Source organism: Dromiciops gliroides, chromosome 2 (assembly GCF_019393635.1).
Source record: "Dromiciops gliroides isolate mDroGli1 chromosome 2, mDroGli1.pri, whole genome shotgun sequence".
Taxonomy (NCBI): Eukaryota; Metazoa; Chordata; class Mammalia; order Microbiotheria; family Microbiotheriidae; genus Dromiciops; species Dromiciops gliroides.
In genome coordinates, this window is record NC_057862.1 from 663,428,679 (window position 1) to 663,572,857 (window position 144,179).

The 144,179-nt window shown below is 39.6% G+C and overlaps 3 protein-coding genes and 1 gene segment (V, D, J or C); 3 read left to right on the forward strand and 1 right to left on the reverse strand.

The window, feature by feature from the left end:
* The first annotated feature begins 10,200 nt into the window (after positions 1-10,200).
* Positions 10,201-70,325, forward strand: LOC122741054 (zinc finger protein 420-like). Its single transcript, XM_043984105.1, has 5 exons — positions 10,201-10,314; positions 11,044-11,138; positions 62,942-63,068; positions 64,409-64,504; positions 67,333-70,325. The coding sequence occupies exons 2-5, from the start codon at positions 11,103-11,105 to the stop codon at positions 69,900-69,902; spliced, it is 2,829 nt and encodes a 942-aa protein (XP_043840040.1). The 5' UTR covers positions 10,201-10,314; positions 11,044-11,102; the 3' UTR covers positions 69,903-70,325.
* LOC122741053 (zinc finger protein 850-like) lies at positions 15,657-25,448 on the forward strand. The gene is made up of 3 exons (XM_043984104.1): positions 15,657-15,726; positions 17,242-17,337; positions 20,401-25,448. Exons 1-3 carry the CDS (start codon positions 15,693-15,695, stop codon positions 24,042-24,044), a joined length of 3,774 nt encoding a protein of 1,257 aa, XP_043840039.1. The 5' UTR covers positions 15,657-15,692; the 3' UTR covers positions 24,045-25,448.
* A 29,806-nt stretch (positions 70,326-100,131) lies between the features above and the next one.
* On the reverse strand, positions 100,132-112,682 carry LOC122741058 (zinc finger protein 420-like). Its single transcript, XM_043984118.1, is given in 6 exon segments — positions 100,132-101,728; positions 101,731-102,429; positions 104,640-104,735; positions 106,603-106,729; positions 109,680-109,773; positions 111,809-112,682. Coding segments are annotated over 6 exon segments (2,502 nt in total). The 5' UTR covers positions 111,817-112,682; the 3' UTR covers positions 100,132-100,250.
* A 21,349-nt stretch (positions 112,683-134,031) lies between these two features.
* Positions 134,032-139,399, forward strand: LOC122739585. The segment is given in 2 exon segments: positions 134,032-134,083; positions 139,071-139,399. Coding segments are annotated over 2 exon segments (381 nt in total).
* The last annotated feature ends 4,780 nt before the right edge of the window (positions 139,400-144,179 follow it).

Below are 144,179 nucleotides of genomic sequence, written 5' to 3' on the forward strand. Positions count from 1 at the left end.
ACTCATTTGTCATTTTTTAGTTGTGTCTGGGTCTTTCTGACCCATTTGGGTTCCTTTCTTTTTCTTTTTCTTTTCTTTTTCTTTTTGGCAGAGATACTGGGGTAGTTTTCCACTTCCTTCTCCAGCTCATTTTACAAATGAGGAAACTGAAGTAAACAAAGTTAAGTGATTTGCCCAGGTTACCACAGTTAATATCTGAGGCTGGATTTGAACTCAGGTCTTCCTGGCTCTAAGGCAGTGCTCTATCCACTGTACCACCTTGCTGCTCTCCAATCTAATAGAAGACAAAACAAAAAGAAGTTAAAAAGCAGGAGTCCATGGGGAAGGCTACCCTATTCAGGGACATGGTGGAGAACTCAAGTCAGGGAATTCCCAAAGTAGTACCCCCAGCTGAGAAATGAAGCACTGTCTGAGTCAGGCTGTCTTCTTAAATAGAGAATTGGAGTTCAGGGCTCTACCTTCCAATCAGAGAGTTTGGGGTAGTTATTCAGGGGAGTCCTAAAACTGTTGAGATCTTGTAGAATGATGAGATTATCCCAATAAATGAGCTTCCTATGGCATGGTGGGATGAGGGGCTTCTATCAGAGCTCAGGACAGAACTCAGAACAGTGGCTTCTCTTCCCTGGCAGATCCTGGAGGAAGTAGCTGCTGCAAGTATTTTTGCACAAATAGGTCCTTTTCCCTTTTCTTGGATGTCTCTGGGATCAGACCTGGTAGTGGTGTTGCTGAGTCAAAGGGTGTGCACATTTGTGTAGCCCTTTGGACATATTTCCTAATACTTCTCCAGAATGGTTGGACTAGTTCACAACTCCACCAACAATGCATTAGTGGTGTGGAAATTTATTTTGATTTGGGGACCCTACCTTTAGGCTGACATCAGAAAGCCTTAGGCCCTCAGGGTCTCTTCTGTGTAAGAGTCGCTGGTGCCCCTCCCCCTCTGCTTCAGCTGAGCCAAAAAACCCTGTGGGCTATATGAGATGCCAGGTCAGACAGCTGGGAGGAGGGAGTGCTAGCTCCCTCTACCCTGAGTGGAACTATCCAAGAGGTTCTGGGCTCATCCAGGCCGGACTCTGGAGTAGCCTGTGCTGAGGCACGTGAGGCTCGAGCACCCCCTCCCCCCACCAGCCGCAGCCCTGGCTGGTGGATTAGCTTTGTCTGTGGGGGCGCAAAAAGGCCCCGAGAGTGAGACAGCAAGGGGGCTGACAGGAAGACTGGGGGGAGACTGACAAGATTAGGGAATCTGACAAGGAGAAGGGGCAGACGAGAGACAGGGGGCTACAAGGACGCAGGAGAAGGCTAAAGGACTAGGAGCAGAGAAGAGAGGCCAAAGGACAAGACTGATGGAGCAGACTGACAGAACAGGAGGCAGTGGAGAGCATAGAAACGGTCAGCACAGGGTACAGGTTGGAGAAAGTGAAGATTAAGAGGAGTTAGAAAAAAGTAGCTGAGCAGGGAAAGTATAACATACCCTGAGGCAAGAGGAGCTAAGGCCCTTATTGTATTAAAAAAGTTCCAGAGGCAGCAAGTGGAAGCACCAGAACAGTAACACAGTCAGGTTGTACATTTTATTAACTTGTATTCTTAATTTTAAATAGTATCTCATAAATAAACTCTGCTTTGATTATTTAGTTAAGAGGCTTCTTAATATTTTGCTTATCAGTTTGGGAGTGGAGCAGTGTGGTGGAACTTTAAACGGCCCATACTAAATTAATAGCAGTCAGTCAAAAGTCCCCAGATTAGTCCTCCAGTCAGCTTTAGCCCCCAAATTAGGCTAGTCAGTAAAATATTTCCACATTTGAATGGCGACCATGAAGGGACTTATGGCTCACTTATAATTTTCCAAAACTTATAATTTTTAATATAATTTTTCATAAATACAATTATATAAATTCTCCAGACTAGATTAGCTTATTAATAATTAATTTTTTTACAGTGGTATGAAGGGCCGCCGGCTAAGCTCAGTGCAGAACAGGGAGCAGTGACTCCCTTTCTCTGGAGGACCTAAGAGGAAGCAGCTGCTCCCCTGAGCTGAAACTGCCTGGAAGGTTTATATACAATGATGGAGCACTGTGGGAGGATATTTACCCCACTGCTGAGAGTAGTAGCCTGCAACATCTTCAGCGTCCACCCTGCTGATTGAGGGAGAAATCTGTCCCAGACCATGACCACAGAACCTGGCCTGGAAGCCAGAGGTCAGGCTGCTGCTGCCTGGGGGCCCTTCCTGGATTCTGTTGGTACCCTACCCACTTAAGTAGCTAGTTCTTACTCCCTGACTGGCCCTGCAGGACACAGTGATTCTTTCCCTGGAGACAGAGACAAGAAGATGACACTGAGTCACCACAATCTCTCTTCTGGCATCAAAAATGAGAAAGAAAATAAATGTTACCCAAACTCATTGGCTTTCAAGAAAAAACAGTGGCACTGATAATTACTTGGTTCTAAGTATTGTACAGGCAAAGGAGAACACTTAATTTAATAAATTTAACAAATAAATGAGAACAAAGCTCATTTGTGAGCTTGAATGATGTGAATTTGAATGATATAAAAATGAGAATAAAATCATGTTTGTGATCCCATGACCACTGTGTGTTCTCCTTCCTTACTTGGGAGCCATAGTAGAAGGAGGCAGAGGAGCTGAGCTGCTGACTCCCTCTTCATGCTTCCCCAGTACAGATTCTTGGGGTTGGGAGAGACAAGCTGATTAATATGGGCTTTGAGCACCAGAAACAGGACAGAGGTGGGCAAAGGGAGCATGCAAAGCAGGGTGGCCTTTGGAGGAAAAGCTGAACTTCAGCTGCTGAGATTATTTCAATGGCTCATGACATAGGATGTTCCTCTGTCACATCATGGAAGAATATTCAGACTCAGGGGTAGGTGGTGTCCTTAATGGGTGATGGAACAGAATCACTTCACTTTCCAGTCCTTTTATCTCCTCAAGCTCAAAAGATATTGGCTCTCCATGCTTCAGTAGGAGGGGAGGAAGTATGTCCGGGACATTTTGTGTACCCCCTGATTTATCTTGTTCCTTTAGCCAAAAGAGTTCATTGTCTCTTAAATGGGTCACAAGCATTCCCACCACACCTCCTCTGCTCACTCCCACCAACTGAACACTATCTTTCCAACTAAAATATATCTTAAATATAAAGGTCACATTCATGGAACTTGAAACAAGAGGCTATAGGCAAATGCCTTCTTTATTCTGTTAGAGGAAGAAAACTAGACATGTGTGCCAGGGTCTTCTCTAGGCCTGGGACCTAATGCAGAGAGGCTAAGCCTTTTTTTTTTTTTGCATTCAATTCTATTTGTTGTTGTAGTAGTAGTAGTAGTAGTAGTAGTAGTAGTAGTAGTAGTAGTAGTTGTTGTTGTTGTTGTTGTGGCAAGGCAATGAGCGTTAGGTGACTTGCCCAGGGTCACACAGCTAGTAAGTGTCAAATGTCTGAGGCCAGATTTGAACTCAGGCCCTCCTGAATCCAGGGCTGGTGCTCTATCCACTTTATCATCTAGCTGCCCCCTCTATTTGGTTTTTTAAATTTTAAGAACATTTTTATTTAAAGTTTTGAGTTCCAAATTTTCTCTCCTTCCATTCCTTTCCTCCTCCCTGAGACAGTAAGCAATCAAATATAGTTTATGTAAGACATTTGTTAGAATATTTTTAAATCGACTAGCCTAATTTTGGGGGGACTGAAGCTGACTGGAGGACTAATCTGGGACTGTTGACTGACTGGCTATCTGACTTTGTTAATTTAATGTGGGCCGTTTATAAAGTTCCACCACACTGCTCCCAAACTGATAGACTAAAGATTAAGAATCTCTTAACTAAATAATCAAAGCAGAGTTTATTTATGAGATACCATTTAAAATCAAGAATACAGGGAAATAAAATGTACAACCTGACTGCTTTCCTGTGGTCTCTTTCCACTGTGTCTCTTTCCCACCTGCTGTGCTTTGAACTTCTTGAATAAGATAAGGGCCTTAGCTGCCTCCGGCCTCAGGGCACATTACACTTTCCCTGGTTTGTATTAAGGCCTGTAACCTTGTCAGCCCCGTCTCTCCTTTTCCAAACTGAACTCTCCTCCATCCTTGTCCGCGCTCCCCTCTAGTCACACCCTCTTTCTTGTCTATCTTGGCCGTCCTCCTCTAGTCCCTCCTCCCTCTTTTGCTGTCTAACTCCCAGGTCTATATATATATATACCTTTTCTTCTCTCCACTCAAATCTCAGGGCTTCCTTCGCCCCCACAGACCAAGCTAATCTGCCAGCCAGGGCTGCGGCTGGTTGGGGGAGGGGGCGGTGCACTCCCACTTCACGTGCCTCAGCACAGGCTATCTGGGATCTTTCAGATAGCTCCGCTCAGGTTGGAGGGAGCTGGGGGCTTTTTTCCCCCCCAGCTGTCTGACCTGGTGTCTTGTATAGCCCACGGGGCTTTTTCGTTCATCTGAAGCTGAGGAGGAGGGGGAGAGACCCTGAGGGCCTAAGGCTTTCTAATCTCAGCCTAAAGGTAGGGTCCCCAAATCAAAATAAATTTCCACATATTTCAATAGCAGTTATTTTGTATGAGAACACTCAAATAAAAGAAAAAATGAAAGATGGAAAATGAAAAATAGCTTGCTTCTGTCTGTATCAATCAATATCAGTACTTTCTTTGGAGGCACATAGTATGCTTCATCATTAGTCCTTTGGGATTATTGTAGAATATTTTATTTCTGAGAATAACTAAGTCCTCCATAGTTCTTCATCAAACAATATTGTTGTTACTGTGTACAGCATTCTGTGGGCAAAAAATGTTACAGTGTTTACTTCACTATATGCATCAGCTCATATAAATTTTTCCATATTTTTCTGAAATTATTCAGCTTGTCATTTATATTTAAGTACAACCATATACCATAGTTTGTTTAGCCATCCCCCAATTGATGGACATTCCCTTTATTTCCAACTTTTAACCATCAAAAAAGAGCTGCTATAAATATTTTGGTACAAATAAGTCCTTTTCCCTTTTTAAAAAATGTCTTTGGGATATAGACCTAACAGTGGTATTGCTGGATCAAAAGGTATGCATGGTTTTATAGCCCTTTGGGTATAGTTCCAATTTGCTCTCCAGAATGGCTGGATCAGTTCAGAACTCTACCATCAGAGCATTAGTGTCCTAGTTTTCCCACATTCCCTCCAACATCTAACATTTTCCTTTTTTGTTATCTTTGCCACTCTGATAGGTAAGACATGGTACCTCAGAATTGTTTTAATTTGCATTTCTCTAATCTATATTGATTTAGAGAACTTTTTCATATAACTACATATGGCTTTGATTTCTTTGTCTGAAAACTACCTGCTTTGGCCATTTATCAATTGGGGAATGACTTATGTTTTTAGAAATTTGACTCAGTTCTCTATATTGAGAAATGGGACCTTTATCAAAGGTACTTGTTGCAAAAATTCTTTCCCAATTTTCTGATTTCCTTGTAATTTTGGTTGTATTGCTTTTGTTTGTGCAAAAACTTTTCAATCTTATATAAGCCTTGATGCATATAATTGTGGCTCACTAAAGAATGAAGCAGTGAGGTGTAGTAGCAGCAGTACAGTATAAGAACAACAATGTGGCAAGTTTTCCTAGTGACAAGACATGGTACCTGATCTCAGGGACCACCAGTTCTGGAATTTCACTGCAAAAGATTTCATCCAGAGGGTAAGCACAAAGGACTGTTGTTATGCCAAGCTCAGGGCAGAGCTTGCTTACTGAGCCTAAGCCCTGGTTTATCCTAATCATAAAAAGAGAAGAGTGGTCTTGGCACGGTGATGTTGATAGGTGATAGTTTAGTCTCTGCTTGAAGAGCTCCATGGAGAGGAAATCCACTGCCTCTCAAGGCAAATTAATCTAGGTGGATTTTTTTTGTCATTGAGTCATTTCCTATCTGACTCTCTGTGACCCCCTTTGGGGTTTTCTTGGAAAAGATCCTGGAATTGATCATCATTTCCTTCTCTAGCTCATTTTACAGATGAGGGAACTGACCAAACAGGGTGAAGTGACTTGGCCAGGGTCACACAGGGAGTAAGTGCCTGAGGCCAGATTTGAACTTTTCTTCATAACTACAGGCTCAGCACCACAAAGCTGCCCTCTTCTGACTTTTGTATAATTCTAATTTTTTAGAAGATTTCCTGACAATAAGCCTACATTTCCCACTTTGCACCATTTACCCACTGTTCCTGGTCTTGCCCTCTGAGAACAAATAGGAGATGTTTAATCTCTTACACACATGATGCACCTTCATACTCCTCAAGATGGATATCATGTTTCCCCTCAGTCAGTCTTCTCTTTTGGCCAAGTATCCCATTTCTCTCAACTGATCCTCTTACGTCATAGAGTCAAGTCCTTTCACCATCCTAGCTGCCTTCCTTTGGATAATCTGCAGCTCATCAATGTCCTTCTTAGACCATAGCACCCTGAGAGTACTTCAGATGTGCTCTGACTAGGGCACTGGGATTGCCTCCTTATTCTTGGAAGCTATCACCCTCTTAATGCAGATCCATCTTGTATTTGGTTTTTGTGGCTACTACTCCCCACTCCTGACTGATTTTGAGCTTGCAGCCCAGTAAAAACCCCAGGTATTTTTCAGAGCTATGCCTGATCTGTACTTCTCCCATCTTCTATGTGAGAAGCTGACTACTTGGATCTGAGTGCCAGATTTTCCCCTTTTAAATGTAATTTTATTGGATTCAACCCAGTGCTCTAACCTGACAAGAGTTGTGTGGATCCTGACTGTCATCCAGTGTTACCTATTCTCAGACTTGGGTCATCTGCAGAATTGATGAGCATGCTATCTATGTCTTTGTTAAAGTCATTAATTATAATGTGAAACAGCACAGAGCCAAGCACAGGTCCTCAGGTACTGCACTGGGCAATATCCTGGCACACTGACATAAAATCATTAATAATCATTCATCTCTTTGGATTCAGACCATTCAACCAGTTCTTAATTCATTTGATTATGTTATTAATTAATCTATATTTCCCCCTCTTCTCCACAAGAAGAGTATGAAGTGCTTTGACAAAAACTTTGCTGAAAACATAAACTACATCCTTAGTATTCTTCCTGTTTGCTTAGCAATCTTGTTTAAAAAAAAAAAGAAATGACATTAATCCAACATGATCTATTCTTGTTGAAGCCATGCTGCCTCCTTTTGTTGATTCCTTTCCTTTCTGCATGGTTTGTACCCACCTCTTTAATGATGCATTCTAGAATTTTCCCAAGAATCAAAATGAAGTTGCTTGGCAATAAATAAATAAATAAATAGCTTGTAGACTCTGTTCTCTTAGCTTTTAGGAAATGTGGGGAAGTATTTGCCTTTCTTCAGTATTGTGGTACTTCTCTCACTTTCCATGATCTTTTTGAATATCTCTGACAGTAAATACGTAATCACACCTGTAGTTCATCTGCACCAAATCACTTGAATTAATCAAGGGCAGTTGGATGCCCCTTTACTGTCTCCTTACTTTTCTTGGGCATTCACTGTGAATCATTTCTGTTCTGAAGTTTCAAGTACAGATGTCACTCTCCTTTAGAGAGAAAACAAAATAAAATAAAAGTTGAGATCTTCACTGTGTTGTCAGTTAACAACCTTTCTGTTCTTTGATCTTCCTTTTTTCTCCCAACATGACTGAACAAGAACAAAAGCAGTCTATTTTGGTCATCCTCAGTCTTCATTACCAGTCTCAGCTTATTCTGAATTTTAACATCCCTAATAAAATGTTTCTAGGACCATACAAGACTCATATATTGATTCCTTCTTATCTGGTCTTGCTTTTCTTGTCTTTGCCTTCCTTCCTTCTTTTCTACCTTCTTTTCTTCCTTCCTTCCTTTATTTTTTCCTTCCATTCTTTCCTTTTTCCTTCCTGCACTTCTTTCTTTCTTTCTCTTTCCTTCCTTCCTCTCTCTTCCTTCCTTTCTTTTCTTCTTCTTCCTTCTTTTTTCCTTCCCTTTCATTCATCCTTCCTGCCTCTTTGTTTCTTTGTTTCATTCTTTCATTCTTCCTTCCTTCCTTTCTTTCTCTTCCTTCCTTCCTTCCTTCCTTCCTTCCTTCCTTCCTTCCTTCCTTCCTTCCTTTCTTTTTTTTTCTTGTAACTTGTTTGTTGAATTTGCCATGGATACACTTTGGTCTGTCCAGATAAAATTCATTTTTCTTCATGGTTGGAATTTTTTCTTTCTCTCTTTAACATTTCATTGCTGAGCTTCTCTCATTCCTTTTTGGCTGACTTCACCATAAAGCATTTTACTCCATGGGACTACACCTCTAAAACTTTCCTCTGAACCACTTCAAATGTGCTTTCTCAAAATCTAGAGTACAATTAGATTGTTTGTTTTTGCAGTTTGGTTTAAAAGTAAAAAATTCCATAATATACATTCTCCTATCCTTTGCTTTGATATTAAAATATATTTTCAAAGATGAGCAGATTTTGATCAATTTATCATGAATATACATGATAATATCAAAATTATAGCTTAAGCACTTTTCCTTCAGAATACTTAAAATCAGTCTAAGGCCAATGTGCAACTTTACATTCTGATGAGAAAAAAAATTTTAAATATAATTTTTTGCACCTAAATGAAAAATCACATTGCTGATATCTTTACAGTATATAGCCAAACATACCTCTAGCAATGAAACATACCTAAATTATATTGGGAAAAGTTTATAGGGGGGAAAACATGAATCATTCTTTTTTTTTCCCATGGTGATGGGGGTTAAGTGACTTGCCCAGGGTCACACAGCTAGTAAGTGTCAAGTGTCTGAGCACAGATTTGAACTCAAGGTACTCCTGAACCCAGGGCTGGTGCTTTATCCACTGCACCACCTAGTTGCCCCCTTGTGAATCATTCTTTCAGAGAAATGAAGGGGACAAATGATGCAGGTTTACTTAGAAGAATCACTAAATGTAGCAAAGTAATTATAGGTTTTCCCTCTTTTGCAGGCTAAATCTTATAACGGATTAAAAACACCCCACACTTTTTAGAAAAATATTTTCTCTAACCTAGGGAAACAATAAAGCAATACATGTCTGTCATTTAAGAGGGAAGTAAGCTCTTGCATTCTATAATTTCCAGTTGAGTGACAGTCATGCATTAGAAAAGGATGTCAGAAGTGAGAAGACATTTTCAGTAATTCCCCCCTATCATGCTGAAAATAAAAATACATGGTAAAATTATGAGGTTGTGACATGAAACACATTTACCATAATACATATTGTATATCTGACTACCTTTTAATTTTCCTGGGACTATTTTCTCCTCAAGCAATAGGTATCATATGCAATAAATCTTGCCTCTTTGATTTTCAAAATAACAATATCTGAGAAGAACAAGAAAAGATAGATACCCCCTCCCTTCTTTCTGAATTTTTCCTCTTTCCATCTTTGCAGAAGTGGTAGGTTTTTTTTTTTTGTGGAATATGACTTACAGTGTTTGAGTCAATAAATGTGTTTCTTAGATTTGCTGAACTGCTTTTTCTCTCTTTTTATTCCTTGTTAGAAGGGATGATTCTTTGCATAAGAAAGGGGGAAGAGCATGTGTGTGGGGAGAGGCAATGTAAAAACAAACATCTATAACGTTTGAAAATACAAACTAATATGTTGTCAGATTCACTGAGCATTTGAGAACAACTCAGAGCAGCACACATTTGGCCTCCAACACTTACTATCTTTGTGACCCTGAAAACATCATTTAAACTTGTTTAAGGATCAACTTCCTCACCTCTAAAATGAACGAAAGAAGGAAATGAATAACGACTGGAGGATCTTTGCCAAGAAAACCCCAAATGGAGTGAGGAAGAATGGAACAAACCTAAACAACAGGGCACCTACAATTTCTTGATTCTGTTCTCTTCTGTTTTTTGTTTTTGTGGGGCGATGAGGTTTAAGTGACTTGCCCAGGGTCACACAGCTAGTAAGTATCAAGTGTCTGAGCCGGATTTGAATTTAGGTCCTCCAGAATCCAGGGCCAGTGCTCTATCCATTGTGCAATCTAGCAGCCAGGGAGGGGCGGGGCTCCAAACCAAGGAGGGGCGAGGCTCCAAGCCAGACAAGACCAAGAGGGGAGGGGCGGACCTACAATCCAGGAGCCGGAAGGGGCAAGTTCATAGCATGCGCAGCAGTAGCAGAAGCCTCCGGACCACGATTCCCAGAAGGCCTTGTTCACCTGGGGAGCTTTCCCCAAAGAGTATGGCCCGGCCTTTACATCACTTCCGCCTTATCTCTTTCAGTCTCTTCCCTGCTTACCTGTGGTACTTTCATCTACACGTGGGAGCAGAGTCAACTGCATCCAAAGGTGACGCCCCCGCACCTGGAGGCTGGCTGTAGGGGTGCGGCGGGGTCGGAGTATCCGGGTCTCTTTGGGGAGCACGGAAAGAACGGGGGAGCGTCCCACAGAGGAAGAAGGAAGCCCTTGAGGGGCCCCCCATAAGCAGAGGGCGGCCATGGGGTGGGGGCGGGCCGGCGGGCTGTGGAGGCGGAGCCAGATTCCAATCCAGCCTCCCAAGGCCCTGGACTCCAGAGCCCAGTCAGGCCTTAGTCCTTCCATTCCTGCTCCACGTCTGGTCCTGGCCCCGCTTTCACTAGGGCTTCTCCTCCTCCCCGCATCCTCCTGGCTGTCACCTCCTCCGGGAAGCCTCCTCTGATGCTGCTGGTGACCCGGGCGCTCCCTTTCCTGAAAGTGTCACCTCTGTGTCGGTGCCCAGACTTCCCTGTCGCCTTGTCCCTCCCTCGCAGCATCCTCCTCTCGCTGCAGAACGTCTCCTGGGTACCACTTCTTCCAGGAAGCCTCCTCTGCTGGCCGAGCCATCAGGGCCCTCTGACTGTCTGGCCTCCTGGTTTCTCTCTAAGGGGATGGTCTCCCAAAGACCATGTTACCTCTAGCAGAGAAAGGAATGTTTCCTGCTGCTCTTCCCCTCCCCCCAACTACCCCCCTCCCCAGTGGAGAAGCGAGAATTTCTAGCCTCTGAGTAGGGGACCCAGAGAGCTTGAGCTGGGCTTCTCATGATTCTCCTTTCCTCTCCAGAACCTTGGCCTCTTGTGGCCTCTGCTCTTCCCCAGTAGGTGCTTTCACTGCGCAAGGGAATGGCTCCTGTGCTCCTGACAACCATGCCTGGAAAGGTGAGTGGGAACTGCTGCTTTCCTGAGATATCTGTCACTTTAAAGACCATTGGATACATTTCTTTGTGGTAGACGACGCTAGAAACTGTGGGTATCACAGAATCATCTATTTAGAGTTAAAAGATAATACAGAAGTCACCTATTTATCCTCGCTTTACAAAGAAATTACCTTATCTTTACTTTGATTTTTAAGACATTTAACAATTTGGGGGTTCCAAATTTTTTCCTTCCCTCCAGCCCCTCCACCACCCACTGAGAATGCAAGCAATAGGGTCCACATAATGCATGGGAAGTCATGCAAAACATTTCCATATTAGCCATGTTGCAAAGTGAAAAAAAATGCTTTAATCTGCAGGAAGAGTTCCTCAGTTCTCTTCATTTTTCATCATGAATCCTTTGGAGTTTTCATGGATCTTTGTCTGGATCAGAGTGGTTAAGTCTTTCACAGCTGATCACTGTTACAGTATTGTGTTCACTGTACAGAATGTTCTCCTGATTCTGCTCAGTTTTCTTTGCCTCAGTTCATACAAGTTTTTTCAGATGTTTCTGACACCCTCCTTTTAGCTAATCTGAGTATTAAATTGAAGCTATAGTCATGAAAAAATGTTCTAAATGACTATCGATTAGAGAAACGCAAATTAAAACAACTCTGTGTTACCTTTACCACCTATCAGATTGGCTAATATGACAAAAATGGAAAATATAAAAAGTTGGAGAAGATGTGGGAAAATTGGAATATCACTACATCGTTGGTGGAGTTGTGAACTGATTTAGCCATTCTGGAGAACAATTTGGAACTGTGCCCAAAGGGCAGTAAAACTGTACATCCCCTGTGATCCAACAGTACCACTACTAGGTCTGTATCCCAAAGGGATAATAAAAAAGGGGAAAGAACCTACATATACAAAAATATTTATCCCTGCTCCTTTTGTGATGGCAAAGAATTGGAAACTGAGGGAATGCCATCAATTGGGGAATGGCTGAACAAGTTGTGGTATATGAATGTAATGGGATACAATTGTGCTATAAGAAATGATAAGCAAAGTGGATGTCAGAAAAACCTGGAAAGACACAGGAAGTGATGCTGAAAGGAGCAAGCAGAGCCAGGAGAACATTGTACATAGTAACACTAACATTGTGTGATGATCAGCTGTGATAGACTTAGCTCTTCTTAACTGTCAAGATAATGGAATGTGAACTGGGGGAGCAGATTAGGACCCACATTTAGAATTTTAAATTACACATAACAATACAGTGATCCAAGACAGTTCCCAAGGATTCATGATGGAAAATATTATCCACATCTAGAGAAAGAACTGATGGAGTCTGAATGCATATTGAAGCATAGTATTTTCACTTTGTGATTGGTTTTTTTCATGTTTTTTTTTTCTTTTGCTCTTTTTTTTTTTTTTTACAACATGACTAATGTGGAAATATGTTTAAGATGTATCATGTCTTTTAGATTTCTTGCTATCTTGGTGAAGAAAGGGGAGGGAAGGAAGGAGAAACATTTGGAACCCCAAATCTCAGAAAAAATATTTGTTGAAAACCATCTTTTTATGTAACTAGGGATGCGGCAATACTATTTATGTATATATAAAAAAAACCCAACCAAACAGACGTGATTTGGAGGTAAGCAAGTGATGAGGCAAGGAAGAGCTTGGTGATTACTATGAATAAGGGTGGCTGAGAAGGCTAAACAGCTAAAATCTTGCTTGGCTTTAGTTTTCTCAAATGAAGAATGATGATCTTTGAAGTGGGATGGAGAGCCCCAAAATTGTCGATAGCCAAATCATTCACAATTCTTCAGCACACTATATTGCTGTTACTATGTACAGTGTTCTCCTGGTTCTCCTTCTTTTACATTTTATCAGGTAGTGTATGTCTTTCTGTGTTTTTCTGAAATCATACTACTTGTCATTTCTTATAGCACAATAATATTCCTTGACAATCATATGCCATAACTTGTTCATCCATTTCCTTATTGATGTGCATCCCCTTGATTTCCAATTCTTAGGTACCATAAAAAATGCAGCTATAAATGTTTTTATACAGATAGGTCATTTTCCATTTTTGGAATACAGACTTAGCAGTGGTATTGCTGGAGCAGAGGGTAGGAAGAGCTTTATAGCCTTTTGGGCATAGTTCCAAATTGCTCTCCTGAATGGTCAGATCATTCACAACTCCACCAACAATGCATTGGGAAAAGAAATTAGTGTCCCAGTTTTCCTACATCCCCTCCAACATTTATCAGTTTCCTTTTTTGTCATATTAGACAATTTGATAGGTAGGAGTGGTATCTCAGATTTGTTTTAATTTGCATTTCTCTAATCCATAGACATTTAGAGCATTTTTATGTGACTAGAGATGACTTTGTCTGAAAATTGCCTGTTCATATCCTTTGACCATGTATAAATGGGGGAATGATTTATATTTTTACAAATTTGGCTCAATTCTCTATGTATTTGAGAAATCAGACCTTTGTCAGATACCTGCTGTGAAATTTTTCCCCCAGTTTCTACTTTTCTTCTAATTTTTGTTGCATTGGTTTTGTTTGTATAAAAACTTTTTAATACTATGTAATCAAAATTATCTATTTTACATTTCATAATGCTCTATATTTTGTTTCGTCTTAAATTCTTCCCTTCTCCATAGATCTGATAGGTAAACTATTCCCTGATTTCCTAATTTGCTGATGGCATCAACCTTTATATATAAATCATGTACCCATTTTTACCTTTGGTGTATGGTTTTGAAGTGTAACTAGTTTCTTCCATGCTCTTTTCCAGTTTTTCTATCAGCTTTTGTCAAATAGAGAGTTTTTTTCCCAAAAGCTTAGATATTTTGATTGATCAAACACTAGATTACTATGGTCATTTACTTTGATGTCTCATGTATCTAACCTCTTCCATTAATCCAGAACCCTTTTTCTTAGCCAGTACCAAATTGTTTTGATAATTGCTACTTTAACAATATAGTTTGACATCTGTTACAACTTGGCTGCCTTCCTTCACTTATTTCATTGATTCCTGTGATATTCTTGATCTTTTGTTCTTCCAGATGAATTTTATTTTCATTTTTTCTGACTCTGTAGAATATGCAGCAGAACAGTGGCGAAACCCAGTTTTTTTTTTTTTTTAGTGAGGCAATTGGGGTTAAGTGACTTGCCCAGGGTCACACAGCTAGTAAGTGTTAAGTGTCTGAGGCTGGATTTGAACTCAGGTCCTCCTGAATCCAGGGCCGGTGCTCTATCCACTGCGCCACCTAGCTGCCCCCCAGTTCTATTTTTAAAGGAGTTATTTTCTTCTGTGAATTTTTGTTTGTCTTTTTCATTTTTTGTGTTTCTTTTACAAGGCGTTGACTCTTTTTTCATGATTCTCTTGCATCAGGCCAATTTCTTTTCCCAATTTTTCTTCTACATCTCTTACATGTTTTCTAAAACTTTTTAAAAGCTCTTCCAGAAGTAATTTTTGGAACTTAGGCCTATTTATATTTTTCTTTGATGCTTCACAAGTTGCCATTTTGACACTGTTGTCTTCTTCAAAATTTGTGCCCTGATCTTCCCTGTCACCCGAATACGTCTAGAGTCAAGTTCTTTTTGTTGTTGTTGTTGTTGTTTTGTTTTTTGGTCATCTTTCCTATGTATTTTTTGACTTTGTGTTTTTATGTAAGAGCTGGGCTCTGCTCCTGCACTGTTCTAAGGTTCTTGTGCTGGGACTCAGCACCTTGTGTTGCACTTAACTGGGCCTCAGACCTATAATCCCACCATAGTGAGACTGACTTTTCTTGCCTTGCTGGTAAACTGCTTCCCTGGTCCTAATTTGGTTCCTTGGCTTTTTTAAATGTTGTTTTTAGGGAAATTCAGGAGGGCTTTAAGGGAGATTCTTCTTCACTCTGCCATCTTGGCACTGGAATTCCCTTAATAGTTGTTTTTACTTGTAATTGGGAAAAAATAATTTTTTTTCAAAAGAGAGGAGGGCACCTACATCAGTGGTGAAGAGGTCATGCTGATTGGTCAGAGGATCTGAGAACGTTTAGCCTGCAAGAGAAGACTTGGGGCCACATGATAGCGATGTTTCACTGTTTCATTTCAGCACGTAGAAAAAGATTAGGCATACTACTGCCTGAGCTCAGTGCAAAGGTAGGAGCCATAGGTACAGGTTGTAAAACTGGTATCATTTGAACCACTAAAACAACAGGCATTATTTAAGCATCATGCTGTGTGCCAGGCATTGTGTTGAATGCTGAGGGTACAAAGGAAGGCACAGATAGCCCCTGCTCTCAAGGAGCTTACAGTCTAATAGGAAAGTAATTCTTAAATGCCTGCTGTTTGCACAGTACCAGGCACTATACTATGTTTCACATAAATGAATGAAATAATCCATAGAGTCAAGAACTTGACATTCAGACTTGGAACAGTCAGAGCTAACCCTGGGTAACCCAAACATTTTGGTGTTTCAGGAATCAGTAACATTCCAGGATGTGGCTGTGGAATTCACGCAGGAGGAGTGGGCACTTTTGAACCTGTCTCAGAAAAAGTTGTACAGGGATGTGATGATGGAGAACTATAGCAACCTGGTCTCTTTGGGTAAGAACAGCTCTCCCTTTGGAGTCTCGATGTATATTGTGGAGACATTCAAGATTTCAGCTGTCTTTGCTTAGTATGAATGGAAACTGAGTTATTGATTTTTTGTTGTCCTAGACCCTCTCTGTTGTCCTGAAAATTGCTAAGTCCAACAAAATAAAGAAACAGCAAAGTCTCCAAGCCATAGAAAATAGGTTTATTGTGAGAGGGTACCCGGGCAGCTAGGTGGCGCAGTGGATAAAGCACTGGCCCTGGATTCAGAAGGACCTGAGTTCAAATCCGGCCTCAGACACTTGACACTTACTAGCTGTGTGACCCTGGGCAAGTCACTTAACCCTCATTGCCCCGAAAAAACAAAAAACAAGCAAACAAAAATTTTAGAGAGAGTATACCTGTGTCACAATAAGTCTGGTCTTAGGTCTGGGACCCAAAGACCCCAAGCAGTTCCGGGAGATGGTAGTTATACCCTGCTATTAATACTTGAAAGCAATATATCCTGACCCTTTAGGACCAACTCTTTTGGAGGATATTGCTGATGGTACAGAAAAAGAATGCATTTAAACATAAGCATGAGCTTGAGTGGTGCCTCATCTTGGCTGGTGACTTGCCAGCTCTGCACAACTGGGACACAGCCTAACAATTTTACAAACATTATCTTTCTATGGTAACATTGCCATGAGTCTCAATGCTGATTGGTTTCTTCAGCTTATAAGATACTGTGTTTAGCCTTGTGGTTTCCCACAATGGACCAAGGGACATCACTACAAAGCTGTTATATAACCCATGTTGAACAGCTGAAATAGAGTCAAAGAACATTGGATATGGTCCATAGAAGGACAAGATTGAAATATGCACAGAGAGAAACAATGTACGTATCTAGAGAATACTTAAACATATTGAATCACCATTTATCTCATATTATACTGATTATTTTCACAGTTAAATCACATATCTCAGGGGTGGGGAAAATCTTACTCACAGTGTTGCTTCAAATCCAAGATTTTCTGTTTAATCCCAGTGGAGGTATCATCTCATATTCAAAGTGTTCCCATTGTCTAAGCTGGGAGTGTGTACAGTGTTCTCTTTTTCCCAAGGCCTACCCTTAACCCATTCTCACATAATATAGACTATCCTTCAGTGGTTAGTTGTACCATCCTTGAAGTCTTCCAGCATGCCTACTCTTTTGTCCCCAAAAAAGAGCACACATAAGCTAGCTTTGTGTTCTTTTTATTAAATTTCATGGATGTTTGAGTTGATATCAGTTCTCCTTTCCCCCCTTCCACCTAAGAAAAATGCTGCTGCTCTCTCCAACCTGCCTACTGGACACTCCCTGATTAAAAAAGAGAAAAAATTATCAGACAAAATCAACTAATATAGCCAGTGCCACATTTTGATGATAAAAGATACATTCTGCATCCTCATTCCCACACCTCTCTACTGGGGGAGGATGGTGTATTTAAATCATTTATTTTAAGATAGAATTAATAAATTACCATGCTGTTCCTTTTCAATGAACAGGATTTGCAGTTTCTAAACCAGATGTGATCTCCCTAATGGAAAGAAAGGAAGCCTTCTGGATGCCAGAGACAGATATCCCAAGAAGCAGCTTCCCAGGTGACTACATTAAATCCAAGCAGATGAGTCCTAAACTAGAGCTCTATTGGTCATTTTAGATCAAAGTTCTTACAAAATGTTTTTCCAATAAGATATTTAACATTTTCCTGTAATTTCTTATTCTTTTGGGTTTTTTTTAATTGCTTCTTGATGTCTTATGAAGGTATTAGCTTCTACTGGGCCAGTTCTAATTTTGGGGGCGGGGCAGGGCAATGGGGGTTAAGTGACTTGCCCAGGGTCACACAGCTAGTAAGTGTCAAGTGTCTGAGGCCAGATTTGAACTCAGGTACTCCTGAATCCAGGGCTGGTGCTCTATGCACTGCGCCACCATGCTGCCCCCTCACAGTTCTAATTTTTAAGGAATTATTTTCATCAGTGTACTTTTGTACCTTTTTCCATTGGGTCATTTCTACTTTTTAAAGAGTTCTTTTCTTTCAGGATTATTTTTGTTTCTTTTTCCATTTGACCAATTTTACTTTTCAAGACATTCTTCTCATTGGATTATTGTACCTCTATTGCTATTTGGCTTACTTTGTTTTTTAAAGTGTTATTTTCTTCAGGTTTTTTTGTGCCTTCTTTACCAAGCTGTTGATTTTTTTTCATGATTTTCTTGCATCACTTCCCTTTCCCTTCCAATTTTTCTTTTGATTTTTTCTTTCATGGCAAGGCAATGAGGTTTTCAGATTTTTTTTTTTGTTTTTCCTGTCTGTTTCTTGACTTGTAACTCTGCCAAATTGTTTTTCTGCTTCCAGAGGAGAAGGCTCACTTTCCCAAGCTTTAGATTTTTTGTGTAGCTATTTCCAAAGGTAATTCTGGGGACCTGTAAGGTTCTGATTCTTCTAAGGTGGTATTCTCTGGGGAAAGGTGTTTACTGCTCTCCTATACTGTGCAGTGAATGGTCTGTGAGCAACCATAAGTACTCTTTTATGTCCTGGAACTGTGACCAGGTTCCCTGTGGCCAACGGCTCTAGTGTGCTAGTGTTCTTTGGAACTCCCATGCCCTGGTCCAATGCAACAGAGTCCTGCCCCTGGTGCCAGCAAAGAGACCCTTGTGATCTTCTGACCAGTTTTCTGACCCCCTTCTTATCTGTGTGCTGAGAGCTCCAACAGCAGTGGCTGCTGCTACTGATTCATTGCTCCCAGGGCCTACTGCTGGTTTGCTGGGGTTGGTTTGCACTGTGCAACAGACCTTTTTCCTACCAACCTTGGGATGGAATATTGTTTCTCTTCGTCCTTTTATGGGTTCTACTGCTCTAGGATTTTTTTTGAGGCATTATTTAAAGTTGTTCATGGGCGTTTAGAGGAGAGGTCAAGGAAGTCCCTGCTTTTTTTCCCTACCATTTTGGCGCTATACCCTGCTTTTTTTTCTCCACTATCTTGGCTCTGCACCCCTAAGTTCTTACAAAATGTTGAACAAGGTCATGTTGAAAAGAGCTAAGATTTTTTTAAAAAAGAATTTAATATTTTATACGTCTTTCCTCACATATACTTCTACTCTCAAAGAAACATTTTGCCTCAATACAAGGTAGGTTTTCTCTTCTGTTCTTTGAAGATCATCTTATCTTATGCAGGCATTCTTCAGCCTCAGTTCCCTTTTAAAATAAACCCATTACTTAAAATATTAACAATATGGCCTTTTTGCTTCTGAGATTCCTGATATTTTCTTTTGTATGGTTTTTGTGATTATGTTGCTTTGTGCTATTACTTTTTAAAGCATTTAATCATAACATAATTAACATTTCTTCATTCTGTCATGTAAGGCACAGTCATGTTTTCGTATGACAGGATTTGTTTAGCTACAGGCCTATCATTGAACCTATATTTTTTAAGTATTGTGCTGTTCTACACCTAACTGCTATAAACCTTTTTGAGAGAGATCTTTGTTTATTTTCAGTAAAATTTGGAGGATATGAACCTAGTAGTGGGATCATTGGGTCGCTGGATATGAATAGTTCATAGCCCTCGCTTAAATTGCTGTTACTTTTCAGAGGAAATAACTATTTCAGCGTAACTGCAAATTTTGTTATTTTAAAGTATCTTTGCTAATTTCATGAGAATTTGTTGATATATCCAAATTGTTTCATTTTGACTCCTTTGATCACTTGAGTTTGTGTAATTTTTAAAGTAATAACTATTAATAATTTCTCTAATGAAAAATACTTGTATGTCTTGATACTTTTTGAAATTGGGTTTCACCCTTAAAAATTGGAATCAATTCTTTACACAGCAGATATGTTGGATTTTTAGTAGAAATCTGTGACAGCAGTTTTTTCATGACTCCCCTTTTCCTTATAGTTCTTCTTTATTCTCCTTACGTGATGACTCTTCTATTTCTCCTCACTCTATAAATTCATTGACTCTTCTTATTGTTTCTCTTTTGTTTCTTTCTCATTTTCATCTCACAAGGTAAGGATGTATTTGCAAGCTCTTCAAGGTATATAGCTGTTTTATGGATAGTCTTTCATTTCCTTATTCCATTCAAATGTCATTGATTTACAGTAGAATAAGGGCTTATTCATATCTCTAGGAAATTTCATCTTAATTCAGTACCTTTAAATAAGTTAACTATGATAATTATGAGTCATAATATTTGCACATAAGAAAAACTATAATCCATATTAAAAGACTGCTGAGACTAGCCCTACCATGCATCAGAAAATTCATACTGAAGAGAAGCCTTATAAATGTAATGAATGTGGGATGGCCTTCAGATCGAGGAGACAATGTATTCAACACCAGAGAGTACATACTAGAGAGTAGCCTTATGAATCTAATCATTGTGGAAAGACATGCAGACCAAGTGAACAGCTTACTCAGCATCAGAAAATTGATCCTGGAGAAAACCCATTTGTATGTAATGAATATGGGAAGGCGTTAGGGTGGAGAAACAATATGTACAACATTAGGGAATACAACTGGATTGGTTTGCACTTATACATGTAATGAATGTGGAAAGGCCTTCAGTGGGAAGGCTAGAGAGTAGTTCTAAAAACTTTGATCAACTAGGAACCTTGTGAAATGGGAAAAAGAAAGGGTTAACCAGGCTTTTATTCTTCCTTTCAGAGTGCAAAGAATTCAGTGGACAAAAACCTTACAAATATAATGAATGTGGGAAGGCTTTCAGATTGGGCACACAGCTTGCTCAGCATCAAAGAATTTATACTGCACAGATTGCTTATACATGTAAGGAATGTGGGAAAGGCTTTCGCTACATGTCACAGTTTATTGAACATCAAAGAATTCATACTGGAGAAAAGCCTTATGAATGTAGTGAATGTAGAAAGGCCTTCAGACAGAGGATACAACTTACTCAGCATCAGAGAATTCATACTGGAGAGAAACCTTATAAATGTAATGAATGTGGAAAAGCCTTCCGCATTACCACGCAACTTAGTCAACATAAAAGAATTCATACTGGAGAGAAACCTTATGAATGTAATGAATGTGGGAAGGCCTTTAGACAGAGGACAAAACTTACCATGCATCAGAAAATTCATACTGGAGAGAAGCCTTATAAATGTAATGAATGTGGGATGCCCTTCAGGTTGCAGAGACAATGTATTCAACACCAGAGAGTACATACTAGAGAGAAGCCTTATGAATCTAATCATTGTGGAGAGACATTCAGACCAAGTGAACAGCTTACTCAGCATCAGAAATTTCATCATGGAGAAAAACCCTTTGTATGTAATGAATGTGGGAAAGCGTTTAGGCTGGAGAAACAATATATACAACATCAGGGAATACATACTGGGGAGAAGCCTTATGAATGTAATTATTGTGGCAAAGCTTTCAGACTAAGGCATCAACTTACTCAACATCAGAGAATTCATACTGGAGAAAAACCATTTGTTTGTAAGGAATGTGGGAAAATCTTCTTTTGGAATTCACGTTTCCTGCAACATCAGAGAATTCATACTGGAGAAAAACCTTATAAATGTAATGAATGTGGAAAGGCCTTCAAACGGAAGACAGAGCTTTCTCAGCATCAGAGTATTCATACTGGAGAGAAACCTTATGAATGTAACAAATGTGGCAAGGCCTTTAGACTGAAGACACAACTTACTCATCATCAGAGAATTCATACTGGAGAGAAGCCTTATAAATGTGATGAATGTGGAAAGGCCTTCAGAGTGAAGAAAGACTTAAATCAGCATCAGAGAATACACACTGGACAGAAGGCTTATAAATGTAATCATTGTGGTGAGGCCTTCAGATTGTGGGAACTGTTTACTCAGCATCAGCAAACTCATAAAGGAGAAAAACCATTTGTATGTAATGAGTGTGGGAAAGGCTTCTTTTGGAAATCATATTTCATGCAACATCAGAGGATTCATACTGGAGAGAAACCGTATGAATGTAACAAGTGTGGCAAGGCCTTTAGACTGAAGATACAACTTACTCAGCATCAGAGAATTCATACTGGAGAGAAACCTTATGAATGTAATGAATGTGGGAAGGCCTTTAGACAGAGGACAAAACTTACCATGCATCAGAAAATTCATACTGGAGAGAAGCCTTATAAATGTAATGAATGTGGGATGGCCTTCAGATTGTGGAGACAATTTATTGAACACCAGAGAGTACATACTAGAGAGAAACCTTATGAATCTAATCATTGTGGGGAGGCATTCAGACCAAGTGAACAGCTTACTCAGCATCAGAAATTTCATCATGAAGAAAAACCATTTGTATGTAATGAATGTGGGAAGGCCTTTAGGCTGGAGAAACAATATATACAACATCAGGGAATACATACTGGGGAGAAGACTCATAAATGTAATCATTGTGGCAAAGCTTTCAGACTGAGGCATCAGCTTACTTACCATCAGAGAATTCATACTGGAGAAAAACCATTTGTTTGTAAGGAATGTGGGAAAAGCTTCTTTTGGAATTCACGTTTCCTGCAACATCAGAGAATTCATACTGGAGAAAAACCTTATAAATGTAATGAATGTGGAAAGGCCTTCAAACGGAAGACAGAGCTTTCTCAGCATCAGAGTATTCATACTGGAGAGAAGCCTTATGAATGTAACAAATGTGGCAAGGCCTTTAGACTGAAGACACAACTTACTCATCATCAGAGAATTCATACTGGAGAGAAGCCTTATAAATGTGATGAATGTGGAAAGACCTTCAGCGTGAAGAAACACTTAAATCAGCATCAGAGAATACACACTGGACAGAAGGCTTATAAATGTAATCATTGTGGTGAGGCCTTCAGATTGTGGGAACTGCTTACTCAGCATCAGAAAACTCATAAAGGAGAAAAACCATTTGTATGTAATGAGTGTGGGAAAGGCTTCTTTTGGAAATCATATTTCATGCAACATCAGAGGATTCATACTGGAGAAAAACCTTATAAGTGTAATGAATGTGGAAAGGCCTTCAAACGGAAGGCAGAGCTTTCTCAGCATCAGAGTATTCATACTGGAGAGAAACCTTATGAATGTAACAAGTGTGGCAAGGCCTTTAGATTGAAGACACAACTTACTCAGCATCAGAGAATTCATACTGGAGAAAAACCATTTGTTTGTAAGGAATGTGGGAAAGGCTTCTTTTGGAATTCAGATTTTTTACGACATCAGCGTATTCACACTGGAGAAAAACCTTATAAGTGTAATGAATGTGGAAAGGCCTTCAAACGGAAGGCAGAGCTTTCTCAGCATCAGAGAATTCATACTGGAGAGAAACCTTATGAATGTAATGAATGTGGGAAGGCCTTTAGACAGAGGACAAAACTTACCATGCATCAGAAAATTCATAATGGAGAGAAGCCTTATAAATGTAATGAATGTGGAATGGCCTTCAGGTTGTGGAGACAATTTATTGAACACCAGAGAGTACATACTGGAGAGAAGCCTTATGAATCTAATCATTGTGGGGAGGCGTTCAGACCAAGTGAACAGCTTACTCAGCCTCAGAAATTTCATCATGAAGAAAAACCATTTGTATGTAATGAATGTGGGAAGGCCTTTAGGCTGGAAAAACAATATATACAACATCAGGGAATACATACTGGGGAGAAAACTCATAAATGTAATCATTGTGGCAAAGCTTTCAGACTGAGGCATCAACTTACTCAACATCAGAGAATTCATACTGGAGAAAAACCTTATGAATGTAACAAATGTGGCAAGGCCTTTAGACTGAAGACACAACTTACTCAGCATCAGAGAATTCATACTGGAGAGAAGCCTTATAAATGTGATGAATGTGGAAAGGCCTTCAGCGTGAAGAAACGCTTTATTCAGCATCAGAGAATACATACTGGAGAGAAGGCTTATAAATGTAATCATTGTGGTGAGGCCTTCAGATTGTGGGAACTGTTTACTCAGCATCACAAAACTCATAAAGGAGAAAAACCATTTGTATGTAATGAGTGTGGGAAAGGCTTCTTTTGGAATTCATATTTCATGCAACATCAGAGGATTCATACTGGAGAGAAACCTTTTGAATGTAACAAATGTGGGAAGGCCTTTAGACTGAAGATACAACTTACTCAGCATCAGAGAATTCATACTGGAGAAAAACCTTATGAATGTAGTGAATGTGGAAAAGCCTTCCGTCTTTCCATACAACTTATTCAACATAAAAGAATTCATACTGGAGAGAAACCTTATGAATGTAATGAATGTGGGAAAGCCTTTAGAAGGAGTACAAAACTTACCATGCATCAGAAAATTCATACTGGAGAGAAGCCTTAAAAATGTAGTGAATGTGGGATGCCCTTCAGATTGCGGAGACAATGTATTCAACACCAGAGAGTACATACTAGACAGTAGCCTTATGAATCTAATCATTGTGGGGAGGCATTCAGACTAAGTGAACAGCTTACTCAGCATCAGAAAATTCATCATGGAGAAAAACCATTTGTATGTAATGAATGTGGAAAGGCATTTTGGCTGGAGAAACAATATATGCAACATTAGGGAATACAACTGGGGAGAAGTCTTATAAATGTAATGAATGTGGAAAGGCCTTCCACTGGAAGACAGAGTATTCATATTGGAGATAAACCTTTTGAATGTAACAAATGTGGCTAGGCCTTTAGACTGAAGGTACAATTTACTCAGCATCAGAGAATTCATAATGGAGAGAAGCCTTATAAATGTGATGAATCTGCGAAAGCCTTCAGAGTAGGGACACAATTTATTCAGCATCAGTGAATACATACTGGAGAGAAACCTTTTAAATGTAATGGATGTCCAAAAGCCTTCCACCTTGCCATACAACTTACTCGACATAAAATAATTCATACTAGAGAGAAACCTTTTGAATGTAACGAATGTGGGAATGCATTCAGACAGAAAATACAGCTTACTGTGCATCAAAGAATTCATACTGGAGAGAAGCCTTATAAATATGATGAATGTGGGATGGCCTTCAGAATAGGAAAGCAATTTATTCATCAGAGAATACATACTGCAGAAAAATCTTATGAATGTTATCGTTGTGGGGAGGCATTCAGACTGAGGGAGAAGCTTACTGTTCATCTGAAAATTCACTCTGGAGAAAAACCATTTGTATGTAATGAATGTGGGAAAGCCTTCTTTTGGAATTCAGATTTAATGAGACATCAGAGAATCCATACTGGAGAGAAACCTTATTAATGTGATGAATGTGGGAAGACCTTCATTAGCAAACCATCACTTAATAAACACAAGAAATTTCATACCTTAAAGGTGCATTATGAATATAAAGAGTGTGAGAAGACCTTCCACTATAACTCAGAACTTAATCTACATCTGAGAATTCATACTGGAGAGAAACCTTATAAATGTAATGAATGTGGAAAAGGTTTCTGCCTTACCGTACAACTTACTTGTGTGGTAAAAATTATTTGTGGTAAAAATTATGGGAGTTTTAGCTGACTCATTTGGGAAGGGCCACACCTAACCCACCCGTAAGTTACGTATGTTACTGAGGTCAAAAGGAGAACTCTCCATAGGTAGTTTTTGAAGGACCTCCCCTTTTGGGGGAGGAAAGATTGAATGCTCCCTGAATGGAAGTGGAGTCACTTCTGGAAAGCTAGATCTCTCTTTCTCTCTCTGGCTTCTCCCTTTCCAGTGGTGTGAGCAACTGTAGACTTTCCAGGTTTTGGTGAGTGAACACAGTGAACCCTAAATTCCTTTGAATTAGCTTAATTGGAAATGATCTGGGGATTGGATAGTGTTAAGGGCTAAAATTCTAGCTAAACTGTCTAAAATATCTAATGAGTGGTCGCCAATAAATTATAAGCTTTAGCAAGAGTTAGACTTTTAAGCATTTATTAAGGAGAATAAGAATTTGGTAAAGAGAGAGAAAAAGGCCTAGATTTCTATCTATTAAAGGGAGAGCACATTTCTAGCTCCCTTCTCCACCAGAGTCCAGAGGAAAAGAGAGCGAGACTGAGCGCCAGTCTCTTCCTTCCTCCTCCCACTAGCCCGCGTCACTTCCTGACTCCTGGTCTTGCCCTCAAAGACCTTCCCTTCATGGGCAGAACTCCTCTACAGTAAGTATCCAGCAGGTGGCGTTATTCCAATCGTTACAATAGGCTAAGTTTAGAGTTAAGAGTACCACCTGACACCTATCAGATTGGCTAATATGACAACAAAGGAAAATAAATGTTGGAGAAACTGTGGAAAAATTGGAACACTAATGCATTGTAGGTGGAGCTATGAACTGATCCAACCATTCTAGAGAGCAGTTTGGAATTATACCCCAAGGGCTATAAAGCTGTGCATACCCTTTGACCCAGCAATACCACTCTTGGATCTTTTTCCCAAAGAGATCATAAAAAAGGGAAAAAGACCCACATATACAATAATATTTATAGTTTCTCTTTCTGTGGTGGCAAGGAATTAGAAATTGAGTGGCTGCCCATCAATTGGGGAATGGCTGAACAAGTTGTGGTATATGAATGTAATGGAATTCTATTGTGATGTAAGAAACAATGAGCAGGCAGATTTCAGAGACACCTGGAAGGACTTGCATGAACTGATGATGAGTGAGATGAGCAGAACCAGGAGAACACTGTACATTGTATCATCAACATAATGTGTTGATCAACTGTGATAGACTTGATTTGTCTCAGCAATACAGTGGTCTAAGATAGTTCCAAAGGACTCAGGATGGACAATGCTCTCCAAATCCAGAAAAAAAAAACAACAACAAAAACTGGAATATGGGTGCAGATTGAACCATACTATTTCGTTTGGTTTTGGTGCTGTTGTTTTTCTTTTTTGAGGTTTTTCCTTTTTGCTCTGATTTTTCTCTTATAACATGACTAATGCAGAAATTTGTTTAATGTTATTGTACCTATACAACCTATATGAGATTACTTGCTGTCTTAGGGAGGGGGGGAGGGAGGGGAAGGAGGGAGAAAACTTTGAAACTAGAGATCTTATAAAAACAAATGTTGAACACTATCTCTACATGTAACCAGAAATAATAAAATACTTTTATAATTAAAAAAATAAATATAATGTGTGTTGAAAGATCTTCTGCATGAAATCAGAAGTTATTCTGCATCAGAGGATTCATATGAGAGAAAACTTAAGAATGTAATAAATTTGGGAAGTCCTTCAAGAGTAAGACCCAAGGTAAGTTGTGTGGGAATGCCTTCCACTATAACTTAGAACTTATTCAATGTCAAATAATCCTTCCTGGAAAGAAAATTTTTGAATGTAATATATTTGAGAAAGCCTTCTCCCTGAACTCAAAACTTACTTGACATTAGAAAGTTCTTGGGGGCAGCTAGATGGCACAATAGATAAAGCAGTGGACCTAGATTCAGGAGAACCTGAGTTTAAATCCGGCCTCAGGCACTTGACACTTATTAGCTGTGTGACCCTGGCAAGACACTTAACTCTCATTGCCCCACAAAAACAAACAAAAAATAAAATTCTTAGTGAAGGAAAAGCTTATGAAATCAGTTAATGTGAGAACATCTTCAGACTATGGACACTCCTTACTATGCATCAAAGAAATCATACTCAAGTGAAATGTTATGCATTTAGTGAATATGGAAAGGCTTTCACATTGAAACACAGGGCAGAGCTAGAATGGTGGAGTGAAGCCAGCATTTTTTCCTGATTTCTCCCAACACAGTCCCTCTAAACCAACATTTAAAATGCACCAAATTGAATTCTGAGTGAGAAAGTGAAGGAAAAGTCACATTGCCTCATACAGGAAGTCAGAGTATGTAGACAGTGAAGTGAAAACTGGCCAGAAGTGCAGTGCATAGGATTTTAGCTCAGCAGTGCTGAGCAACCTAGTGTGTCCAAGGAAGGTGAGGGCACCGAACATTTGATCAGAAAGCTTTCAGGGGGCTTCTGTGCTAGCAGTAGGTGCTGGATGAGGTGCCATTTGGCAGCTCTAGGACCCATTACTCTTCTGAATTGTAGGTCCTAGTCAGAGAGGAATTGTTATAGTGGCAAGGGAGCATGTGACTGTACCTGGTTAAGGTTAAACCACACCTAGATACTAGACTTTGCCTTTGCCCTTCTGCAAGGGTCTTCCCCTCCCCCACTTATGTCACTGATAAGAGTTCCTTTTCATTTGGACCACATCAATCAATGGAATTGAATGATGCTAACCAATTAGCTTTGATCAATCTGCCTCTATCACAAGAGGATAAAACCCTTGGCCACTCCAGGGTCTGGGGCTCCCTGGTATGTGCTCTTCCTCTTAAGACAGTGTAGGTTTTCCAGGGCTTCTGAATCATACTTGAGACCACCTGCTTTCTCTCTGAGAGATAACATAGCTCTGAGGCTTTTCTCCTGCTTGTGCTAACTGTCACATGGTTAATTCTTTACTGGTATATATGATATTAATTAATAATAAATGCTTACTACCAAAATGGGTGCAAGAGCAATTAATATATAAAGAGCAATCAATTTTTTTCATTTTTTAAATTTATTTTTATTTGTGATATATAATTATATTTTATCAAACATAGATATATATATATATACATGTATGACATATATAATGTAAATTTTCTGAATTATTACATTTAGAAATACCTAGATATATTCTAATACAATTAACTGAGTATTTTAAATCTTTAAATAACTTCTATAAATAGTGTATACATAGCAATTTTTATAAATAGCATATATGACAAATTTGTTTAAATATAATTATTATATAAATAAGCCCTAAATAACTCACATATACACAACATATGTATTTATGTGTGTGTGTATAAATACATATATTCCTCCTGAACCCTTCCCAGAATACCCCTCCCCACCTTTAAAATTTTTTTTCCAGATTAAACATTTTTATTTAGATTTTTCTTTTCCAATCTCTATCCCTCCTTCCCTCCCTTCTCTCCCCCCTCCCCAAGGTGGCAAACAATTTGATATGGGTTATACACATATTATCATATAAAACATCATCATATTTGTCACTTAATGAAAGAATGTGAAAAATAACATGCTTCAATCTTTTCCATAAATATAATTTCTTTCTTTGGAAATGGACAGAATTTTTCATCAATATTCTTTTGGGATTGTCTTGAATTCATGTATTGTTGAAAATAGTCAAGTTATTCACAGTTCTTCATTGAACATCAAACTCTTACATTTTTTTATTTATTGTTTTGTTTTGTTTTGGTGAGGCATTTGGGCTTAAGTGACTTGCCTAGGGTCACACAGCTAGTAAGTGTAAAGTGTCTGAATCCATATTTGAACTCAGGTCCTCCTGAATCCAGGGCCGGTGCTCTATCTACTGCGCCACCAGCTGCCCCGAACTCCTACATTTTTAAAAAAGGTTTTAATAACATAGCAATTTCAAACTGTAGTAGAAAATGTACCTTTCCCTTTTTAAAATGGCACATTAAAAAGCCAGCAAGGAAAAAATAAGAAAGTAGTTGATAGGCAGGTTGAATAAACATGGAGTCAGGGAAAGGCCCTGCTTGAAAGTAGAAGCAATGGGCTCAGATCACAAAGAGAACAAGCACCAGCCCAAAAGCCAGTCAGTCTGAGGTGGTAATGGGAGTCTGTGGCATTCTAAACCCAAACTAAAGTGCTGAGGTAAGCAAAATAATTGGCCACCAAAACAGAAATAGCTTGGGAAGATAGGGAGGCAAAATGAAGATCCACAAAGCAGATTATTTGTATCCTACACCATTCCATCAAAGCCTCATGTTGTTGTTATTAAATGTCAATCATTGACATTCTTCACTCTTATGAATCCTCTTGTGGCAATACACAGGCAGGTTCAGAAGCAGTCTCACATGCCATCTCAGTGGGGTCTTTATCTCTATCTATGTGTATCTCTGTCTCTATCAGTCAATCTGTCTGTCTGCCATTTCCTGTCCATCTTTTTGTCTGTTTCTCTATGGTCTGTCTCTGTCTTTTTATCACTTTTCATCTGTCCTTGTCTGTCTCTGTCCCTGTCTCCCTGTCCATTTCTCTCTTTGTGTCTTCTATGTGTGTATCTCTGTCTCTGTCTTGGTCTCTGTCTGTCTCTCTGTCTCTGTCTGTCTCTGCTCTCTCTTATCATTCACATATTTTTGAAACTGACAAAAATCCCTTGTATTTCTAATAAGTGAAGAAGATATGTCTTTCACTAGCCACCCCCACTCCTCAGCAGCAATGATACCCTATCACAAATCCCACAGAATGGAGTTGGGTCAAAGCTCAAGCTCAGCCCTTTAGAAGGTGCCCTGGTCCAATAGATCAAGAGGGCTTCCCTAACTACTCAATAACATAGGATGAAACTAAGAGGAAAATAAATAGCCAGAAAATAAACAGAAAAGACCTGTCAAGAATACAACCTCCATTTTTCATCTGTGTCATTGGAGACACCACATTTAGACTTAAGAGTTAAACACTATGATGTTAAAACATCAGTTTTTGCTGCTCTGAATAAAGATGATGAAATCACACTAAAGAAAAAAAAAAGAGAAGGGCAGCTGTTGTAGACCAAGTATATAAAGAGGAGCCCTGTGCTTAGAGGTGACAGAATTTCATGGGTTTTGAATTTAGTTTCAAGATATTTGAAAGTGGGAAGAATACCAAATACTTGGGGGGAAATAACAGACATTACTACCTAAAAAAGTGATAAAAATTATGAATATTTATGGGCCTATAGGCCTACTTTCTCGTTTCTAAAAAAAAAATTTATGAGAATAATCTGCAAATATATCAAGAACAGCTTTGAAGAAAATAGGATAAGGAATATGCTGACTTTGATGAATATTATTCCACAGCAGACATCTTTAAACATTTGGCTGAAAGGTGTAGCAAATACAAAATCCCACTGTGTTCTTTATTCATTGACTATGAACCAGCATTTGACATGATTGAGCAAAATGCCTCTTTAGGGACCCTCTTCCCAAAAAGTATTCCCCATATATGTGTTAATCCCATGGAAGAGAAAACCCCAGAGATAACACTGTTAATACAACCTTCAAGAAGTACTAATTAGCCAGGAATAAAGGAGTAAGAGGTACCTGCAAGGGTGTTTGTTATTGTCATGGAGGAGAGCCAATGCAGAATCCAAAGGGAAAGGGAATTCCTTATAAATGGTAAAAATCCTCCAGATTCTCCTACCTGTGGATGATATTATGCTTTTGGCATCAAACCCCAGAACACTGCAGGATCTCTTAAATGAGATTCATAACTATGTTAAAATGTTTGGACTAATTGTCTATGTAGAAAAAAACCTAAATGGATAATGAATACCAATTGTCTATTGGCAATTTTTTTTTTGAATGCCAAACAGGAGTTTGTATTTTATCTTTTTTTCTTTTTTAAGCAACAAACATTTATTTTATTTTTTCCAGTTACATGGAAGTGTAGTTTTCAACATTCATTTTCATAAGATTTAGAGTTCCAAATTTTTCTCTCTTCCTCCCTCCCTTTCCTCCCCCTCCACAAGATTGCAAACATGTTATATATGTACAATCCACAAGTGTTCTTTTTATCAGTTCTTTCTATAGGGGTGCATAGTAAGCTTCCTCATTAATTCCTTGGGATTGTCTTGGATCATTGCATTGCTGAGAGTAGTTAACTCATTCACAATTGCTCATTGAATAATACTGCTGTCACTATACACAATGTCCTCCCTGCTCTGCTCACTTCACTATACATCGATGTTCATTAGTCTTTCCAGGTTTTCTGAGAATCATCCTGTTTGTCATTTCCAATCAATTAATTTATAAAGTACAGTAGTAGCAAATAATTAAAAACACAGACAAGGAAGATCAAAACATAAACTCAGAAGATAATAAAGTCCAAATCCCTACATCCAAAGGCCCTAAGAAAAATATGAATTGGCCCCAGGCCATGGAAGAGCTCAAAAAAGATTTCAAAAATCAAATAAAAGAGAGGGAAAATGGGAAGAGAAATGAGAATGATGCAAGAAAACCATGAGAAAAAAAAAGTCAACAGTTTGGTAAAGGAGGCACAAAAAATACTGAAGAAAATAACACCTTAAAAAAACCAGATTAGGTGAAATGGTAGAAGACTGAGAAAAATCCAGTGAAGAACAAAATGCCATGACAGACAGAATTGGCCAAATGGACAAAAGATATACAAAAATCCAGTGAAGAAAAGGACTCTTTAAAAAGTAGAATTGGCCAAATGGAAAAGGACATTTAAAAGCTCACTGAAGAAAACAAGTTCCTAAAGATTAGAATTGGGCAAGTGGAAGTTAATAACTTTATGAGTCATCAAGAAACAATAAACCAACATTAAAAGAATGAAAAAATAGAAGAAAATGTGAAATATTTCATTGGGAAAACAAGTGACTTGAAAATAGGTCAAGGAGAGAGAATTTAAGAATCATTGGACCACCTGAAAGTCATGATCAAAAAAGAGGCCAGACAACATCTTTCAAGAAATTATCAAGGAAAACTGTCCTGATATTCTAGAACCAGAGGGTAAACTAGAAATGGAAGGAATCCACCAATCTTCTCCTGAAAGGGATCCCAAGGTGAAAACTCCTAGGAATATTATAACCAAATTTCAGAGCTCCCAAGTTAAGGAGAAAATATTGCAAGCAGCCAAAAAGAAACAATTCAAATATGATGGAGCCACAGTCAGGATAACATATGATTTAGCAGTTTCTACATGAAGGAATCAGAGGGCTTAGAATGATATTCCAGAGGGAAAAGGAGCTAGGATTACAACCAAGAATCACCTACCCAGCAAAACTGATTATATTCCTTCAGGATTGAAAAATGAATATTCAGTGAAATAGAGGACTTTTAAGCATTCCTGTTGAAAAGACAATTCCTATTGAATAGAAAATTTGACTTTCAAATAAGTGACCCAAGAGAAACATAAAAAGGTAAACTGGAAAGAGAAATCATAAAGGATTCAGTAAGGTTGTTTACATTCCTAGATGGGAAAATGATACTTGTAACTCCAAAAAACTTTCTCAATAGGGCAGTTAGAAGGAGTATGCATAGACAGAAAGCACAGGGGTGAGTTGAATGTGATTGAATGATTATCTAAAAAATATAATTAAGGGGTGAGAAAGAAGAATGCACTGAGAGAAGGGGAAAGGGAGAGCTAGAATGCAGTAAAAGAGGCACAAATTATTTCAGAATGGAGAGGAATATGAGGGAAGAGGGGGAAGGGAGTGCATGAATCTTACTCATCAGAATAGGCTCATAGAGGGAATAACATACACCTAGAAATTGATTTTTACCATACAGGAAAGTAGCAGGAAGAGAGGATAATAAAAGGGGAGCACTGAAGGAAGGGAGGTGAGATTGGAGGAGGTAAAAGTCAAAAGCAAAAGACTTTTGAGAATGGATAGGGTGAAAGGACACAAAGTAAGATAAATAGGGGAAAGAGAATAGTAGGAAATACATAGTTGGTAATCATTACTGTGAAAAAAATTACAGCAAGTTTCTCTGATACAGACCTCTTTTCTCAAATACATAGAAAACTGAGTCAAATTTATAGAAATAAGAGCCATTCCTTAATTGATAAATGGCCAACAGACAGTTTTCAGGAAAAGTAATCAAAACTATCTATAGTCATATGAAAAAATGTTCTAACCTATTATTGATGAGAGAAATGCAAATTAAATCAACTGAGCTATCACCCCACACCTATCAGATTGGCTGATATGACAGAAAAGTAAAATTGAGACAGTAATGCACCATTATTGAAGTTATATACTGCTTCAGCCATTTGGGAGAGCATTTTAGATCTATGCTCTATAAAGGGCTATAAAACAATGCTTACCCTTTGACCAAGCAATACCACTAGGTCTGTATCCCAAAGAGATTTTTAAGAAAACAAGAAGGAAAAGGACCTATATGTACAAAAATATTTACAGCAATTCTGTTAGTGGTAGCAAAGAATTGGAACCTGAGGGTATGTCCATTCGATTGGGAAATGGCTGAACAAGTTGTTGTATATTATTGTGATGGAATAGTATTGTGGTTTAAGAAAAGAGCAGAATGCTTTCAGAAAAAGCTGGAAAGAATTACATGAACTGATGCAAAGTGAAATGAAGAGAACTAGGAAAACCTTGTACACAGAAACAGCAATACTGTATTTTTTTTTTTGAGGGGCAATTGGGGTTAAGTGACTTGCCCAGGGTCACACAGCTAGTAAGTGTTAAGTGTCTGAGGCCGGATTTGAACTCAGGTACTCCTGAATCCAGGGCCGGTGCTCTATCCACTGCGCCATCTAGCTGCCCCTTTTTTTCTTTCTTTTTTTTTTTTTTTTTCAGTGAGGCAATTGGGGTTAAGTGATTTGCCCAAGGTCACACAGCTAGCAAGTGTTAAGTGTCTGAGGCCGGATTTGAACTCAGGTACTCCTGACTTCAGGGCCGGTGCTTTATCCACTACACCACCTAGCCGCCCCCAATTTTTTTTTTTTTTAGTGAGGCAATTGGGGTTAAGTGACTTGCCCAGGGTCACACAGCTAGTAAGTGTTAAGTGTCTGAGGCCGGATTTGAACTCAGGTCCTCTTCACTGTACCGGCCGTGTGTACTTAGACATGCATTCTGATAAATGCACGCATCCCCGGGGCCCCCACCCGCGGGGGGGAAAAGGGCCCGGGTCAGCGCTCGTCGGCATGTATTAGCTCTAGAATTACCACAGTTATCCAAGTAGGAGAGAGCGAGCGACCAAAGGAACCATAATTGATTTAATGAGCTTCCATCTCTAAGAATAATGGGTGATTCCTGTTCTTTTGCAGGGCAATGAGGGTTAAGTGACTTGCCCAAGGTCACACAACTAGTAAGTGTCAAGTGTCTGAGGTCGGATGTTTTTTGTTTTTTTTCCCCTCCTGAAAACCATTCTCTAAAGAGGTGCTAATTGTGATTGGCCTTCCAGATTCAGAAAGAAATTAGCTGTACTTTTTTTCCCCCCAGGGCAATGGGGGTTAAGTGACTTGCACAGGGTCACACAGCTAGTAAGTGTCTGAGGCTGGGTTTGAACTCAGGTCCTCCTGAATCCAAGGCTGGTACCTTATCCACGGCGCCACCTAGCTGCCCCATTGCTGTACTTTTAACTGAGTTTGGAGGGTTTGTCTTTTCTGATCTATCCCAGTGGTCATCATCATAGGTACGAGAGCAGGAAATTAATGATCTGTACCTTTGCTGTTTCTAGTAGCCAGATTCAGTACCCAGGAGACAGCTAAGGCGGATGATGGGGAGTTTGGTACTTAAAGAGATTATATGGTAGACCCTTAAAATTGGGAGAGAAGTCAGAAAATATCCTCTGAAATAGAAGCTCCCCAGGATCAACTCATGTAAGAGATTAACCATTTGTGGAAAAATCCCCCCCCAAGTGACACACCCTAGACATACTGCTAATCCTCTTGCTGATGAGCCTGGGGCATTTTCTAAGTCACTGGTGCCCATCCTGCCTACAATCTTATCCTACAGACATCACTTTCATGTAGAAGAAGCTACAGTCTCCTGTTCTCTACCAGGCTATGTTGGGGTGGTAGTAGCTTGCAGTGGCTTGTAAGGGGTATTGGAAAAAGAAACTTGGGCACGGCTTGTTGACAGGACAGACTAGAGCCAGGAACCACAGCCATCTGGGGAAATGATGGCCGGCAGCAATATATGAAGTTAGCTGTGCAAAGGATTGCTGCTTCATACCAATAGGTAGCTTTTTGTCTCAATAGAGGAGACTGGGGAAAAATGAGAGCTGCTCCAAACTAGACGAGGCTGTGTCAGGACATAAAGTCCCGATCGGGAACATTTCGAGCAGAATCTGAGGGATCGTTTGTCCAGATAGATTGTAAACAGCGTTTTTCCGACTGGTATGACATGGACTTCTTAGGCCCTTTAATGACTCTGCATACTTTTAAAGTGAGAATTGGTTCATTATCCTGCAGGATCCTGGAGAAGAGAACCACTGTTTCTAGCAGAAATGAATACAGTAATCCAGTGAGCTGAAAGGTATACTTTGTATTAGAGTAGCAATAGGTCATCAGGTCACCTTAGTTTGGGTGAAATATCCCATAGAGCTATTTCTCTCACAGTCATTGCTTACCAAGCAGCCCTCTGATTCACAAGGTGCCTTGATGCTAATGGGAAGGGGGTTCCCTAACTGGTGGATACATGGATGTTAGTCGTTGTAAAGGTACAAATCCTTTTTTGTATTTTGTTGTTGTTTTTGTTGTTGTTGTTGTTGTGGTTTTGGTTTGTTTTTTTGTGGGGTTTTTTGGTGAGGCAATTGGGGTTAAGTGACTTGCCCAAGGCCACACAGCTAGTAAGTAGCAAGTGTCTAAGGTTGGATTTGAACTCAGGTCCTCCTGATTCCAGGGCCGGTGCTCTATTCACTACACCACCTAGCTGCCCCCTTTTTGTATTTTAATAAAGAAGTATTCTGGTTTTACAAAAAAAAAAAAAATCTATGGTGAATGACTTAGCTATTCTCAGCAATATATTGATCCAAGACAATTCTGAACAAGTTATGATGAAAGGTGCCATCTGCAGAGAAACAACTGATGGAGCCTGAATGCAGATCAAAGATACTTTACTTTCATTCTTTTTCTTTTCTTTTTTTTTGTCTGTTTTCTTTTATAGCATGACTTACATGGAAATGTGTTTTGCATGACTACACAGCTATAGCCTATGTCAAATTCCTTGCCTTCTCAATGAGGGGAGAAGGGGAGATAATTTGGAACTCAAAATTTGAAAAAAAAGGTTGTTAAAATTTTACATGTAAGTAAGAAAAATGAAATACTAAATTAAAAAAAAAGAAAGCAGCAGACGGACATAAAAGACAAAAGTTAAGATCAGACATCACCCTTCCCCAGAGGTGAGCAGAGCCCAACACTACCATAACGTCCAAAGTCAAGGAGGAAGGTAGAAAAATGAACAAACAACAAAAGAACTTAAATACAGCTACTATGGAACAAGGAAGCTCAAGAAAAACTCAAAAGGTAATGATATCAAAACATCTACAAGCAATACAGTTTGGACACAAACCCAACAAGATTTCCTATGTGAGCTTAAAAAAATAAATAAAAATGTACAACTTAAAAACACAAATAGTTCTTTATTCAGAGTCCTGGTTTCTGTGTAGAGGCTCTAATTGCTGGTTTAACTTCATATGTGAGGGGCAGCTAGATGGCGCAGTGGATAGAGCACTGGCCCTGGAGTCAGGAGTACCTGACTTCAAATCCAGCCTCAGACATTTAACACTTACTAGCTTTGTGACCCTGGGCAAGTCACTTAATCCCAACTGCCTCACTTAAAAAAAATAACTTCATATGTGTAATTCTAAAAGATAAATTCGATTTTTCTTTATTCATGATTTTATTGGTGGAGGATAGCATGACTTCTGGGGAGTGAAAAATTCTGCCTTTTATTAGGCATTATTGTTTCCCATTCCTCAATTGCTTAATCATGTTTTGTTTTTTTTTTAACTTTGGGGTTTTACCCATTCTTACTTATCTTTTTAGGAGCTCCTTGGGTGATTTATCTGCTTGAGGATTGGTCTTCTGTTGATTCTTTTTCTCTTGATCTTTTTTAGTGCTTGTGCTTTTTCTCCCATTTACCCATTGCTCAGTCTTTGGTTGCTCCTCCTCCAAGTAGTGTCCAGACTCCCGAGGTTTGTCCATAGTACTATCTCAGCCTCCTTGTGTTGGAGGATATGGAGGTGAAAGAACCCTTTACCTACCCTGGGTAACCCCTTTAGTGACTGGATTGGTCCTACTTTTTTTCATTCCTCTCTATGTCAATTCCAATGAGTTTCCTCCAGCATTTAGCTGGCACATGGTAGGTGTTTAATAACAATTTTATAGCATTAATTCATGGGATCTTTACCTCCCATGGAATCCTCTTCAGTCTCCCTGTCATTAGCACATAATTGTTTGCTTTTGAGGCTTGGGATTGAGGACATTTGCTAAAAGTCACTATTATACTTGTCTTTTGGGTCACTTAAAATTCGTCACATGGTGACTAGTAGTGACTATGACTATATGCAGAATTTTGCTTCTAAGGTGCACCATCTTTGGGTGAAAATAAGCTCTGCCTTTGTCAGTTTTAGGCAAAATCAGATAATGCCCCACTTCCCCCAGTGTGAATATGGTGATGCAGTTTAAACCATTTAAAACACAATCTCATTATCAAATTACATATTTCTCTGAGTAACCCACATTACCATTTCAGCTCTCTGCCCTGCCTTACTTGTGAAATGTGGAGTGTGAATACCAAAGTGGGATGGACTGTGATAAGAAGATGGGAACTGGAATCAATCAATAAATATTTATTAAGTACTTATAAAATGGCAGGAATTGTATTAAACTGCAGATATAAATGTGAAAAAAAATGACCTCTCACTTCAACTAGCTTACAGACTAATAGAGGAAGACAAGACAAAAAGGAACTGAACAGCAGTAGTTTATGGGGATTACACTGTTTTTCATGAAAACAGAGTCCAAAATCTGAAATCAAGAAAATTGTTAGAATGTTTGGTAAAGAAGAGCAAGCCAGAAAGGTTTGGCTGTCTCTCCAGTCTCTGGAAGGCTTACAGTGTGTGTATGCACATACATATATACATGCATCCATATAGGTATATGTGTATATATATGTATATATGTGTGTATATATGTATGTATACATATATATGTATACACACACACACACACACAGTTAAGCAATTTTGCCAAGAGGTCAACTTGAAAGCAAGGTAGATTGAGATGGGTATTAGGAAATGTAAACATTCAGTAAAGTTTTGGCACAGTCAAGACACCAACTTGGGTGGACTGAAAACAAGACCTGGGTGTGGAGACTCCAAACAATATTTTAGATGAATCCTAGTCCAGCATTCCTGGAGAGTTACTGGGGTCAGGGCTACATTCTGGGTTCAAACAATCTCTAATCACACAATATTGGATTTACACAGTATAATAACAAGTTTCCCGAATAATATAATAAACAACAATCCAAAAACCCTTCTTTTCATCTTAAGACTAACATTCTCACAGGAGTGAAAACAGAATTCAAAAGCAGAAATATGGATAACGATTTCAAAGGGACTTCATTACAATAAACCAACTCAATGGCATTCTTCTCACCACCTAACTTATCTAGAGCTTTCTAGAATTTTGTTGAGGGATAGTTCCCATAGTGGTGCTAAGTTGTTTCCAATGTCTTGTAGTGAGAGGAATTAATTTGGGTTAGTCTCAGGTGCTCTAAGCTAGGGACCTTAAAGTTACACTAGGAAACAACTGCTGTTGCTGTATATCACAAAGATCATAATTTCAAGCTTCCCTTAATGCCATAGAAGTTAAACAAACTTGGTTAAGCAGAAATATATCATGCATCCCTTAGGGAAGCATCTCATTAAATAGACTCCATAGACAAATGAAGTCAGGTTACATATGAACTATATATAGAGGGTTTGTAAAGGATTGTTTTGGGTAGAGATTTACATGTTACCAGGGTAACCAAGAAAATTAGGGTCAGGCAATCAGCCCTTAAATAGTTGGTTAGATTAATAACTAAATCATTTTGGGAAGCTTCAGACTTCCCTTTGACTTCTGCCTGAGGAATGTCACATTATCCCATAAGTCAAGTTTTGGTAAGGTGAGGTTAATAGACAACATAGGCTTTCAGTTGACCAAAAGTTGCAAGAGAAATGGCCTTGATTCCTAAACCACAAATAAAAAGGCATATCCCTTTTGTAGGCAAACATAAACACAATGAAACAAAAAAGCCAACATAATTTGGTGAGTCAGCTAGGAGAGCTGAACCCCTCAATCTTCTTCAAATTGGTTAAGAAATTTTCTCCTATTTCCATATGTCTGTCCCTTTAAGTTTTCAAGTGGGTTTCTTCAACCTCTTAAGTGCTTTAGTCTGGTTAATCAGACAAGCAGAGATTATGGTTAAGATTATGGTTGGAACCTTGTGAGGTTGGCAGCTGAAGAAGGAGTAAGGTGAAACCCTGAATTCTCCTTGAGGGCAGATTAGGTTTTCCTATTCTTTCAGAGACAGTTTTTCTCTCTTTGTTAACCTCTAATATATTTTTGTTTTGTTTTGTTTTGTTTTAGTGAGGCAATTGGGGTTAAGTGACTTGCCCAGGGTCACACAGCTAGTAAGTGTTAAGTGTCTGAGGCCGGATTTGAACTCAGGTACTCCTGACTCCAGGGCCAGTGCTCTATCCACTGAGCCACATAGCTGCCCACCTCTAATATATTTTAATAAATGTTTAATACCTAAACTGTTAAACTGTTGTCCTAGCTAGTTTTCCCCACACAGGGGACAGGTGATCACACACATTTAGTTTTACTCACCACAGTAATAAAATAATAATCATCAATATTAAATAGCATCAAGCCTCCTTGTTCCTTATAACTGCCTCCCAATATTCATTTAATCAAAATATTTTATTTTGATTCCCAGCTGTTACATTTAGTCATTTGGTCCCTGGCTACATCTTCCCATGGAAATTATAGAATAGGCCTCATTCTCAGGGCAGCTCTGGAGGAGATTCCTAGCAGGTCTGCTTTGGTTCCAAGTCACTTGCAGAGACTACCTATTAAATACAAGTGAGATCTGCTGGTAACAAAATCCAATACAATTTACTACAACTTCCTAATTTTGGTTTTCCCATACCCAGTTCATGTGATTGAAACCTTATGGAAGTAGTCCTATTAAAAACAGAACTAGGGGGCAGCTAGGTGGCACAGGGGATAGAGTACGGGCTCTAGAGTCAGGAGGACCTGAATTCAAATCTGGCCTCAGACACTTAACACTTACTAGCTGTGTGACCCTGGGCAAATCACTTAACCCCAATTGCCTCACAAACAAACAAACAAACAAACAAAAACAGAACTAAAAGATGAACATCAAATTTGGAGCCCATAATTGACCTGAAACTTCTGAGACTTTCAGTTTTTATCACGCTCTATTTTTACTTTGTGTCATTTAAAATATTGAGAACTTGCCTTTTTCTGCTTAAATTATTGGGGAACTTGGCTGGGTTTTTTCTAATTTATCGCTATTTAGAAATTAAAGGCTATTGCAACCCATTTAGGCAGCAAACATTTATTATTAATTAAGATCACATATTACTAAAGTATCAACCACATGTCTTGACTGCCTTCCCCACTAGTAACATACCCAACACATTTTCCCAAGAAAGAGAGGAGAGGGCATGTGGCTTGTTCAAGAGTTGTCTCTGCCACAGGAGAGAGCATTTATTAAATCATATTAAATATTAGGAGAGTATTGACTGCATTTAACACAAGCAAACTCCCCTGGCTGCCCCCCAGCACCATATTATCTCTAAGAGAGAGAGTACATGGCTCCCAGCAGAGTTCAGAAATCCTACATCACCTAGAGAGAGACCTACCAGATAGCCTTCTTCACCAACCGTGTTACTCAGAGTGGCGTTCACCTCTTCTGATAGAGGTGGTTCTTACACACTGATCAAAGCTAATTGGCTAGAATCATTCAATTCCATTGATTGGTGTGACCTGAGGGTGACCCATATTAAAATGAGTTTTACCTATGACCTAATGATGAATGACAATTAGTAAGTGTGCAAAAAGTCCATCTCTGAAGGGCAAAGCAGATGAAGTTGAGGTCTGACTAATCTCATCTAGTCAATCTCCATTTCTATTGATCCACCCATGGTCCTAAAGTAGGGTCCCTGGGTCCCCCCAAAACCCAATTTTTTTTTTTTGCAGGGCAATGAGTGACTTGTCCAGGGTTGCACAGCTAGTGTCAAGTGTCTGAGGCTGGATTTGAACTCAGGTCCTTCTGAATCCAGGGCTTGTGCTTTATCCACTGTGCTACCTAGCTGCCCCCCAAAACCCATTATTTTGTGTTGAGTGAAATTGTATGGGAGTGCCTGTCTCTCTTCTAGGCTTTAGGGAAAATTAGCTGGGGTTTCTAATATATTGCCACTTATAAATTAGAGGCTATAGCACCAGTTTGGGGCATTAAGCATTTATTAAAGCATATTAAATGTTAGTAAAGAGAGAGCACATGGCTCCTAAAGTTCAGACGCCCTACATACCTAGGATAGAGAGTGAGAGCCAGAAGGCTGTGTGGGAGAGAGAAGAGAGTGCCAAAAGAGAGAGATCTCTCTCTCCAAGGGTTTTTATCCTCTCACAAGTGGAGGTGGATCACCGCACATTGATCCAAGCTAATTGGTCAGTAACGTTCAAGTCCATTGATTGCCATGACTTGAGGGTGGTCTAGGTGAGTGAACTTCCTTTAGGTAGTCAGGAAGGTCAATCTACATTTCCTTTGCAGTTTTGCTGACTCTGGGCTGGCCTTAAGAAAGGTCAGGCAAGGCTCCCTGGTTAGGCCTTCAAATGGGGGAGGTCTCTGGGACCCCCAAAACCCATTATTTTCTCACAACTTTAATCCTGTACTTGATAAGGACAATGCCATCTGGGAGTTTTTTAACTTAAAAGTTAAATCTTAAAAGGTTCCATGAAGGCTTGAACTGTTTCTTCACATCTGAGACCTGAAAATAGGAAAATACACATTTATTTATTATTTTACAATTTTACATGTAAAATCTTCAATCTAGTTTTGAGAAATTATACTAAAACTTTCATGGCCTTTGTATCCCATGCAAAATATTTGAAAATTATATCCTTATGTATATATTATTACAATTTTTATATAATATGTGTAGTATATATTATATATTATGTACATTATTATATACACACATATATTCTAATTCTTAGAGAAAACAGTCTAATCTTGTTACTTGCTCAAAGGTTTACTACTCTATAACTTTTTTATTATCCTATCCCCCTTTTTTGAGAATATATATTCTTTTCATATCCTGAAAGACTGAGATACTTTAAGGACCTCATCTTATGTATGAATATATAATTATTAGCAAGGAGATGGTAAACCTAAGAACTCATTTTACCTAGGTGCTTAAGATAAGAAGCTGACCACAAATTCAGATTAAAAATATATATATATATATTTCATGAAAAGAGCAGCTACAAATATTTTTTTTTGGTACAAACAGGTCCTTTTGCCTTTTCTTTTATCTCTTTGGAATACAGACCTAGTCATGGTATTGCTGGGTCAAAGAGTATTTAATGTTGTATAGTTCTTTGTACATAGTTCCTAATTGTTCTCCAGAATGGTTGGACTAGTTCACAACTCCACCAACAGCACATGAGTGGGATATAGGACTCCTAGCTGAGCTCAATACAGAACATGGAGCAGTGACTTCTTTTCCTAGGGGGATCCTAGAAGAAGTAGCTGCTCTCTTGAGCTAAAACTGCTGGGGAAGGTTTGTAAACAATGATGGAACACTGTGGGAGGGTATTGACCCCACTGATGACAGTAGGAGACTGCAACATTTTCAGCAGCCACTCCACTGATTGTGAGAGAGAAATCTCTTCCAGACCTACTGCCACCGAACCAAGCAGGGACCCCAGATCCCAGGCTGGATGTGTTATGCATGAGAGATCTGGGGGCTATTTCTGAATTCTGTTGGTACCAATGTAAGTAGCTAGTGTTTACCCTGTGACTGGTCCTGCAGGACATGGTGATTCTCTCCCCTGGAGACAGACAAGGAGACTTGAGATTGAGTAAGGATAATCTCCCCTTTGTCATCTACAGTGAGAAAGAAAATACAAATGTTACCAAGAGTTAACCAAATTTTACCCCATTAACTTTCCAGGAAAACCAGCATGTAAGTACTGTACACTCAAATAAAGGAGAACTTTTACAAGTCTCACAAAAGAGCTTTGGATGATATAAAAAGAACAAAATCACGATTATGGCTCCATGACTACTCTGTATTTTCCTTTCTTCCCTGTGAGTCAGAGCAATAGAAGGTAGAAGAACTGAACTGGTGACCCCATCTCCATGCTATGCCTTGCCCAGTGCTGATCCCTTTTTGGAAAAGTGCCAAACTCCTTAATAAGTGCTCTGAGAAGCAGGAACAGGACAGAGGTCGGGGAAGAGCCATGCAAGCAGGATGGCCTATGGAAGAAAAGTGGAACTTCTAGCTGTAGAGTTTGCTCACCTCCTTTGCTCATCCCACCAATTCAACCTTCTTTCCATATTAAATACAGTAAATATAAAAGTCAGGGCTTTGTAAAGTTTTTTTTTTTTAAAATCTCTGTAATGCTGATGATTTAGGGGAAAGAAAACATTTTAAAGTACACCAACACTCTAAGAGATACTTTCACTCTATTAACTCTGTGCTCAGCTATAATAGGGTTCCTTCTATCTTTTGACAACTCGACTTGACTTTAATGTCCACACCAACCATGGAACTCAATGCCAGAGCCTGGGGTAGGAGTGGGTGTGGAGCTCTTAATGGTTATAAAATAAATAACTCTCTTCTATTTCTTCTTTTCTTTTCTTTCTTTCTTTCTTTTTCTTTTCTTTTTTTTTTTTTGACAAGGCAATGAGGGTTGTGACTTGCCCAGGGTCACACAGCTAGTGCCAAGTGTCTGAGGTCTGATTTCAACCCGGGACTTCTGAATTCAGGGCCGATGCTTTATCCACTGTACCACTTAGCTGCCCCAAAGAAATAACTATTGATAAAGTTAATATTTGATTATTCTGTTGATTTATTTTCCCTTCTAAAGTCTAATTTAGATAGCCATTAGATTAAGAGATATATGATCAGTATATTAAGTTTCTTATTTTTGCAGAGTCAAGCTCCTGCTGGCATAACTAGTTTCCTATTCTATAGTCGTCTCAGTTTCCTTTTGTGGTAGGGTAAATTAGGTCTCTCAGTCACACTCACTACTAATACCAGACTTCTGCTAACTCAATTCCATATCAGATGAAACCAGTTAATGTTATAGTCAATCAGAAAGAAAGTTTGATGATTGCTGTGCCACTAAAATACCCCAGAATGCCTCTACCATGTCCTCCAGCTTAATATTGCAAATCAGCCAAGTTCCTTATTCCTTCCAACCTATTATAAATAAGTTAAAATTTATTCAAGATTCTGTAACTTTTGATTTCTCTTTATTGACTATAAAAATTCTCCCTGTGAATAAATTAATCATACTCAGAACTTGTGCCTCAGTTTCCCTTATTCATAGATTTTTATTGCAACCATTGCATATAGTGTCTACTCTGGATTAGCATTAGAATCTTGAGGTTCCCTTCTTGTTTTTTGGTGAGGCAATTGGGATTAAGTGACTTGCCCAGGGTCACACAGCTAGTAAGTGTGAAGGGTCTGAGGCCAGATTTGAACTCAGGTCCTACTGAATCCAGGGCCGGTGCTTCATCCACTATGCCACCTAACTGCCCCTGGGGTTCCTTTCAATAAAATCTGCACACAGAGATAATCAAGTATTTCCCTTCCTCAGCATAGGTATTTCTGTCGTCTGTGATGAGTAATTAATGTTGGCTATGAGAGCAGAGATTCCAAGACAGTTAGAAAATGCTGGATTAGATAACTAAAGATAGTCAGATGTTGGTCCTAAAGAGACAAAGCCCCCAAACTGCTACCAGAATGAAACAATGACTAAGAGAGGAGGAAAGCACTTCCCTACTGAGACAATCTGTCAGGTTAGAAGGGGTGCTAGGAACCATAAGCCTTGTCCATCTTTTCTCCCCTGCTCCCTTTCACTTACAGCAATTATTCTCAAGGGCAATTTTGTCTTCTACCTCCAGACACTTGAATCTCAAATTCCAACTAATTCCTTGGCTTTATAGAAGCCCCAAAAGTTGTGAACAAGTCCCTTAGCTAATCCAGAAATACTTTATGTCACACATTGGGAGCTGCCAAGGGCTTTTTCTACCCTAGTGAACAATTCTAGAAGAGACTAACCTGGTCTTTGAAGAGGTGGGAATGATCTACAAATCATCACTTAGAAAGCCATTGTTCTAGCATATATATCCCCATAAGCACAAGTGTCCCATTCGGCTCAGTGTCTGAAGGTGCTGCTCTCTTCCAGCCTCTCTTCATTGATTTTTTTTTCGGTGAGGCAATTGGGGTTAAATGACTTGCCCAGGGTCACACAGCTAGTAAGTGTCAAGTGTCTGAGGCAGGATTTGAACTCAGTTCCCCCTAAATCCAGGGCCGGTGCTTTATCCACTGTGCCGCCAAGCTGCCCCCCTCTTGCTTGACTTTGAGACATCGTCTCACCTTCTGGTGGGCAGTCAAAATGTAATCAGTTTATAAATACAGGCTGTAATTGCACTTTGGTGGGCTTTAACAGCAGAGTTAGTGTTTTATCATAGAGTCAGTCAAAAAACTTCTGAAACCCTAGCGTAAAATGACTTGGTCTGATTTATGATTTAGGAAAATCATCTTGCACATTATATAGAGAATGTGTTGGAAAGGAGAAAGATTGCCTGAATGTCTGCTTTGGTGTGGACCTGTGATTTCATCCTTATGGGGAAATCACAGTATGGAAGTTAGTTGTACTCACAGAGATGAACAACTCCTTTGTAAATTATTGTCTTAGGCAAACCATGATTCCAGAGGATTAAAGGGTTAAAGGGATGCTAACCATCTCATTTTGGAGAGCTAATGGATTAAAATACAGAATGAAAAATTATGTTTTTGGATATAACCAATGTGGAAATTTATTTTGCTGGATTATGTGTATGTATTATGGAGGTTTTACTTTTTTGTTCAGTGAGAGGAGGGAGGAAAAGAAAAAGTAATTGTTCAAAACAGAAATAAAACTTTTATAGCAAAGTTTGAGTATGTCTAGACATCCTGAGAAAGAATATGTGGAGACCACCATTACATAGAGAATAAAGAGAAAGAGAATAAGTACAAATAAATAAGAAGAAAACTTCAGATGAGCGGCAGTGGTAGACTAAATGAAAGAGAAGCTTTGAGCATATATACTTTTTCCATGTCCTCATGCTACCACAGACCATGTTCTCCACCTAAACAAGGAGTTGGGGAGAGGGAACTATAATTGGTGGGAAGGCAGAATAGAGAGACTCAGCTGCAAGAATCCCTGCAGTGGCGAGGGGGAGGGAATGGAAATGATTAAGTTGACTCTCCCAACTGGCTATTACTAAATATGTAACATGTGCAGAATCTGATTCACCACAATTCATGAATCTACCTTAAAGCATTGTCCCCCAACAATGGGGGATGTTTAGTCCCTTATCAGTCAGGAGGTTAATGGGAAGTATAGTTTTCCCATACACAAAGAGAGACCAAAGGATGGTGGTAGTTGGAGGCTGAGATCTGGGACCTTAGCTTAAAAAGGCCAAGGTCGGGGGCAGCTAGGTGGCGCAGTGGATAAAGCACTGGCCCTGGATTCAGGAGGACCTGAGTTCCACTGCATCTAGGGCCATCTCTAGCCATACTGATCTATATCTGGCCACTGGACCCAGATGACTCCAGAGAACAGAGTGTGGCTGGTACCTTTGCACAGCCCTGCCTTACTTAAATCCAGTTCAATGCAAGTCAAGAAATCACCTTCCTGATGTCATGGTCCTCTTCCAGAACAAAGTCAACCAACCAACCAGGGGGCAAAAAGAGTAGGAACTTTGGAGCTGGTTGGAGAGCTGATGGCATATGAAGGTTCCTGCTACCCCAAACTAAACATAATAACATAAAAGCTTCCTCATTATTAGGGCAGTTAGAAGGAGTGTCCTTGGATATAAAGCACAGGTATGAGTTGAGTATGATGGGACAATTATCTAAAAAATGAAGGGGTGAGAAAGAAGAGTGCACTGGGAAAAGGGGAAAGGAAGAGGTAGAAGGGGGTAAATTATCTGACAAACGAGGCATGAAAGGTTTGACAGTGGAGGGAATGTTGGGGGAAGTGAAGAAGAAACATGTGAATCTTACTCTTAGTGCAATTGTCTCAAGGAGGGAAGAACACACACTCAGGTGGGTATAGAAATCTATCTTACCATACAGGAAAGTAGGAGGGAAAGGGGATAAGCAAAGGGGAGATTGCTGATAGGAAGGAGGGCAGGTTTGAGGAAATGTGTCAGAAGCAAAAATCTTGAGAATGGACAGGGTGAAAGAGAGAAAAGGATACACAGAGATATTAGGATGGAGAATTATAGTAGTCTGTGGGCAAAAAATGTTACAGTATGTCTCTGATAAAGACCTCATTTCTCAATATATATAAAATATCAACTTTTTAGAAATGAGAACCACTCCCTAACTGATAAATGGTCAAAGCATATGAAGAAGTTTTCAGACAAAGTAATAAAAGCTATCTATAGTCATGAAAAATGCTCTAAATCATTGATTAGAGAAATGCAAATTAAAACAACTTTCAACTGTTACCCCATTCCTATCAGATTGGGTAATATGACAGAAAAGGAAAATGACAAATGTTGGATGGGGTGAAAAAATAAAGACACTAATGCAGTGTTTGTAAGTTGTATATTGATTCAACCATTCTGGAGAGTCATTTGGAACTATGTTGAAAAGGCTATAAAAGTCTGCATACCCTTTGACCTAGGTCTGTATGCCAAAGAGATAAAAACCAAAAAGAGAAAGGACCTATATGTAAAAAAAAATTATAGCAGCACTTTTAGTGATAGCAAAGAATTGGAAACAAGGGGATGCCCACCATTTGGGGAATGGCTGAACAAATTGTATATGATTGTGATGGAATACTATTGTGGTATAAGAAATGATGAGTAGAATGGTGTCAGAAAAAGATGGAAAGACTTATATGAACTGATGCAAAGTGAAATGAACAGAAGGAGATGCATTGACAAAAACTCAAGGGTTCAGTCCCCTTTAGGTGGTAGATATTACAAATAAAAAAAATAATGGGGGCAGTCCCCATTAGGAGGTGGATATTACAAATAGTGTATGAAATGGGAAAAAGAAAACGGGAAAATGTCCATTTAAGTCTTTGAAAGTCTTATCTCAGATGGTTTTTGAGATATCATCTGTGTATAGCTCTGGATTCTGGCTCTGGGTATGGTCTCAGGTGTGGTTGTAAAGTCTCTCAGCTGTGGATGGAATTTGGAATCAGATATTTGTGGAACACTGGGGATTGCCTGGTTCTCCATGCTGCTGGAAGATTTCCTACGAAGTCAATCTTTTTTAAAAATCATTTATTTATTTAAGTTTTCAACCTTTGTTTAGATAAGATTTCCAATTTCTAACCTCTCTCCCACCCTGCCCTCCCTCCCCTCCTCCCCCAGACAGCAGGCAATCTGAGATAGGTTATATATGTGTATATATATATATATATATATATATATATATATATATATATATGTGTGTGTGTGTGTGTGTATGTATATATACATACATATATATAATAACATTAACCATATTTCTGCATTAGTCATGCTATACAAGAAGAATCAGAGCAAGAAGGGAAAAACCTCAAAAAAAAACCCAGCACCAAACACAAAAGAAATAGTATGGTCCAATCAGCTTCCATATTCCACAGTTCCTTTTTTTTTCTGGATTTGGAGAGTCTTTTCCATCATGAGTACCTTGGAACTTTCTTGTACCGTTGGATTGGTGAGAAGAATATAGTCCATCACAGGTGATCAACACACAATGTTGATGATACTGTGCACAATGTTCTCCTGGTTCTGCTCATCTCACTCATCATCAGCCCATGCAAGACCCTCCAGGTTTCTCTGAACTCCTCCTGCTCATCGTTTCTTACAGCACAATAGTATTCCATTACATTTATATACAACAACTTGTCCAGCCATTCCTCAATTGATGGGCATCCCCTCAACTTCCAATTCCTTGCCACCACATAAAGAGCAACTATAAATATTTTTGTACATGTGGGCCCTTTTCCATAATCTCTTTGGGGAAAAGACCCAAAAGTGGTATTGCTGGGTCAAAGGGTATGTACAGCTTGATTGCCCTTTGGGCATAATTCCAAATTGCAGAGAGGCTTGAAAACCAGAATCCTACAACATGCTCTTTACAAGAAACACATTTGAAGCAGAGAAATACACACAGAGTAAAGGTAAAAGGCTGGAGCAGAATATATTATGTTCAGCTAAAGTAAAAAAGCAGGGGTATCAATCCTTATCTCAGACAAAACACAGGCAAAAATAGATCTCATTAAAAGAGATAAGAAAAGAAACTACATCTTGTTAAAAGGTATTATAGACAATGAAGTAATATCAATATTAAATATCTATGTGCCAAGTGGTATAGTATCCAAATTCTTAGAGGAGAAGTTAAATGAGTTACAAGAGGAACTAGACAGTAATACTATACTAGTGGGGGATCTCAATCTTCCCCTCTCAGAATTAGATAAATCTAGCCAAAAAATTAATAAGAAAGAAGTGAAAGAGGTGAATAGATTGCTAGAAAAGTTAGACATGATAGATGTCTGGAGAAAAATAAATGGGGATAGAAAGGAATATACCTTTTTCTCAGCAGTACATGGCACATTTTCAAAAATTGACCATGTATTAGGGCACAAAAACATCATAGTCAAATGTAGAAAGGCAGAAATAGTAAATACATCCTTCTCAGATCATTATGCAATAAAAATTACATGTAAGAAAGAGCCAGGGAAAAGTAGACTGAAAATCAATTGGAAACTAAATAATGTCATTCTAAAGAATGAATGGGTCAAACAACAAATCATAGAAACAATCAATAACTGTATCCAAGAGAATGACAATAATGAGACAACATACCAAAATCTATGGGATGCAGCCAAAGCAGTGCTTAGGGGAAAATGTATAGCTCTAAATGCTTACGTGAATAAAAAAGAGAAAGAGGAGATTAATGAATTGGGCATGTAACTTAAAAAGCTAGACAAAGTCGATCTTAACACAACTTTAAATAGCTTTGTCAATAACCAAATCAAACCATGAGAGTTCTCAAAAGCATATGTCTAAAGAAATTCAGAATCTTTTATGTATTGTCCAGTTGTTACATATGAAACAGATATAATCAAAACAAAAATGGAAACATTTTCTAAAATTTAATATTACATACCCCCCTCTGTACAATAAATTGAGAAGGTGTAATATAAAAGTTGTCAGATTAATTTCAGTTAACAAAAGTAGATGTCTCCTTAAGTTACTTGCAAAAGACTGCATCAGTTATACTAGTATAACCTTCTTTAATACATGGCCAAGACAATTGTGATATTAATTAAGAAAAGGATTTATATCTTAATTTCATCACTTTTTGCCAGCATGTGCCTAATTAACCTCATGCCATTATCAGAAAGTAAAGAATCTAATATAACTGGTAATAGATGCCAAGGCCAAATTCAACATCATGTTTATCATGACACCTGAGATAATTATGGAGTTACTATAAAAGAACAGAGAAGAGAAATGAGTGGTGCCAAACTTTGTGGTTCTGCAGACAACCAATGCAGTATGTGGAGGGGAAAGTGAGTCAGGCTTAATGAGATGCATGGGATTGAGATGTCCATGGCATCAGGCATATAGGAGGGGGAATAGAAGTCAGGCATGGAATGAGATGGCATAGCCTGGCCATCTGGTGCTATGGGGGGAGGAGGAGGAATTAAACCAAGAGAATCCAACCTCAGCTCTTGCCAGTGGCCATTCTCTTGGCCTCACAATTTCTTCCTGGTTCCCTGCTGGGGTGAGATAGCTGAAATCCTCCTTAGGTCCTGCAGACACCCCTGTATTTTCTACCCCCCTGCCCCTGCCAGGCATTCAGCCCTGTCACCCGACCATAAGCCCAGTGAACTATAATCAGCATTTAGCACAGTGCCTGGCACATAATAGGGGATAAATAAGTTCTCAATGATTGACTCTGGCGTGTGCCCCTGAGTTGCCCTCAGGCACAAAGTTGAGATTTCCTTTGTGCTCTCTATGGTTGGCATGTGCAGTATGTTCATTGAAACTGCCAAGTATTAAAGTTCTCTGGCATTAATTCATAGGATGTACCTCCTCTAACAGTTTTTTCTATTTAGATTTTGTGATCATCTATAATTTCCCTGTCATTAGCACAAATTACCTTGTTTTCCAGTCTTGGGCTTGAGGACACTTGCCAAAAGTGACTATTTTACCATCTTTTGGATTATACTGAATTAGCCAGTGGCTGTTACTGTGATGCTATGTGGACCCTTGCTTGTCTAGGACACCATCTGTGATTCAGCCTTTGTCATTCTTGGGAAAAGCAACTAGTGCTCACCTCCTCCAATGTTAATATGGACATGCAGATTAGCGTAGTTCAAGTAAATTCTCAATATTAGCAAATCCCAAATTTCCCTGAATTCCCCACATTACAATTTTACTTCTCTGCACTACCTTAGTTGTAGAATGTGAAGTATGAATTCCAAGGGAGGATGGTGGACACTGAAATCAATTAAAAAATATGAAAAAGAAGACAGTCCCTGACCTCAAAGAGTTAGCAGTCTATTATTGTTGTTTAGTCATTTGTCATTTTTTAGTTGTGTCTGGGTCTTTCTGACCCATTTGGGTTCCTTTCTTTTTCTTTTTCTTTTTCTTTTTCTTTTTCTTTTTCTTTTTCTTTTTCTTTTTCTTTTTGGCAGAGATACTGGGGTAGTTTTCCACTTCCTTCTCCAGCTCATTTTACAAATGAGGAAACTGAAGTAAACAAGGTTATGTGATTTGCCCAGGGCCCCACAGCGAAAGTCTGAGGCTGGATTTGAACTCAGGTCTTCCTGGATCTAAGGCAGTGCTCTATCCATTGTACCACCTCGCTGCTCTCCAATCTAATAGAAGACAAAATAAAAAGAAGCTAAAAAGCAGGAGTCCATGGGGAAGGCTACCCTATTCAGGGACATGGTGGAGAACTCAAGTCAGGGAATTCCCAAAGTAGTACCCCCAGCTGAGAAATGAAGCACTGTCTGAGTCAGGCTGTCTTCTTAAATAGAGAATTGGAGTTCAGGGCTCTACCTTCCAATCAGAGAGTTTGGGGTAGTTATTCAGGGGAGTCCTAAAACTGTTGAGATCTTGTAGAATGATGAGATTATCCCAATAAATGAGCTTCCTATGGCATGGTGGGATGAGGGGCTTCTATCAGAGCTCAGGACAGAACTCAGAACAGTGGCTTCTCTTCCCTGGCAGATCCTGGAGGAAGTAGCTGCTGCAAGTATTTTTGCACAAATAGGTCCTTTTCCCTTTTCTTGGATGTCTCTGGGATCAGACCTGGTAGTGGTGTTGCTGAGTCAAAGGGTGTGCACATTTGTGTAGCCCTTTGGACATAGTTCCTAATTATTCTCTAGAATGGTTGGACTAGGGGCAGCTAGGTGGCTCAGTGGATAAAGCACCAGCCCTGGATTCAGGAGTACCTGAGTTCAAATCTGGGCTCAGACACTTGACACTTACTAGCTGTGTGACCCTGGGCAAGTCACTTAACCCCCATTGCCCCCCCCCCCCAAAAAAAAAAGAATGGTTGGACTAGTTCACATGTCCACCAACAGTGCATTAGTGGTATGAGGGACTGCCAGCTGAGGTCAGTGCAGAACAGGGAGCAGTGACTCCTTTTCCCTGGGGGACCCAAGAGGAAGCAGCTGCTTCCCTGAGCTGAAACTGGCTGGGAAGGTCTATGTACAACGATGGATCACTGCTGACAGTAGTAGCCTGCAACATCTTCAGCGTCCACCATGCTGATTGAGGGAGAAATCTGTCCCAGACCACGGACACAGAACCTGGCCTATAAGCCAGAGGCCAGGCTGCTGCTGCCTGGGGGCCCTTCCTGGATTCTGTTGGTACCCTACCCACTTAAGTAGCTAGTTCTTACACCCTGACTGGCCCTGCAGGACACAGTGATTCTTTCCCTGGAGACAGAGACAAGAAGATGACACTGAGTCACCACAATCTCTCTTCTGGCATCAAAAATGAGAAAGAAAATAAATGTTACCCAAACTCATTGGCTTTCAAGAAAAACCAGTGGCACTGATAATTACTTGGTTCTAAGTATTGTACAGGCAAAGGAGAACACTTAATTTAATAAATTTAACAAGTAAATGAAAACAAAGCTCATTTGTGAGCTTGAATGATGTGAATTTGAATGATATAAAAATGAGAATAAAATCATGTTTGTGATCCCATGACCACTGTGTGTTCTCCTTCCTTACTTGGGAGCCATAGTAGAAGGAGGCAGAGGAGCTGAGCTGCTGACTCCCTCTTCATGCTTCCCCAGTACAGATTCTTGGGGGCGGGGCAGGCCTACAATCCAGGCTGGGGAGGGGCCAAGTTCATAGCATGCCCAGGAGAAGCAGAGCCTCCGGACCGCGATTCCCAAAAGGCCTTGTTAACCTGGGGAGCTTTTCCCAGAGAGTATGGCCTGACCGTTACATCACTTCCGCCTGTCTTCTTTCAGCCTCTTCCATGGTTACTGGAGGTGTTTTCATCTCCCTGTGGGAGCGGAGTCAGTGAGATCCAACAGCGGCGCCCGCGCACTTGGAGGCCGGCTGCGGGGGTGCGGCAGGGTCGGAGCATCGGGGTCTTATTGCGTCCCCCGAGGAGAAAGGAAGGCCTTGAGCGGCCCCCCATACCCCGAGGGCGGCCCAGGGGTGGGGGCGGGCCGGCGGGCTGTGGAGGCTGAGCTGGATTCCTGTCCGGCCTCAGACAGCCCTGGACTCCAGAGCCCAGTCAGAACTCAGTCCTCGGTTCATTCCTGCTCCATGTCTGTTCCTGGGCCTTGTTTTCACTTGGGTTTCTCCTCCTCCCCGCATCCTCCTGGCTGTCACCTCCTCCGGGAAGCCTCCTCTGATGCAGCTGGTGCCCCGGGCGTTCCCTTTCCTGAAAGTGTCACCTCTGTGTCCGTGCCCAGACTTCACTTCCCTCCCTCGCAGCATCCTCCTCTCGCTGCAGAACGTCTCCTGGGTACCACTTCTTCCAGGAAGCCTCGTCTGCTGGCCGAGCCATCAGGGCCCTCTGTCTGTCTGTCGTGGTTTCTCTCTAAGGGGATGGTCTCCCAAAGACCAGTCACCTCCGGCAGAGAACGGAGTGTTTCCTGCTGCTCTGTTCCCACCCCACCCCCACCGCCCCACCCCCTCCCCCCTCCCCCATCTCTCCCCCAGTGGAGAAGTGAGAATTTCTAGCCTCTGCGTAGGGACACAGAGAGCTTGAGCTGGGCTTCTCACGATTCTACTTTCTTCTCCAGAACCTTGGCCTCTTGTGGCCTCTGCTCTTCTCCAATAGGTGCTTTCACTGCGCAAGGGAATGGCTCCTGTGCTCCTGACAACCAGGAATGGAAGGGTAAGTGGGGACTGCTGCTTTCCTGAGATAGCCTGTCACTTTGAAGACCATTGGATACATTTCTTTTTGGTAGACAACCCTAGAAACTGTGAACAACACAGAATCACCAGTTTAGAGTTAAAAGATAATATAGAGGGGCAGCTAGGTGGCACAGTGGATAGAGCACCGGCCCTGGATTCAGGAGGACCTGAGTTCAAATCCGGCCTCAGACACTTAACACTTACTGGCTGTGTTACCCAAGGCAGGTCACTTAACCCTCATTGACCTGAAAAAAAAAAGATAATATAGAAGTCACCTGTTTATCCACCCTTTACAAAGAAATTACCTTACTTTTATTTTGATTTTTAAGACATTTAACAATTTGGGGGTTCCAAATTCTTTCCCTCCCTCCAGCCCCTCCACCACCCACTGAGAATGCAAGCAATAGGGTCCACATTATGCATGGGAAGTCATGCAAAACATTTCCATATTAGCCATGCTGCAAAGGGGGAAAACATGCTTTAATCTGCAGGAAGAGTTCCTCAGTTCTCTTCATTTTTCATCATGAATCCTTTGGAATTTTCATGGATCTTTGTATGGATCAGAGTGGTTAAGTCTTTCACAGCTGATCACTGTTACAGTATTGCTGTCACTGTGCAGAATGTTCTCCTGATTCTGTTCAGTTTTCTTTGCCTCAGTTCATAGAAGATTTTCCAGATGTTTCCGACACCCTGCTTTTAGCTGATCTGAGTATTATGAAATGTTATGTTTCAATTGTAATTTGCACTTCTCTTAGTGCTTTAGGATATTTTTATTGGACAATTGATATTTTTGATTTTTTCTTTTGAAAAGTTCTTTTTCATATCCTTTGACCTTTTTTTCTTTAAATTGGGGAATGGCTTTTATAAGTTTGGCTGAGTTTCCCATATATTTGAGGAATGAGGCCTTCATTAGAGAATTTTGCTTTAAAACCTTTTTCCATTTTCCTACTTTCCTTTTTATTTTGCTGCATTGGTTTTGTTTTTGCAAAACTTAAACTTCATGTAATCAAAATTATGCATATTATCATGGGATTTTCCGTGTCTTTTGTTTGGTCACAGGGTCTTCCCTTATCCAGAGACATGACAAGTAAATTCTTCCTACTTTGCTCATGATATCATCTTTCATGTTTAAATCGTTGATGTATGCCTAGTTTTTCCAGACTGCTTTGCAGTTTTCCCAGCTGTTTATCAAATAGTGAATTCTTGCCCCTAAAGCTTGGATCTTTGGATTTTTGAACCACTAGATTATTATGGTCATTTATTTCTGGATCTTTTCTACTTAAACTACTCCTCTAATCAACTACTGTATTCCTTTGCCCTCAGCAGATCGTTTTGATGATTATTGCTTTTTAATATAGTTTAAAATCTGCCTGTCTACATTTTTATTTTTATTTTATCTATCTATCTATCTATCTATTTATTTAGGTCTTTTTTGGTGGGGCAGTGAGTGTTAAGTGTCAAGTGTCTGAGGCTGGATTTGAACTCAAGTCCTCCTGAATCCAGGGCCAGTGCCTTATCCACAGGGCCACCTAGCTGCCTCCCCCTTTCTGCATTTTAAAACAAATGATTCCCTTGATATTGTTGGTATAGATTAGTTATATAAGACACAGTAGTAAATGACTATAGTAATCTATTGTTTGATCAACTCAAAGACTCTAGCTTCTCTCTTTGACAAAATCTACTGTTATCTCTGACCATATAGCAAGATAAGGTCAAAGTGGGTTGATGATTTAGACATAAAGGATGATACCATATGCAAATTAGAAGAGCAAGGAATAGTTTGCCTATCAGAGATATGGAGAAGGGAAGGATTAATGCCCAAACAAGATCTAGAGATCAATACAAAATGTAAAATGGATGATTTTGAATACGTTAAATTAAAAAATTTTGCATCAACAAAATCAACACAACCAAGCTTAGAATTAAAGCAGAAAGCTGGGAAATAATTTTTATAGCAAGTGTTCCTGATAAAGGCCTCATTTCCCAAATATATGGAGATCTGAGTCAAATTGATAAGAATGCAAGTCATTCTAAAATTGATAATTGGTCAAAAAATATGAACAGGCAGTTCTCAGATGAAGAAATTAAAGCTATAGTCATGAAAAAATGTTCTAAATGGCTATTGATTAGAGAAACGCAAATTAAAACTACTCTGTGTTACCTTTACCATCTATCAGATTGACAAATATGACAAAAATGGAAAATGATAAAAGTTGGAGATGTGGGAAAATTGGAATATCACTACATCGTTGGTGGAGTTGTGAACTGATTTAGCTATTCTGGAGAACAATTTGGAACTGTGCCCAAAGGGCAGTAAAACTGTACATCCCCTGTGATCCAACAGTACCACTGCTAGGTCTGTATCTCAAAGGGATAATAAAAAAGGGGAGAACCTACATGTACAAAAATATTTATTGCTGCTCTTTTTGTGATATCAATGAATTGGAAACTGGGGGAATGCCATAAATTGGGGAATGGCTGAACAAGTTATGGTATATGGATGTAATTGAATACAATTGTGCTATAAGAAATGATGAGCAAGGTAGATCTCAGAAAAACCTGGAAAGACACATGAAGTGATGCTGAATGAAGTGAGCAGAACGAGGAGAACATTATACATAGTAACACTAACATTGTGTGATGATCTACTATGATAGATTTAGCTCTTCTTAACAACACAGTGTGAGATTTAAAAGCTAATCCCACACTGATTAAAGTTCAGAGGCTTCTTTTTCTTAGTTAACTGTGAGATTTAAAATTGGATATAAGAGCATTAAATTCCCCCTTTAACTTTTCCCTTATATATCTCCCATAATACTAAGAAAAATAAACCTCTGTGCTTTAATCAGTGAGGGATTAGCTTTTCTTGTTTGGGAATTAATTAGACAACAAAAAGGTGATAACGATTAGGGAAATAGGAAAGTAGAAATACAAATGAATAATCTTAGATCTAAGCTTGGTCTATATTCCATTATAAAACTCACTGAAGGGGCAGCTAAGTGGCATAGTGGATAGAGCACTGGCCCTGGAGTCAGGAGTACCTGAGTTCAAATCCAGCCTCAGACACTTAACACTTATTAGCTGTGTGACCTTGGGCAAGTCACTTAACCCCAATTGCCTCACTAAAACAAAAACAAAAACAAAAACAAAAACAAAATAAAACTCACTGAATCCCAAAACTACCTGCCAGGCCAAGAACCAGAGCCGACCACCAAATGCGTGTGCCGCTAAACTGAGAAGCCAGAATGAGAGAGAACTTCCATTCCACTCTCAGTTTTAAGTTGGAGTCCTGGAAGTACAGTGTGCTTGGCTGCGCTCTCCGGACAGCAGCAGGCTCGCGACCATTCATCATGGTCTCCTCCCCAAAAGGGTGGTCCTTCAAAAGCCGCTTCAGTAGCATGCGCTCAACTCTCAAATGATTCAGCTAAAACTTCCGGTTTTTACCACAACAGTGATCCAAGACACTTCCAAAGGATTCATGATAGAAAATGTTATCCACATCCAGAGAAAGAACTGATGGAGTTTGAATGCATATTGAAGCATAGTATTTTCACTTTGTGGTTGTTTTTTTTCATGTTTTTTTTTTCTTTTGCTCTTTTTTTTTTCACAACATGACTAATGTGGAAATATGTTTTAGATGTATCATGTCTTTTAGATTTCTTGCTATCTTGGTGAAGAAAGGGGAGGGAAGGAAGGAGAAACATTTGAAACCCAAAATCTCAGAAAAAAAATTTGTCAAAAACTATCTTTTATGTAATTAGGGGTGCGGCAGTACTATATAAATATGCAACCAAATAGACCTGGTTTGGAGGCAAGCAAGTGATGAGGCAAGGAAGAGCTTGGTGATTACTATGAATTGGGGTGGATGAGAAGGCTAAACAGCTAAAATCTTGCTTGGCTTTAGTTTTTTCAAATGAAGAATGATGATCTTTGAAGTGGTATTGAGAGTCCCAAAATTGTCAATAGCCAAGTCATTCATATTTCTTCAGCATATTATATTACTGTTACTATGTATAGTGTTCTCCTGGTTCTCCTCATTTCACTTTGTATGAGGTAGTGTATGTCTTTGTGTTTTTCTGAAATCATACTACTTGTCATTTCTTATAGCATAATAATATTCTTTGACAATCATATGCGATTTGCCAATTGATGTGCATCCCCTTGATTTCCAATTGTTAGCTACCAGAAAAAATGCTGCTATAAATATTTTTGTAAAAATAGGTCATTTTCCATTTTTGGAATACAGACTTAACAGTGGTATTGCTGGAACAGAGGGTAGGAACAGTTTTATAGCCCTTTGGGCATAGTTCCAAATTGCTCTCCTGAATGGTCAGATCATTCACAACTCCACCAACAATGCATTAGTGTCCCAGTTTTCCTACATCCCCTCCAAAATTTATCAGTTTCCTTTTTTGTCATATTAGCCAATTTGGTAGGTAGGAGGTGGTATCTCAGATTTGTTTTAATTTGCATTTCTCTAATCCATAGACATTTAGAGCATTTTTATGTGACTAGAGATGACTTTGTCTGAAAATTGCCTGTTCATATCCTTTGACCATTTATAAATGGAGAAATGACTTGTATTCTTACAAATTTGGCTTGATTCTCTATGTATTTGAGAAATCAGACCTTTGTTAGATACCTACCGTGAAACTTTCCCCCCAGTTTTCTGTTTTTCTTCTAATTTTTGTTGCATTGGTTTTCTTTGTACAAAAACTTTTTAATGCTATGTAATCAAAATTATCTATTTTACATTTCATAATGCTCTATATCTTGTTTGGTCTTAAATTCTTTCCTTCTCCATAGATCTGAGAGGTAAACTATTCCCTGATTTCCTAACTTGCTGATGGCATCAACCTTTATGTATAAATCATGTACCCATTTCTACCTTTGGTGTATGGTTTTGAGGTGTAACTAGTTTCTTCCATGCCATTTTCTAGTTTTCCTATCAGCTTTTGTCAAATAGAGAGTTTTTGTCCTAAAAGCTTAGATACTTTGGTTGATCAAACACTAGATTACTATGGTCATTTACTATGATGTCTCATGTATCTAACCTATTCCATTGATCCAGAACTCTATTTCTTAGCCAGTACCAAATTATTTTGATAATTGCTGCTTTAACAATATAGTTTGACATCTGTTACAACTTGGCTGCCTTCCTTCACTTATTTCATTGATTCCTGTGATATTCTTGATCTTTTGTTCTTCCAGATGAATTTTTTCATTTTTTCTGACTCTACAGAATACATTTTTTTCTGGTTCGATTATATGGTGATGAATAAATAGATTAATTTTGGTAGAATTGTCTTTTTGTTGTTGTTGTTGGCTTGGCCTACCCAAGTGAAAACTTTTTTTTTTTTTTGGCAGGGCAATGGGGGTTAAGTGACTTGCCCAGGGTCACACAGCTAGTAAGTGTCTGAGGCTGGGTTTGAACTCAGGTCCTCCTGAATCCAAGGCTGGTGCCTTATCCACTGCGCCACCTAGCTGTCCTGAAAACATTTTTCTAATTGTATAGATCTGACTTTATATATATGAAATACGTTTTGTAATTATGTTCATATAGTTTCTGGGTTTGTCTTGGTGGGTAGACTCCCAAGTACTTTATGTTATCTTCAATTATTTTAAATTGAATTTCTCTTTCTATTTCTTTCTCCTGAATGTTGTCAATGTATACCAGTGCTGATGATTTATGTAGGTTTATTTTGTATCCTGCAGGTTTGCTAAAGTTATTCATTATTTCAACTAGTTTTTTGGTTGACTCTCTAGGATTATCTAAGTATATCATCATATCATCTGCAAAGAGTGATACTGTATTTTGTTAAATGTCCATTCTCCCCACCGCCCTCCCCCAAAGGATTATACTCAGTTTTTCAGGGTAGGTGATTCTTGGTTGTATTCCTAACTGTTTTGCCTTCCAGAATGTCATAGTCACAGCCCTTTGGTTCTTTAATGCAGAAGCTGCTAAATCCTGTGTAGTCCTGATTGTGGCTCTATGATATTTGACTATTTCTTTCTGGTGTCTTATATTATTTTCTCCTTGACTTAGGAGTTCTGGAATTTGGTTATGATATTTCTGGGAATTTTCCTTTGAATATTTCTTTCAGGTGGTGGTTGCTAGATTCTTTTAAATTCAGTTTTGCCCTCTGGTTCTGTCAGTGCAGTTTTCCTTGATAATTTCTTGAAAGAGGTTGTCCAAGTTCTTGTGTTGATGATGGCTTTCAGGTAGTCCAATAATTCTTTTTTTTTAGTCCAATTATTCTTAAATTATTTCTCCTGGATCCATTTTCCAGGTCAGTTCTTTTTCCAATGAAAAGTTTCAGAGTTTCTTTGTTTTTTCTTCTTTTCATTTTGTCATATTTTTCTTGAAGTCTCATGGAATCATTAGCTTCCAATTGCCAATTCTAATTTTTAAGAAATTATTATCTTCAGTGAGTTTTCATACCTCCTTATCCATTTGTCCAGTTTTATTTTTCATTTAGAACTTTATTTTTCCCAATTACATGTAAATACAAATTTTGACATCAATTTTTAAAGAAAACTTTGTGTTCCAAATTGTCTTCCTCCCTCCCTTCCTCCCATGAAGAACTCAAGCAATTCTATATAAGCTATACATGAGCAGTCATGAAAACATTTCCATATATGCCAGGTTTTGAAAGAAAACAGACAAAAACAAAACTTCAGAAAAAGGAACTAACAAAAAAAATTATACTTCAATTTGCATTCAGAAACCATCAGTTCTCTCTCTGTAGATGGATTGCATTTTTCATAAGACCTTCAGAGCTGTCTTGCTTCATTGCATTGCTGAAAATAACCAAGTCATTCACAGCAGATCATCTTGCAGTATTGTTGTTATTTTGTATACAGTATATTTCACATTGCATCAGCTGATGCAAGTCTTTCCCAGTTTTTCTGATAGCATCCTGCTCATTTTTTTAAATACTAAAGTACATTTATATAAAGTACATTTATATAGTACTTTAAAAGAGAGATTTTCTTACAATAAACCCATGAAGTTGGTTCTTGCAACAACAGTAATAGATAACATGCATAAAAGTACATTATACCTGACAAAGAATTTTCTTCACAATAGCCCAGCAAAGTAATTACCATGTTTCGTCATCATCAATCTTCATCATCAATCAAACCTAATTTTCATCAGTTCTCATCATCATTCATTTCTCATCATCAATCCTCCTCAATCACTTCTCAACTTCATCCAATCATCATCCACCCATCAATCATAATCATCGTCTTACCTTACTCTTGCCTCTGCTTCAAAAATTTTTTCACAATTACTATTAACTGTTCCCTCCATCCTATTCCCTCCCCTATGATATTTACTCCATTTTCTATCTTCTTCCACCCTTTGCCTCCTCAGAAGTGTTTTGCTTCTGACTGCCCCCTCCCCAGTTCTATTTTTTAAGGAGTTATTTTCTTCTGTGAATTTTTACTTGTCTTTTTCCATCTTTTGTGTTTCTTTTACCAAGTTGTTGACTCTTTTCGTGACTCTCTTGCATTAGGCCAATTTCTTTTCCCAATTTTTCTTCCACATCTCTTACATGTTTTTTAAAGCTCTTCCAGAAGTAATTTTTGAAATTAGGGAATCCACATTAATGGTGAAGAGATCATGCTGATTGGTCAAAGGTTCTGAGAACGTTTAGCATGCAAGAGAAGTCTTAGGGCCACATGATAGCAATGTTTCACTGTTTCATTTCAGCAACTAGAAAAAGATTAGGCATACCACTGACGGAGCTCAGAGTGCAAAGGTAGGAGCCATAGGTGCAGGTTGTAAAACTGATATCATTTGAACCACTAAAAACAATAGGCATTATTTAAGCATCATGCTATGTGTTGAATGCTAAGGGTACAAAGGAAGGCACACATAGCCCCTGCTCTCAAGGAGCTTACAATCTAATAGGAAAGTAATTCTTAAATGCCTGCTGTTTGCACAGTACCAGGCACTGTACTATGTTTCACATAAATGAATGAAATAATCCATAGAGTCAAGAACTTGACATTCAGAGCTAACCCTGGGTAACCCAAACATTTCGGTGTTTCAGGAATCAGTGACATTCCAGGATGTGGCTGTGGAATTCACCCAGGAGGAGTGGGCACATTTGAACCTGTCTCAGAAAAAGTTGTACAGGGATGTGATGATGGAGAACTATAGCAACCTGGTCTCTTTGGGTAAGAACAGCTCTCCCTTTGGAGTCTTGATATATATATTGTGAAGACGTTCAAGATTTCAGCAGTCTTTGCTTAGTATGAATGGAAACTGAGTTATTGATTTTTTTGTTGTCCTAGACCCTCTGTGTTGTGAAAATTTCTAAGTCCAACGAAGTAAAGAAACAGCAAAGTCTCCAAGCCATAGAAAATAGCTTTATTGAGAGAGGGTACCTGTCTCACAATAAAGCTGGTCTTAGGTCTGGGACCCAAAGACCCTGAGCAGTACCAGGAGAATGTAGTTATACTCTGCTATTAATACTTGAAATCAATACACCCTAACCCTTTAGGACCAACTCTTTTAGAGCATATTGCTGGTGGTACAGAAAAAGAATACATTTAACCATAAACATGAGCTTGAGGGGTGCCTCATCTTGGCTGGTGGCTTGCAAGCTCTGCATAAATGGAACACAGTCTAATAATGTTAAAAGCATTATCTTTCTATAGTAATATTGTCATGAGTCTCAATGCTGATTGGTTTCTTCAGATTAAAAGATACTATGTTTAGTCTTGTGGTTTACCACAGTGGACCAAGGGACATCACAACAAAGCTATTACATAACCCACATTAAACAGCTGAAATAGAATCAAAGAACATTGGATATGGTCCATGGAATGACAAGATTGAAATATGCACAGAGAGAAACAATGTACATATCTAGAGAATACTTAGACATATTGAATCAGCATTTATCTCATATTATACTGATTATTATCACAGTTAAATCACTTATATCTAAGGGGTGGGGAAAATCTCACTCACAGTGCTGCTTCAAATCCAAGATTTTCTGTTTAATCCCAGTGGAGGTATCATCTCATATTCAAAGTGTTCCCATTGTCTAAGCTGGGAGTGTGTACAGTGTTCTCTTTTTCCCAAGGCCTACCCTTAACCCATTCTCACATAATATAGACTATCCTTCAGTGGTCAGTTGTACCATCCTTGAAGTCTTCCAGCATGCCTACTATTTTGTCCCCCAAAAAAGAGCATACATAAATTAGCTTTGTGTTCTTTTATTAAATTTCATGGATGTTTGAATAGATATCAGTTCTCCTTCCCTCCCTTCCACCTAAGAAAAGTGCTTGCTGCTCCCTCCAACCTGCCTATTGGACACTCCCTGATTAAAAAAGAGAAAAAAATTTCAGATAAAATCAGCTAACATAGACAGTGCCATATTTTGATGATATAAGATACATTCTGCATTCTCATTCCCACACCTCTCTACTGAGGGTAGGATGGTGTATTTAAATCATTTATTTTAAGATAGAATTCACAAGTTTCCATGCTGTTCCTTTTGAATGAACAGGATTTGCAGTTTCCAAACCAGATGTGATCTCCCTAATGGAAAGAAAGGAAGCCTTCTGGATGCCAGAGACAGATATCCCAAGAAGCAGCTTCCCAGGTGACTACATAAAAACCGAGCAGATGAGTCCTAAACTATAGCTCTGTTGGTCATTTTAAGTCAAAGTTCTTACAAAATTATTTTCAATGAGATATTTAACATTTTCTTCTAATTTCTTATTCTTTTGGTTTTGTTTCATTGCTTCTTGATGTCTTATAAAGTTATTAGCTTCCACTTGCCCAGTTCTAATTTTTAAGGAATTATTCAGTGTACTTTTGTACCTTTTTCCATTAGGTAATTTCTACTTTTTAAAGAGTTCTTTTCTTTCAGGAGTATTTGTGCCTCTTTTTACATTTGACCAATTTTACTTTTCAAGACATTCTTCTCATTGGATTATTGTGCCTCTATTGCTATTTGGCTTATTTTGTTTTTTAAAGTGTTTTCTTCAGTGTTTTTTGTGCCTCTTTTACCAAGCTGTTGACTTTTTTTCCATGGTTTTCTTGCATCACTTCCCTTTTGCTTCCAATTTTTCTTCTTAATTTTTTTTTGGGGGGGGCAGGGCAATGAGATTTTCAGATTTTTTTTTCTGTTTTTCCTGACTATTTCTTGACTTGTAACTCTGTCAAATTGGGGTTCTGCTTCCAGAGGAGAAGAGGCACTTTCCCAAGCTTTAGATTTTTTGTGCAGCTATTTCCAAAGGTAATTCTGGGGTCCTGTAAGGTTTTGATTCTTCTAAGGTGGTATTATCTGGGGAGACGTATTTACTGCTCTCCTATACTATGCAGTGAATGGTCTGTGAGCAACCACAAGTACTCTTTCATGCCCTGGAATTGTGACCAGGTTCCCTGCGGCCAAAAGCGCTAGTGTGCTAGTGTTCTTTGGAACTGCCATACCTTGATTCAATGCAACAGAGTCCTGCCCCCAGTGCCAGCAAAGAGACCCTTGTAATCTTCTGACCAGTTTTCTGACCTGCTTCTTATCTGTGTGCTGAGAGCTCCAACAGCCGTGGCTACTGCTAGTGATTCATTTGCTCCCAAGGCCTACTGCTGGTTTGCTGGGGTTGGTTTGCACTGATGCAGCTTACACTGGACTGTGCTACTTTCTCACTATCATGCAACAGACCTTTCCTATCAACCTTGTAAGTTGTCTTGGGATGGAAAATTGTTTCACCTCGTCCTTTTATGGGTTCTACTGCTCCAGAATTTGTTTTGAGGCATTATTTAGAGTTTTTCAGAGGGGTTTAGAGGAGAGCTCAAGGAAGTCCCTGCTTTTTTTCTCCACCATCTTGGCTCTGCACTCCTATGTTCTTACAAAATGTTGAATAAGGTCATTTTAAAAAGAGCTAAGATTTTTTGAAAAAAAAAATTACTTTTTTATATATCTCTTTACTCACATTTACTTCCACTTTCAAAGAAACTTTTTCCTCAGTACAAGGTAGGTTTTCTCTTCTGTTCTTTGAAGATCATCTTATCTTATGCAGGCATTCTTTAGCCTCAGTTCTCTTTTAAAATAAACACAGTGCTTAAAATATTAACAATTTGGCCTTTTTTTCTTTTGAGTCTCCTGATATTTTCTTTTGTATGGTTTTTATGATTATGTTGCTTTGCTGCTATTACTTTTTAAACATTTAATCATAACATAACTAACATTTCTTAATTCTGTCATGTTATATATCATCCTCTTTTTCTTTATGCTTTGAAATAATGTTTTTAAACATACAATGATGTTTTCATATGACAGGAATTACTTAGCCATAGGCCTATCATTGAACCTATAGGTTTTTAGTATTGTGCTATTCCACACATAACTGCTATAAAAATTTTTGAAAGACATCTTTGTTTAGTTTCAGTAAATTTTTGAGATTATGAACCTAGTAGTGGGATCATTGGGTCACTGGATATGAATAGTTCATAGCCCTAGCTTAGATTGCTGTTACTTTTCAGAGAAATGGTTAACAGCAGCTGAACAAATACCTATTTCAGCATAACTCCTAAATTTGTTATCATTTTAAAGTATCTTTGCTAATCTGTTCAGTATTTGTTGATATATTCAAATTCTTTTATTTTGACTCCTTTGATCACCTGAGTTTGTGTAATGTTTCAGGTAGTAACTATTAATAATTTCTCTAATGAAAAATACTTGTATGTCTTGATAACTTTTTATTGTTTTTTGGGGGGGAGGGCAATGAGGGTTAAGTGACTTGCCCAGGGTCACACAGTTAGTGTCAAGTGTCTGAGGCCGGATTTGAACTCAGATCCTCTTGAATCCAGGGCCGGTGCTTTATCCACTGCACCACCTAGCTACCCCCTCTCTTGATACTTTTTGAAATTGGATTTCTCCCTTACAAATTGGAATCAATTCTTTACACAGCAGATATGTTGGATTTTTAGTATAAATTTAAGACAATTTTTTCATATGACTCCTCTTTTCCTTATAGTTCTTCTTTATTCTCCTTACTTGATGACTCTTCTATTTCTCCTCACTCTATAAATTCATTGATTCATCTTATTCTTTCTGTTCGGTTTCTTTTCTATTGTGACCTCACAAGGTAGGGATGTATTTTCAAGCTCTTAAAGGTATATACTTCTTTTAATGGATAGTCTTTCATTTCCTTATTCCATTCAAATGTCATTGATTTACAGTAGAATAAGGGCTTATTCATACCTCTAGGAAATTTCATCTTAATTCAGTACCTTTAAATAAGTTAACTATGATAACTATGAGTCTTAATGTTTTCATATAAGAAAAACCATAATCCATATTAGAATACTCCTGAGACTAGCCCTCAGGTGGAAGGCTAGAGAATAGTTCCAAAACCTTTGATCAACTAGAAACCTTGGGAAAAGGGAAAAAGACAGGGTTAACCAGCCCTTTATTCTTCCTTTCAGAGAGCAAAGAATTCAGTGGACAAAAACCTTACAAATATGATGAATGTGGGAAGGCTTTCAGACTGGGCACACAACTTGTTCAGCATCAAAGAATTTATACTGCAGAGATTCCTTATAAATGTAAGGAATGTGGGAAGGGCTTCTGTTACATATCACAGTTTATTGAACATCAAAGAATTCATACTGGAGAAAAACCTTATGAATGTAGTGAATGTAGAAAGGCCTTCAGACAGAGGATACAACTTACTCATCATCAGAGAATTCATACTGGAGAGAAGCCTTATAAATGTGATGTATGTGGAAAGGCCTTCAGAGTGAAGAAACAATTTATTCAGCATCAGAGAATACATACTGGAGAAAAGCCTTATAAATGTAATCATTGTGGTGAGGCCTTCAGATTGTGGGAACTGCTTACTCAGCATCAGAAAACTCATAATGGAGAAAAACCATTTGTATGTAATGAGTGTGGGAAAGGCTTCTTTTGGAATTCAGATTTCATGCAACATCAGAGGATTCATACTGGAGAGAAACCTTTTGAATGTAACAAATGTGGGAAGGCCTTTAGACTGAAGACACAACTTACTCAGCATCAGAGAATTCATACTGGAGAGAAGCCTTATAAATGTGATGAATGTGGAAAAGCCTTCAGAGTAGGGACACAATTTATTCAGCATCAACGAATACATACTGGAGAGAAGCCTTATGAATGTAATGAATGTGAAAAAGCTTTCAGACTAAGGGAACAATTAATTCTGCATAAGAAAATTCATCCTGGAGAAAAACCATTTGTATGTAATGAATGTGGGAAGGGCTTCTTTTGGAATTCAGATTTCATGCGACATCAGAGTATTCATACTGGAGAGAAACCTTATGAATGTAATGAATGTGGGAAGACCTTCAGATTGAAGACACACCTTACTCGGCATCAGAGAATTCATACTGGAGAGAAGCCTTATAAATGTGATGAATGTGGGAAGACCTTCAGTAGCAATCCATCACTAAATGCACACAAGAAAATTCATATTGGAAAGATGCCTTATGAATGTAAAGAGTGTGGGAAGGCCTTCCACTACAAGTCAGATCATAATCAACATCAGAAAATTCATACTGGAGAGAAACCTTTTAAATGTAATGAATGTGGAAAAGCCTTCCGCCTTGCCATACAACTTACTCGACATAAAATAATTCATACTGGAGAGAAACCTTATGAATGTAACGAATGCGGGAATGCATTCAGACAGAAAATACAGCTTACTGTGCATCAAAGAATTCATACTGGAGAGAAACCTTATAAATGTAATGAATGTGGGATGGCCTTCAGAATAGGAAAACAATTTATTCAACACCAGAGAATACATACTGGAGAAAAACCCTATGAATGTAATCATTGTGGGGAGACTTTCAGACTGAGGGAGCAGCTTACTCGTCATCAGAAAATTCACCCTGGAGAAAAACCATTTGTATGTAATGAATGTGGGAAAGGCTTTTTTTGGAATTCAGATTTAATGAGACATCAGAGTATCCATACTGGAGAGAAACCTTATGAATGTAATGAATGTGGAAAGGCCTTCAGACTGAAGACAGAGCTTCCTCGGCATCAGAGAATTCATACTGGAGAAAAGCCATATAAATGTGATGAATGTGGGAAGAACTTCAGTAGCAAACCATCACTTAATGCACACAAGAAAATTCATACTGGAAAGATGGCTTATGAATGTAAAGAGTGTGGGAAGACCTTCCACTATAACTCAGAACTTAATCGACATCAAAGAATTCATACTGGAGAGAAACCTTATAAATGTGATGAATGTGGAAAAGCCTTTCGCCTTACTGTACAATTTACTCGACATAAAAGAATTCATACTGGAGAGAAACCTTATGAATGTAATGAATGTGGGAAGGCCTTTCGACAGAGAATAAAACTTACCATACATCAGAAAATTCATACTGGAGAGAAGCCTTATAAATGTAATGAATGTGGGATGGCCTTCAGATTGTGGAGACAATGTATTCAACACCAGAGTGTACATACTAGAGAGAAGCCTTATGAATCTAATCATTGTGGGGAGACATTCAGACCAAGTGAACAGATTACTCAGCATCAGAAAATTCATTATGGAGAAAAACCATTTGTATGTAATGAATGTGGGAAGTCCTTTAGTCTGGAGAAACAATATATGCGACATCAGGGAATACATACTGGGGAGAAGCCTTATGAATGTAATTATTGTGGCAAAGCTTTCAGACTAAGGCATCACCTTACTCAACATCAGAGAATTCATACTAGAGAAAAACCATTTGTTTGTAAGGAATGTGGGAAAGGCTTCTTTTGGAATTCAGATTTCATGCGACATCAGAGAATTCATACTGGAGAAAAACCTTATAAATGTAATGAATGTGGAAAGGCTTTCAAAAGGAAGACAGAGCTTCCTCGCCATCAGAGTATTCATACTGGAGAGAAGCCTTACGAATGTAATGAATGTGGGAAGGCTTTCAGACTGAGGTCACAGCTTACTCAGCACCAGAAAATTCATTCTGGAGAAAAACCTCTTAAATATAATGTATATTGAAAGATCTTCTGCATGAAATCAGAAGTTATTCTGCATCAGAGGATTCATATGAGAGAAAACTTAAGAATGTAATAAATGTGGGAAGGCCTTCAAGAGTAAGACCCAATTTATTGTACATCAGAGAATTCCTACTAGAGGTTTTCCTTATGAATATAAGTTGTGTGGGAATGCCTTCCACTATAACTCAGAACTTATTCAATGTCAAATAATCCTTACCAGAAAGAAAAGTTTTGAATGTAACATATTTGAGAAAGCCTTCTACCTGAACTCAGAACTTACTTGACATCTGGGAGTTCATAATGCTGAGATATATGATGGTGAGAATGTGTGTAGTGAGACACAGAACTTACTTGACATTAGAAAATTCTTAGGGGCAGCTAGGTGGTGCAGTGGATAAAGCATTAGCCCTGGATTCAGGAGGACCTGAGTTCAAATCCAGCCTCAGACACTTGACACTTACTAGCTGTGTGACCCTGGGCAAGTCACTTAACCCTCATTGCCCCACAAAAACAAACAAAAAATAAAATTTTTGGTGAAGAAAAGCCTTATGAAATCTATTAATGTGGGAACATCTTCATACTATGGGCACTCTTTACTATGTATCAGAGAAATCATACTCAAGTGAAATGTTATGCATTTAGTGAATGTGGAAAGGCTTTCACATTGAAACACGTGGCAGAGCTAGAATGATGGAGTGAAGCCAGCATTTTTTCCTGGTTTTTCCCAACACACTCCCTCTAAAACAACATTTAAAATGCACCAAATTGAATTCTGAGTGAGAAAGTGAAGGAAACGTCACATTGACTCATATTTCCAACAGGAACTTAGGAAGTCAGAGGAGTATGTAGACAGTGAAGTGAGAACTGGCCAGAAGTGCAGTGCATAGGATTTTAGTTCAGCAGTGCTGAACAACCTAGTGTGACCAAAGAAGGTAAGGGCACTGAACATTTGATCAGAAAGCTTTCAGGGGACTTCTGTGCTAGCAGTAGGTGCTAGATGAGGTGCTATTTGGCAGCTCTAGGACCCATTACTCTCTTATGAATTATAGGCCCAAGTCAGAGAGGAATTGTTATAGTGGCAAGGGAGCATGTGACTGTACCTGGTTAAGGTAAGGAAGGCAGTGACCTGACTTCTTCCTGGGTCATATTACCCAAAAAAGCAACAAAAAACTTACAGGTTCATAGACAACCTCAGAAAACAGCAGAGAATAAAAATCAGAAGATCAGATCTCATAGGTGTCCCCAGAGGTGATCAGAACCCAACACTAAAAGAAAGTCTAAACTCAAAGAAATAGACTAGAAAAATCAGCAAACTCAGCCTCCCCGCCCCCCTACCCCAAAAGAACCTGAAAATAAAAAGCTTCAATGGCCACAGGGAAGCTTGAGACAAACTCAAAAGCAATAACTTATAAAGCCTTAAAAAAAAAAAAAAAAGAAATTGGACACAAGCCCCAAATTTAAATCAAATAGGTGTGGTAGAGCAAGGTTTGGTAGAAAAAAATAACAGTTGACACAAGAATTAACAGCTTCTTAAAAAATACACGAGGGGGCGGCTAGGTGGCTCAGTGGATAAAGCACCGGCCCTGGAGTCAGCAGTACCTGAGTTCAAATCCGGCCTCAGACACTTGATACTTACTAGCTGTGTGACCCTGGGCAAGTCACTTAACCCCCATTGCCCTGCAAAAAAGAAAAAAAAATACACGAAAAGGTACTGAAGAAAATAAATTCTCACAAATTAAAATTGGCCAATTAAAAATTGGCGAGTTAAAAGAGGTATAAAAAAATCTCACAGAAGAAAATATCTTCCAAAAATTAGAATTGGTCAAGTGGAAGCTAATGATTCCATGAGACATTAAGAAACAGTAAAAAAAAATGTCCAAGGACTGAAAATATAAAAATGTGAAGCATCTCACGAGGAAAACAACTGACCTGGAAAATAGACCAAGGAAAGATAACTTAGTAATTATTGAGCTACCTAAAAACCATGATTTACAAAGACGCTAGACATTTCAACATTATAAAGGAAAACTGTCCAGATATATTAGAAGTTGTGGAGCCAGAGGGCAAAGTGGAAATAGAAAGAATCTACTGCTTCCCTCCTGCATGAGATCCCAAAATGAAAACGCCTAGTAACAATGGCCAAAATCCAGAGCTTCCAGGTCAAAGAGAAAATACTGCAAGCAGCCAGAAAGACACAGTTCAAATACCATGGAACCATAGTTAGAATCACACAAGCTGCAAGAGCAGAGGACTTGGAGTATGATATTGCAGATAGCAAAGGAACTCAGATTAGAACCAAAAATGATTTGCCCAGCAAAACTATGTATGGATATTTAGTGAAATAGAGGATTTCCAAGCATTCCTGATGAAAAAGACCACTACTGAATAGAAAATGTAGCACTTAAACACAAGACTCAGAAATCATAAAATGGTAAGAATGAGTGAGAAATCATCAGGAAATTAATAAGATTAAGTTTTTATTCCTAAATATACTTATTAGAACCCTTAAGAACTTTCTTATCCTTGGGGAAGTTTATACTTACAAAGAGGGAATGGGTATATGTTTGGTATATTGGGATAATCTCCATAAAATGGATGGTTGAGAAAGGGATGCAGTGAGAACAAGGGGAAAGGAGAGGAAGAATAGGGTAAATTATCATAAAAGATGTGCAAGAATGACTTCTTACAATGTTAGGGGGAAAATGGAATGAAGCAGGCAATGCTTGAACCTCATTCTTATCTGAAGTGTTTCAGAAAGGGAAGAAATACATGCAGAATTTGGGTGTAGAAATTTACCTTGCCCAAGAAAGAAGTAGGCTAGGAAGGGGCTCAGAGAATGAGGGAGGGGAAAATATTAGGGAGGGTAGACTAAGAAAGGCATAGCATCAAAACAGACTCTTAAAGAGGGAACAGGGTAAACAAAAGAAGGAGAAATAGAATGTGGTACAGAGTTAGGAATCAAAACTGAATGTGAATGGGATGAACTCAACTAGGAAAACTATATTCAGTAACAGCAACATTGTAAAGATAACTGAAAGACTTGGCCACTGTGATCACTACAATGGTCCACAACTCCAAAAGATTCATGATGAAAAATGATCTCCTGCAGATAGAGAACTGGTTAATTCAGAGTGCAGATTTTGAAACATATTTTTGTCTTTCCTTTTTCTTGGTCACCCCCCACAACCCCACCCCAAAATATGATTAAAGCAGAAATGTGTTTTACATGACCATTTGTATAATAGGTATGGTATTACTTCCCTTTTCTGTGGTCAAGGAAAGGGGTGGAATAAGGGAGAGAATTTGGAACTGAAAATTTAAATAAAAGTTATATGTTGCATCAGTGGATTTTTTGTATTGTCAGGATGAAGAGGCTCAGACCTGTCCATTGTCCACCATGCATGTTTTCTCTCCATTCTTTCCCATATACATTGGCAGAATAATCTTTGTAACTTACAACTAAGATAAATGGAACTTTTCAAAGAGGGATTATGAGATTGCCACTACTATTCCTGGGGTGAGAGGTCTGCTATATGCTCCTTCTCTAGGATCTAACAGAAAAGGGTCACTTTGAACAATGACTCCATGTCCCTTAAACTTTTGATCAGTCTTTCAATGCTTCCCTAAAGTTTATAGTTATATGATCCACAAGATGGTGAAGTGTTTGATTTCCACAGTCAGCTCCCTCATATCAACTTTAAAAGCATGTTTCAGATGTACAGTAATTAGAGTTAAATTTACAATTTAAGGCAGAAAGAACTCCCCAAGATAAAAGCCTCATGAAATGAGGATGCAAAAGTGAAATACTTGGAGCTGCAACTCGATGTTTTACTTCTCATAACATGCAAGACAAAGCATGTGCAAACCATGACAGAATCCCTGTGACTCAGTCTAAATATGCCATAGCTCAGAAGAGAGGAAAGCCTAAATCTGTACAGTTATCAGAAGGAAAGGAAATCCTTTTGGTTTCAAAGATAGAAGATGGCACCAAAGTGGTACTGGGTTATAGAGCCTTTGAGGTTTCCATGCATGCAGGACAGGAGACTAGGAAGCCAGCTATCCTCTAAGAATTGACATGAGACAAGGAACTTGACATCAAGGTGTTGCACAACCCAGTATTTTTCTGATTCAGTACCATTTTTTTTTCTGACATAACTAAGGGAATTTTTTATTACTTGTGGCCCCAAAGGAATAGATGGATCATGGACACATAAGTAGGCCCAACAGCTATAAAACAAAAGAAATGGAGATTGGTCCTTTTGTCTAGCTCAGGGAACTGATGGGATTACACCACACCTATATACTAGACTTTGCCTTTGCCCTTCAGCAAGGGTCTTTTCCCCCCTTATGTCATTGATAAAGTTCTTTTTCATTTGGACCACATCAATCAATGGAATTGAATGATGCTAACCAATTAGCTTTGATCAATGTATAATGACCTGCCTCTATCAAAAGAGGATAAAACATTTGGCCACTCCAGGGTCTGGGGCTCCCTGGTATGTGCTCTTCCTCTTAGGACAGTGTAGGTTTTCTAGGGCTTCTGAACTCTCCTTGAGACCACCTGCTTTCTCTCTGAGAGATAACATAGCTCTGAGGCATTTCTCCTGCTTGTGCTGTCACATGGTTAATTCTTTTTTTTTTTTTTTTGCGGGGCAATGGGGGTTAAGTGACTTGCCCAGGGTCACACAGCTAGTAAGTGTCAAGTGTCTGAGGCCAGATTGGAACTCAGGTACTCCTGAATCCAGGGCCAGTGCTTTATCCACTGCGCCACCTAGCCGCCCCCCACATGGTTAATTCTTTACTGGTATATATGATATTAATAATAAATGCTTACAACCAAAATGGGTGCAATAGCAATTAATATATAAATAGCAATCAGTTAATTTATAAAGTACAGTAGTAGCAAATAATTAAAAGCACAGACAGGGAAGATCAAAACACAAACTCAGGAGATAATAAAGTCAAAATTCCTACATCCAAAGGCCCTAAGAAAAATATGAATTGGCCCCACGCCATGGAAGAGCTCAAAAAGGATTTCAAAAATCAAATAAAAGAGAGGAAAAATGGGAAGAGAAATCAGAATGATGCAAGAAAACCATGGGGGAAAAAGAGTCAACAGTTTGGTAAAGGAGACACAAAAAATACTGAAGAAAATAACACCTTAAAAAAACCAGAACAGGTGAAATGGTAGAAGACTGAGAAAAATCCAGTGAAGAGGAAAATGCCTTGAGAAACAGAATTGACCAAATGGAAAAAAGATATACAAAAATTCAGTGAAGAAAAGGACTCTTTAAAAAGTAGAATTGGCTAAATGGATAAGGAGGTATAAAAGCTCACTGAAGAAAACAAGTTCCTAAAAATTAGAATTGGGCAAGTGGAAGTTAATAACTTTGAGTCATCAAGAAACAATAAACCAAAATGAAAAGAAGAAAAAATAGAAGAAAATGTGAAATATCTCATTGGAAAAACAAGTGACCTGAAAATAAATCAAGGAGAGATAATTTAAGAATCATTGGACCACCTGAAAGCCATGATCAAAAAAGAGCCTAGATATCATCTTTCAAGAAATTATCAAGGAAAACTGTTCTCATATTCTAGAACCAGAGGGTAAACTAGAAATGGAATTAATTCACCAATTTTCTCCTGAAAGGGATCGCAAAGGAATATTATAACCAAATTTCAGAGCTCCCAAGTTAAGGAGAAAATATTGCAAGCAGCCAAAAAGAAATAATTCAAATATCATGGAGCCACAGTCAGGATAACACATGATTTAGCAGTTTCTACATTAAGGAATCAGAGGGCTTAGAATGATATTCCAGAGGGAAAGAGAGCTAGGATTACAACCAAGAATCACCTACCCAGCAAAACTGATTATATAATCCTTCAGGGTTGAAAAATGAATATTCAGTGAAATAGAGGACTTTTAAGCATTCCTGTTGAAAAGACATTTCCTGTTGAATAGAAATTTTGACTTTCAAATAAGTGACCCAAGAGAAACATAAAAAGGTAAACTGGAAAGAGAAATCATAAAGGATTCAGTAAGGTTGTTTACATTCCTAGATGGGAAAATGATACTTGTAACTCCAAAATCTTTCTCAATAGGGCTGTTAGGAGTATACATAGTGTTAAGGGCTAAAATTCTAGCTAAACTGTCTAAAATATCTAATGAGTGGTCGCCAATCAATTACAAGCTTTAGCAAGAGTTAGACTTTTAAGCATTTATTAAGGAGAATAAGAATTTGGTAAAGAGAGAGAGAAAGGCCTAGATTCCTATCTATTAAAGGGAGAGCACATTTCTAGCTCCCTTCTCCGCCAGCGTCCTCAGGAAAGAGCCAGAGTCAGCGCCAGTCTCTTCCTTCCTCCTCCCACTAGTCCGCGTCACTTCCTGACTCCTGAAGAAAAGACTCCTGGTCTTGCCCTCAAAGACCTTCCCTTCATGGGCAGAACTCTTCTACAGTAAGTATCCAGCAGGTGGCGTTATTCCAATCGTTACAGTCCCCCCTGTTGTTCCTCAAGAAACAAAATGTTTCCTTGACGGAACAGTAAAAACAATATGATAACTATTGCTAACTAATAATATGTGAACAACAATATAGAAAAGGAAGAGAGGAAAGTTTTGTCCAGAGGGGCGATTTTTTTTGTCCTCATGAACCGACGCTTTGACATTAGTCTTGCAAAGGGAGGGCCTCTGCAGAGAATACATGTTACAGATGGTGTATATTATAACAGAAAGAGAAAAAAAACCAACAAAAAGAACAAATCAAAACTGTTCATTTAAAGTCTCTGAAAGTCTTTTCTCAGATGTCCTCTAGGTGTAGTCGTGGAATGGAAGTCTTTTCAGGGGTTGATGTGTGGATGCTGGTAATCAGCCAGGAAAATTTCCTACAAAATTGAGCTTAACACAACTTTAAAATAGCTTTGTCAATAATCAAATCAAACAATGAAAGTTCTCAAAAACATGTCTAAGGGAATTCAGAATCTTAGTTGTTACACATGAAACATATAATAAAACAAAAATTGAAACATTCTTTAAAATTATAATATTACTATAGTCCCCCCTCATGGAGGGTAATTGAGAAGACAATTGCTGCGATATTAATTAATAAAAATAATTTTTATCTTTGTTTTATCACTTTTTGCATCATCTGCCTAATTATCCTCATGCCATTATGAGAAATTAAAAAATCTAATATAATTGGTAACAGGTGTCAAGGCCAAATTCAACACTGTTATTTATCATGACACCTGAGATAATTATGGGGGTTACCATAAAAGAACAGAGAAATGATGGGATATGAGCATTCCCACACTTGAGCAATATGTACTGTCCATGCAGTATGCCAGGCTTAAAATAGGTAGATGGAATATATGTCCATGCCACCGAACATATTGGAGGAAACTGAGTCAGACTTAATCAGATGCATGGGATTGAGATGTCCATGGCATCAGGCATATAGGAGGGAGCATAGAAGCCAGGTGTAGGAGTGAGATGGGTGGGATGAATACTTCCAGCCATCTGTACAATATTGTGGGGAAAAATAAAATAAAATATTAAACCAAGAGAATCCAACCTCAACATTAGTCAAAAGCTGTTCCCTCGGCCATACCTTGACTTCATGCATTTCTCCCCTCATGTGACAGTTCAGTGTCTGCTCTTGCATGTATTCCTCTTGTGATTGGATGGCATCTTGGCCAACTGGCATCTGATAACTCAGAATAAAGGCAATTAATGTCTTAAATGATAAGTTCCCATAATCCAAGTCTCATATGGATTTAAAAATTGAGGATAATAAATGATTGCAAAAAATGTGAATACATCTTGACTCAGAACACAATATATAATTATGCAACAATTTCAAATAATACCCCTTTTTTAACTTAGTATACAATTACTTTTTTGAAAAATCTGAACATATTTAAATACAAGTTAAAGCACAACAGAATCTCAAAGAAAACTTTTTTTTTTGAAAAAAGAAAACTTTACACTTGCCATGGCAACCAATTTGCCAAAGAAATGCTTTAAAGAGTTTGATCAAATAATCAGTTGAGAAAAAATAACAAAAACAAACAACTCAGAATATGGGAGCACAATACTCCTAGAATTAACATTGTATTATGAAATCAAAACCATCTTGCAATTTTTCAAAATCAGATAGATAAACGAATAGAAGAAAATACACATGGAACAATAAAAAACAATGAAATTCAAACTAAGGAAATCTAAATGAATATGAACTTAATATTAATGAGTCTTATAAAATATAAACTTGATCACAACTATAAAAAGCTTTTACAAATATTCTCCTTGTTTTAAAAACTAAGTATAAGACACAATCTCAAAAGCATGAAAATCTCTATGAAAATAAAGCCATACCATTAATTTCAAAATGTATATGTAATAGCATAGAAATCCTATGTAACCTCTGAACTGACATTAATAATCTGAGTGAATTCAGAACACTCTTGATTCCGATATCTAAAATCCCCAATACTCATATCAATACCTTGCTGCTTACTTCTACATTTCTGTAAAATATATACGCTTCCATGGCAAAAGAAGCAGAGTCTTGAACTATGTTGATGATTGTCATTCTTATTCAGCTTAAGTTTTTCTTCTTTAACCCCTCTATATTGTCTGTCGGGCTTTTCACCATACAAATGCTTTATAAGATTACTAATTAAAGACAAAAGCAGGTTAGCAAAATTATGAACAAAACGAGCATATCTGGAATTGAAAGGGTTTTCTAAGGTTGTCTCAGAAGCACAGCCAGGCTGGGGAAGGGCTGAGCCTGAAGCTGCAAATGTAGTTAGAGAAAGTTGAGCATGCGCATTAGATCTTTGGACTTCCCGGGCAGGGGAAGCAATGGGCTTGGCCATGGGGGGAGTAGAGGGTGGGGTCTGGAGAGGAGGGGAGGGACCAGCACAATTTGAATCAGACTTGATTTTGAACTCAGGCCTGGATTCCTCTTCCCCCACTTTGCCTCCAGGCGCTAGGGGATTAAAAACTTCTAGAGGGTGGGTCATTGCCTCCAGGCATGCAAAATTAGAGCAACAATTAGTGTTAGAACTGGGAAAAGCTGCGGGAATCTCTTCAGGTTTCTCTGAAAAAGCATGGTTGGGAGAGTGGGAGATATTTCCTTGTGTGAGTAAGTTGCTGGCTCTTTTAACAAAAATAAAAAGAAAAATAGAAAATCCACAAAAACAAAGCATTAACATGATCTTATCTCCCATTTGTCTGGTTAAACAGACTAAAATCAAAAATAGGGTAATTAGGGAGTTTAAAAGGTCCATTCGAAAAAATTTAAAGGGAAAACACAGCCAGTACGCCAGTACTTAGCAGTTAAAGGGAGAGGGAGGGGAAATTTCTTACCCAACCAGAAGATCAGAAGACTGAGGGTTAGCTTTCCTCTTCGTGGTCAGCCATCTGTTAAGGGCTAAAATTCTAGCTAAACTGTCTAAAATATCTAATGAGTGGTCGCCAATCAATTACAAGCTTTAGCAAGAGTTAGACTTTTAAGCATTTATTAAGGAGAATAAGAATTTGGTAAAGAGAGAGAGAAAGGCCTAGATTCCTATCTATTAAAGGGAGAGCACATTTCTAGCTCCCTTCTCCGCCAGCGTCCTCAGGAAAGAGCCAGAGTCAGCGCCAGTCTCTTCCTTCCTCCTCCCACTAGTCCGCGTCACTTCCTGACTCCTGAAGAAAAGACTCCTGGTCTTGCCCTCAAAGACCTTCCCTTCATGGGCAGAACTCTTCTACAGTAAGTATCCAGCAGGTGGCGTTATTCCAATCGTTACAATAGTCAGAAAGCACAAGTGTGAGTTGAATATAATTGAATGATTATCTAAAAAATATAAGGAGTGAGAAAGAAGAATGAACTGGGAGAAGGGGAAAGGGATAGCTAAAATGCAGTAAAAGAGGCACAAATGATTTCAGAATGGAGAGGAATATGAGGGAAGAGGGGGAAGGGAGTACATGAATCTTACTCATCAGAATGGTCTCATAGAGGGAATAACATACACCTAAAAATCTATTTTACCATACAGGAAAGTAGCAGGAGGAGAGGAAAATAGAGGGGGAGCACTGAAAGAAGGGAGGGGGGATTGGAGGAGGTAAAAGTCAGAAGCAAAAGACTTTTGAGAATGGATAGAGTGAAAGACAGAGTAGGATCGATAGGGGAAATAAGATAGAAGGAAATACATAGTTGGTAATCTTTACTGTGAAAAAAAATTACAGCAAGTTTCTCTGATAGAGACCTCTTTTCTCAAATACATAGAAAACTGAGTCAAATTTATAGAAATAAGAGCCATTCCTTAATTGATAAGTGGTCAATAGGCAGTTTTCAGGCAAAGTAAACAAAGCTATGTATAGGCATATGAAAAAATGCTCTAAATCTTTTTTTTTCTTTTTTCTTTTTTTTTTGGTGAGGCAATTGGGGTTAAGTGACTTGCCAAGGGTCACACAGCTAGTAAGTTTTAAGTGTCTGAGGTCAGATTTGAACTCGGGTACTCCTGACTACAGGGCTGGTGCTCTATCCACTATGCCACCTAGCTACCCCTTCATATGGGTAATTTTAAAAGATAAATTCTATTTTTCTTTATCCATGATTTTATTGGTGGAGGACACCATGACTTCTGGGGAGTCAAAAATTCTGCCTTTTATTAGGCATTATTGTTTCCCATTCCTCAATTGCTTAATCATGTTTTGCTGTTGTTGTTGTTGTTGTTTTACTTTGGGGTTTTACCCATTCTTCCTTATCTTTTTAGGAGCTCCTTGGGTGATTTATCTGCTTGAGGATTGGTCTTCTGTTGATTATTTTACTCTTGATCTTTTTTAGTGTTTGTGCTTTTTCTCCCATTTCCCCATTGCTCAGTCTTTGGTTGCTCCTCCTCCAAGTAGTGTTCAGAATCCTGAGGTTTGTCCATAGTATTACCTCAGCCTCCTTGTGTTGGAGGATATGGAGGTGACAGACCCCTTTACCTACCCTGGGTAACCTCTTTAGTGACTGGATTGGTCCTAACTTTTTTCATTCCTCTCTATGTCAATTCCAATGAGTTTCCTCCAGCATTTAGCTGGCACATGGTAGGTGTTTAATAACAATTTTTTTTAAATTATTAAAGTATTTTTTTCCCGTTACATGTAAAGATAGTTCTCAACTTTTGTTTATACAAGCTTTACAATTTCAGATTTTTCTCCCTCCCTCCCCTCCCTCCCCCCTCCCCTAGACAGCAGGTAATCTGATATAGGTTATATATATATATATATATATATATATACACATAATAACATTAAACATATTTTCTGCATTAGTCATATTATAAGAGAAAAAATCAGAGCAATGATGAAAAACCTCAAAATAGAAAAAAACAACAGCATCAAAAACAAAAGAAATAGTATGGTTCATTCAGCATCTGTACTCCGCAGTTCTTTTTTTTTTTCTTGGATTTGGAGATCCTCCTTCCATCACAAGTTCCCTGGAACTCTTCTGTGCCATTGCATTGGTGAGAAGAATATAGTCCATCACAGTAGATCAACACTCAATGTCGATGATACTGTGTACAATGTTCTTCTGGTTCTGCTCATCTCACTCATCATCAGCTCACGCAAGACTCTCCGGGTTTCTCTGAACTCCTCGTGCTCATCGTTTCTTATAGCACAATAGTATTCCATTGTATTCATATACCACAACTTGTCCAGCCATTCCCCAATTGATGGGCACCCCCTCAACTTCCAATCCCTTGCCACCATGTAAAGAGCAGCTATAAATGTTTAATAACAATTTTATAGCATTAATTCATGGGATCTTTACCTCCCATGGAATCCTCTTCAGTCTCCCTGTCATTAGCACATAATTGTTTCCTTTTGAAGCTTGGAATTGAGGACATTTGCTAAAAGTCACTATTATACTTGTCTTTTGGGTCACTTAAAATTAGTCACATAGTGACTGTTAATGACTATGACTTTATGCAGAATTTTGCTTCTAAGGTGCACCATCTTTGGGTGAAAATAAGCTCTGCCTTTGTCAGTTTTAGGCAAAATCAGATAATGCCCCACTTCCCCCAGGTGAATATGGTGATGCAGTTTAAACCATTTAAAACACAATCTCATTATCAAATTATATATTTCTCTGAGTAACCCACATTACCATTTCAGCTCTCTGCCCTTCCTTACTTGTGTAATGTGGAGTGTGAATACCAAAGTGGGATGGGCTGTGATAAGAAGATGGGAACTAGAATCAATTAATAAACATTTATTAAGTATTTATCACATGGCAGCCATTGTACTAAACTGGAAATATGAATGTGAAAAAGAAATGACCTCTCACCTCAACAAACTTACAAACTAATAGAGGAAGACAAGTCAAAAAGGAACTGAACAGCAGTAGTTTATGGGGATTACACTGTTTTTCATGAGAACAAAGTCCAAAATCTGAAATCAAGAAAATTATTAGAATGTTTGGTAGAGAAGAGCAAGCCAGAAAGGTTTGGCTGTCTCTCCAGTCTCTGGAAGGCTTACAGTGTGTGTGTACACATACATATATACATGCATCCATATAGGTATATGTATATATATGTATATATGTGTGTATATATATGTATACATATATGTGTGTGTATACACCCACACCCACACACATACATACAGAGTTAAACAATTTTGCCAAGAGGTCAACTTGAAAGCAAGGTAGATTGAGATGGATATTAGGAAATGTAAACATTCAGTAAAGTTTTGGCAAAGTCAAGACACCAGCTTGGGTGGACTGAAAACAAGACCTGGGTGTGGAGACTCCAAACAATATTTTAGATGAATCCTAGTCCTGAGGGGCACCCACAATAGGGCTACATTCTGGGTTCAAACAATCTCTAATCACACAATATTGGATTTACACAGTATAATAACAAGTTTCCCAAATAATATAATAAACAACAATCCAAAAAACCCTTCTTTTCATCTTAAGACTAACATTCTCATAGGAGTGAAAACAGAATTCAGAAGCACAAATATGGGTAATGATCTCAAAAGGAGTTCATTGCAATAAATCATCTATAAATCATCTCAATGGCATTCTTCTCACCACCTATCTTATCTAGAGCTTTCTAGAATTCTGTTGAGGGATAGTTCCCATATTGGTGCCAAGTTGTTTCCAATGTCCTGTAGTGAGAGGAATTGAGTCAGTCTCAGGTGTTCTAAGCTAGGGACCTTAAAGTTACACTAGGAAACATGTGCTGTTGCTGTATATCACAAAGATCATAATTTCAAGCTTCCCTTAATGCCATAGAAGTTAAACAAACTTGGTTAAGCAGAAATATATCATGCATCCCTTAGGGAAGCATCTCATTAAATAGACTCCATAGACAAACGAAGTCAGGTTACATATGAACTTTATATAGAAGGTTTGTAAAGGATTGTTTTGAGTAGAGATTTACATGTTACCAGGGTAACCAAAAAAATTAGAGTCAGGCAATCAGCAGATCTCTCGCACCAAAAGAGAGAGAGAGAGAGAGCTCCCTAGACAACATTTGCTTCCTCCTTCATGTTCCCCTCCCAGAAATGGGAGGTTCTTCAAGCTGATTGGCTAGCGTCATTCAAATCCATTGGTTCACTGGACCCTAAGGTGGTCTCGATTTAAAGTTCAAAATTCCTAGCTTCTGAGAACAATACCTTCTTAAGTACTCTTTTAAGTACCAGCCAGATGTGCTTACAATCTTGTAAGCCAGTCTGCAGTCAGTCGCCTTATCCAATCTCCAGGTGAACCCCCAAGTTCCATTATCTTGACTCACTATTAACACTGCCATTAATTCCCATGATCCTGGATCTAGGCATTATACCTCAAGATTTCTGCCCCATTATGGATTGACAGGCTAATAGTCCTAATAATTATTTGAAGTCCAAGAAGATGATTTACCACTCCAGAACAGAGAAAATGTGCAATGTTACAAAGACCACAGCCCTAAGTATTGAAAGACCATATTAAGTCAACTTTTATATGAGTAGTGGACCTTCTGCCTTATAAATTTCAGCTGGAATAGAATCAACATCAGGTGCTTCACTATATGAGAGGAGCCTAATAGTATTCTAAACCTCTTCAATTGGAAGTTCAGCTAGAGAGGGATTTACTTCAACCTGAGGCATATGGTCGATGGCTTCAGCATTGGTTGGTGGTGGGCCGTTGAGAACACTATGAAAGTGTTCAAGACCATTTCTCCAGGATCATGCCCTTATCATTTATCAATGTGGCTCCATCAGTGCTGAGTAGTTGAGATGTACCATAGGTCTTTGGTCCATAAATAGGCTTCACAGCACCATAAAAGCCCTTTAGATTATTACTATCAGCATAAAACCAAATTTTACTTACCTTCTTATTGGGCCAAGAATCCAGCATCTCTCTAAACTTCACTTGTACTTTAATTTTGATGGAGTTAAATACTGCCTTCTTAGAGACAGGGGAACCATCCTTCTGTAAACCCTGTGGAGTTCACTCAGCAGCTTCCGAATTTCCCCATCATTTTTGTCAAACCAATCTTGATGCTTGTGAGTGTTCTGGCCCAGATGAGTAAATGTGGTGCTGTACACCAAATCTCTGAAAGTTGCCCACTGTTTCTGCTCCACTCTTGCCAACTGTGTGTTGGCTCAGCTTTCCCTTCAAATTAGCAACAAACTGTTCACACAAGAAGTGCTCCAATCTGTTGACAGTAAGTCTTCTGCTAGTTGTCTTGCCTTGGGGCCACCACTTTTGTTAAATGTGAATATTTAGCTTGGAGAGAACAAGTCTATGATCTTCTAGCACTCTGAGCCACATATCACCTTTGTCACTCTCACATCCTGTCTGTCTCTTCTCCTTACAATGACATGGTCTATTAAATGCCAATGTTTGCTATGAGGGTGCATCCATGAAGCTATGTTAAACAGGTGTGAGGGAGAGAGAGCAGCAAAAACTAATGTCTGGGTGCAGCTAGGTGGTGCAGTGGATAGAGCACTGGCCCTGGATTCAGGAGGACCCGAGTTCAAATCCAGCCTCAGACACTAGACACTTACTAGCTGTGTGACCCTGGGCAAGTCACTTAACCCCAACTGCCTCACTTAAAAAGAAAAAACAAAAACAACTAATGTCTGGGTTTCTCCTAGAAATTCATTATTAATCACTATTTTCTCACAACTTTCCTGTCACCACAAGATTTTGAGATTGGTAAAACAAATGGTTTGGGTAATATCGTTTGATTTGCGCATAAATTGGATTTCATCAAGGCAGAATTGCACAATATTTTTGGACCCCCTCTCTCTTCCAGATCAGGTGATGAGACTAAAGTCAAGACAATTGGTGATAGCTTGGGATGCAGTGCATGACTTCAGCATCTTCAATGTCTAACCAAGTTCTAAGTGCTCCACAGTGTCTCCTTCAACCACCTTCATGGCTATTGGAACAAATTGTTCTCAACTGCCTGTGCTGCCGGGGTTAGTCTTCAAATGTTTGGGATAGATACCGCCCCACCCCCAACCCAGTCGATGCGTCTGAGGTCTGCCCACTTCACGGTGCTCTCTGGAATACCTGCTCCATAATTGACTGGTTTTCATCTTAAATCTTTTCATTTCTTACTCAATCTTCTGACTCTCACTGAGACCTGGCTCCCTCCTGATGCTGCATCCCTGGCCATCCTTTCCAGTATTGGCTTCATTTTCACTCATACCGCCAATTCACTGGTCATTGTGGAGGAGTTGGAATGCTCTCTGTGCCCACTTCCTGACTCTCACTTTACCACCATCACTCAACAAGCTCTCTTCCTCTGACATCCAGCCTATTCAAACTGATCACAAATTCAGTCATGGTGGCCATTATTTATTGACCCCACTCCACACTCTCTACATTCTTCCTTCCATAACCAGTTCAGTGCCTGGCTCACTTACTGTCTTTCACTCCACCCTAACTGCTGCCCTGACACTAGGGGCCTTCATAATACATATTGATACATCCTTAACTAACCTGACTTCTCAGTTCCTCAATCTACCTGCAGGACCTACATTTGACCTCAGCTACACACAAGATTTGATCTTGCTGTCACCCACAAATGTTCTACTTGCATATTCATGAACTCTGAAATTCCTTTACCCGATCAAAATCTTTTATGGTGATTTTATACACACACACACACACACACACACACACACACACACACACACACATATATATATTTGGGGGGGCGGGGCAATGAGGATTAAGTTACTTGCCCAGGGTCACATATCAGATTTGAACTCAGGTCCTACTGAATCCAGGGCCGATGCTTTCTCCACCGTGCCACCTAGCTGCCGCCTATTGTTCTATATTTTTTAATGAATTTTTATTTTCGAGTCTGAATTTAAACATAAAAAAGGATCATTTCCTTGGGAGCAGCTTGGTGGCACAGTGGATAAAACATTGGCCCTAGATTCAGGAGGACATGAGTTCAAATCCAGTCTCTGATACTTGACGCTTACTAGCTCTGTAACCTTGGGCAAGTCACTTAACCCTCATTGCCCCGCAAAAAAAAAAAAAAAAAAAAAAAAAGGATCATTTCCTTATACACAGCAGGACAAGGAGAATCCTATATGAAACTATGAATCACTATTTCATAACTTTTTTATGTAATAACAGCTAACATTTCTATGGTGCCTACTATGTGCCAGGCACTGTATAAAATGCTTTATAATCTCATTTGATCCTCACAACCACCCTGGGAGGTAGATGCTATTATTATTCCCATTTTCAGATGAAGGAACTGAGGTTAAGTGGCTTATACATGGTGACACAGCTAGTGTCTGAGGCCACATTTTAATTCAGGTCTTCTTGACTCAAGACCCAGCACTCTGCACCACTTAGCTGCCCCAAGCACAGGGATGTGATCCTATTTTATAAGAAAAATTACCACAAAACAATCTAGAAAAAAATTCTTAGGGATTATTATTGCATCAAGTCCCATGCCTGTCAAATCCTAATGATACCCTCAACTTGCCAGAGAATGTCCTCTTTGAAGACAGAGCAGGGCTAGTTTTCTCAAGTCCAAAGATGGCTTTCTCTTCTGCAGCCTCAAAGCTGCTTCCAGCCTCAAGGCACTGCCTGTTTCTGTGTCTAACTCTCCAGGTGATGGAAATGCTGTTTTCTTAGAGGTGAGTAACTCTGCTACTAGATTTGACCACCAATGGGGATGAGGTTAAGAAAAAACCCTTCCCCTTTCCCTGCAGGAGTACCATCCACATGCTGCTCCTGGCAGCCTCCCTCACACGGCCAAGATGACCACAGACCTACCAATGCAGTCTTTTAAGAGCTTCAAAGCATGGTCAACTTTTCCAGGAGCTAATGGATTTGCCTCTTCTGATTCGGTCAGAGAAAAGTATTCTTTATATAGGAATTTATGGATGTTAATACCCTGTTGATTCCTTAGAATTTGAACTCCCTGAGGGAGGGACCATATATTTGCCCTATTATCTCCTGACTTTGGCACTGTTCCTGGCACATAGTAAGCTCTTGATAAATGCTTAATTGAATGAATATATTAACATTCCTCCACTGACATCTGGTAAAAACCAAATCTCTACTTACACCTACTATTAAGGACATGACACTTTCTCATTATAACAGGGGATCCTAAAGCTCCACCACTTATATATATTTTTTTCAGTGCAGTGAGGTTTAAGTGATTTGCCCAGGGTCACACAGCTAGTAAGTGTCAAGTGTCTGAGGCTGGATTTGAACTCATGTCCTCCTGAATCCAGGGCCAGTGCTCTATCCACTGCACCACCTAGCTGCCCCCCCCCCTTACATACTTTCAAAAGCTGGAGGATGTGCTTTACAAGATGGAGTTGGGATGAAAAATTCTCTCTCATATTTCTTTGAAAAGAGAATCTGCAAATACCAGGAAACATGCAGAACTCTTTCAAATGTATTTTTATCTTGTCTTTCAAACAAACTGTAATGAAAATATTGACCTAGTGAAATATAAGCCCATTGATCTTGGGACAGAAAAAAACCCCAAAATGTACAGTTGGAATTTAGCAATGAAAAAATCTGGTGTTCCTCGGGAGAATCCCATCCCCACCCTGTAAAGCAAGCTATGGAACCTTTCATTTCATTTGCAACACAAGATCTTTGTGAATCAAGGCCTTCAACACTTGTTATCAAAACAGGAAACTCAAATTAAAGAATATCCAACATGGTCTGTATGTTTCCTTGTCGAAGATCAACAAAGTTTCATATTTGTATGGGACAGTTGCCTCAGTTTACCCAAATGATTTGAGAATCAAGCAGAGACAGATTTCATTCTCATGAGAATGGAGTCCATGCAAGAGATGAGGAGCATGCCAACAGACTCAAGAGTTAGGTTTTTATAAGAACTTGAGGGGCAGCTAGGTGGTGCAGTGGATAGAGCACCAGCCCTGGATTCAGGAGGACCTGAGTTCAAATCTGGCCTCAGACACTTGGTACTTACTAGCTGTGTGACCCTGGGCAAGTCACTTAACCCTCATTGCCCCTTAAAAAGAAAAGAATATTGACTATTGACACAATCCCCTCCAAGTACACATGAAACAAAGGAGTTAACAGCTCCTGCTAAAAGTCCTTTCTCCCATTGGTGAGGTACTGAAGAGTTTACCCTTAGGTATGGTGTTAGCCATGTCGTCCATCCATCCTTGGTCCTTGATGAAGACCGTTTTGGCAGCTGATCTGAGGACACTACAAGGGGACTAATAGGAAAATGTGAAGTCCAACATCCTCTCAACCCTTGAAGTTCTCAAAGACCTCCTCTAGATAAAGGGGGGAGGAGGAGACAAGATGCGGGACCAAAATCAAGGGATTCCCTCCCCTACTCTTCCTCTTGCCCCCACCAGGTGATTCCTTCTCAGTAAGGATGTCATGCTTGCTCACTACAATTTCTGAAATGAATCTGGTTCTAACTATAATTTGTAAAATGACCTCTGGGGCATGACCAAATTTCCTTGGTCCATCAGAACTTTATTCTTGGATTCTTGCAAACTCCAATTCAAAGAACTTTTTTTGTACTTAGTCTAAAACCAACAATTCTCACCTAGTTATTGTTTCAAGTCTAAAATGAGGTGTGGTGTTTTGAAACCTATCCTTACAGAAGTAATCCCAATAATTGGATTTTATGCAGAGGTGTACTAAAAAATGTTTAGCAATCAGCTCCCTCCCCTCAAAAACAAACACGTGTTATACTTTTGAGTTTATTATACATTGACAATTTATTACTTTCTTAAATACAGATATTAAAAAAATAAGATTGGCTCCTGATTTGTAGGTTTGACAGTTTCTGAGGTGTAAATACCCATGCTGAAAATTTAACAATCGGCAATGTGGGTTGGCTCTGCCACCTCTGGTTCAAAAGTTTATTACATTTTAAAAACTCTGAATTCCAGGCTTAGCCCACCTTAGCCATCTAATCCAACCATCTCATTTTCAGACTAGGAAACCAAGGTCACACAGAGGTGTCCTTTAAACACAGGTCCTAATGTCCTTTCCACTTTACCAGGCTAGTTGCCAGGCCTCTTGTTACTTTGGCCACTTTCTCTGACCAGCCTCTGGCTGCTAGGATCACTCTGAAAATGTCAGGGCCCAAACTGAACAAAATAAACCCTAAGTAGCACGGTCATCTCAGAATTTCATATCCTTGTATTGTTTTCTCTATCTTCTGAGATGAGATTACCAGAAAGAGTATTAAACAATTTACCAATTGCTGTGCTTTGAATAGAAATTAGTCTACTGCCTGGACTATTAACTTGTCAATTAGTCTCATTAAATACTTCACTTCTCTACTGGCCTGATTTTTGCTTATAGAAATGTAGTCTAAAGGATGTTATTTATTGTTTCCCTGAAGCTTTTGACATCGACTCTCCTGATGTCTGGGGAGCTCATCAGACAATAAAGACATGGAATGCTGAGTTTGGGGAAGGCCACAAGGCCAGCTTGACAGAATGCTGTGTGTGTGAAAAGAATGTTAAAAACCTAAAAGTGGATGAAGTCAATGTGAAGGCTTTAAGTGCCAAGTGGAAGAGTCTGTATTATGTTGCAGAAGTGGCAGGGAGCCACCAGAACCTCATCAGTAACAAAGTGACAGGGTCAGACCTATGCAATAGAAATTATGGCTGCTCTGTGGAGGATGGATTGTGGAAGAATGAGTACAAACCTGGGAGTCCAAAGAATAGACTGTTGCATCATTACCTGTCTTGAGTAGATCTCGATGGCTGAATGGAGGGATGGGAGAGTGTTACCCCAGGAGAAGCCATGAGACTTGGCCAACTTGGGGGAAGGTGGAAAGATGGAAACTCACTACAAAAGTTTATGATAGAGGAGGAGAAATCAATTGTAGTTTTGGACATGCCCTGTGGATTTGGGGAGTGCAGATTTCCAAAGCCTCAAAGATCAACATATTCCATGGAATAAAATCTTTCAGTGGAAGTCAGGGCACAATAGACAGGAGTCATCCAAAATGAAATGAGGACACAAAGGGAAACCAATTTCTTTGAGGCTAAAAACCAGATGTCTGAACAAACCAATGTGGATGCACAGAAAACTTGCTAACCAACCTAGGTATTTTAAAGATATAGATTGTTGACTTTACTTCAGTTGCTTTTTTAAACCAGTTATAGGTAAGTTCCTCAAGGGATGAAATTATTTTTTGTTTTATCTTTGTATGTCCAGTAGCCAGCATAGCCTATTGTACACAGTGGGTGCATAATACCTGTTCTCATTGGATAGTCTGCCTGTTCAACTCAGACTTCAAATAAAGTGAAAAATCTCTCTTAAAAAAGGATATACATATATATATACACATATATACACACAGTGTGTAAATGAATATATATGTATGATGGAGGTGAGGCAGCTCATATATAGATGATAGAGGTAAAAGCATCAATACAGAAGTGTGTAGGACAATAAGAATGGGTCAAGAGTGCTAAAAAGCTGACAGATGAGAAAACTTAAGAGAAAAATTTGCTTTGGTTTGTTGGGGTTTTTTTGGGGGGGAAGAGCTATGTTGAAGAAAAGCAGAGGATCTAAGAAGGGCTAGGGCCACTAATTGGGGTAGATGGGATGACAACAACTGACAAGAAATAGAAGGCAGACCAACTCCATTCTTACTTTGCTTCTGTTTCCTCTGTCATGGAGAATGACCATTGTATTGAAAATTACAGAACAAAAATGGCTAAGGGGGAGTTGATACTCAACAAAAGAAATAGAAACCCCTGAGCTATCCTTGGAGAATTCAAGTCATTAGGCCTAGATGTATTTTAGTATAATAGTGTTCCATGAAATGGCGGATAGGATTCCTGAGCCATTGTCAGTGATATTGCAAGATCATGGACAACAGGAGAAACAAACACAAATGTCTGAATTTTCAAAAAAGGGTATCAGCAAACTATATCAGCCCAATGACTTTGACCTTAATTTCTGGCAAATTTTACATTGTATTTTTAATTGTCATTGATGTTTATTTTTATATCACCTTTTCCAAATAAAGGGTGGGCCAAAAGTCACAATGTTTTAATAACTTTTGGAAAATTATTTTTCTTTATTTTCTTTTTATATTTTTATATAAATTCACTTCCTATATACTATATATGAAGCTGTGGTATTCTAAATTAAAAACAAAAAATAAAGGAGTTATTAAATATTGAAACCCCTTTGTGACTTTCTTTCCCTAGTCAAAGAACTATCCTTTAAAGCAAAGATAGAAAAAGTAGTTCAAATCTAACACACTTACTGATTCAGACAGTGTAAGTCATGCTACACAAATATAATCTATCATATCTTCAAAGAAGATGGAAGAATTCAGAAAGCTCTTCTGTGATAGTATTACTTTTAAAAATAAAGAAGAGGAAAAGATTTGTTGCATTTCATAATACCTATTCCTTGAGGAGAAAATATCCCCATGCAACTTAAAAGGCAGTAAGATTTACACAATTTTATTATATTAAATGTGTTTTATATCACAACTCATAATTTTACCATGAATTTTTATTGAGAAGAGATGCCGGGAAAGATTGAAAATGTGTACTCAGTCTTTATGAATACTTCTGACATTCTTTTGTGATGCATGACTATCTTAACTGGAAATTATAGAACACAGGATTTTACTTTGATTTCCCTCTTAAGTAACATATCTATCGATCAATTGATAGATAGATGAATAAGCATTTATATAGTATATAATATAGTACCTATTGTGTGCTGGGAACTGCGCTAAGTACTTTTTACAAATATCCCATTTGATACTTACAACAATCCTTGAGGTAGGTACTGCTATTATCTCCTTTTCACAGTTAATGAAACTGAGGCAGAGGTTAAGTGATTTGGCCATGGTAACATAGCTAATAAGTGTCTGAAACTGATTTTGAACTCGTCTTCGTGATTCCATGTCCAGCTCTCTATCCACTGCACCACAAACGGCCTAGTTATTTATTGTCTCTCTATGATAGACCAAGTTCAAAGTAAAATTGGGGAATTAATATGTTAAAAGATTTTGCAAAGAAGGCAAAAAACTTCTGATTATTTTTCAATATTCAAGTGATTCTTAGAAATTAACTCCCTTCGCTTCATTTGTCTTACCCAAAGATTTATATGGTGGGTTCGGGTTTTGTTTTGCTTTTTACAATTAGATGCTTCCTAATGTCATTCAGGTATCTTATTTCTGGAGAAAAATTTCATTCTATCTTGTGCCTAAAGATGTATAGTGTGATGTTTCATATGAGTGTGAAAAAATATATTTTAAAAATGTTTGTAAAAATGGAAAACTATCACATGGGCCTTAGATTTTGAATTCATAAAAAAATGCTCAAGCTATAACTTTGATGTTATAAAATATCTTAAATGTTAAATTTATCAAATCTTTGCAAATGTTTGAAAATATGTCCAACATTAAAATATGAGAATTTTTTTTGAAACCTCTCCAACACTGGGGTCCCAGAAATTCTTGAATGCTATTTCTCACACTCACCAATCAATTTAGATCAGAAAAAGGAACACTGTATTCAGATGACAGAGGCAAGACCAAAAATGAATATAATAGTATAGTCCTGAAAAAAATAGTATCAGGAATATTAAAACTTAGAATTAGCTGAGGCTAGTGAGGGCAATTAAGAACAACAAAAAGATGGTGGTATTGTTACTGTTTTAAAGTTATGTTGGGAGAAAAAGAAAGATCAAAGAGACAGGACCTTTACTAGGGGTGGGTGATATTGAGAACACAAATCAGAGCTACTCCATTTTTAAAAATTTCATTTTGTCTCCAAAGGAGAACCACCTCTACCCTGGAAATTTCAGAACAGAAATGATCCAGAATTGATGCCCCAAGATAAGTAAGGAGACAATAAGAGGGCACCCAGCTACCCTTGATTGATTTAAGTCTGAACTACAAATGTGTTCAGTGATATTTCGAAGATTATAGAAGTCAAGGGAAGTACAACAGAACTGTCCTGTGGAAGAGGGATTAGTGTTTTCATGTCTTACCCGGTACGTCAAGAAATCTTCCTAACAATGACCACAGTCCCAGAGTGGGATGAGTTATCTCGAGAGGTAGTGGTTTCCCTTCCTTTGTGAGAAAATAATTATTAATAATGGATTTCTAGGAGAAATCCAGAAGCTGCTCTCCCCGTTCCTAGCCTGGGAAGAGCCTGCAGCTTAACAAAAGGAATGCAGATTGGCCTTTCTGACTATCTAGGGGAAGGAAAGTCACCTTGACTACCCTGCCCCAAGTCATGTCAATCAATGGAGTTGAATGATGCTAACCAATTAGCTTCGATCAATGTGTGGTGATCTGCCTCTACCAAGGAGAAATTACAAATCGCTGGAGACAACCCTCTTGCCACAGTTGCCTCTCCTACTCTCTTACCCTGGGGCTGGCTCTCCCAAGCCCCCCCTTCCTGGGACTCCATGCTGGGTGTATTACTAGTGAGGGAGTTTTTCAGATGTGTGGTAAAATAATGCTTGCTGCCAAAACTGGTGCAATAGCTTCTGATTTTTAAGTAGCAATATCTCAGAAACCCCAGCCTGTCTTCCCAATAATTTAGAACAGAGACAGGCTGGCCCCCAATATTTCAAAAGACACACCTTGGAGTCCTTCAAGCAGAGGCTGAAATACCACTTGTTAGGTATGCTATAGTGAGTGGGGATTCCTTTGCTATATGATAGCTTCAACTGGTAACAAGGTCCCTTCCAAATCTCAAACTCTGTAATTATGTAAAGTCCTACAGCAATGCTTAAATTCTTCTATCTGGTAGTCAGATTCAGAAGGCCACAAATGTGAAACAAGTGGCACATTTCTTTAACTGGATGCTTACTGCCTCAGGGAGAGGGGAGGGGAGGGAGGGATAAAAATTGGAACCCCAAACTATAAATAAAAATGTTTATTACTTTAAAAAAGAAGAGATCATGACAACAATAGCCTTATTTCCATTTTTCACAGTTACTAATAGATATAGTAAGTATATCTATTAGTATAAAGAGATGTATATATATACATACATTTTTAACATAGATTTAAAAAAAGCATTTGGTGGTCTCTAGGCTATTCCTTTGGAAAAGCCAATAACACAACATGCCTTGGAGAGGCACATAAAGAAGTTGGTATGGTTGTACCCAGTCCAAAAAAATAAATTTATCCCTTAGCACACAGTGTGAATTTATGGGAGAACATAGACAAGAGTTGCACAGGATGGCCAGATGTAGACAGACTGTGATATGTATTTTTGGAGAAAATGAATATTTGGGCACCTAAAATCATTAACTCATTAGGAGTTGGCTTTTAAATCTGTGTGAATCCACCTTAAGAAGAAAGTAAGGAAATTAAGAAAAATAAACTGATTTCTGCATCCTCTTGGAAGGCAATGGGGTGCAAGATTTTGGCTCCAAGAATGTGGGTTTTTATCTCAGCTCTGCTCCTGACTCCCTGGGAGATGTTAACCATTATACATAATCCTGATGAGTTTCAGCTTGCTCATTTGTAAAATGAAGGGGTTAGAATAGATGATCTCTAAGGTCCCTTCGGGTTCTGCATCTATCAAGAGTCTGTGCTCGATAACTTTTTCTTTTCAAAGTAAGTGCTTTGTTAGAAATTTATCACTAAACATCAATACATGAATCTAAACTATTAGTGTAGAGGTAGAAAATGCAAAAACCAAACATACAAATGAGCCTAACAAGTTGGATAAAGAAGTTTGGTTATTTTCTCAATTAGCCAAATGGGCTGTCCCCCAAACAACTTCTATCAAAGACACAGCATAAAATGAAGTCAACATGAAGGGCAGTTGTGATTAATTGCATCCTACTAACAAGGTAGTAATAATTGTGCATGTGAGGAAAGAGAAACATAGTGCCAAGTTTAGAGATGTCGTTTTTTGACATCTTGCCATCTTGACTGTCCATGTTCAGGAGGACACTACTAATGACAAAAATAGCTTATGAAATGCCTTATAAGCAGACTAATGTGGAGAGAACCCTGAAAACAAGGGTGTACTAGACTGCTAAGTATGGAAAACCCTTTCCCTTTTTATTACAAAATATCATTTAAGATAGTATTTTAGTTCAACATCCTTCATCCCACCTACTAGACGAGAAAACTTTATCAGTCTTCCTTTAATTTTCATTTTCCAAAACAACGACCTATATCAAATCCATTTTCTCCCTTACCCAAGCCTAACAACTTTCTATGAAGAAACTGGGAACTCTAGCTGAAGAGACAAGGGTAGTTACTGAACAGCGACAGCCTGTGTTGATCCCCTTAAGAGCAGTCCCCTCTTTCCCCATGCCTTGACTGTAATGATCAGACTAAAAGTCTGATTATTTTAGTTATTAGAAGAATTTCTTGAGTTCACCTTTAATCAAGTGAAAAATAAAATTACTGGAGGAAGTGGTTGAAGATGAATTAAATGGCCTCAGAAAAACGAATCCCAAGAACATTCAGCCATTTTCAAGTGCTATTGTTCTGAGGCTGTTAGCTAAATGCTGAATCCTGGCTTAATGTTGGGAATTCTCTGCTTTAAATATTATAAAGCATGGTTCCCAAATGGTTTGTGTTGTAGAGATTTTTCAAAGCATGACAAAAGCTCCACCCATTTTTAGATCCCCTTCTTTACATGGAGAAGGCTCTTGGAATTAACTATCCTTCCATTTAATTACAACTGCCTTCTATCCTATTCACACCAATAGGAGGGCGATAAGGGTCTCTTTCCCTTTACCTCCACACTCCCCCTGTTGAAACACCAGTAGATTCACACAGTGATATCAATCACCATTAGTTCTATCAAAGCATACCGGGTACCCACAGTCCTTGGACCAGAAGTTAGAGGAATTGGCAGGATGGTTTCCAACATCAATGAGATGATTGAGGGCCACACCCATGCTCTAATGAGAGGAGAGGGCAAGAGGGGTCACAGAATCAGTACAGAGCCTAAAGTCCATCCAAAGACTATGAAGAGACACCTATCATTTGAGTCCATCCAAAGACTAAGAAGAGACACCTATCATAGCTCTGGAGTCAAATCTCTACCCCACACTATCATCCTTGAACATAAAAAGGATCACTGAAACTTTAGTACATACAATTACTAGGAAAAGGCTAATTCTTACAGCAAAATTATTCCTCTCCTATATTCTCATCCCTATTTGGAAATATTTGAAGTGGGTAAAAAAACTTATGTAATAAAGAATTCATTGATCAAAGGGATTTACTGTAAAAAAGGAAGACACTGCTTTAAGAACATATACTTCTTCCTAGACTGGGTCTGAAAGTTATGGATTCACCTCTTGCAAGGATACTGAAACAACAGTTTCTCAGTTCTGTTTGATCCCAAGTAAAGGTCAAAGAACAATTTTGGAAAAGTCAATTTATAACTTTGTATTATTCAAGAAATACAATAGTGACACTTAGGATCTAACAGGTGACAAACTTTCCCATTCAAAAGAGAGCCCCACACTTCCCAGCAATTTATGTCCAACTGGAATTAATTCTAACAACTGTTGTTGTCATGACTTGCAATAAACTGGATTTAAGTGAGGAAGGGCTGTGCAAAGTCACCAACCTCATTCTCTCCCCCAGAGCCATCTGGGTTCGGTGGCAAGTATCAGGATGACTGGAGATAGCCCCAATACAGTGGGAGACCTTGGCTTTTTAAACTAAGGCCTTTCACAGGTCTGTTTACCTAAAGCAAAGCCCATTCCCTGATTAAGGCTAGTTAAGAAAGCAGGCATGGGGGGCAGCTAGGTGGTGCAGTGGATAGAGCCCTGGCCCTGGAGTCAGGAGTACCTGAGTTCGAATCTGACCTCAGACACTTAACACTTACTAGCTGTGTGACCCTGGGCAAGTCACTTAACCCCAACTGCCTCACCAAAAAAAATAAATAAAAGAAAGCAGGCAAAGAAAGGCCTCTTTTACTTAGTCAAAAGGAAATAGTAGGGGAGAGGAGGAAGACCCCCAGGGTTTCTGGCCAAAAGAGATAAAATTGCTATTTGGGCTCACTCTGAGCCATCAAGCGGTCAAACAATGACCAAAAAAAAAAAAAAAAAGACGCCTGGGCTGGGACCTATTTTCGACTAATCAAAGAGGGCCAGAGTTATTTCCATTTAAGGAATGGTCCTTAGAACACATCTTGCAGATAAACCTAATTCTAACAGTTAGGGATGCAAAGCATCACTCACTCCTTACTGAGGCTGTGCACATTTTCCCTCGAAAGGTGAATCGATATATCAATTTTTACCAGAATCAAGCTGAAATTGCAAGCAATAAATTAACAAAATGTGCAATCTCCAGAGAGTCTATTTCATACAAGTTACACTATTTTAAAGAGTACAATTATCTACATAGTTAACATCAATATTGGTTTACAGTTGTAACCATAGCATATGATAATCACCAAAATATATATCATTTATATCAAGCTCACACAAGGTCTTTTGGAGTAGGTACTCCAAAGCTTCTCCTTTAGGGGAAAATAAGGAGGTTGCCATCCAGCCAAAAGAAAAGTAGAGGGAAGGAGAGATCCTGGGGGGATTAGGCATAGAATGGATTGAGGAATAAAGTGCTGCTCTTTGATTGTCAGTGAGATCTGAGAAGGTGAGTGATGGAAAGAAACAGGGGAGGGGCTCCCCATGTCCTGGTTAATTCTGCCCCCTGGAAACTGCAGGACTCTGAAAATCTTTAAAACACAACATCAATTTCTTACAGGAATTGAAAACATATACAAAGGTATTCTAGTATATCAGTATTTTGATCTATTTCCCAAGATTATACAGAGAGTCGATTGAGGCAAATATAGCAACATTTTGGGATTAATGAAAAGACTTGTTACAGAATTTTCATTCTCCCAAGTGGTAAGGAGGGTAACAGAGCTTAATAGCTAAGTGTCCTCTTTTCGAAGGAAAATAAGATACTCATCCAGATGCAAAAATTTGCTAAATCCACTTTAACAATATAACAAATCAATTTTTAAAAACCTTTAAATACAAAGCCTAATTTTTTTGAGACTGGGAATTATCATGTCACCCATGGTCCAAGTACAATGGCTGTTTCTGATCCTGATCCCATTACTGATTGGCACAAGGGCTTTGACTAGCTCTGCTTCCTACCTGGGCCTATTTCCCCTCCCTCTCTGCTCCCAGGGACTCAGCATAATAGTGCCAACCAGTGCAGACTTCTGATCTGTTTAGTCTATTGAAACTCCCAACCCCTAGGCAGGCACTATTAATCTACCAGCCTCAACTTTCCTACAGGCATGAGCCGCCTTGCCCAGCCAAAATCTATTTCCTAATTATCATGGCCTACTTCTGTCTCATAGAGTTTATGAAAGTTTTAATTCCTTTTCACAGAAATTGTTTTCACATTTCTACAGAGAGATGCAGGGGTTAGGAAGGTTTCTGGCTTGCTCAAGTTACAATTTTCATTGCCTACCAGAACTAATCTCTCAGCATACCAATGCGCTTTTTAAAATATTTGCAACTTAAGTACTTCTTCATATCATAGTATTAAGAATTTCATCCAAATCACACATGCAGTTTATAGTCTCCCAAGTATAGCTTTCAAAACAAAAGTACACATTTTTCAGAAATTAACATTGGGCAAATGTTAGTTAAGGAGGAATGGACAGAACAGCAAAATTATCATTAGCTCAAATACCACTTTGTCAAAGAAAGGATCAGGTTATGGAAATTCAGGTGAAGAAGTCAATTGTCAGAGCATAAAAATCAGCTCTAACAAGGCAATGAAGGGGACACAACAACAGAAACAGTCATACTAAGAAAGTTCTAGAAGCACTTCAAAGCCTTAGAGAGACATATTCTCAAGGACAGAGAATACTGATGGAGATGACTCCTTATGATGAATGTATTACTATATAACAGTCATAAGGTTTCTTTCTAGTATGAATTATCTTTAGAGGATTTGTCCTCATTATTTAAAAATATATAACTAATTCATCACAGTCATATGGCTTCTATACATTGTGAATTTTCTGGTTTTAATTGTCTCCTCAGATTGCCTTTCTACAGTCATTCTAGTTTTGAGATTTCCCTCCAATAGGAATTCTCTAATGCTCAGAAAGGCTGGAAAACTTAAAGGACATTTCACTTTTACTACACTTACAGGCTTCCTCCTCAGTTTTCTGATGTTTGGTAAACACTAAATGGTGTAATAAGTCATTTACTACATTCATGTGGTTTCTCTCCTGTATGAATTTTATGATGACAAGTCAGTTATCAAGTAAGTTCTGCATTTACATGAAGAACCTATCTATATTACATTAACTAGTATTTGCCATTATAGTCATTGTTTCTTTTCCAGTATGAATTTTTTGATGTTGAGTAAAAGAACTCTTCTAACTGAAGGCCTCCCCACATTCATGACATTCATAAGATTTCTCTCCAGTCATGAATTTTCTGATGAACAGTAAGTTGTTTCCTCAGAGTGAAGACCTTCCCACATTCTCTACATTCATAAAGTTTCTCTCCTGAATGAAACCTCTGATGCTGAGTAAGAGATATCTTATGACTAAAGGACTTCGCACACTGATTACATCCATAAGGTTTCTCTCCAGTATGAACTCTCTGATGAACAGTAAGTTTTGACCTCACACTGAAGGCCTTCCCACATTCACTGCAATGATAAAGTTTCTCTCCAGGATGAAATCTCTGATGTTGATTAAGTTCTCCCTTTATATAAAAGGCCTTCCCACATTCGTGACATTCATAAGGTTTCTCTCCAGTATGAATTCTCTCATGTCTCATAAGAGAACTTTTCTGACTGAAGGCCTTCCTACATTTATTACATTCATAAGGATTCTTTCCAGTGTGAATTGTTCGATGAACAATAAACTGTGTTCTTAGAAGGCTTTCCTACATTCTCTACATTCATAAGGTTTTTCTCCCATATGAAACCTCTGATGCCAAATAAGAGATATCTTATGACTGAAGGCCTTCTTATATTCACTGCATTCATAAGGTTTCTCTCCAGTATGAATTCTTAGATGCTGAATAAGCCTTTCCTTTTCACTGAAGGCCCTCTCACATTCATTACATTCATAAGGTTTCTCTCCAGTATGAATTCTCTGGTGCACATTAAGTTTTGACCTCAAAGAAAAGGCCTTCCCACATTCATTACATTTATAAGGTTTATCTCCAGTATGAATTTTTTTATGTTGATTGAGTCTTGACCTCATATTGAAGTCTTTTTCACATTCATTATATTTATAAAGTTTTTCACCAGTATGAATTTTCTGATGTTGATTAAGTTGAGATCTTATATTGAAGCTCTTTCCACGTTCATTACATTCAAAAGATTTTTCTCCAGTATGAATTTTTTGATGTTGAGCAAAAAAATTCTTACTGAAGGTCTCCCCACATTCATGACATTTATAAGGTTTCTCTCCAGTATGAATTTTCTGATGAACAGTAAGTTGTTTCCTCAGAGTGAAGGCCTTCCCACATCCTCTACATTCATAAGGTTTCTCTCCTGAATGAAACCTCTGATGCTGAGTAAAAGAAATCTTATGACTAAAGGATTTCCCACACTGATTACATTCATAAGGTTTCTCTCCAGTATGAACTCTCTGATGTAGAGTAAGTTTTGACCTCACACTGAAGGCCTTCCCACATTCATTACAATTGAAAAGCTTCCCTCCAGGATGAAATCTTTGGTGTTGAGTAAGTTCTCCCTTCATATAGAAGGCCTTCCCACATTCATGACATTCATAAGGTTTCTCTCCAGTATGAATTCTCTGATGTCACATAAGAGAACTTTTCTGACTGAAGGCCTTCCCACATTCATTACATTCATAAGGATTCTTTCCAGTATGAATTGTCTGATGAATAATAAGTTATTTCCTCAGAGTGAAGGCTGTCCCACATTCTTCACATTCATAAGGTTTCTCTCTAGTCTGAAACCTCTGATGCTGAGTAAGAGATACCTTATTACTGAAGGCCTTCTCACATTCATTGCATTCATAAGGTTTCTCTCCAGTATGAATTCTCAGATGCTGAACAAGCCTTTCTTTTACACTGAAGGTTCTCCCACATTTATTACATTCATAAGGTTTTTCTCCAGTATGAATTCTTTGATGCTGAGAAAGTCCTGACTTCATAATAAAAGTCTTCCCACATACATTACATTTATAAGGTTTCTCTCCAGTATGAATTCTTTGATGTTGAGAAAGTCCTGATCGCATAATAAAGGCCTTCCCACATTCATTACATTTGTATGGTCTTTCTCCAGTATGAATTCTCTGATGCACCTTAAGCTGTGCCTTCACACTAAAAGCTTTCCCACACTCACTACATTCATAAGGTTTCTCTCCAGTATGAATCTTAGATGTTGAGTGAGGTCTACTTTTACATAGAAGGCCCTTCCACATTCATTACATTTATAAGGTTCCTCTCCAGTATGGATTCTCTGGTGTACAATCAGGTATTTCTTTAGAAGGAAACCCTTTCCACATTCATTGCACTCATAAGGTCTTTCTCCAGTGTGAATTCTCTGATGTACCTTAAGCTGTGCCCTCACAATGAAGGCTTTCCCACATTCACTACATTCATAAGGTTTCTCTCCAGTATGAATCCTCAGATGTTGATTAAGTTCTGCCCTTACATAGAAGGCTCTTCCACATTCATTACATTCATAAGGTTTCTCTCCAGTATGAATTTTCTGATGTTGAGTAAGTACTGCCCTCCTACCAAAGGCTTTCCCACATTCATTACATTCATAAGGCTTCTCTCCAGTGTGAATTCTTTGATGGTAAATCAGTTGCACCTTAATACTGAAAGCCTTCCCACATTCATTACATTTATAAGGTTTCTCTCCTATATGAATTCTCTTATGTTGAGTAAGCCCTAAGCTATAATGGTAGGCCTTACCACATTCCTTACATTCATAAGGTTTCTCTCCTGAATGAAGTTTTGCATGTGAAACAAGTTGTTTACATTTAAGGAAGGTCTTCTCACATTTATTATATCCATTATGTTTTTGTCCAATTTGAATTCTCCAATATGGACTAAGTGTTTTGTTCTCTGAAAGGAAGAACAGTAGATTGGTTAGTACTATGTCTTTTCCTCTCTTTACTAAAGTTTCTGTCTGCTCACAAATTTTATAACTGCTCTCCTGCCTCCCTGCTTGAGAGGCCCAATCTAATTTGGTTTATACTGGGAACTCAATATATGCTATGTAAAATTCAATGATACACAACTAATTAATTTTTTCTAAGTGCCCTAATTAAAAGAGGACTATTAGAGTAATGAAAAAACCTGTCCTGCAAATGACCGACATTTGAATATAAAGATTACATTCACAAAAAAATATGGCTTTCATATCTTGCAAATATTGCCCCACTTTTTGAGTTGAGACTAAATAGGGGGACAACTGAAAAGAAAAAAAATGAGAATCTATATAGATTTGGGAAAGAGCACAGGAGAAATGCAAAGAATCATCAGGACAACAGACTTAAGAAGGAATAAAATGAGGAGTGATATAAAGCAGTTTGATACAATAGGAAGAGCAATGGATTTAGAAGCAGAGTACCTGGGTTTAATCCTCCCACTCTTCCATTTATTATATCTATGTTGCTCTAATTTCTTTTTTGGATTTTTAATTTAATTTTCTTTTTCTATTACAAGCTAAAAAAATAAACAAGAGTATTTCAATATACACAGAAGATTTACTTCAATTCTGTATATGAAACTATAAACTTTCATTCCATAATTTGAATATTTTAAAATGCATACTAAGTTTAACCTATATAACCTATAACAAAACTGTGTTGCTTGTATGTGTCTCTTTATAACTGTCCTCTCAATTGTGGATTTTTAAAATGTTTTTGAAGCTCTTTTTCTTTTTAAAATTCTATTGCTACTCACCAAATTCTCCTTCCCTCTCCAAATCAAAAGCCCTCCTCTATAATAAATCAGCAAAACAAATCTGCACATTGGCTATATCTAAAATGTCTCATTTTTCTAGTTCATGGGTTTGGACCAAGTGCCAAGTCCAAGCCACTGCCAGATTTTGTATGTCCTGGGAGTTAAAAATGTCTTGCATTTAAAATTTTTTTTAAAAATCTTTGCTGTGAGCCAAAAATTAAAAAATTTCTTAATGGAGACCTGAATTTGGCACTTGGACCACAGTCTGCCAATCCCTTCTTTACTCTAGTCCATTAGCTTCTGCCAATGAGTCAGAGTTTTGCTCCATCAGTCCTTTTTAAACAATTTTATTTTTTTATGCAGCAAAAATATGCCTTCTCTAACATCCCATCCCCACCCCCCCCACCCCCCGTTGAGAATTAAAGAAAAACAAAATTCCTCTTACAAACATGTAGAGTCAAACAAAACAAATTTCCACACTGGCCCTGTCCAAAAGAAAGATATGTGTGTTTATGTCTCATTCTACACTCTGAGTCCTTCACCTCTCTATCAAAAGATGGGCAACAGGTTTCATCATGAGTCCTCTGGAATTGTGATGGGTCATTATGGTAAGCAGAAGTCCTGAGACTTTTAGAATTGTTCATCTTCACAATAGTGTCATCGTACAAATTCTTCTCCTAGTTCTGTTCAATCACTCTTTCATACAAGTCTTAGAGATTTTTCTGTAATCATACCCCTCATCATTTCTTATAGCACATTAGGATTCTACCACATTTATATAACCATTTTTAACCATTCTCCACCTGATGGGCATCCCCTCAGATTCCCATTCTTTGTCACCTCAAAAAGAACTGTATTTTTCAACATCCTTAGAGTTTGTTTACTTAGGATTAATCCCTTCTTTAATCCTATTCTAATTCACTTTATCTCTTCTCTCCATCCCTATTTTCCCCATGGAGTGAAATGCATTTCTGTACCCAATTCTGTGTGTGTGTGTGTGTGTGTGTGTGTGTGTGTGTGTGTGTGTGTGTGTATTCTTCCCTCCTCTGACTAGTTCAGATGAGTTACGAGTATCAGCCACGCCCTCACTCTTTCCTCTTTGTATAGACACCTCTTTGTGCAACCAATAATTTCTCCAGGGGAAAAAAAAGGTCTGAGGAGCTCTGAGGACATACTGCACTGTCCAATGTTTTGCAATATTCTTCAACAAGATATTGCTTATAATAGCTCATTTGCTTAATTTTCATTTTATCGCCTAAATAACTGCTTCCTGAAATGTCTCCCTCTATAGCCAAGGGACTTCCTCCTAAATGACCAAAAGAGTTTTTTCTTATAATACTTCATCTGCTCAGTTTTCATGTACTCACCTAAGCAGCTGTTTCTTGGGCTGTCTCCCTTTGGCATCCAGGATCCTTCTCTTCTCTCCAATTGGTAGATGACATCTGGTTTGGAAACTGCAAATCCTGTTCAATGGCAATGGAAAAATTCTAAGGACTGTCATCCAATACTTCAATCCTCCCTGTCTTTGATAGGACAAAGGATTAACAAAGGCACAGAATACTGATTACCCTGTCAGAAGCATTGACCGTGTTAGATGGTTTTGTTTCTTTTTATTTCTCACAAGAGAGTGAAATGGTTTAACGGGGAAGAGCAGGAGAATATTTCATTAAAATGAGTCTGGAGTTTTAAAAGTATCCAAAAGACTTCAGAATTATTAATATTTCATTTCCCCCCAATTACATGTAAAAACAATTTTTAATTTTCTTTTTTAAAATTTGAGTCTGAAATTCTCTCCCTCTCAACCCCTTGAGAAGGCAAGCAATATCATATAGATTGTACATTTGCAAAGATGCAAAACATATTTCCATATTAGTCATGTTGTTAAAAAACAGAAGGAAGGAAGGAAGGAAGGATGCTTTGATCTCTATTCAGACTCCAGTTCTTTCTTTGGAGGTGAATAGCATTTTTCCTCATTATTCCCTTGGAACTGTCTTGGATCATTATATTGCTGAGAATAGCTAAGTAATATTGCTGTTACTATGTACAATGTCCTTTTCCTTCTGCTAACTTCACTTTGTATTAGTTCATGTAAGTCTTTCCAGGTTTTTCTGAGAGCATCCTGCTCATCATTTCTTATACTGCAACAGTATTCCAACACAATTATACAGCAGAATTTGTTTTGAAACATTAATGTTATTTGTAGAGGAATTTGAAAGAGCTCAGGCAAAGACTTTTTAAAAAAGAATTCAATCCTGGCTCAACCTTTTCTATGCTGATATGTACAGAGATTTTAAAGGAGAATCCTGGATCTGAAACAAAAGTGAATGGGGAAAGTAAATATTCAGTCTTATAAATCAAAGATTTTTTGACCAGGAATGTATAGAACAAGTACTCTGAGTCTTGGCCAAAGAACAGCAAAGAAGTTCAGGTTTCTGCATGCTAAACAGTAACTGTTAAAAACTTGAGACACTAAAAATATTTACAGCAACTCTAATTGTGATGGCAAAGAATTGGAAAGCAAGGCGTTGATGTTTGTTGTTATTCAGTTGTTTCAGTCATGTCTGACTTCTGTGACCCCAATTAGAGTTTTCTTAGCAAAGACACTGCAGTGGTTTGCCATTTATTTCTCCAGCTAATTTGACAGATGAAGAACCTCATACAAACAGGGTGAAGTGACTTTCCCAGGGTCACAAAGCTACTAAGTGTCTGAGGCCAGATTTGAACTCAGGAAGAACAATCTTCCTAACTCCAAGCCTAGTGCTCTATCCACTGGGTCACTTAGCTGCCCTAACCAAGGGTTTACCCATCAGTTTGGAACTGGCTAAACAAATGAAGGCATCCCAATGTAACAGAATATTATTATGCTATACATGCAGAGGATAGTTTCATGGAAGCTTGGGAAAATCTGCATCCACTTATACAGAGTAAAGTAAGCATGATCGGAACAATTTACACACTGCCAACAATGAAGATTTTGGACCAATGATGAATGCAATGGTCAACCACTACTCCGAAGGAACAATCATCAAAAGCCTGACCGAGAGGTGATAAGCTAAATGTACAGAATGAAACATATATTTTTGGATGTAGCCAATACAGGAACGACCCCTGCTTGACCTCTGGATTTTCATTACAAGAGCTCTGTTTTCCTTTTTCTTTTTTTTTTTTAATGTAAGGGAAGAAAAGTCATGGAGATAAGAGGGAAAAAGGATTTTTCATTTTCTTAAAACTGAATTTTTTAAATCTTGAGACAAGCCACGGTATTTGTTAAGGGAGGAAGCAGACATGCCAGTGGGCAGGTTTTGACTCAAAGGGGGCATCTGTCCTTACCCAGGCAGACCAAGTTCTCATAGTTCTCCAGCATCACATCCCTGTACAACTCTTTCTGAGAAGGGCCCAAGGACACCCATTCTTCCCTGGTGAATTCCACAGCCACATCTCTGAATGTCACAGATTCCTGAAAGACAAACAACCTTTGTGCTCACCCAGGAATCCTCCCTCAGATTGACCTCAGGAGTGAACTTGAAAGGAATGTTGAGGTTAATTCTAACAGTGTTTGGGTTTTAAGGGTTTCCATGGCACATCTCTCAATACCAGTAAGGGTGCTCATTGAGGAGACGCAGACATATTATACTTGCTACACACACAGGAAATCATACTGGCCAAATGACCACCAGATTAATGTTACTGTCAAATAACATTTAATTGGACCAATGTAATTAATGCCAGGCCAGTTTCTTGGGCTGTCTCCCTTTGGCATCCAGGATCCTTCTCTTCTCTCCAATTGGTAGATGACATCTGGTTTGGAAACCACATCCTATTCAGAATATCAAAGGGTGTGTCCTACAGGAGGTATGACTGGGAACAGCGGCAGCCCTTGTTCCCCAAGTAACTTCTTTCTGCACCACCACAGACCAGATCACTTAAGGAAATCCCTTTGATATTTCATCCCAGGCAGAACATGAGGTATAATGCTGTTGCTTCTCCATACTGCTCTGCTTCATCCACTGTACTAGGACTAAACACATTTATAAAAACCCCATTTATACAATGGTCATGGAAGGCCTACTTTATTGCAAGTGAGAATACGTCAGCAAAAGAATTTATTTCACACACTGCTAAAAGTTTAGACAGGGAGAAGCATCAGTTTGCACAGAGATAAGTGTGCCTTAATGGGGTATGTACAGAGATTTTAAAGGAGAATCCTGGATCTGAATGTATGTATAGTATGAACTATTTCCCACTGATATTTTTAGTACACCAAAAACACTTGGCCTCGGTGGGTCTGAAGCTGTTTAGTCACTGGCTGTGTGGTCAGTTTGTTGTTTGGGTGCAGTGTATGTGTGGGGTAAGGGTGCAAGAATGGGGAGGGGAGAGTGGAAGGTAGGAGAGAAAGTTCTCCCTTGGAGAACTTTCTAATCTGGGAGGGGTGTTGTTGGTTGTTTTTTTTTTTTTTGGGGGGGGGTTGTTGTAATTAGCCTCCACAATATTAAAGAGAATCAAAGAACTGAAGTGCTGGAACAGATCTCAGCAGCTCTCTAGTCCAACTCAGGGTAAACACTGTCTTTTATCGTCCTATACAAGAATGGGGTAAAGGTAGTAAAAGCAGTGGCTGCCGATTTAACACTGAAATGGAGGCTTCTTTGAAAATGGTGTTCTTCCTGTCAGGAAAAATACAAGACTCTCCCTTGGGCAGAATGACTGTATGACCAAGGCTAACATCCCCCAAGTCATGAACAAAGATTATACCAGCGGGCACGAAGAGGGGAATGGAGAGGCTGAAAGATGGAGACATCCAAATAGAATAGAGACAAAAGGTTCCCATCCCAATGATATGATGTGAAGAACTGTATCCTTGTGAATTCAGACCATCTCCCAACACCACCACCAGTGCTGACTTCTCATCAGCATGAAAAGTTTACAAAAGCACATTCATCTCTTATTGGAGAGTAGAAACTTGCTTGGAGAACAGAGGAGAACAGTCGAGTGACTGAACTATCCCTAGGTACAGGGACTCCACATGTGAGGAAGTCTCCTCTACCAATGAAGGTTGGCACTTTCTAACTTTTAAAAGCTCCTCAGAGCAGGGGTGGGGGAGGGGGGGACTCACCTTGGTTCTTGTGGCTTCCACACATGGGCCACACGGCCCCAGGCTGCCCACATTTAATAATAGCTTGCAGTAGCTTAATTGCTCTTAACTTTACTTCTTCTCTTTCTGCTATAAATACTAGGCACAATTTCTTAGCATCAGAACCCCATTAACTATCAGAGGAGACTCTGTAAGAGTGAACTGGCACCTCCCTCTGGTATTGCTGGTAACCTGAACAACAGGTCCCTGTCAGCTTTCAGACACAAAACCCTCTTCCCCACAGGTTAACCTTGACACCAGTCCAAGGACTAGCCCAAGATTCTAGATAACCTTCCTCCTCTGGGTCCTTCATGCCTCTCAAGACCCACTTGGGAACTGAACAGTCCTTCCTGGGCCTGTGCTCACAACCAGTCAACCAGTAGTCTAACACAAGCAGCCTGTGCCTAGGGGATGGCTGGTGGTGAAACCCGGACGAGGAGGACACAAGGGGGATAAACGGTGACCACTTGGCTGGAGGCCTGCAGCCACAATGACTTCCCAGGATCGTCAGCCCACACCTCCCTCCACCCAGTTGTAAAATGGGACTATTCCTAGCTGCTCATCTTTGCAAGGAGCATGCTCACTGCACATGAAAGCAGCCTATGCAAATGCTGGGCCACTTGCACGCCTTCTTAGTGAAAGAAGAGGGGGCACTGGGCAGCCCAAGGCAGAGTCCCAGGTGAAGGCCACCACTCCAGATGGCTGTAGTGGCTGACAGAAAGGGCACTGGATTTGGAGTCACATGACCTGGTTTCCAATCTTGGTTCTGTTACTTACAACCTGAGGCCTCTAGAGAGTTCCGTCCACTGTTGGGAGTTTGGTTTGCTCTCCTAGAAGCACTTTCTAGGTGTCAGGTACTATGCTAGGCACCAGAGACACCGAGAAAAAACAAGAGTCCCTAGGAGCCCTCTGGTTTACAGTGGGAGAAACAATATGCAGGCATACAACTAAACACAAGCATCTGAAAAGGAAATGTAGGGGGTAGAATGCAGAACCATATGATCTCTAAGGTTCCTCCTTACTCTAAGCCTAGTTTCTAGAACAGCCACAAATTCTAGGGCTATAAGATAACTTTTTTTTTTTTTGGTAAGGCAATTGGGGTTAATTGACTTGTCCAGGGTCACACAGCTAGTAAGTGTCAAGTGTCTGAGACCAGATTTGAACTCAGGTACTCCTGACTCCAGGGCCAGTGTTTACCTACTGCGCCACCTAGCTGCCCCTTATAAGATAACTCTTTGACCTCAGTGGGTATTTCAGGAAAGCAGCAGAGTCCACTCACCAAGCTGGTGCTGGCTGTCAGGAGAACAGAAGTCATTCCTTCTTCCTCAATGCTCCCTCCCGCTGGGGAAGGTTGGAGGCCACAAGGAGCACAGCTGGGGAGGATATGGAATGACATGTTAACACTGGCCGTGCTTTGCAGTACCCTTCTTCCCAGGCAGGAAGTCCCAGCATTCAGTAGGTGTTCTAGAAACGCTTATTCCCCTTCTCCTCCGACCTTCCTGTGTAATTTAAATTTCTAAATGTAGGTTCTAATCTGTCCCCCCAGTTTTGGGGGGAACCTGACTAAAATCACTGATAAACAAGTTTAGGTTTTTAAGGGTTTATTGAAAGATAGTAAAAGAAAGAGAAAGATTGAGAACAGAATTCCTACAACCTGGCAGTCCTATCTTTCCTCACTCCCCTGTGAAGTCCTCTGGAGTCTAGCCTCCACCATGGCCAGGTCAGCGTCGGCTTCCTACTTCGTGCGTTCCTCCCAGAAATGGGAGGCTCCTCAAAGTGATTGGCTGGTAGCTGACAGTACCCATGACCGAATGTCACTTCCTGATGCCAAAGAAAAGCCGCATGGCCTTGCCCTCAGAGGGCTTCTCCTCATGGTGGAGCTTTCCTACAGTAAGTCTCCAGCAGGTGGCGTCATTCCAATTGTTACAGGCCCCACTTTGTTTCTTCAAGAAACAGGGCGTTTCCTTGATGCAACAGTCAAAAATAACAGAATATAATACCCTATGCTAACTAACAATATGTTAATAACAATATAGAAAAGGGAGAGAGAAAAGTTATATAATAACAGAAGGAGAAAACAAAATCAACAAAACAAAACTGTTCATCTAAAGTCTCTCCATACTGCTCTGCTTCTCGTCTTCTCGGAGTGGCAAGATGTCATCAGGAGAAAACTGGACTCTGGTCTGGTACGCCACCTGCTGGAGACTTACTGTAGGAAAGCTCCACCATTCCCCTGTAACTCCCCACTGAGATGGCTATTAGGGGAAGCTCCTGGGCTGTTCCCAGAATGCAAGTCAATTCAACAAACATTTATTAGACACCTACTGTATGAAAAGTATTCTGGCAGGTGCTGGGGGGTGGGAAGGGGCAGAAAGGATACTGCATGAGCACAAGGAAAAACAATGTAGACTTGAGGAGGAACAGAGCACTAGTAACTGAGGAGCAGGAAAGGCTTCCTGGGGAAGGTGGCACCCAAGGTCAGTTGTGAAGGGTGATAAGGACTTTAAAGAGACAGAATAGGCAAGACAGGAGGATATTCTAGGTACCATGGTTGGTACCTATTGTAGTTCATAGCTGGGAAATAGGATGTTCAGTGCCAGAAACATCCAAGAGTCCAGTTTGTCCAGAACAGATATGAAGGGAGTAATCAAGCAATAAAAATTTTGAAGAGTAGGTTGAAACCAAATAATGCTCTTAAAGTCCCTATTTCCACTTATTCATAAAATCTTAAGATCTCAGAGGGTTCTCAGAAACCATCAAGTTCATCCCATGCCTAAATTGAGAATTCTCCAGTATTCCCAAGAAGTGGGATTCTGGCCATTACCTGAAAACCTCCAATGAGGGAAATCTCACTACCTCCCAGTGTGGCCTTCTATCAAGCCTGCATTGGCATTTTCTCAAATTCTACCCAAAGCCCTAGGATTTACTAGAGGTAAAGCAAAATGAGCCCAATCCCCCTTCCAAATGAGTGGGCCTTAAACATCTAAGAACAATCCTCTCCTTTCCAGGGAGCTTTTTATTCTCCAGACTAAAAATCCTGGATCCCTTCAAACGATCCTTGTAGGGTAGGACACGTGCTACAGGTCTTCTTTGATAACTCTGCATTTCCTCTAAGATAAAATACAAATGCTTCTATTCAGCATTTAAAGCTTTTCACATACCGCCTCCAACCTATTTTTAGTGTTTTTTTTAATACGCAATTTTCCCCCTCCGTCCTTCTTCCCTCTTTCCAATGAAAAAATAAAAGGGCAGAAAATCAAAACACTTGTAACCAATGAACAATCAAAACAAACTGTCATATTAGACAGTGTCTCCTTCTGTATCTGGCGTCTGTTCCCTTTCTGTCAAGACTTGAATACTATCACGGGTCCTTTGATAGCCGCACTGGTCAAAGCGCTTTTCCCGTACAATGTCATTGTGTCTCCTCACTTCGGTGGGCATCCATCCGTTCGGACAAATCTTCCCAGGTTTTTCCGAAGCTGTCCCCTTCTATCTGCGTGACATCATCCTCGTGTAATTGATTGATCCTCCACTACAGAAAAAGATTAGATGTGTGTAGATGGCACACACGGGTCATAGGAATCGCCACCAGCAGTCATGTACAACGGCCCCTTTTCTTCCTTGCGGGCTCTCTCAGAGCCGCGGGCTCGGGGCGACATCGCATCGCTGAGTCCAGCTTGGTGACCCTCTGCTCCCACTTATTTTCAGACCCATTTCACGTGCCTGACCTCGGGATCAGACTCGCCCACTCCCCCTAAGAAAGCCCACCTGCTGCCCCGGGGCTTCTGCGGGGGCCCATGGACCCGGCTGCTGGAAGGTCTCTAACTCAGGCTTCTCCTGTGCTTGGAGGAGCCCCGCTGCTGAGAGCTGGGGCGACTGTTGGAGCCCAACGCCCGGGAGAACGCCCCGCGCTCGGTGGTTGGTCAGTGAACCGAGGTCGAACTTTAGGGAAGGGAAAGGGAAAAGGAAGAAAGGCGTTAGCGCCTAACGACCCACGCGGAGGGAGCGGAGCAGGGCAGCGATTGGCTCACAATCCTCACCCGCCCTCCAAGGAGGCGTTACCGCGAGGTGGAACGGCTAGGCATCGTGCGCACGCGCGGTCCCTCCTGGGGGGGGGGGGCGGCTCTACTGCTCCTTTCCCATCCCAGAGGCGTTCCGCCCTCTTCGCCGGCTCTGCGGCCCTGTCTCCGACCCCAGTTCACCCTGGCTTGGGACGCAGAGCTTAGGCCCAGGCGGGAGCCGAGAGAAGCTCGATCCCACAAACTACAGACGACGAGACGGAAGCGGAAATTACTTTCCTCCCTCCCGCCCCGGCAGGCGTGGGAAGGGTTAATGTGGCGAAAAAAGCCTTCTGGACAGCGTAGTTCCCGGGTTACGCATGCGCAGAGCCCATGGCTCTGGAGCGCCTCCCTCCCTAACCTCCTAGCTTCGACTCTGCGCCAGGGGCTTGGAGTCATTAGACTTGTGTGTAAATCCAGCCTCAGACACCTAACCCGCTACGTTACTGGGCAAATCACCCGACCTCTGCCTGCCTTCGTTTCCTCCTCTGTAAATGGAGGGGGGGGGGGGGGAGAGTAATCACAGCACCCGCCTCCCAGGGTTGTCGCGAGGATCAAATAAGACAATAACTATAAACGTTATTTTTATGTGTGTTATCTCCCCCTTCTGGATCTGAGCCAGGCAAAAACAGTTCCGGAGCCAGGGAGAATCTGCTCAAAAAGCGGACTTCACGAACCTGGGTCATTGTCCGGCTCACAGACCAATCCCAGCCAGAATCTGTTTCCTCTGCGTCTTTGGGGCAGGCATTACCCAGCGGTCTCAGATCCATCCCTCCTTAGCCCCGGTCATTCCGCAGGTGCAATGGGGCTTCGGACCCAAAGATCCACTAGTGAAACACCACACAGCAAAGCCGAAATGGACCGTAGGGCTGTGGCCTGGTCAACTGCCAGGGAGTTTGGAGACCTGTCTGGGGCCATGCGGGACTTCAGGCTAAAAGGGTATGAAGTCCCCTGGGTGACTCCAAAGACAGAAGAGCTAATGATTCAATGACCCCAGCAACTCCTCCAGTAGTTGGAAAGGGCAACCACCACCAAGAGGATTGACCTAAATCTGGCACTTTTACCAGCGGAAGTTCGAGTGCCTGTGTGTAGACTTGTTTATAGGATGAAGACCGTGAGGGGAAATGTAATATGCCCAATTAGCAGTCCTGCTTTTTGCATTTATGACGAAGTTTAAATATCACCCCAATCAACAGATTATAACCATAGTCATAAATTAAGTGACTTAGTCTTCTTGTCCTAGGCTGTTTCTGTCAAATTCTCATTAAGGTGTCTTTTATCTTTATCTATTCTTTTGTATGTAGGACTAAATCACTGTCTCATAATAGATTCATATAATGCAGTGGATGCCTTTTGACTTCCCATTTGCAAATATACCTTTGATGTGAGCCATAACCCAAGAAACTTTTCAAAGGTAAAGGGATAGGGATTTAATGGCCCAGAATGGGAGAGCAGGGAATATAGCCTCCCTCTTATTAAAAGTCAAGCTCCCATGATTGAACCGAGTCCAAATTTTGTACAGAACAGGGCGTGGTTACAATATTCCGGCCCCTGTAGGTAGTTCTTCAACCTTAAATAGACATTTATCTAATTGCATCTCTAGCTGCTTCCCAGTGGCTACATACTCTCCAGTCTTTGATACCATTACACTACACATGGGTACAATTGTACTCCAAGACTAACCCCAGCATTATTGAATGTGGCATGATGGGAATATTTTATATAAATTATTTAATCCCGAAGAAGGGAAATTTCAGAAACATTTTATAAATAATAAAGAAGTACCTTTTTTTTTTGTCCTATCCTGCCTTGGAAGGAGGCTGTGAGGAAAGAAAAAAACCAACTTTGAAATTCTTTGTTGTCTATCCAGTTATTATAAAAACTCTAAGAATGTTTAGAAGTGAGCAGATATATGAGGCACCTGTAGCAAATCAGGATTCCAACCAGAGAAGCCCCATGAATGAAGAAATCTGTAGAACAATCTTGGAAGGTTTCAGGAAGATTTGGGGAGGGGGGGACAAGGATGGAGTTTTAGGAGAAAACATCTGTATGCCACTTAAGAGTGTGAGATTAAAATTGGATATTAGATCATAAATCTCCCCTACTTAACCTTTCCCTTAATTTATCTCCCAGACCAGTAAATGGAAGAAGCTTCTGGTTTTCTAGTTAGAGCTTTTATTGTATGGTAGTCACAAGGTGATGTTGATTAGAAGGATAGGAAAGTAGAAATACAATACAAATCGTCTTAAATCTAGGCTTAGTCTATATTCCGTATAAAACTCACCAAAACCCAAGGCCACCTTTGGGGAGGGAGACCGTGCTGTTAACCGAGAGCTGGCCCAGTCAAACTCCAGTCTGTGTCTGTCTGTGCAGCGCAGCCAGGAGACCAGCGGAGCAGGAAAAAAAAGCCCCACTTCCATTCTCTCCTTGCCTTTTAAGCTCGCACCCTGGAAGTCGAGTGCTCAGCAGGCAATCTGGTGGTGCCTCGCAGGCGGACTGGTGTGCGTAGCTCATGCTGTTGGTCTCCTCCCCAAAAGGGTGGTCCTAAAAAAAACTGGCGTCTCTCCATTATCTAACCGACTGTTAAAACTTTTTACCACAAGAGGTACCCAGTTTGTATTACTTTAAACCCCTTCCCAAGCAATGTTGGTGGTCCTTGGTGAAGAGTTTTAAATTGTTCTTTATTATTTATTTTCAACGTTTTTGGTAACAGTTCCAAATTCTGATTTAAAAAATTTATTTATTTATTATTTTTTTTTGAAGGGCAATGAGAGTTAAATGACTTTTAAATTTTTCTTTAAAAAAAACATGAGGGGCAACTAGGTGGCTCAGTGGATAAAGCACCGGCCCTGGATTCAGGAGAACCTGAGTTCAAATCCAGCCTCAGACACTTGACACTTACTAGCTGTGTGACCCTGGGCAAGTCACTGAACCCTCATTACCCTGCAAAAAAATTTAAAAATAAAAGAAACACGAAGTTGGCAAACATCAACAAATATAAACATTTCAATATACAAAGACTATAGAGGATTGTGACACTAGAAAGCTCTATTAAGTCAGACTTTAAAATATGTTAAATTTGTCATGCTATTTGTAACACTACTTGTCTGCATTTTATTTTAAATATTTCCTTCTATGTGTTTCTTAAATGTTTCATTGCCACTCCTTTCTTCCATTTTTCATCATTCTCATTTCTCCCATAAATTTCCTCATCCCAACAAAAAAATAGAATCCTTATTGAAATGCGAATTAATGTATAAAGGGATGGGATCATAAGAGGGGGTCCCTCTGGGGCAAGCTGGGGCAAGCACACCCTGGGATCTTTGGATAAAGCTCACGATGGCAGCAAGCTGGGAGTAATGCCTCAATCACACTTTAATAAGGCAGAGAGGGTACCAAAACAAATGGCAGGGGAGGGGAGCACCCCTGGCATGCACTAGCTAGACAGAAGGCAGGCAGCATGGACAAGAAAATGGAACAGTCACTTACCTAACCTCAGATCAGACTTGGGCACACAGACTGTAGGAGGTAGGGGAATGCCTGGTGTGGGGCAGGAGTTTGGGGTCTCGTTTTTTGGGTTTTTTAATAGGGTTTTGGTGGCAGAGAGCCTGATTTAGCCATACTCCCTTGGGGTTAGTTCCTTTCTATATGCACATCCTCCTAGGCTTGTCAGCAAAACTTTAAAGTGAACGCATCAAAAAAAATTAAAATGAAAATAAAATGAACGCATCCACCTCATGTCAAAGCCATCAGGCCCATTTGTTATCCTGCTGCAGGTCTTACCAAGGGTGTCTGGAGCTTGTCAGAGATTTATGTCTCATAGGACCAAAAGGTCCTAACAGGCAGGCTCCCTTGGTTTCCCCTAATTTAGCACATAGTCTCAGGATGTGGCTAAAACTAATTTATGAGAAAGTTTGCAAGTCACTGTTATGCTCTCTTTATCTGTGGGACAGTCGGTCCACAACTTCTACGTTCCCCTTTGCAATCTTACTTCCTGCTATTGTTACTTTGGACTGACTACTTATGTAAGAATTGATTATAGAGCACCGGCCCTGGAGTCAGGAGTACCTGAGTTCAAATCCGGTCTCAGACACTTAACACTTACAGCTGTGTGACCCTGGGCAAGTCACTTAACCCCAACTGCCTCACTAAAATAAATAAATAAATAAATAAAATAAATAAATAAATAAATAAGAATTGATTGTGATTTGGGGGACCCCACCTTTGGCTAAAGATGGATACTCAGAGTTGTTTTAATTTATAGTTCTCTCATTAGTGATTAAGGGAATTTTTTCATGTAGATGTTGGTAGCTTGGATTTTTTTCCCTTGAGAACTGGCTATTCATATCCTTTGGCCATTTATTTATCAGGGAATTGCTCTTATCTTTTTGGGGCTGGGGAGACAATTGGGGTTAAGTGACTTACCCAGGGACACAGAGCTAGTAAGTGTGTGAAGCCAGATTTGAACTTGGGTCCTCCTGACACCAGGGTCAGTGCTCTATCTACTTCATCCCAGAATTGCTCATTTTCTCACATTTTTTCATCAGTTTCCTATGTGACTTGAGTGGGTTGGTTTTATATCCTACTAATTTGCAAACGTTGTTTATTGTTTCACTTAAGTTTTTAACTGAATGTCTAGGATTTTCTATCCTAACATCTGCAAAAACAGTAATTTTGCTTCCCATTTACCTATGCTATTCCCTCAATTTATTTTTCTTATTACTATAACTAACATCAGGGCAGCTAGTTGGCACAGTGGATAGAATACCAGGCCTGGAGTTCAAATCTGACTTCAGATACTTTCTAGCAATGTGATTCTGGGCAAGTCACTTAACCCTCTTTGCCTCACTTTCCTCATCTGTAAAATGAGCTGGTGAGGAAATGGCTAAACACTCCAGTATCTTTGCCAAGAAACCCCTAAATGGGGTCACAAAGAATTGGACTGAAACAATTCAACAACAAACATAACTAGCATTTCTATAGCTATATCAAATAGTATTTAACAGTAATGATCTTTGGTTTATACCTGATCTTACTGGAGATATTTAATGTTTCTCCATTACATATAATGCTAACTCTTAGTTCTGAATAAATTTGTGGTTGAGTCATTATTATTCTAAATTAAGAAATGATCCACTTATTCCTGTGCATTCTAGTATCTTCAATATAAAAGGGCGTTGTATTTTCTCAAGAGCTTTTTCTATGTCTATCTATATAATGATATTATTTTTATTGCTTTTGTAATTAATGTGGTTTATTATATATACCTACATTCCTGGCATACATCCAGCCTAGTGATAGCTGATAGTTTATAATCAGTTTATAATTTTTATAACTAGTTTATTATTTTTAAAATTATGTTGCCATAATGTCTTTCCTAATATTTTATTCAATATTTTGGCATCAATGTTCATAGAGATATTGTTCTGCATTTGCTTCTGTGCTTTGATTCTCCCTGTTTAGGGCATCCATCACTAAGAGAAGTAATGATGGAGGGGGCGGCTAGGTGGCGCAGTGGATAAAGCACTGGCCCTGGATTCAGGAGGACCTGAGTTCAAATCCAGCCTCAGACACTTGACACTTAACTAGCTGTGTGACCCTGGGCAAGTCACTTAACCCCCATTGCCCTGCAACCCCCCCCCAAAAAAAAACAAAAAAACAAAAAAAAAAAAGAAGTAATGATGGAGAAGGAGCCTACCTTATTACCACTAGCAAGAACGGCTGACCAACTGCTGCCAAAAGCCTGGAGGGTCACTTGGCACTCCCCAAGAGCACTCATCCTGTTTTCAGCTCAGCCATGTCACCAACTGTTACTCACAAGGCAACAAGCAGGCCTAGCTGAAAGATCAGGGAACATCGATTAAGGGATGAGTATCAAGTGGGTAAAACCCCCTTGACTCCCTGATGGAGACAACACAGGACCAGACAGCTTGAACCCCAAAGCCTTGGGAATAGCAATATCCTGCAAACAACCAGACATACTTCAATCCCAGTCCCCATGTCCATCATTGAGAGGAGAAATGCCTGCAGAGAAACAACGGCTAACCAGCTGCTACCCAAAGAAGATGAACAAAGAAGTCCTGGGAGTGGCAGTACCCGACAGACCACCAGTCCTGCTTCCAAGCCCAGCTCTCAGAACTGTCATCTAGGGAAGCAACCCCTGTAGAGAAAGGGCTAACCATCTCCACCAACCCCTAATCAACTGCCACTTACAAGGCAGAAAGGCCAGCCTTGCCAAGGCAGCAGGGCACCTTGAGGGAGACAGAAGAGGCAAGGCATGCCAGGCAAGTCAAAAAACCACCACCATCTCTTGACCACCATACCTCCTCAGACCTGATGGAGACTAGCCTAGGATTCTAAACTGTCAAATGTTTCAACATCAGAAACTGATATTCTATCAGTGAAAATGATATTTTTAAAGAGACATTACCATTTGCTTTGCTGTTATACCCTAAGGGCCATGGGACCTTTACATCTGACTTGTAGATAAAGCCTTCCATATATATCTTGTCTTCTCCTTTAGAATGTAAGTTCCTTGAGAGCAGGGGTTGTTTCACCCTTCTTTTTTCTTTTTTTTTTTTTTTTGGTGAGGCAATTGGGGTTAAGTGACTTGCCCAGGGTCACACAGCTAGTAATTATTAAGTGTCTGAGGCCGGATTTGAACTCAGGTCCTCCTGAATCCAGGGCCAGTGCTCTATCCACTGCGCCACCTAGCTGCCCCCCTTCTTTTTTTTTAATACCTTCTGAAGCACAATGCTTTGGATATAGTATTTGCTTAATAAATTCTTTATTCTTCACTCATAGAAATTTGGTAGGATCACTTCTTTCCCTACTTTTGTTTTTGTTTTTGATTTTTGTGGGGCAATGAGGGTTAAGTGACTTGCCTTGGGTTATACAGCTAGTAAGTGTCAAGTATCTGAGGCTGGATTTGAACTCAAGTCCTCCTGAATCCAGGGCCCGTGCTTTATCCACTTTGCCACCTAGCTGCCCTCTTTCCCTAGTTTTGTAAACAATATATGTGTGTATGCACACACGCACAAATAGTAGATTTAAACCTCTTTTTGTTAAAACCATCAATTGCTTTTCCAATTTGAACACAATCACAAATTTAACACAATTTTAACACAGATACATCAATTTTAAAATAACTTTAAAACTTAGTAGTATTCCAACAGTATTTTACTTTGCCAATCAAACTCGATTATTCTTTGGTTTCTTCCAGAATTCACAAACCTTGAAATGGCAGGTGAACACTTAAAGTGGCAGTGCACCTTAAATATACTCCCCCTTTTTTTCCTTAAGATTCCAAATTCAAGTCAATACAAAATGGCAGATGTTTTTGTCTATTTGTTTTTTTTTTTTTACCAATTATTTAAAATACTTTGGAAAATTTCTTAAGATTTTCTAAACATTCTCTCTTTCACCGCTCTGCTCTGGTACTGGGCAGCCAGCCAGCCAACCCCTTGGTGGGGGGAGGGGGTGGAGAGAAAGAAAGCAGCAGCCATCATGCTTCACTAGCTTTGAAACCTTTACACATTACAAATAGTTACTAATTTTTAACCATTCCACTACAAAAGATTTCAAAGTAGCAGCATTTTCAAACCAGCTTTTACAATGTTCATCTAAGGCTATGAATGCCTAACAAAGAAGTTACATCCCAATTCCAAATTCAAACTCTTAAGTAGACACACACACCTGTAAAGATTTTCCAGAAGTAAGAGACTTCCCTTCCCCCCACCTTCAGAGCCTGGCCATCACTCTGAAAGGCTATGGGGATACAACCAAAAATTCCCCACAGATTGTACAACACAATTACATTTGACAGACTTAAATGCACAAGACAACAAACAGACTAGCGGCCGCACACAGACTAGCAAACAATTACTCTTATTCTCTTAGAATTATTCTTGCAGAGACTTTATTTGATTTCTTTGTGGTTTTTTTCTTTTGTGGATTTATCGTCTTCGATCCTCAATTCCCATCCTCAAACCCGTGACCCCGACAGGTAGGTAGCTCATTACACTTCTGAAAAGCTCTCCTTAGAACAAGGATGGCCTTCTATCAAGCTGAAAGTGGCTTCTTTCCAGTTTCTACTCATTGCCCATGGTTCAGTACTTTCAGGTCAAACAGAATAAGCCTAAAACCTCTTTCACAGGAGAGCCCATCAAACACTTGAAAACAGCTCTCCTATCTCCTCTGAGTCTTCTATTCCTGAGACTAAAAATATTCAGTTTCTTCAACTCTTCCTCATAGGATATGCAATAGAGGTAGCCGGACTCGGGAGTCGGGAAAACCTGAGCTTGAATCCTGCTCCAGAAACTTACTAGCTGTGAGGCTCTAAGCAAATAACTAAACCTCCATCATCTTCCATTTTCTAGTTTGTAAGATGTAAATAAAAATAGCACTCATCTTTGGGGGGGGGGGGACAATGAGGGTTAAATGACTTGCCCAGGGTCACACAATTAGTAAGTGTCAAGTGTCTGAGGTCAAATTTGAACTCAGGTCCTCCTGAATCCAGGGCTGATGCTCTATCCAACTGCACCAACTAGCTGCCCCCCAAATAGCAGTCATCTTAAAGAGTTCTTGTAAGGATCAACTAAGATAATATGTGGTTAAAAAACAAACAAAAAACATCTTAACCTTTAAAGTGCTTTGTAAGTGCTATCATGTATTCCAGAACTTTGTCATAATAATTACCTTCTTTGGAAGTTCCCTATTTCATCTAAAGTAAAATTTAAACTAGTTTAGCATTTCTTCACAGGCTGATTCTAATCTATTTTTTTAAATTAAGTAACAAAAACTTTTCTTACCCTCCCATCTGCTCTCCTCATAACGGGAAAAACAAAAGTTTTGTAACATATACATAGTTAAGCAAAACAAAAGGCTACAATGGGTAGGTCCAAAAATGTGTTCACTCTGTTTTAAATTCATCACCTCTGTGAGGAAGTAGGTCAGATGATTCATGTTAATCCGCATGAATTGTGGTCATAATTCTTAAAACTTTTAAATTGTTGTCTTTACATTTTTTCATGTATGAAACTAATTATGCCACCAGACTTTGCACCCGCTGTCCCCAGTGGCTGTAATGCTCTTTGTCCTGGACTCCAGCTCTGAGAATCCCTATTTCCAGGCAAGGATCAATTTAAGTGCCACCTCTTCCTCCAAGATGTCATTCCAGATTCTCAGGTGTTTCCATTTGACCCTGAAATTACTTTTCATTTTTTTGTACTTATTTTGCTTTTTCTTCCTCTTATAAGATGTGAGCTCCTTCAGAGCAGAGACTATTTCACTTTTATAAGTTCCCCAAGTATATCAATTTCCCACCTAGCCACTTTCCTCGACTTCATGATCTGCAGAAACTCAAGAAGATAAAATCAAGTTGTTGGGGTTTGGGGGGGGGAGTTGGGTTTTTTTGTTTTTGTTTTTTGGGGGTTTTTTTTGCAGAGCAATGAGGGTTAAGTGAGTTGCCCAGGTTCACACAGCTAGTAAGTGTCAAGTGTCTAAGGTCAGATTTGAACTCAGGTCCTCCTGAATCCAGGGCCAGTGCTTTATCCACTGTGCCACCTAGCTGCCCCTGCTAGTGTTACTCTTAAAATATGGTGGCTAAAGTTGACAATAATATATCAGATGGAATATGGCCACTCCAGAATCGCATTTCATGTCATTGCTTCCTTTACCTTCTGAAAGAGATGAAATTACCAACATGAGGGCTAAGGAAATACAGTCACTGTGTTTCAAATAGGATCAAACTACCAGCAGATGTCCAGAGAATTACAAATTTCAAATACTCCTGTTGCTCACTCTTCCCATCCTCTGTTCATCTTCCTTTGGCCACCAGAGGGAGATATAACTACCTCAAATAAGAGAGAACGTGAACTTCTGCTCTTCCAGTAAGAGGGTGCGGATGATAGCTTCTGCAGGCAAAAATAATTTTCATTTGTTTTTGGTATCATAGATTTAGGGTTGGAAAGGATTGGCCAATCCAATCCAGAGTAGTCAAATTGCCTGCTCCTGAATAGGAGAGCTTTCTGGCCTCCCGGGTGGGGCAATGAGGGGCTAAGTGACTTGCCCAAGGTCACACAGCTGGTATGTGTCAAGTGTCTGAGGCCAGATTTGAACTCAGGTACTCCTGAATCCAGGGCCGGTGCTTTATCCACTGCACCACCTAGCTGCCCCAGCCCCTCCCCAGGCACTCTCAAAGACCACCTAAACTCCACAGCAGTTGCTTGCCCCCTCCTTTGTACTTCTATCACCACCTGGGACAACTCCACCCTCAGGATGAACCTCTATGGACAATGATTAACCTACCTCAACTCATTCCTCAATGATTAACACATTCCTTCTCCACCCCAGTGATTCTCAAATTCCATTCTTGGCCTTCCCCTAACTGCTTCCTTATTCTCATCCCTTTAACCCAACCCACCAACATTCCCCTCTGAAGCTACCTAGTCCGGTTGAGCTGTCTGGGATGCCTGCTCCATAGCCAACACGCTTGATTTCATCTGAAATCTTTACCTTTCTTTTTTTTCTTGCAATAAGCATTTTTACTTATAGTTTTGAGTTCCAATTTTTATCCCTCTTTCCCTCCTTCCTCCCTGAGGCAGTAAGCAGTCAGATATGCGTTATACATGTGCGATTATTGAAATCTTTACCTTTCAAACTCCTTCCTTGCCAGAGGAAGGCTTTCACTGAGATTTGGTTCCCTCCTGATGACACAGACTACCCAGCCTCACCTTCTGACACTGGTTGTATTTTCATTCATTCTCTAACTCGATGGTGTGAGTGGAGGAGTTGGAGTACTCTTTGTTGCTGTTGCCATTTCCAGAATCCCCCTCTGCTACTGCTATCACTCAATAACATCTTTTCCTTCCAATCAATTCAATCAGTATTGCTTATCCAACCAATCATCTAGTGGCTGCTGTCTAGCAACTTCAAGGTTACTTTCCTTCCATCCTCAATGAGTTCAGTACTTGGCTCATGTTTCTCTCTTCCCCAACTTCCACCCTCATACTAGAGGACTTCATCACAGACAGTTGATATTCCCACAAACACCCTAATCTCCAAGTTTTCCAGTTTGTTAATTTGTTATGACCTATTCCTCCACCCCATCACAGCTATACACAGATTTGTCATACCCTTAATCTTAATTTTTTTTTTTTTTGGTGAGGCAATTGGGGTTAAGTGACTTGCCCAGGGTCACACAGCTAGCAAGTGTCAATTATCTGAGGCCAGATTTGAACTCAGGTACTGCTGAACCCAGGACCAGTGCTCAATCCACTGTGCCACCCAGCTTCCCCCATACCCTTAATCTTAAAGAATTTTGGAATCAATTGTGAGCCATGGGAGATGCTGGCACAGCACCACCTAGCATGTAGTGCTTGCATCAAAGAGGTGCTGTACTCTATGAGCAAAGGAGAATTACAGTAGCTCAAAAGAAATGTGAGATGCACAAATGCAGACATTTCCACCCCAAACACTCACATCGACTATTTGTGTACGACTTGTGGTAGAGCCTTCTGAGCTCATATTGGTCTGATCACATTGTCAGATATACTGTACCTTGACCCCAACATAGTGATGTCATTTTGGTCCTCCTCAGGAACAAAGGACAATAGCCATCCAACAACCAATCTTGTCATCACTCACAAATGTACCACTTCCAGTTAAGAATTCTAAAACTTCTTTATTTGATCACAGTCAAGTGGCATTCCAACTCTTCCTCTTCCTTACAGTGCCAAAATTTGTTCTTCAGCTACACCATATCCATCAATCCCTCAACCCCCCAGTTATTTCCCAACCCATCACCCCTACACTAGCTACACTCTCCCCTCTTCCATATCTTGACCTTTTTGTTGAACCAGCTCAACTCTATATTGGTGTCTTCTCTTGGGTCCCTCATCCCCTTACCTTATTGCCAACCTTACCATGCCAACCTAAGTGCTGGATTACTTTCACCATCACTGCTTTTACTCCTACTCATATATTGCTGAACAAAGATGAGGAAAATAGAGAAACCATGCTTACTGTATCCATTACAAATTTATGGTGCATAATCTCAACAGAGTCTCATTGCTGCAAAGCAATTGTGTTATACCTCCCTAATTGATTCACTGAGCAGCTAGGTGGCACAATAGCTAGATCACTAGGCCAGGAGTCAGGGAGACTCATCTTTTTGAGTTCAAATCTAGCCTCAGACATTAGCTGTGCGACCCTGGGCAAATCACTTACTCCTGCTTGCCTCAGTTTCCTCATTTGTAAAGTGAATTGGAGAAGGAAATGTCAAACCACTCCTGCATCTTTGCCAAGAAAACCCCAAAAGGGATCACAGAGTCAGACACAACTGAAAATGACTGAACTGAAATTTACTTATTATCCCACTTGCTCAGTGGCTTTTCCAGACTTTTTCATCCCTTCTCATACTACCATGACTTTCCTGCCCTGAATCTATCCTCTCAGCTGAGAATCTTGCCTTATTTCACTAAGCAACTTGAGGTCATTTCCTCATCTCCTATACCCAGATGCCTTCCACTACTGGCTTTTCTTTTATCTGTATCTCACATAAAGAGGTGGCCCTTCTTCTTGCCAAGGCCAACCTCTTTACATACACATATGATACCATTCCATCCCTTCTTCTCCAGGAGATTGTCCCCTCTAACCTCCTCATTCTCTCATTTATCTTCAATCTCTCCATGTTTACTGACTACTCAGAACTACTTACAAATGTACTCATTCTCAAAACCTTCAAGCTCTGTACAAATGGTTTTGTTGTTGTTGTTCTTCAGTTGTTTCAGTTGTGTCCAATTCTCCATGACTCCATTTGGGATTTTCTTGGCAAAGATACTAGAATGGTTTGCCATTTCTTTCTCTAGTTCATTTTACAGATGAGGAAACTGAGGCAAACAGGGTGAAGTGACTTGCCCAGGGTCACACAGCTACTAAGTGTCAAGTGTCTGAGGCTAGATTTGAACTCAGGTCCTCCTGAATCCAGAGTCAGTGCTTTATCCACTGCTGCCCACACCAGTGATCTCTTAATTACCAAATCCAATGGCCTTTCTTCAATCTTCATTATCATTGACCTCTTTGCAGCCTTTGATACTGTTGATCACTCTCTTCTCCTTGATGCTCTTTAGGTTATCATGATGCTGTTCTATTATATCTATCTGAGCACTCCCTCTGTCTCTTTTGCTAGATCTTCATCTAGATATAGGTGGGCGTCCTCAAGGCTCTGCCCTGGGCCCTCTTCTCTATTCTCTCTATACTATTTCACTTGGTGTTCTCATCAGCTCACATAAAGTCAACTATCATCTCTTTGCATGTGTCTCAGATTTATTTGTCCAGCCCTAATTTCTCTTCTGACTTCCAGTCTCACATCACACATCTCACAGCAGATGAGTTTATTTATCCTAGAAGAATCCTGGTTGAGTACAGGAATCACATGGCCTAATCTGCACATAAAAACCATTATTTGGCAGCAAGATATAAGAAAGACTAGAGAGATGAGAAATATGGAGCAAGGAGACCAATAGGAACTTGCTGCAACCATCTACACAAATAGGTGATAAGAACTTGCATTAAGGGGATAACAGTGTGAGCAGAGAGAAAAGCTCAGATGAGAGAAAGGTTATAGGGACAGAAGGATAATGTCCAATAAGAGCCTCTGACATACTAGGATCTTTGGTCCAACCTTCTCATTTTGTTGGTGATGAAACTAAAGTGTGGAGAGAAGAAACTGATTCCTTAAAATCATGCAGAATTGAAATCCTTCTCTTACTCCAGAAGGCTGACCTAGGAGCTGTAATGTTTAAAAGGTTCAAGAGACATAGGTATGACATTCTGGGTAATTAATCATTTTATTGATTATTGCTAGCAGATAATTAATAAAAGGATGGTCATTTGGATGTCTCTCATAAACCAAAGAACCCTCATGGAATCCATTCAATGTTTATATACCTTTGAAAGAATGGATATTCCTGAGGGTAGAAATCAACTCTGATTGGTTAACAAGTAATGAGAGAATGAATATTATAATGAGAGGTGGACTTATTCCAATGAAAGTCTGGGGAATGTGATTCTAATAACTCAGTCTTGGACAAGGGACTTCTCTATATCCCTACCACCTTATCTAGGGTAATCTACACAAAACAGAGAATCCCCCTGTATCCAGACCTGTCTGACTAAAACATGATGGGCTGGAATCCACCAATTCACATAAACTGGAATGTCTTTACCTTTTGATCAGATCTACATTTTCCTGGTTGAGTAAGTTTCACCCAAGATTTCATCTTATTATCAGCCCTGCACTTCAAAGGTTGTTTGGATAACATTGATTTCTGAATGAGGAAATAGAAGGGGGAAAAACATAGTCCTGATTCAATAATTGCTTATTAATATAAGAAACAATCATTTGTCTCAGACCAAAGGATGCAAATTTCCAGGGAAGCAAATTTTCACTAGATACCCGGACAAATGTCCAAACTAGATGGTACAGTAGATCACCAGACCTGGAGTCAAGGAGACTCAGCTTTCTGAATTCAAATCTGGCCTCAGACACTAGCTATGTGACTGGGCAAGTCACTTCACCCTATTTGCCTCAGTTTCCTCATCTGTAAAATGAACTAGAGAAGGAAATGGCAAATCCCTCCAGTATCTTTGCCAAGAAAATCCCAAATAGGGTCATGAAGAGTTTGACACAACTGAAATGACTGAACATTACCCAAAAGTAGAATAAACTCCTTTGGGAGGTAGTAGGTTCTTCTTGACAAGAAGTATTCAAGCAAAAGCTAAATGGTGACTTTTTGGCTCTATTAGCAGAAGGGATTTGTGTTCCAGAGTGGGTTGAACTAATGGCTTCTGGGGTCCCTACTAACTCTAGGATTCTGTTATTCCTTTAAGGTGAAGCTTAGGTTTCACCTCCTCCATGAAGTTTTCCCTGACTCCCCAAGCTGAGCACAATCTCTCTCTTTCAAAATTTTCCCAAAGCACTCTTATATTGATCCTTTCTTGTATCACATTTATGTATTTACATTATATCCTTTTATTTTATTAATAATCTTCTTATGGGCTAGGGCTATATTTTTTCTATGACCATATATAGGCATGTGCCTTACACATAGTAGGCATTTAATAAATCTTGATTTAATTGAACCAAATCAAGTTTTTTGTTTTGTTTTGTTTTTGTTTTGGAGTTTTTTTGTCTAGGAGAATAACTAAGGAAACAGTGTTACTTGCACACATTTTGGCTAGGGAATGTATGCACAAGTAAAAAAAGTCAGACAGAACAGAGTCTCATGTGCTAACATCTGACCTTGTATAAAATGAACTGAAAGCTAGGATGTGGAACATGTAAATTTATGTGACTGACTGCTGAGTTAGGAAGTCACATCAGTGAATACCCACTTGGTTTCCTCAAGGTGTTGGACCCAGTGTTCTCCTGCCTCATACAAGGTGGAATGATTGGGGGTGGGGGGAGGGTCACACTCCTGCTGCCAATGCATTGTATTTGGAAATGTTTTACCTGCATAGAAATAAGATGCAAGACTGTATTTCTCCAGGAAGAATGAGAGACAATCTGAGGTATGGACAAGTTTATCCCAAATGCCTTTCCACAAGGTACCAGTTTTCTAGCCACCAAGGTGGACCATCAAGACTGGAGCGAGGAAAGGGACACAAACACCCAGGAAGTGACAAGGATGACAAAGCTACCCTGGATGACAAGGATGGCAAATCTCTTTCTTGAAGTCCTCCCCCGATTAAGAACTCTCCAAAGACAAGGGGGAGTTGCAACTGACTTCCAGTGCCCGGATTTCACCATCTATCACTGTCTCCTCTGCACTGGGGAACTCTGGACCACTCACCCATTGATCTGGGACTCAGGAGCTTGGATGGTAAAATGAAGCAGCCAGGAAGGATGGTTGGACACTCAGGGAAGGGAGAGGCCAAGGAAAAAGAATCGGCCCCTGGAACTACATACATCAGGATGGAGGATGAGAGACCCACAATCCCAAGAAGCAGTAAACCCAGTATGGAAAGGTAAGGAGTCGAGTTCTCTCTGGCATGGCTTCATAATGGTGGTTTCCAACCTTTTCAACTATGCTTCTCCTCTGTTTTCTTTCTGTATTTTATTTATAGACTTAAAGTAAAAATATTTAAAACCGCTCAGAATGCTTTTACAAACCATGTGACACAATGTTTCATCCTGAATTTTGGAAAGCCGAATTTGGGTTCCATGCTGCTTTGCAGAATTATTACAGACCAGCGTGTTACATAGAGTTGTTAACATTGAGACATTTCTTCATAACAGCATGCTATGGACTAGGGAAGCATTGGAGAAGATCTGGGTTCAAATCTTGCCTTTGACACCTACTCTCTGTGTGACCCTGAGCAAGTCACAAATTCTCTGAGCTTCAGTTTCCTCACATGTAAAATGGGGATAATAAATACTGACAGTGTCTGTCTCCCGAGTATTGTTAGGAGCCCCAAAGATACACTGCCCAAGGAACTCTGCAAACTGTAAATCGCAAAAATAAATGTCAATGATTATTCTTGTTCTGCTTTCGTGTGCATGGATAGGTGAATTACATCAACATGAAGAGCTGCCAAAGAAAGCAGGCATTTCCCAATAATTTTCCATTTAAAGGGGACCTCCTTTGCTACCTGGCAGTCATATTGTCTGTGAAACAACCTAATTTTTCCTTCCTCTGCTTTGGGGGGTGGACTAGAGAGGGAATATTACAATTCCCTATGAGAAAAGCAGTGTTCAAGGACTTGTATAGGAAGAAGCCACTTTATCTGGGGTCTAAAGACAGTATGGGGTTGGTTTGGATAAACAAAGCAAGGACTTTGTATATACTTTTTTGATCTGACCAAATGGACCTGACTTTCTAGTCATAGGGAGCTGGAGAGTGCAATCATGCACAAGCAAAAGAGGGTACGGGGCAGGTAGGTGGCACGGTGGATAAAGCACTAGCCCTGGATTCAGGAGGACCTGAGTTCAAATCCAGCCTCAGACACTTGACACTTACTAGCTGTGTGACCCTGGGCAAGTCACTTAACCCTCACTGCACTGAAAAAAAAAAAAGAGGGTAGTGGCAGAGGACCCTCTTACAAACCAAATCTGGGAGAGAAAAGCACGGTATGGCTACTGGGAAACTGAAATGACATGAGGACACATTTTTCTTTACTTTTTGTATCCCCACCACTTAGCACAATGCCAGGCACACAGTGGATGTTTAATAACCGTCTATTGCTTATTTATTTGCTTGATTCTCCAGCAAGCCATGAAGAAGAGGCAGCAGGGAGTGCTGGGCTTTGGACGAAGACAACCTAGGTTCAAACCCTGGCCTCAGACTAACTACTTGTGTGACCCTTGGTAGGCTACTTAACCTAAGCCTCAGGTAACTCCCTAGGATTTTCCTACTGAGTCATAGATGAGTTGCTATCTGTGTTGGTGGAAGAAATTCCCATCCCTCCAGGTATGGGAATTCCTTCCACCAACATAGACATCACTAATTTTTCACATAAATCATAACAGGATATAAAATGGGGAAAAACCAGATGGACAAGGCTGATGGAAGAAGTATTAAAAATAGGTGATTATGGGGGCAGCTAAGTGGCACAGTGAATAGAGCACTGGCCCTGGATTCAGGAGGATCTGAGTTCAAATCCAGCCTGAGACACTTAACACTTATTAGCTGTGTGACCCTGGGCAAGTCACTTAACCCTCATTGCCCCACACCCCCCAAATAGGTGATTACAAAAAGGGCTAGAATCAACAAGCTAAAAAGCACTTGTTAAGCACCTACCAGGCACTGGTGACCCATAGGTTGGATACTGCTGATTAAAAGTATTGTTATTTACATGACGGGACAACCCAAACAAGAAATACTTTTATGCTACCTAACAACGTAAGAAACTTGGGCAAATTCTCATGATGCTAAGTCAATAAGCAAAGTCCTGGAGGGCTTCAGTAGTAAGGACATCCTTCTTTTCCTTACCTGGAGAAAGGTACAGGTCAACAAATTGTTATTCAGTCATTTTTCAATCAGGTACAACCCTTCATGACCCCATTTGGGGTTTTCTTGACAAAGCTACTAGAGTGGTTTGCCATTTCCTTCTCCAGTGGACCCAGTAGATCCATTTTGTCAGGCAATCAGAGGTTAAGTGACTTGCTCAAGTCACACAAACTAAGAAGTGTCTGAGTCTGGATTTGAACTCAAGTCTTCCTGATTCTAAGTCCAGTGCTCCATCCACTGAACCACCAGCTGCCTTGAATCAATAAACATTTATCAAGCACTACCATGTGCTAGACACTGTGCTAAGCCCTAGGGATGCAAAGATAGAAAATGATTCCTGCCTTCAAGAAGCTCACAATCTAATGAAGGAGACAGCTACATACAAACATGGATTAGGTTGAAGATAATCAACAGTGGAAAAAAGGAATTAGCATTAAGGAGAATCAGCAAAGGTTTCTTGTAGAAGGTGGGATTTTAGCTAGGCCTGAATGAAGCTGGGGAAGCCAAGAGGGGGAGATGAGGAGGGGGAGAGTTCTAAGCATGCAGGATGGCCAAAGAAAATGCCTAGAGTCAGGAGACGGAATGTCATGTTGGATGGCCAAGGAGCCTGGTGTTACTGGGTCACAGAGGATATGGAAAGGAGGAAGGTGCGAGAAGGCTGGAAAGGTAGGAAGGGACCAGGTTGGGAAAGGCTTTGAAGGCCAAACAGAGATGGACATTTGTGCATTTACACAACCACCCTTTGAAGGAGTCCCATTGACATGCTTCTGCTAAGACAGGTCAATTCCTGTGGCACAGGGGAACCACCTAGTCAATGATCCTTCTTGGCTCATGCTAACAACCCCAGAGATGCCTCAGCTCATAAGAAGCAACATGGGTGGTGAAGGTTATACTGGACTTGGAAGCCCTTATCACTATCAAGTTTTGTGACTTTGGGCAAGTCTTTGGCCTCTCAGTCTCAATTCACTCATTTGTAAAATAGACTGAATAATATTTGTACTATCTCACCGATGGGGGTGGCCCATGGCTCAGATGAAGTGATGCATGTAAAAACTCTTTGAAACCACAATAAGTCAGGTTTGTTGGTCCGTTTACTCCAAGAAAACTTTCAAGGAATTTGACTGATTTTAGTGAAATTTGTCTGTCTGGTAGACAGACGCTTTAAGATGAAGTCGTAGTTCAGTCTGCCATCCTGAAAAACATCCTACACAATTGTTCAAACTTTCTAATACTGAGGGAAATGCAAATTAAAACAACTCTGAGATTGGGCACTGCTGGTGGAAATGGGAATTGGTACAGTCTTCTTGGAAAGCAATATGACCCGAGAGCTACAAAACCTTTTTTATTTTTATTGGATTTCAGCAAAGTCTGGGCCATGGGTAGAGGTTAAAGAGTCATACAACTGGGGCAGCTAGATGGCGCAGTGGATAGAGCACCGGCCCTGGATTCAGTAGTACCTGAGTTCAAATCCGGCCTCAGACACTTAGCACTTACTAGCTGTGTGACCCTGGGCAAGTCACTTAACCCCAATTGCCTCACTAAAAAAACAAAAAAAGTCATACAACTGCACCGAATGAGATCTTCTTTTTTTTATTTTAAATTTTATTTTCCAAATTACATGTAAAAGCAAATTTTGCCATCAATTTTTAAAAAAATTTTGTGTTCCAACTTCTCTTCCTCCCTCCCTTCCCACCCCCAACCCAAGAACTCAAACAATTTAATATAAATTATACATGAGTAGTCATGGAAAACAACTCTACATTAGCTAGGTTATGAGAGAATACAGATAAACTTGACAAAGAATTTTCTTCACAATAGCCCAACAGAGTAGGTACCATACATTTTAACATTGTAGTCAATTATCATAACTATTTCCCTCCATCCTATTCCCTTGCAATGATATTTACTCTATTTTCTATCTTATTTTGCCCTATTCCTCCTCAAAAGTGTTTTGCTATTGACAACCCCTTCCCCCACTCTATCCTCCCTTCATTTACCCTTCCCTCCTTATCCTCTTCCCCCTGAATGAGGTCTTCTATTCACAAAAATATTTTTTATTGATTTTGGAAAAATGGGTGAGAAAATGAGGTAATATGGAAGAGATGGAAATTTGCTGAAGAAGGTGGAAGGGGGACAATATTCCTGGGATATCACAGGCCAGGAATATCATACTCCTAGAGGTATGGGAGGAGGGAGAGAAATGAACTACCTAAAAAAATTAATTATTAAAAAGTAGTAATAAAAATTTTAAAAAGAAATGAACTACCTATTAAAAGAAAAAAGTCCTAATAACCATAACAGTAAAAAATTATAAATAGCCTCCGCATCTGACGATTGGGAAATGGCTAAGTAAATTTAGTATAGGAAAGTCTTGGCACACTGCTGCACCAATGAAATTATACAAATGAAAAATACAAAGAAATATGGTAAGTCATATGAGAAATAATGCAGAGAGAAAATAGAACCAGGGGAAAAAATGTATACATACTGGCTACAACTATACAATAAAATAAATGATCATGCTGACATGACAAACATGATTTATAAAATCAAAAATGCAAAGAAAGAAGCTCATGAGGAGACTTTGGAGGAAGGGAACATTTTTGTTATTTAAAGTTATTATTAGGGGCAGCTCGGTGGTGCAGTGGATAGAGCACCGGCCCTGGATTCAGGAGAACCTGAGTTCAAATCCGGCCTCAGACCCTTGACACTTACTAGCTGTGTGACCCTGGGCAAGTCACTTAACCCCAATTGCCTCCCCCCGCCCCCCCAAAAAAGTTATTAGCATTTTTATTAAACTTTAAATAATGGTATTTATATGTTCATGTGTCCTCATCCTTAAGCTTTTGTCTGTGAATTTGAATGTTTGCTTTTTTCATGGTTACGGAATTCAAATGGAATAAAGAAATAATTTTAAATGATATAATAAATGCTTTCAAATGGAACTGTCTTCTGCAGTTTTTTCTGAATTTCAGGGGTCTAATCCATGGGTAAATGTTATACAATTGCGCTGAATGGAGTCTACTATTAAAAAAAAAATTCTCTGTTGATTTGGGGGGTAATGGGTAGCGGGGGAGACAATATTCCTGGGATGTCCCAGGCCTTTGGCATTTTAGGTCTTCCTTTATATGAATATATTCACACAATAGCCTAAGAGCCTGAAGGCTTAGGGGACCCACACCTGTTTGAAAAAGGCTGCAAGTCTCAGCAGATGGCTTTGGGCTCTGTTCCCCTTCTGCCGGGAGGGTTTTTGTACAGAGAGGCAACAGAGATCTATCACTGTGGTGGACGTTCGGCCCTGGGACCAAGCTGGAAATCAAACGTGAGTAAAATCCCTGTTTTCCTTTGGATGCCTGTTCTTTGTGAGTCTGTGTGAAAGCTACAAAGTCTTCTTAGTCTGAAGTTTTGAGCTTTACTATCCTATGTCATGCAACCAAAAATGAAGGGATGGGGAAGTCAATCAATCAAATTAAAGACAAATTGTCTTTAATTCAGAGTCAGGGTCACAAAATAAGAGGAATGTCTTGGGAAGGGGGCTCAGAAATGTACTCCAGGTGCAATGATGGACTCTGTGTGGAACCAGAAGGTAGATGAGAAAGAGAAGCTGGGTTTTGGTACAGGCAGGGCATTAAGATGAAACACTGTGTATACTCTTTCGGAGCTGGGACCAAGCTGGAGATCAAACGTAAGTGCTTCTTTCCATTGCTTTTATTACTGTTTTTGTCTAGTTGATGTATTTTTTTTCCTTTTTGTGTGTTTGTGGGTTTGGGTGTTAGGATAGATGACAAAAATTATTCCTAGACCCAGTGGCATAGAGGACAACAGGTAAAGGTTAACTGGTAGCCAAATGGTTAAATTTCTCCATCTAAACGGAATTTGGTCAGCAACGGGACTCCGGGCTTGCTACCACTCTCAGGGAAGGTTTTTGTAGACCAAGCTGGAGATAAAACCTAAATGCCTTTTTTCTTACCTAATTCTTCACAAAAACTTTATGCTCTTCTTACCATTTTTTGGATATGTGTTCCTATTGTTTGAGGTGGAACAGAATTGCTCAGTAAGGTCAGTAAGAGGCACAATATTCTCCTGCTTCAAAGGAAAACAATTTGGGAGAGAAATGACTTATTTTTTTTCTAAGTTAGCCAGCCCAGAGGGTTCAACTGTATGTGTGTGCATTTTAACTCTAGGCACAGCCTTTTGGCTTCTGTCCTCAACTAGAAAGTTCTTTATTGAAAGGGTAGGGAAAAAAGGAAAAAGAGAAAAAAGAAAGGGTAGCAATTGAGAAGAGAAAATCCTCATTGCTGCTTGTGTTCTAATCCCTGAATTTGGTCCTTGAGGCATGAGGGTATGTATATCATTTCTGAAAAGAATTGTCACTCTTATCTTCCAGTAAGTGATCAAAAAGCAATTTGTCTCCCCCACTACAAAAAATTGCCAGGATCTGGGCACAAGAACCAGTATGTAGATAGTAAAGTTTCCTTGGAATTAGCCAGCTCAAAGAGAATTAGTGATAGAGGGAAGTTTTTGTTGAGGGGGAAGTTAACAAGCCAACACTGTGGCTCACGTTTGGTGGAGGGACCAAGCTGGAAATCAAACGTAAGTACATTTTACTCAACTTTTTTTGGAGATTTGGGGTCTAAATTATTTTTATCCATCTTTTTGGGATGTATGCTTATGATTTGTGGTGAAGAGTGCCAAAAAATCATCAATTTATCAGTCACAGAAAACCAGCTCATCTCCACCTCAAAAGCTGGATTTCATGGGTTGGGGGGTAAAAAGGCTAGATTGTCTTGAAATTAGCCAGTGGAGTCCAGTCAACTCTTCAATGAAAAGAAGTTTTCTAGAAGAGGAGGGTTGTAGATAACTACTGATGGTTACTTTCAGAAAAGGGACCAAACGGGAGAAGAAATGTAAGTGTTTGGTTTTTTTTTTATAAAACTAAATATAATCATCGATATTATTCATTGAGATGTACAAAATGTATTTTTCTCTTTCTGGCTTTTCTTTCTTTTTTCCACTGTCTGAGTATTAATTTGCAGTTTAGTTGTAAAAGCTCTAAATTATATAATAGCCATCAGTGGGGAGTTAGAAAAAAGTATTTACTTAAACCCAAGTATAGTAAGATAGCTAAATATGGGGTCTGTAGCCAAATCATTAATAATAGGCCATTAGAGAAAACCAGGGATGAGTTATCATAAAGTAAGAAATGTATTAAAAATGGATATTGGGGGATCAGCTGGGTTTTTTTTCTTAAAAAAAATACCCATATATTTCATTAGATTAAAGTTTTTAAATTCTCAGGTTGGGAAGATTTGTCCAGAGAAAGCTAATCTTTAAGAATTTTTAAAAGAAGGGAAGGGAAATGATTAGAAGTTCTTTCAAAATGTCTATAGACTTTTATAAAAGGCACATATGTTTAAAATATCGTGTTCTCAATTTTTTTACAATTGGCAATATATAGTAAGAAATATAAGTGCTTAACTGTGGCACAGATGACGTGGCCTAAGCGGTCTGAGATGGCTGATCTGCACTGTGGACACGGTTTTAGTAGTCATTGCCTTCACTTAGCGACTGGTGCCCGCTAATAAGATCCACAGAAGTGGATTTTTTTAGTTTTTGCACAATCTATTTCTGATGTGTGCTACTTAGGGAGGAAAAATAGAAAATAGATATAAAATAGGTCAAAATGCATAAAATTTGTGGAAAAGTGAAATGTTTTAGAATTTATGGGTAAACTTGCTCAATATTACACCTTCCTTTCCTAGAAATTGTAAGAATTAAGCAAAAGGAAGCAAACAGAAGAGTTTAAAGATACCTCTCTTAATAGAAAAAAAATTTAAAATTTATAAAATGTAGTAAAAGAGTAAAGTATTGGTGAAATCAGGTGCCATACTCCTTGAGTATATCAGAATAATGAAAGTTAATTGGCTGATTAATTTTTATTGAATTTAAATAACTGTCATAAATGCTTTCCTTTAGTCATGGAAGATGAATAATTGTGCTTTCATACTTCCACTCAAAAAATTAGTGAATGTGATAGAATTAAGTATAATGAAATCAATAAATTTAGTGAGATGATGTAGTACTAATGGGCTTTCAGCTTTAGAAATTACGTATATATGTGTGTATGTGTGTGTATACATACACAGTATTTGGTATCTATATACATATATAATATTATATATACTATATAATCTATATATAATATGATGGTTAAAATAAAATATTTCTAATTCTAATACAAGGAAATATAATATATAATTTTTCATCTAGATAGACATCTATCCATTTCACTGGAGTGTCTAGAATATATTGATGATTTTTCTCTGACAAATTTAAAGAGAGACAATTTTCTAGAAGCGTTTCATTGACTATTCTAACCTACAATGAACCGCAAAGTCTTTTTTGTTTCTCCCAGAAATCTTGGGGTTTTATGCATCTTTTAAAAAATCCATTTAAAAACTGAGAAAACATTTTGAGGATGTCTGTCCTATGTCAACTTTTTAACCTGTTTAATGCCAAATAAGAAATATGTGCTTCTAAGTCATTTCTGAAGTTTGATAAAAATAAGTATAAAATCTTTTAGATCATTAAAGGATTCTACAGGGTTAGAACTAGAAGGGACCTTAGATCAGCTAGGACAAACCCACACCCATCCTCATTTTACAGATAAAGAAACTGAGGGTTAAAGGGGTGCAGTGGTCTGCTTGAGGTCACACAGTGACACAGCCAGGTCTAAAACTGTGACCTCCAGACTCCTGAACCAGTAACCTTTCCAATACTTCCTCTTGCTTCTGAGTCTGATCAAGGACATACTGCTTCAAACTCTATTTGATAAAGTGAAAAAGAAGCATATGTAATTTGTTTTAAAAATGAAGAGCTTTTTGGGGTTGCTTTTAAAAATCGAAGTTATTTTTCTTTGCGTGAATTTAGCTTTGCTTGTGGCTGAAAACCCACAAGTTAGTGGGGAAAATACCAGCAGTAGAAAGGGCACTGAATCTAAAGTCAAATTGTGTTCAAACTGTGAGTCTCACTTAGCTGCCTCGTGCCTCAGTTTCCCCATCTGTAAAACAAGATGAGGGCTAGACTCCATAGCCCCTGAGGCCTCTTTCAACCCCACATCCTATACTTATAAGTCAATTAGAATTAAGCTTGCCTTGTTTCTGAATATTGCAATGGTTTACATCTAAATTCACAATTCCCTAGCTATCTGAGTACCAAAGACTGAAAAGGGCTATAGTATTAAACAATCAAGGCACTGTAAAGTGACTTAGTATTAAGAAAGAATCATTCAAGTTATTTCTTAGTCTGAACCCAAGTTGTTCAAGCTGGGAAAACCCTGAAAATTTCTATGTGGGACTTTCCCAGAAACGAACACTTGGTGTTTATTTTCTGATGCTGCCCGATTGCTTCTTTATGAACCATTTTTAAGAAAAAAAAAAAGACTAAGGGCCGGGGGGACTTGCCATAGGAGAAGTTCTCTGCTGGCCTGTGGGCTTCCAAGTCAGTAGTTTGAATTAACTGGGGTGGGGGAGGGGGGGTTCGTGTTACCATCTGACAGCTGCCAAGAATCAGAGCTGCTTAGGCTAGTTTCCATTAGGACAGGTGATCAGATAACCGTTGGCCCCAAGTCACAGACAGCCTTATGGCCAGCCTGGCTGAAAATCCCCCCCTGACTGTGGTTCCACCCCAACAGAGCAAGTGCAGGACTCACTTCATGAAACTTCTATGGTGTGGTCCAAGAGGAGCAGAGGAGAGGAGATGGGCTTTTGAATTTAGAAAAGAGACTTCCAAAAGAGGTGGCATCTGGTCACCCCCAAACTAAGGACATGAGGGGGAGGGGAACAGAAAGTGGCACCCTGGCTCCAAACTTGGAGTCCATTGAAATGTCATGTTAAGGAAATAGGCTGTCTGGTATCAGGGGAGCTGCCTTTGAATCCTGCCTCTGACATTACTCCTGTGACCTTGGGCAAGCACGTTTCACCTCAGTTTCCTCATCTGTAAAATGAGAGAGGGGAGAAGCTAGGTGATCTTTGAGGTTCCTTTACACTCTAAAGCTATGGTCTCCGATTCAGTACCAAGAAGACAGAGAAGAATGGAAATGGACAAGGACCTTGAGCCCATCGCCCCGGGGCCATCTTAAGCCACTGGCCATCTTTCCTGCCTTGCTTTCTGGGCTGCATGAAGGGCAGCTGTGTCTCTCTGCTTGGTTCACAGGAAACCAGAATCTGGTGCTTCAGGGGGAAGGAAAAGAAGGGGGGGAGATATCACTGGGAGAGCGTGCATTAGCATGTTCGTGGATGTCTTTGTTAAATAGATCCCAAGTCGTCTAGAGGAATGAAAGGGGGAGGGGAGGTACTGATGGAGTGGGCATGCTCTAGCCTTGAGAAACACACGGGTCATTGACAGAAGCAGGAATGATGTCAGGATCACAAAGGTGATGAACTGGCCACATCTGGACAGCTTTCTGGAATGCACTTGATCCTCCTTGTGTATGGAGTCTGATGTCCTTTATCTATGTTCTATGTTGTTTATAACAGGACAAGTCCATGTTCCTATTATTAAAGTCACCCTTTTGGGGGTTTGTTTTCTTTTCCACTGCAGGGAGTGTGGCTCAGCCATCTGCCTTCATCTTCCAGCCATCTGAAGAGCAGTTGAGAACAGGCTCAGCCTCAGTGGTATGCCTCATGAACAACTTCTACCCCAAAAAAGCCACAGTCCAGTGGAAGATTGATGACGTGGTCAAGAGCACGGGGGTCCTCAACAGCTTCACAGAACAGGACAGCAAGGACAATACATACAGCCTCAGTAGCACCCTGATCCTCACCGAGACTGAGTACAAAGCTCATGACAAGTATAGCTGCGAGATCAGTCATGAAAGCCTGTCCGGTGCCCTAGTGAAGTCCTTCCAGAGAAGCCAGTGTTCTGCGTGAGGGGGACAATAGGGCTCCCCCCAAGGGAACCTCCCCTACCCCCACCCCAACCCCCAACCCCAGCCTTTCTTCTTGCTCTCCTATTTCAATGTCCCCTCTCTCTGCCCAATGACAAAAGGCCATTCTCCTGCTCAGAGGCCTATGGTCTCACCAAAGATCCACCCACCCATGGCCTTACCCATTCTTGTCTTCATCCTTTCCTGCTTTAATCATGTCTATATTTGAAAGAAAAAAAAACAAATAAAGTCAATGAAAAGATCCCTGTGTTGTTTGTCTTTCTCCCCTTGATTTAGATTTTAAACGTTTTTTTCAAGTTTCTCCATTTCCCTTAGAACATAGAGACCTCCCCCCACCCACCCACCCAACACACATACACTAGAACCCACCTTCATTTATTAAAGCACACCACAAAGCAACTGATTGGAGTTAATGGAGGGCTCCATAAACCTCATGACTGGCCAGTGTTGCCTGAAGGGTCTCAGAAGAAATTGTCTACCCTTAGCCATCACTGCCCACTCCTTTGTCTTTTCCAGGAGCTGGTCAGAATGTCTGCATAGCGCTGATGATTCTTCTAGTCCCAAGAGTAACAAGGGTGTGGGAGGGTCTGGGGATATTATACAACATCTTCAGAGGAAATTCCTGAAACCTCCCTTCAAAAGGATCAAGTGTAGGGGAAGGGCCTTCCAATAGAAACAAGGGCCACCCTTAGAGGCAGTGTAGCATAATGGATAGGGCCTTGGCCTGGAGACAAGAAGAGCTGAGTTCAGGTCCCACATCAGATGTATGACCCAAGGCAAGTCACTTAAACTCTTTGATCCTCAGTTTCCTCATCTGTAAAAAGAGGGAGTTGAACTAGAACTAGGGTCCCTTCAGTTCTAAAGCCGTGATTGTGATTTGAAATCTGGAATCTGTTCTGAGATGTAATTTCATTTGAACCTCTAACATTGGTACCCACTGTCCTACCCCAAAAGCATCTCCATCTAATAGAGATATTGACAGAACTCGCTTACTGAAGGGAAGAATAATCTTAGCAGCTCCCCATCCAGAAATAAAAAAAGAAGTAGGGAGTTTGACCCAGGCTAACACAAGTAAAGGGCCAAGGCAAATGCAATCAGACTCCTTAAATTGCAATGAAGACCAAAGAGAGCTATTAGGGAAATGCTTTTAAAACATAAATTTGTGAATTCCTCATGTTTGTTCTTCCAACCACCTTTAGTCAATAATCATTGATTAAGCACCTAACATATGCCAGGCACTGTGCTAAATTCTCAGACTACAAGGAAAAGGAAAAGCACCTGTCCTCAAGGAACTTACAATCTAATGGGGGAGACAACATGAAAGCAGCCATGTACAGACAAGTTATATACAAGATAAATTGGAAATAATGAACAGAAGGAAGGCACTAGCATTAAGAGGCATTAGGAAAGGCTTCTCTCTTTTTTTTTTTCATGAGGCAATTGGGGTTAAGTGACTTGCCCAGGGTCACACAGCTAGTAAGTGTTAAGTGTCTGAGGCTGGATTTGAACTCAGGTCCTCCTGACTCCAGGGCTGGTGCTCTATCCACTGCGTCACCTAGCTGCCCCCAGGAAAGGCTTCTCATAGAAGATTCAATTATAGCAGGCACTTGAAGGAAGGTCAGGAAGCCAGATGGCAGAGAGGAGGTGGAAAAGTATTCCAGGAAAAGGGGACAGCCTGGAGAAACATCTAGAATCTAGGGATAGTGTCTTGTTTAAGGAACAGCCAAGGGGGCAGCTAGGTGGCTCAGTGGATAGAGCACCAGCCCTGGAATCAGGAGGACCTGAGTTCAAATCCAGCCTCAGACACTTGACACTAGCTGTGTGACCCTGGGCAAGTCATTTAACCCCAATTGCCCCACCGAAAAAGAGAGAGAGAGAAGGAACAGCCAAGAGGCCAGTGCCACTGGAGTAAGCAAAGACCACCCAGAGGGCAGTGAGGTGTAAGAAAAAAGGAAAGGTAGGAGGGATCCACACTGCAAAGGACTTTGAATGGCAAACCAAGAGTTTTGTATTTGATCCTGGAAGTGAGAGGGAGTTGATTGACCAGGAAAGGGTCTGTGACACGGTCAGATCTGCTCCTTAGGAAGATTAACTTGATACTCGAGGGGAGGATCCAGTGGAATGGGTAGAGAGAGACATGAGGCAGGGAGACCAATCAGCAGGTTATTGCAATAGTTCAGCTGGGAGGTGATGAGGACTGGCACCACAATGATGTCAGTGTCCGAGGAGGGAAGGAGGCAAATACAAGAGAGGTGACCAAGATAAAATTGACAGGATTTGGCAACATATTAGATACGGGGGCTAACAGAGTGGAGAGTGGAGGACGACACCTAGGTTTAAAGCCTGGGTGACTGGGAAGATGGTGACGCCTTCAAGAATTGTTGTCATTGGGAAGTTTAGAAGGGTGTGGGGAGGAAGGTTTGGGGGGGGAAGATAATGTTTCAAGGAATAAAACCCCTCCAAATGGCCTGGGGACTTTCTTAGGGATTTGGGAGCTAGAAAGGGGTCTTTGTGGTCTCCTCATCCTACCCCTAATTTTACAGATGAGGGAAGTAAATGGCCCAAGATCATAAAGGTATAAATAGCAGACTCAGGATTCAGGCCCTTCTTTTTTCCTTTTCTTCTTTTAAATTGTGAACTTAATCAACATCAAATAAAAAAACCCATATTCATTCATCTACAGAGTAGAACAGAAAAAAAGTAAAAAATTGAGGTTTCTTTTATGACTGGCTGGCTTTTCTTTTCAAAACACAGAATAAATTCAAGATGTGCCTCTCAGAGTCATCCTGCTTGATTGTGATTCTTTCTGGCCTTTCTTCTGACTCATTTTTTTAAAAAAGACTTTTATGGACATTTTTCCTTTCTTTTTTCTTTTTCTTCTTTTTTTGGCTACCCTATCCATATCCTCCCCCACCTTCATCTAAAAAGAAAGAAAAGAAAGAAAGGAGAGAGAGAGAGAGAGAGAGAGAGAGAGAGAGAGAGAGAGAGAGAAGGAGGAGGAGGAGGAGGAGGCAGAGAAGAAGAAGAAGAAGAAGAAGAAGAAGAAGAAGAAGAAGAAGAAGAAGAAGAAGAAGAAGAAGAAAGAAAGAAAGAAAGAAAGAAAGAAAGAAAGAAAGAAAGAAAGAAAGAAAGAAAGAAAGAAAGAAAGAAAGAAAGAAAGAAAGAAAGAAAGAAAGAAAGAAAGAAAGAAAGAAAGAAAGGCAGCTAGGTGGCATGGTGGATAGAGCACTGGCCCTGGAGTCAGGAGTACCTGAGTTCAAATCCAGCCTCAGACACTTAACACTTACCAGCTGTGTGACCCTGGGCAAGTCACTTAACCCTAATTGCCTCACTAAAGAAAGAAAGAAAGAAAAGAAAGAAGACTCATAACAAACATGCATAGTTAAGCAAAGCCAATTGCTACATTAGCCTTCTCTGAAAGCATGTTGTTTCATCTTGGACCCATCGCCTCTCTGTCAGGGGGGAAAACTCCCTTTCCTTTGACTACTACTACTACTACTACTACTACTACTACTACTACTACTACTACTACTACTACTACTACTACTACTTTCCCCATAGATCCAGTTCCCTTGGGTGGGGCATGTTACTGGTTGAAAAGATGCTAAGGGCTGAAACATTTTTGGGGGTGGCAGGCAAAAGCAAACACCTGAGCTCAAGAATTCCAGGCTCAGTTTGAAATGCTGAATATGTAGTTCCATGACTGGGTGAGTCCCCATGATGGGAAAAGGTTCATGTTCTTTACATTATTAAAGAGCAGGTCCCATTCAGTGCCATTATTGAACAGTTGTGTCAGCTGTGAAGGCTTTAAAAATGTTCAGGAACAATTATCCCAGAGGGAAAAGAAAACCAGGTGGGAGGGTGAGAGCCAGCCCAACGTACAGAGAGAACATTCACTATTGAACTTGTTTTCTAATCGAGAGGGAATTTCCCAGAGTTGGTTGTTTTTATGAAAGTTTTTGGTCATGCGAATCAAAGTAGTTAATATAAGTTTAGGGCTATAAAGTCCAAGTCACACCTCTTAATTGTGATTTTCATCACAGGATCATAAATTTTGAACCGGAAAGGACTCTAGACATCATCTAATCTAACCCCTTCATTTTTACAGATGAGAAAACACAGGCCCCAAAGGGGTTAAGTGGCTTGCCTAAAGTCACACGGGTCCTTCAGGATCTGAACCGAGATCTCTGACTCCAAAGTCAGTTTTCTTTTCATATTCCTTTCCAGGATGCCTCCCCTGCCCTCCACCCTCCCCTACCCCCCACTTTGTGGAATTACCCGTATTTTTGTCTGTCTTAAGCATGCACTACTGGCTTCATTGTGAGGGAAATGGGAGGGGTGGGGCAGAACCCAGAGCTTCTCTACACGGTTAACAAGTTAATATAGCTAGCACCAGACACTGCTTAACCTAATGAAGGATGTATCCCGGGAAAGGCTGTGTGGTATATTGGATAGAGAGCCAGTCTCAGACAGACTGAGAAAGACCTTCACCTCATGTCCTGCCTCTGACAAGTACTGACTGTGTAGCCCTGAGCAAGCCTCTTCATTTCTCTGTGCCCAGGCAGCTCTCCCCTACCAAAAGTGAAAAATCCCTGCCTTCAAAGAGAGAAGATATGTGCCTGGTATATAGTAGGCATCTAATCCTTGTTCCTTTCCCTTCCCTTCAAAATGTCCATCCCTTGGGGCAGCTAGGTGGTGCAGTGGATAGAGTACTGGCCCTGGATTCAGGAGGACCTGAGTTCAAATCCAGCCTCAGACACTTG

Coding starts and splice junctions, on each gene's coding strand:
- LOC122741053 (XM_043984104.1), top strand. CDS start 15,693: ATGATGGAGAACTATAGCAACCTGGTCTCTTTGG. Junction 15,727..17,241: donor TAGCAACCTGGTCTCTTTGG/GTAAGAACAGCT, acceptor TTCAATGAACAG/GATTTGCAGTTTCTAAACCA. Junction 17,338..20,400: donor CCCAAGAAGCAGCTTCCCAG/GTGACTACATTA, acceptor TCTTCCTTTCAG/AGTGCAAAGAATTCAGTGGA.
- LOC122741054 (XM_043984105.1), top strand. CDS start 11,103: ATGGCTCCTGTGCTCCTGACAACCATGCCTGGAAAG. Junction 11,139..62,941: donor TGACAACCATGCCTGGAAAG/GTGAGTGGGAAC, acceptor TCGGTGTTTCAG/GAATCAGTGACATTCCAGGA. Junction 63,069..64,408: donor TAGCAACCTGGTCTCTTTGG/GTAAGAACAGCT, acceptor TTGAATGAACAG/GATTTGCAGTTTCCAAACCA.